The sequence below is a fragment of the Pelobates fuscus genome, chromosome 6, assembly GCF_036172605.1.
Source record: "Pelobates fuscus isolate aPelFus1 chromosome 6, aPelFus1.pri, whole genome shotgun sequence".
In the NCBI taxonomy this organism is placed as follows: domain Eukaryota; kingdom Metazoa; phylum Chordata; class Amphibia; order Anura; family Pelobatidae; genus Pelobates; species Pelobates fuscus.
Window position 1 is genome coordinate 305899763 of NC_086322.1, and position 144179 is coordinate 306043941.

General features: G+C 39.7%; 1 protein-coding gene across 4 annotated transcripts; it reads right to left on the bottom strand.

The window, feature by feature from the left end:
- Positions 1 to 10139: 10139 nt before the first annotated feature.
- On the bottom strand, positions 10140 to 119428 carry NFATC2 (nuclear factor of activated T cells 2). Of its 4 annotated transcripts, XM_063459696.1 has the most exons (12): positions 118898 to 119428; positions 107586 to 108543; positions 104854 to 104916; positions 102654 to 102822; positions 80936 to 81138; positions 79265 to 79437; positions 75624 to 75764; positions 57024 to 57079; positions 56151 to 56277; positions 50746 to 51435; positions 18143 to 18230; positions 11105 to 11175 (listed from the first exon to the last, which is right to left on the bottom strand). In XM_063459696.1, the coding sequence occupies exons 1-11, from the start codon at positions 119016 to 119018 to the stop codon at positions 18187 to 18189; spliced, it is 2745 nt and encodes a 914-aa protein (XP_063315766.1). In that variant the 5' UTR covers positions 119019 to 119428; the 3' UTR covers positions 11105 to 11175; positions 18143 to 18186. The 4 variants fall into 4 exon arrangements, with proteins under 4 accessions (XP_063315765.1, XP_063315764.1, XP_063315767.1 ...); XM_063459695.1 differs by lacking the exon at positions 18143 to 18230 and having other exon boundaries at positions 10140 to 11175; positions 107586 to 108540; XM_063459694.1 differs by lacking the exon at positions 18143 to 18230 and having other exon boundaries at positions 10140 to 11175.
- Between the last annotated feature and the right edge of the window lie 24751 nt (positions 119429 to 144179).

Consider the following 144179-nt stretch of genomic DNA (forward strand, 5'->3'; position numbering starts at 1 on the left):
TCATGTCTCCCAGTGCCTCAAGTGTCTCAATGTCCCCATGTCTCCAAGATAGTGTCCCTAGTATCTGTGGCCCTGGTGTCTCAGTGTCCCCATGTCTCCCAGTGCCCCCATGTCTCAATGTCCCCATGTCCCCCAGCCAGTGTCTCTAGTGTCTGCAGGCAGCCTGACATGCATTCATGCCAGGCTAGCCTTCTAATTCTTTGGGCAGACATGTCCTCTTTTTGGGCATTTTCGCCCCTTTTGGCAGGTCATATGATTTGTGTCAGTGGCACACCCTTCTCCGTGCCCATTGACTTCCTGCTTCACTGGACACTGCTGTTAGGGTTATGGATTTGCTTGAAAGATGAAAGCATAAATTAGTGAGAGATTAGCCTAGGGTATGTGTTTTCTTATAGCTGCTGCACTCCATCAGATACATGACGCTTGGGAGTGTTTTACTGTTTTTGGTCGATATGATCCTGTAATTAGGCCCGTCATAATTGTCAGCACCAGGCCCACTGGGCTCTTAATCTGGCCCTGCCCATAGATACTGTCTATCATGTCACTGTGTCCCATAGATACTGTCTATCATGTCACTGTGTCCCATAGATACGGTCTATCATGTCACCTGTGTCCCATAGATTCTGTCTATCATGTCACCGTGTCCCATAGATACTGTCTATCATGTCACCGTGTCCCATAGATACTGTCTATCATGTCACCGTGTCCCATAGATACTGTCGATCATGTCACCTTAATTGATTTATATTCAGATATCCGGTGTTCACATCAGGGTTTTTCACAGTAAAATATTATTCAATGTGAAAAATATAACAAAACAATCAAACTGAACTACAACCATTGAAGGCATGTTTAGGATCGTTCCTGTATTAAAGGCTATACCTGGCCTTCCACTAGATGGCAGCACCAGCCTTTTTTGATGTCCATGTAATGGCATTGAAAATTATATTTTATAGTAAGTTGTGTGTAACACCTCGATCTAATATAATTAAAGTAAAAATATAAAAACAATCCAAAGAATAGAACTTATAGTTATAGGACATTTTAATGTATAAATATCGCTATGTGAAGCAATAGAGCTGACTGGTGTTGGGAAACTGATATGTTTCATACTGTGTATTACATTTTTAAAATGAAAAAGCACGTTGTCTTTATGCAACTGATGCGTTACAAAAAGAAACATTTAGCTCATTATAAATCCTATTACTGCAGCAATACGGTGACATTACATTGTGTACTGCAGAATGTTTGGGTAACAGAGGACAACACTTAGGTCTGAATTGATAAATAGATGCCATGGCCTCTGATCATTTGTACAGTCCTGTTAACAAGCAGGTTTCCAGGGACTTATTTGGAATGCCCTGCTGTATTCTTGTGATATTATCACATCTCCCCTAAGCCATTGTGTTTTACTGTAAAAAAGAAATGTAAAATGTTAACCTAAACATTATAACCGTTTTACCAGTTTGATAATAACATTCTTGACCAAAGTTGCATCGTTTTCTTCCGAGTCAGTGCACCTTCTGATGGGTGATAATATCTCATTGGCTTTGTATTACTATCAAGTGGTGTTGTACGATGTTGTTAAATCTATTGGGTGGTAGAAACCCCAAATGGTGTACTGAGCATTCGATAAGAAGAGGACAATACCAGTGGACGATGAGGGTGAGTACTTGTAAGATAAGAACGATAAGTGGTATGTATTCTTAAAAAGAGCATTATAAGCAAAGTGTTTTAAAAAGGTTACATACAGAATGTGTGTTCATGTTGTATTGATTAATTAGAAGAAATATTTTCAGGTAAAAGGTTCATATTAGACTGGAAGGGAAGCGGTCAATGAAAACATTTCTTCTTCATTTTCGACATTGACCTGTTTTATTCTATGTCAACAATCTGTCAACAATCTGTCCACAATTTGACACTGTTTAAAAGGGGGTTAGTGACCCAGGAAAGCTTACGTCCGGATCAATTGATGAATTCGGGATAAACAAAGTAGAAAAAAAAGAAAGAAAATTCTCATAAACAACAAACTGGTCTTGAGTGACCACAAACAGCATTGGGAGATCAATGCCCATTTCCTGAAGGTGTACAAAGTTCACATGAATGTGGTCAGCACCATAGATGTTGGCATGTAAAAGCCTCAATGAAACAGTAAGATCGACTGCCAAGTGTCACCTTGAAATGTACAGTTTTATAAAAATATAAAGGAATATGTTATAGAAAACACTGAAACCTCGGGGGAAGGGGTTGGGAATAAGGAGAGCAATTCAAAATACGGGAATGTTTTTGTGTTACTGTGAGCTATGATGGTGATTGCAATGAGCAAAGCACCCATTCCCTATAGGTGCCCTCCCATCCACTATAAGTGCCCTCCCATCCACTATAGGTGCCCTCGCATTCACTACAGGTGCCCTCCCATCCACTATAGGTGCCCTCCCATCCACTATAAGTGCCCTCCCATCCACTATAGGTGCCCTCGCATTCACTACAGGTGCCCTCCCATCCACTATAGGTGCCCTCGCATTCACTACAGGTGCCCTCCCATCCACTATAGGTGCCCTCCCATCCACTATAGGTGCCCTGCCATTCCCTAAAGGTGCCCTCCCATTCACTATAGGTGCTCCTCTGGAAGTGACCACAGAAAGCATACATTTATGTTTGTCTCCCATGTTAAAATAAGGGTAGGACCCACTGATATTGGGGTACTGTGAAGTAATGGTGGGCTTAACACAATATGACCGTGTGGGGGGAACTAATCCCCAGATTTGTTGGCTGAGATAGGTTATTGTAAGTAGTCTTATAACATTTAAAGCTGTATTTTTTTATTTATTTTTTTGCAGTGCATTGGACAGTAGCAAGTTGTACCTGTAGACAGCTAAAACAACAACAGCAACATGTTAATGTTTAATTGTTACATATGACTAATAAATAAACACACATACACAATGTTAGGTATACGGAATATAAAATGTATTTATATATTTATATATATATTTATATATATAAAACATGCTATATTTAATATCTGAGAACTTTTTCTTAAAGCTGTATTGCAAGGCAGAATAAGATGTTAATAGTGAGACGTTGCATACATACAGAAAGTCCCAAATCCGCTGCTCAGGAACGGATATAGTTCATGAATAAAACAATAGTGCAAACCATTTATAAAACCTTTATCTGGCATGACATTTTAAAGGAATCATCCAAGATTTGTCTTTGGTCCACGTGTAATAATTTCCTTATGAGCGCTCTTAGGACAAAAATGAGTCTCTTTAAATCCACAAAGCGAAGTGGCTAATTAACGGTATACATTGTGATATCACTTACATATAAGGCACCAACATATTCTGAAGCGCTGAACAACATTGTTATTAAACATGAAAGTGGACACATCAGAGTGATGACAATGAAGCTGAGGTTATTCCTTCTGGCGAGATGAGGCGTGCATGCTATGGGAATGGTACATACCATCTGACAGATTTTGGTCATTTTTAGTAAGTATTTTATAGAAAAGTACAGCTGCTTACTATAAACTCTAATTTCCTGGTACAATGATAACAAAAGGGTTGTTTAGGATATGGAAATGTTTGCAAACCGCAGGCAAAATATGTCACAAATTTCTAACTGAATCAACATTTTCCCCACAGTATGAGTGTTACACAGAGTATGCACATTTTGTCAACCTTTAGCACTCACGATTTTGTGGACTACATCTCCCATAATGCCCTTACAGACATAACGCTGGCAAAGCATCATGGGAGATGAAGTCCACAACATCTTGAGAGCCAAGGTTTGCCTATCCCTAAGATAGAATATTCTCACCAGTCAGCCCTGCGGAGCTTGTCAAGGAAAACGTTTGGTAAGATTGGGGGTTTTTAAGAATTTTAGAAAATGAGAAATTGTTGAGGGCTGGCAATCAATTTGCAGAATTTACGATAAAACAGATAAACTGTGAAAAACTCTCCAGGCTGTAAATAGCAGACAGGCCGGAGATTTGAAAACACCGATTCATCATGTCACATTTTCACCAGTGCGATTACTTTGACATGAAGTGTTCTCAATGGTTGAGCCACTGATATTTCTTGAGAATACTCTGACAACTAATCTGCTACAGACAATAAGACAGAGTTATATTGTATCCGATCGGAAGCAGGATATGCGTCCTTGCAATCTTTTACTTATGTTTGGAGTATTTGATTTACACACGACTACTGGGGGTATGTTAACACTGCCAACTGGCTCCCAAACTCAATACAATCCAAATGCTTCCATTACAACGGCAGATGTCAGCAATATGTGCATCCACACACATGCATGGCGGCCCTCCCAAATCGCGCTTCAACCTATTATATGCAGCGTGATTTACTAAAAGCAGAATTCTCCGAAATTAAAGTCAATTTCAAATTTAAGGCAATAGTTAAGGAAACTGGAAGATTTTTTTTGTTTAGTTATTTTTTTACTTAAATTTGAAATCCACCTTGAATTCTAGATAATACTCACTTTGATAAATAGCCCTGTTAGTCTTTTCCTCCACGTGTAGGTAAAAAGACGACATGAAGGCCGTACACACAGCTGACCCCTCTAAAGTGAGTACTATTTAATTATACTCCCACCAGCAGCAAAGCGAGTCTTATTCATTATTCAGGGTTCTAATATATGCAGACAGATTATCCACTCTGTGCTCACATTACAGACAGTCAATGCCATGTGACATGCGCGATATGCTGTGATAGGGAAGGAGCTTTTAAATGGCAAATGGGAGATTTAGATTGGCCAACTCCATGCAGCCAATCAGAGATGCACTTTTTAAGCAAATTATCTCTCATTGCCTGTATGTATTAGAATGGAAAATGCTAGTATGCCGATACAGTCAAATCATGGGAAAGGCCGACCTATTTCCCAGAAGCCTCTGCAGCTACATGCCTCTGTAGTCTGTAGTTAATTGGTGGTACATACTTTTTTAATATCAGTTTCATAAACAGCGGTATATTTGCAAAGACAGCAGTTAAATTCAGACACAGCATTCCAGAGATGTTATTTTACGCTAATGAAAAATACATCAGGGCCTGCTAAGAATTCTTTGGTACAATGGCAGGAAGGCACTGTGGTGAAAACATTCCCATCGCTGAGGAAAAACGGAACTTCCTCATGTGCAAATATGGCTGCCGTCCAGGCAAAGTGAGAACAAACTATCTCCTAAAAAGTAAACACATCGGACCTTGCTGACAGTGTGGACTGGAAACATTGCCGCTTGGCAAGCTTCGGAATCCGAGGACAAGACAAATGGTTTAAATGGTCACTCTAAGAACCATCACAACCTATGCTCCAGGTGGAGACCACCTTCAGCACATCTTGTGGACTACATTTCCCATAATGCCCTCTGCCCTTTCAGACACTTGCAAGGGCCCCGCTGGGTCAAATACACAAGAGTCTGCACCTCCTCCAAAAGGCTCCCTCTAAGCGTTGTGTGTGAGCGCCTCTACTGACGGACAAGAGTTTATGGGACACCCACTATGCTCCAGCACCAGGATTGGCTCGGAGACTTCAGCCACTTCTTTGTCTGATGGCACTCACTGCAGAAATGTTAAATTCTGAGGATTTAGACTAAACAGAAGTTATCTCAACATGAGTATTTTATTTCTAAATCTTCTGAACTTATATTTTGCATGTTTTTTTTAACAGATTCTCTAAAAATGGATGCCACTTCCAGAGTGGAGTGTCCTTTACAGAACAGTATCTACTGAGCTGATGGGAACGGTCATCTACAGCACAGAAACGGTTTATTCAATAAACATTCAATGCATTTTACTATGTAGTCTCGTTTCCCTACAATACACTGTTCAGAGAAAAACCTGGGTGAATGACTTTGGTCCACCTCTATGCCAGCCCCACTACCCCAATACTTAATATCATATCTACCAATTTGGGAACCAAAATGGCCGCCATGGCACCTCTTAAATCTCAGAGAATCTCAAAGTTAGCAGCTTTGTCCAGTGACGGCCAGCATTTGCCAGGATAAAGACTAGCTGAGCATTATTGGAAATATAGTCCACTAACACCTGCAATCCATTACTGTTCCTGTTGCCGGGTTACAGTAAAAACGTAAAGTTTAAGGGCCCAATGATCTATGGAATGTGTTTAAACAGAAGTATGTAATACTGATAGGTACAGTGCGAATACAGCATTATTCTCTATATTATACATTACATGCAATGGAATTACCTGAGAATTGCTGTGTGATTACTGATTATCCTTTCACATTTACCAACATACAGTCTGCCCTTCAATCTAGCTGACTGCATCTAAAATAGGTTAGATTGCTGATTCCTGTGGGGGGGGGGGGGGGTTATAGGTTATACAGTGTGCAGGGTAGCCATGATATCAACGCCGCCCCATGCAATAGGAATGGTAGGGGACTGGGCCTAATGGTAGGGGACTTAGCGTTACAAAGTGCATTACTGTTGCGCATGCATTAGTGGGGGCATGTCTGGCTGTAATTTCCCATAGGCAGAGTACTGCACCAGCACCCTCATATAGACCCTCAATTTACGTAACTCTGCCCACGCATGTTTGATGAATCCCTTACATGGCTTTCGACCAAAAGCTTGAAACAGCAGAGTATCACCCCAAAACCAGGACTGTCCCCAAAACCAGGACTGTCCCAACAAAGCTGGAGCTTGTAATGAAATGCTACATTAAAAAATGTAGGACAAATTAACTGAATTGGAGAAATAAAAAACCCTCAAACTTACTTGAAGGTTTTTTGTCCAAGTTTAATGTCAGCTCTTCACAATTTGCTGTTTAGTGAATAAAGCCTTGGGAATGTTTCCGTCTTGAGAGCCAAGGGTCGGATATACAACTTCAGATATTTTATATATTTAATAGTTATCATTCTGCAGGGGGAAGGAATTTTCTGTGACACCTACTCATCACATGAAGATTGTTTGGCACAGTTTAATGAAAAGGTTACATTCTATCAAGACTGGTCAGTTCACTAAAGGGTGTGTATTTTTTGGGGGTGACTGAATAGTTTAATAACGGTTAATTTAACAATTCCATTATCATTTGTAATACTTCAACTTTCATGACTTGTTTGGGTTTTCAATAACTGGCTGACACTACTTTTTGACTGGAAATTGTAAAAGAATTATAAAAAACCAACAACAATGTTTTATTGTCAAAACGCAGTAAAACGTTCAGACGCTATTATTCCTTTTATAAATGTTACTGTGGAAAGATAAACTGGAAAGATTTGGAGCTTGTTCTTGTATTTTTAGGGTCCATAAAATAATTTAGAAATGAGAGGTTTTGCATGAAAACATGCATCACAAAAAAAGTAACATATAAAATATGTGTTTATTAATACATTTCATTTTGAAACTATTGATTCGATGAAGCCAAAATAGGCAATTAGACCTCATTGATAAAATCGCCTTTTCTATTCTTTCTGATATTTCTCTTCCCTTGTCTACAAAATGGTGGCCACAGCGTTTCTTTCGCTTGAAAGTCACAGGCCCTGTTATAGTTACAGATATGTCTACATCTCAGATCTGAGCGAAACGCATCCACCGTGAATGTTCGACAGTAAAATTCCTCCTTATTTTAACGCTACGCCTTGCATCGAGTTTTCTACCGACTTACTCTCAGAGAATGAAGTCTTTTTCTTTTGATTATGAATATTTCTGTATTACCGACTTTAGTGAACTGATCAGAGAAAGTTTTACATAAATAACTGAATTTGCTTTGATTCCAAATCCCTATACATTTACTGTGTCTTAGTCATGTCATTGAAGGGATTACGTTATTATACCCTGCAAACAACGGATGAACCCATTTATAACTGGAATAATAAAATGCAGTTCATTAAAAAAGCCAAACCTTACTACGAGGCAACAAATGGTGACCCGTGGGCCTAGGCTGCCAGAGCGGCCATGTGTACGTGGACACATATATTACTTTTCGTGCTAATGGACAGTCCGTGCCTTGCTGGATTTAACATTCTGATGCTGCAGAAAAGATGTCCCTTAAAGGATCATTGTAGGCACTCTAATTACTTCATCTTATTGAAGTTGTTATGGTGCCTTCGCTGCTGGCCACCCTGTCCTACCCCAAAGCTCTAATAATATTAAACTAATTAGAAGGCTTGGAAGTGTGGCTTTTAACCCCGTCTCCAAGTCATCTGTCTACGAGAGCCATGAATCTTACTTCTCCACTCTCATACCATAACATACTGTGATGTCACACATGCGTGTGCAGTGGCGTCATGGTTGCCAGAGAGAATTATTGAATACAATGGTTCTCTAAGAGGAATCATTGCAATCACCGCACACTCACCTGAGGACTGTCACGCCTCTGGAATGACGTAACCTGAGAAGGAGGTCGCAACAGTGTCAAGGGAAATGGGAGAAAAGGTGAGTCATTAGTTAATTTTTCATTAATACATTTTTTAAAAACAGTTGGGGGGACCTAACTTATATTGGTCATCAGGGCTGTAATGTTGGGAATACAAATATGTATCAGTAACATCACAATATTCCTTAATCAATCAATTGGAAACCTCCCTGCGTCATATGGATACCTCGCATTGCAAGGCAGTATTATTTATTAGAATTGTAAATAAATCATTTGCGATTCATTCCATTGTAGATTAAAAGGAATTTGATTTGTGCACAATCTGCCTATCAACATATGGAAATTCTGTGTGTTCAGCGAAATGCAGTGCGTCTGGGCACCCTGCCTATGGCCGATATAAAAATCTCACTAAAGACAATATCATTATGTGTGACCACGCAATTTAATTGCATGGCCTAAGTTCGTGGTGGCGAACACCCACAGAGTAACTAGCTGTGCACATGGTCCTTGGCGCCTCTAGGAGGAGCTCCTGCAATAAAACTCTACCCCAAAACGTTTACCTCTGATATAATGTGATTCAAAAAAACTGTGAATTGTCAGGAGACTGATCAGTGAAAATTTACAATTTTAAGAAAATAGATACATTTGAAATATTTCCATTCCAGTTACTTGAGTCTAAAATGTGAAATTCCCCGTCAATTCCCAACAAAATTCACAGATTTAGTGAATAACACCTACAATATTCTATACCACAGAAATATACAAATGCCAGTAATATATATATTTATAAAACAAGCAAATTAGTTTTTAGATTCATATCATTCTAAACATTTGATTAGACACAATAAATAACATTTTGCACATAATATTTACATTTGCTTTGAGAGTCTCTATGAGAACTCTACCTTACGATTTAAAGCAGGGATTGACAATCACAACGGCTGCTGCTCTGTTAAACGTGAGCTTTAGTAAGATATACGTTTGTGATAACCAGAGAGTTTAGGGAGGAAACTCCTAAATTTAGATTCCGAAATTAAGAGGGGGTGTAATAAAACGTTTTTAAAGAATTTAGGAGGTTGTCAGTTCAAAAGATTGTCCGATCCCTGCTTTAAATTGCATAAATGATCTGTACAAAAAGACTTTAGAAATGAATGTATATAATATTTACTTTAAGAATCTAAAATATATTGATCTTAACATTTTACAGATGCACCATCTAGACTTATAAGGCGTTGGGTACTAAGAGGGGATAAGGCATGGCTTGGGGAGAGGCAGTAAGCAAACCATTAATATTGGTGATTTGAAGACAGATCTATGAGACAGTCCTTCTCTTAACGTGGGTCTTTATGAGCACAGTATGCCTAAAATACACAGGAATGAAGAAATGCTGATTTTAGTCTGTTTCTATAAGGAATTAACCCAATGTTTCAGCTGTGCATTAGCTGCAAAGAAAACGCCAGGTAAATAAAAACCATGCACGTAGATGGTGTTCATCTACTAAACAGTTAGTCATGACAAGTCAACAACAGCAATGCAAAATGAAAACACAATAGACAGGTTAGATTAACCCCATGCTGGCCACGTCTAACTAAGCCCCATATCTTACTGTGCCTACACTTTGCAATGCGGTTGTCAATAAAGCAAAAGCAGCCATTTAGTGAATAAACCCTAAAATGCAGCACGTGTGTCTGTTGTTTTTAGAAAATCTGCTATTGGCTTATAATCGACTACACGGCCAACAGAATGCTAAAAGTTATATTTAACTTTACTGATGTATGTGACGGGCTCAGAAAGGAAAATCAGAACTTATAATCATTCTGCAGATTGCTACAGGGGTTTATCCACTAACTACGGACAAGGGCATTGCCTATTTTCAGACAAAATAATTCATTTAGCCCATGATTGGCAATCCCCTTGTCCATTCTCCACGATTGCCTGTTTAGTGAATTTAAACTCCTGAGACACTCTAAACATTCTCTACTTAAAAGGGAATGGCCACTTCTCTGGAAATTGTATAAAACCTTGAAAATCACTTTTATCGTTTTATTTTCTTTAAATATTCTTTTTTATTTGTTCCAGTCTGTTTTAAATTTAAAGATTTAGAACATTAGATCACAATCCAGCTCAGACAAGGCACAGCCAGGGCAGATATTGTAAATGAGGAGGAGAAACATTGTTTCATTTCTCCTCCTCTCTGCTCTCTGTGCTGACTACCAGCTGCGAAGGGTGGAGCTTATAACAGTGATTGCCTGCGATTTCTACATTTATTAAATGTTTTCACATCTCTTAAATACATATTTGTTAAATATTGGGATAAACATAATAAAAATTGGAAAGAGGCAGTTCCCCTTTAACATCTAATCCCAAATCTGAGATCAGCAATTACTTTTTGCTATAGCGATTGTAAGACTTTCTTTGTTTGAAAAGCGTCTTAGAAGACAAATGTCAGTGCTTCTTGGACCCTGTTTGAGAGTCGACAATTCTCATAGATCTTTTTCTAAGCTTCATGTCTTTTTTTAATTCATTTCTTATGACAGAACAATGAGTATTACAACCAAAAGGAAGAATGCGGCTTTGATGTTTATAGAAACATGTGAATATCTGCAAAACTGCCAGAGCGGGTCGTATGCCAGCATATTGTCTCTTGTGCTAAAGTGGTGGCCTGCAACAGAGCGAAAGGAAACAGAAGGTGCTGGGACGAGCGGAGCGATCCGAAGGGGTCAGAGGTGGAAGCATTCAATAAAAAATATTTAGAAGATCCGGTCTTCTATGTTTGATTTCTCGTAGGCAGGCCTGAGAACTCCTTCCTGATTATTTCATTAACTGTAGACAAAAGAAAATATTAATCCATCATTTCTGTGATAGGGAAGGAAACAAAGCAAATAATAGCACTTTGTAGTTCATAGGGAAGGAAACCTTTCTGTGTAGGCCTCAGTTTGTCTCCCTATAGGAGTCCTATACTATGACCCCTGGGTTTGCTTGACATTAATATCTGGTATATGTTTTTGCAGGACCTGATGTTATTTTTATCAGGATAACAATAGAAGTGTTTATCGAGGTGAGGACAGCAGAGGAGGTACATTATAAATACACGGGCTGCCTTGTGTACGGTGCCTTCATCTTGCTGCCATGCTCTGTACAGATAATTTAATTTAAACCCTGACTACAAAGCCTCTTCAAAAATGTAAGGTGCAAATCCCAGCCGGGTCAACTCAGCCCTTCATCCTTCCGAGGTCGATACAATGAGTACCATCAATTGGGTAATGATAACATCTATTACTAGTCAGCTGCCGATTTGATTAATTCCGAGAGCGTCCCACTGGGAGAAAGGCGCTATATAAATACTAATTATGATTATTTATTACTATAATTCCATAGGAAAAGCTGAAACCAGAGGGATTTTCTGCATTTGCTGTGAATGCTGAGTTCTCTTGGTACAGCCTTGCATTTGATAATCAAAACATAAAAAAAGAAAAACAGTTTCCCAAACAAACTGAAAATACTAAAAGCACAATAAACAGGCAGCTTTCAGCTGTGTAGAATGCACGATTACCTTCCAGAGTGACAGTCCCACTTTAACAAATTGGCCCCCGTTACCTGATTTAGAAACTATTTTAATGATATAGTGTAATAGGTATGTAATGTTTATACTAAAAGCCTAGTAAAAATAGAAAATAAATCCAGGCACTCCAAATGAATCAAGCTCATAAAGACCCTTAGGGGTTGAAACGTCGCTTTGTAGCTGCTGGTTCAAATAAACTGCCTTTTTCTTGCAATTCATTTGGAGTGCCTGGATTTATTTTCTATTTTTACTATTACATTTGGTCCACTTTGGTACTGGGACATATCCAGTTAAGCACCCTGGATTCCTTGGCAAGGGGTGGAGTGCACTTCCATCAATTTTCTACATTTATACTAAAGGCCTATTGACGTTAGAATCCTGCAATGGGGCAATGTATTATGTTAGCTATTGCTAAGGCCGTATTTACTCCACGTGCCGCAGGGGCGGAATTCTTAGACCCACCCAAATAAAAAAATAAAATAAAATCCAGTCGTTTGTTGTTTGCTCCATGATCTGAACGATGCTCCAGTGTCAGGGAGTAACTGTTACTCCCTCTTTAAACAAAAACCGGTATGTTTGTTTAGTAAACATCATACTTTACACAAAAATGGCTTCGATTAAATACACTAAGACTTCACAGAAAAACTGAGGGTCAAATGCGTGGGGTTTATTCACTAAATGAGGACACACAAGGAAAATAGTCAATGTGGAAAAACAGCTAAACAAAATTCCTATGATTTCTATTTTAAAATAATGGAATAAAATGGACACTTCCTTGTCAATACTCCACAATTCTAACTCTTATAGACTTTCTCTTGGTTACAGCAATGTAATCTGAACAGGTAGCAAAATGATTGATATTATTATTTAAAAAGCATCAACAGATTCCATAGCGCTGTACAATGGGTACATGTTTATAAACACAATTGATATGCTCTCCTAAAGAAGTAAGTTTTCACTGATTTTTTGAAGGACTGGAGTGAAACTGAGAAGGGAACAGTGCAGCCCTAGACTTTCTCGAAGGCAAAAATCAGGGGCAGGAGTACACTTGATATTAGGGAGGATATTAGGGAGGATATATAGGTAGGTAGGTAGGTAGGTAGGTAGGAGCAGTGTTATGTAGAGATTTATAAGCGAGTACTAGAATTAAAAATTGAGCCCTATATCTTACGGGAAGCCAATACAAGGACTGACAGAGGGGGAAGGCGAAGGAGGTGCGGGCGGACAGGAAGATGAGCCTCGCCGCCGCATTCATTATGGTCTGTAACGGCGCAAGTTGGGAGCACATAAGACTACTGAGAAGAGGTTTGCAGTAGTCAAGGTGAGAGAGGACAGGAGCATGGACCTCCACCTTACTAGCATCTGCGTCTAAATAGGGGCACATGCGCATTTTTTATTTTTTTTAGATGGAAGCGGCAGGGTTTGACGATCGGCTGGACTTGAGTGCTGGAGTCAACACCTAGGCAGTGAGCCTGCGAGGTAGAGCTGATTGTAGCGCTGTTGGAGGGCAACAAACATGGGAGTAGCAACATTTAAGGAAGGAAAGACCAAAAGTCCTGTTTTGGACAGGTTGAGTTTAAGGAAGAGGGCAGTCATCACGTTAGAAATAGCAGAGAGGCAGTCAAGACGGATGGAGAAAGATCAGGAGAGGACAGATAGATTTGCGTGTCATCCGCATGGAAATGATATTGGAAGCCAAATCAACTGGTGAGTTTACCAAGGGAGGCAGTATAGATCGAGAACAGTAGGGGACCAAGGACAGACCCTTGGGGAACACATATAGAGAGGTATTGGAGAAAAGAGGGAGAGAAGAGGCAGAGCCAGAGAAAGAAACGTTGAATGAGCACTGGGAGAGGTAAGAAGAGCACCAGGAGAGAGCGCTATCGGAGGAGGAGAAGAAGCTGTTGATGATCAACAGTGTCAAAAGCAGCATACAGGTCGAGGAGAATTAGGATAGAATAGTGACCACGAGATTGTGCAGCGATTAAATCCTTGGGTACTTTGGTCAGAGCCGTTGAAGAAACATGATTTCTCGAGGTCCAAGAAGAACCTGTCAAAGCTCAACTTAAGATATGCAGGTGATGCATACCAGTAATGTGTTTGTATTTGTACTATTGGGAGTTGTTTCATGCTTGACCTCACCCCAATATTTTTGTTTTAGATATATATATCCAAAAACTGCTTCAGTAAAATACAATGGGACTTAGCATATTTATATATATCTCCTACCCCTCTGATAACACAAGAGGTATGTGGCGGCAAAGCTATTTTCTACCTGTTCCTGCCCCCAGTAATGTAAGGATTATGGGAAGCCATGTTTCCAAGTAATCTCCCAGTAAATAAGGGGTAAGTGAGTAAACAAAGCTGGGTCCAAACCACAAACCTGCCACCCTAAGGCTGGGCATGATGGGAATGGTATTCCACAACACGTTTTAACTATTAATGAGCCATAGTGTAGCACCAGTTTCTGAAATAGACGCTTGATAGGGTGGGAGCCCCGTATTACCTAATCTTTACGTTATTACTACTTAATTTATAACAACCACTGAATCATGCAGTCTAATACAGAAACAAACAGAAAATTACCAGCACACCTACGTCACCGCAGAATATTTTCTGGATATTTTGTGATATTTTGCCCACTCACCACATTTTTTTATTTCTTTTTTTTTTTTTTTGCACAAAATATATGTATATTTTTGGTTAAGCAAATGCTTTTCTAGGCAAGCGGTTTCTCTCACAGTTTAATTTCTAGTGCTGGCTGATTTCACTACCCAGGAAATGAGAGGAGTATTTAAGTGGAAACAATCTATAAATAGCTGTGGGTACTACAAGTGGGTGCAGGCAGAGCCATTTCCTCAGCAAATGACAAATTACATTTATTTTGCAATCCAGCAATAAATGCAATTGAGATACATCGAGTCTCACGTCTGGTGGAGAATTCAGTGAAAGGCAATTCATCAATAGTGCGAAGGATAAGTCTGGTTACAATTTATTTAGGGAATTGTGAAAGCTACGGATCCATATTTTGACAACAATTTTCATACATCCTTGGACTTTGATCCACAACTCCTATCATCCACATCAGTGGCCTGAAACTGCAGCTAAACAACTTTATTATGAGACCTCAGTTTTTTGTGCAAACTCTCACAAATATAACACAATAACATATAGCAGGATAATCACTGTGTATAGCACCATTCATATTACTAATATTATTATTAGCATATATATAGTGCCAACTTATTCTATAGCGCTTTACAATATAATAGAGAAATTATTTTAACAATAAATGAGACAATTACAGGAACAATAGATTGATGAGGACCCTACTCAAACAAGCTCACAGTCTAGAGACGCCATAAACATTTCTGAAGAGGTCAGTTTTGAGGACTTCTTAAATGATTGAAGACTTGGGGTGAGGCAGGCTGTTCCAAAGAAATGGAGCCGATCGTGAGAATTCCTGCAAGCGCGCGTTAGCAGTAAGGGTGCGAGCAGCGGACAGGAGAAGGTCACCGGCAGAGGGAGAGACCTTAGGCCCCTACGGAGTTTCATGTACTGATTCATTTATAAAATAATTATTTGAGGTATAGTCACAAATAGCAGAAAAGGATTTGCCAAAAGATTAAAATAGATATAAAATGGCCAATTGGTCAATTCAGTGCCTCTCGGCGGTGGTGACTGTTGGTGGGTAATCGTATTGATTTGCCGGGATCTTTGGACTTTTTGAGTTTAATACAAACATCACTTAACCCAGTGGCTCATCGCAAGAATCTCTCAGATAACACATTTGCCAAAAAAATCATCAACTGATGGGCTGTGCATTTACTTAAATTGCTTGACTATGTGAATCCACCTAAACTTTGTGACCTGACTAGAGCTGGTGGCAATGGGCTTCAGTAAGTCAACATTCGACAAAGCATGCAACAATGAAAATAGATCTAAACAGAACAGCAGCACACATTAGTACGGAGCCATGGAGGAGACACGATGGTTGTTCTCTTATGTTGTGAGCATGATCTACTAAATAATGACGGCTGTTTAGTAAATTGTTCCCACAATGTAAGTATATCATAGAGCGTGCACACAATATAATCGTGGGTACAATGTACTAACTACTCGTGGGTACTCGTGTACACAAGAAACTTGTAGCATGTACCCGAAATACCGGATCTGAAGCAAGTCAGCGTGCAGCATTGATGTATTATCTGGGGTCCGTACTATAATTATTTCACACAGAATCCTACCAGCACATGCAGGTCAGTTACATTCCTAGATACCTGAATTAGAAGATGCTATCGCAAATAGTTAATCATTGCTGGGAAGAATTATCTGCTTGAGTAGCCTAGGTTAACTGGAATTAAACTGTGGGAATAATAGGGGCATTTCCGCAATGTTTATTCTGTTAAACACAAAGTCTCAACGCTTGGGAATATAAATCCCACCACGGTGGTCCCAGAATCTCAGTGATGTGGTCTACAACTTCTGTGCTCTGGTCGAATAATGTTAAAATCTATAATTAGTGGCTTGGGGTAGATATGTACAATTTCTATGTCTGTCGTTCACTCTGTCTGCTACTTATGCGAGTGCAGATATTGACTCAAAGAGACAAATTCATTTTTCTAGACATGATTGTCTTCTGTGATATATTTGGTCATGAATCACTAACACTTTCTCCACTGTTGTTCCAGGTTTCCAAGTTGGAACGTGGATTGCACAGCAAGCTGCTATAACTGTGTCGTTATAAAACGTTGATGTCTAGAAAGTAAATTTTTTGCGTTGTTCCCATTGTTAAAACAGTTTTAGCAGCTCGAAAGAAGATGGATGGAACCTTGCAGCATAAAAATGAAGATAATCCTGACACGTGCACAAGGTGACTGAATAGACAATGCTGTCATTAATGTTTCTCAGTCTCCTCCTGTTTGTGACTTCAGAGAATAAACAACTGTTTGGCGCAGATTGTCTGGCAATGCGGTTCATTTTTGGGAATGCTGAATTGCAATCATTGAGTTAGCAGTAAGGGCGGACTGACAAGGGGGCAAGAGGGCAAATGAAGAAAAGGAAACTAATATAAGCTGCCTCAGAACACAATAGTAAACTCTGCTATGCAACTGTATTCTTGTATTCTTATGGTATGCTAGTTATTGCAATAACTCTGGGTAATGGTATACAAATACCACTGGGTAGTGATGATATCCTACAAATACAATGACGTTTCACTGCTGAATGTGAAACCACCTTCCTTTATCTCATTAAAGATTCTAGATAATGACAGATTCTAGACAATGACGGATTATTGATAATGATGGATTCTAGATAATGACAGATTCTAGACAATGACGGATTATTGATAATGATGGGTTCTAGATAATGACTGATAAATACCATATAGCTTTTCTGTTTCCAATGCTGCCAAGGGTTCTGGGTAACAAATGAAAAATCTTTGAATGGTAACAGGGACCTAAAAACTAACTTTTATGGCCTTGGTTCCAGGGACAAAGCCAGCCTGTGCTCTGCTATATTTACAGTTATTTGTACTAAGCTCCAGATATATGCAGATCTTCATTAAGACATTGTGGGTAAACATCTGCCTTTATCCCATAGTTACACTGTAGCAGGAGAGTACCCTGTGCAGCCAAGGATTGTGGGTAATAACCTGCCTTTTATCCCATAGTTACAATGTAGCAGGATCATATATAGAGTACCCTGTGCAGCCAAGGATTGTGGGTAATAACCTTCCTTTTATCCCATAGTTACACTGTAGCAGGATCATATATAGAGTACCCTGTGCAGCCAAGGATTGTGGGTAATAACCTGCCTTTATCCCATAGTTACACTGTAGCAGGATCATATATAGAGTACCCTGTGCAGCCAAGGATTGTGGGTAATAACCTGCCTTTTATCCCATAGTTACACTGTAGCAGGATCATATATAGAGTACCCTGTGCAGCCAAGGATTGTGGGTGATAACCTGCCTTAGACTATAGCCACGTTACATCATGACATGCAAAGGAACGCTTGCATTGAGTAATGGTTTTGTTTAGGAAGCAGAGAAAACAATTAGCATTAAAACAGAAAATGGAAGCCATGAGACAAGATGCCCTTTGTACATTATCTCAAGTGACTATAGATTGAAATGACAGGGGTGGGAGAAAAAAAGACAAAGCCAAAGGTATGGCAATTAGAAATTCAAATAAAAAGGTGGGAAAGGTGGAGAAAATTGGTTACCTTTTACTTCCATTTCTTGAACCTTAGGTCACTGTCACTGTGCCTCATATAATGTTTTGTATCCAGCTAAGGTTTGTATCTATCAGCTCTGAAAAAGATTTGCAAAAACCATTTTTGAGTAGAAGAATTGAAAGGGTTTGGTTTCCGTGCGTCAAACCGTATTTTATGAATATCAAGACGTTCATTGGGCAATAAACTCCACACACAGACACACAAACACAAATACACAGGCACACACACACACACACTTAAATAGGAAAATTGTCTGGCCATGCGAAAAAATGTCAGATGTAACTAGCCGCGTTACCTCTTACAGTAGTGCAAAGTGTATGTTTAATAATAGTATTTGGCCTTTTTTTTTTTTTATTAGTCGCAATGAGATTGGTCCTGGAGAAGTAGGAGAGAAAGATCATGTGAGGTGGGAAATGTGTCACGAGAAGATGGAGAGAGAAAGAATAGTGAGGTGGGAAATGTGTCACGAGGAGATGGAGAGAGAAAGAATAGTGAGGTGGGAAATGTGTCACGAGAAGATGGAGAGAGAAAGAATAGTGAGGTGGGAAATGTGTCACGAGAAGATGGAGAGAGAAAGAATAGTCAGGTGGGAAATGTGTCACGAGAAGATGGAGGGAGAAAGAATAGTGAGGTGGGAAATGTGGAACGAGAAGATGGAGGGAGAAAGAATAGTGAGGTGGGAAATGTGGAACGAGAAGATGGAGGGAGAAAGAATAGTGAGGTGGGAAATGTGGAACGAGAAGAAGGAGGGTGAAAGAATAGGCGAGATTGGGAAATGTGGAACGAGAAGGAGGGAGAAAGAATGGGTGAGGTTCGTAAATGTGGACAAAGAAGAATGAGGGAGAAATTGTAGATGATCAAGTCATGCGGACGGGAGAAAATTATGGAGAAAGTATGGCTGGGGAAGTTAGGAGGTAAATGTGTACAGAGGAGAATTAGGTAAAAAGTATCAGAAAAGAAGAATTGTAGACAGAGGAGAAAGAAGAACAAATAATTAGTTAGGTGAAAGAAATGTATGGAATGAGGAAGGTGTGACTGGATGCATAATGACGGAAATGGAGACATAGAGACAAGCAACCATAATGGTTCTACCTGCCAGTATAATATGTTGTGATGCTAATAAAACCATTATTGTGTTAATTCATATTCAGGTGTATAACAGAACAGACACAAATATAATACCTATTGTAATTGGTTCTTAGGGAAAGAAGGGAGTAAAAACCCTACTAAGTTTTTGCTAATACTGTTTTTAATAAATCATATTATATATACATCAAACCAAGATTTCTATAACTATATTTATATATGTAAACTTACACAATACACAACTATTTCTGTATTGCTAGGAAACATTCACTGAATACCCTAGGTCTATGATGGCTAATTTTGTCATCCCAGATGAATAACTACATTTCAATGGTGATCAACCAACCCACCATTACTGCTCTACAACAAAGAAACCTGTTTTGTTCATTTTTTTTTTTTTTTTTACATATTTGACACAGGTTTATTTTTAACCATACAGTGAGATAGCTCATTGGATAGAGCTCCAGGAGAGCTGTATTATCTCAGAGTGATGACCATTAAGCCGTATAATGACGTCTAGACACGCGAGTACTTGAAAACTGGTGAGAATCTAACTGTACATTTCTTGGTTGTAATTATTATTATTACATTATGGAATAAAGCTAAATCACTAAGAGGAAAGAAATGTATCCAATATATATTGTGGTAACAGAAAAAAAAATACTATAGCATATATGTGACCTAATTTCAGCTTGTAATGCACACATCGAGCAACACAAATCACCTGAAAGTGGTCTAAGCTACAAAACCACTGACTGCATTTTACTGTCAAATAACAATAGCAAATAGCTCCAGAAAACAATTAGTTCTTCATTAAGAGTGCAGGTATTAGTGTCTGAATGTATGTTCATTACTTACTGTATGTTGGGAAGGAGATGGTTAGGGGTAAGTCAAACTGGCACTTAGCTGGTCTTATACAAAGCGATGTGTTCAATGAAAAGTACTTAATAGATAAGGTTCAGACAGTTCCTGGAAGAAAAGTGCTATGGGCCATACTGTTTATTGACCCTTGCCTCAATAAGCATTTTCTCCTACTATTAGTGAGCTAATCTGTCTATTGACTCTTGTCTTATGTCCTTCACATAGCTCAAGTGAAAACAGTCAGTGCTGGGTTATATTTCTTAAAATACTGAGGAAGTTATACACTCTGTGGTTAAACATATGTTGGCATCTTCTGATAGAACATATCATTACACAATCTTGAGCATTAAATGGACCTTGTATAACAGTTTCCACTCTTCTGAGAAGACCTTCCACCAGATGTTGTAATTTTACTACAAGGATTTGCTTCCTTTTAACATTAATAGAGTCAGTGAGGTCACAAGCTTGGGTTGGGTGAATAGACAGAGGGAGATTGACATCAAGATTTTCTTCTGGCTCGTAAGATTCTTAAGATTTGAATTCAACAAGTAATGTATTTACTGACCTCACTCTGTGCATTAGAGCATTTACAAACTTTAGAATTTTAAGGAACATTATTGTATGTTATAGTGTTAGGTCACTTTCAATTGAGCTAAAGGGTCTAGCTCCAACCATTATTTGTCCTCTTGTACATTCTCGTGTCAGGCAGGTTTAACTCTCTAAGCATCCGTCAAACTCAGAGTCATCCATTGGACTGCCAGATGGGAAACATGATTCATCAGTCCATGGTTCCAAAATGTTGATACTGTTCACATTTCAGAGTCCAATCATGATAACCAAGCCACTCAAGAAGACACTTGGCCTTGCACTTGTAGATCATATGTGTATGCTCAGTGATGGTATAATTTTACACATTCCTGCTGAACTGTTCTTTACTTAAATTATTCTCAAAGGGTGAATGTAGTCAACGTGTCAACTGAGAATGGGTGATCACTCAGAGGTGGCACTATAAATAACAGTTGTTCAAAGGACGGAAATGTGAGGTATTGTTTTAGGAACATAGCCCCTCATCAAGTCAATGGCTTTAGTGCTTGGTTCCCAGTGTTTGTCTATGATAGTCACAGACTAATGTCAATGTAGTTCAAGCATGAAATGTTATTAAACAATTTTGTTTAATAAAGTGACCCATAGAGCAGGTTTTTAAAGAGAAGATCCTCACTACGTGTAAAACAATGCAGAGGTATTGTTTCCAGTTCGAGAACTTCCAAGGAATTGAGATCTACTAACACAACTCACATATGAGTTTCTAACAACTACTCAGATATAGCATGTTTCCAGTCTCAGAGCGTCAGGTGGGTGCAAAAATAGCAGACCTCCCAACAATAGCAGACCACCCAGTCGGAATCTGACCCTTTGTCCTGATTTTGTTCCCTGGTGTCCCACATCCAAACTGTCCTAGTTTTGCACACAGTGGAAGCACGTAATTAGACATGAATTGCACTGAGCAGTGCGCACTGTGACTGGGCAGAAAGTGCACGGTCCTGTAGGTTGAGGGCCAGCCAAATTGGTGGTCAGTCAGCCTCGTGTGGTGTCTGTCAGTCTTTACTGAGAAAACCCACCCATTATTGGAGTCACCACTGATATGTACCTACCGATATTGGGAGGTATGAAATAGGTAATACGTGTTTCCTCAGCAGTAAAGTAAAGAGCCGGTTTAAAGACCAATTTTATTTAAAATATTGCTATTCGTTGTGATAGGAAAATTCCTATTTCTCAATATTTTAGTATTACAAACACAATTGTATTGAATTCAAAAATTCATTGAAAAATGTAGCAAAATAGATAATCTGTTAAAAAAAAAATGATCTAACTCGTTCACAACTTGACTGTTATAGCCTGAACCTCGCAATTCAGACTCAATGTTTTACTAATGAGACATTGCTCTTAGCTGGTTTATCAGTCTGCATCTGAAAATATTTATTTTTATATAATATACTGCCTGGATCCTAAGCCTGATTTGAGCAAAAGTGATTAGATTTTAATATAATTGCTATTGATTTATATATAAATACATCGTAGATGAGCTGTGGAAGGTACTGCTTAATAATTCATTTAAATGAACACATTTGTCGAGCTACTGTAAATAACCCTCCTCGGGGCTATTTAAGGAAATGCGGAATTAAAATTATATTTAAAGGGGCAGTCCTAGCACTGTATCTACCCCAATTATATTTAGTGAAATCAGATGGTTATTGATAATAAAGCACCCATGATTGCTATTCTAGTGAGTGCCAACTTCTTTTTTAATTTTAGGGGAGTGAATAAATATACTGTTCTAAGAAATTATAGGTTCCTTACAAATAACAATTTATGGAACTAAAATGTAATTTATAACAATAACAAAGTATCTTATTTACACAGACTGATTATTAAACACATTTATTGTAGTTTGAAGTCACATTACTGGGAGTATTATTGCTGTGGGGCTCTGTTATACACTCAGACACATTACTGGGAGTATTATTGCCGTGGAGCTCTGTTATACACGCAGACACATTACTGGGAGTATTATTGCTGTGGAGCTCTGTTATACACTCAGACACATTACTGGGAGTATTATTGCCGTGGAGCTCTCTTATACACGCAGACACATTACTGGGAGTATTATTGCTGTGGAGCTCTGTTATACACTCAGACACATTACTGGGAGTATTATTGCTGTGGGGCTCTGTTATACACTCAGACACATTACTGGGAGTATTATTGCTGTGCAGCTCTGTTATACACTCAGACACATTACTGGGAGTATTATTGCTGTGGAGCTCCGTTATACACTCAGACACATTACTGGGAGTGTTATTGCTGTGGAGCTCTGTTATACACTCAGACACATTACTGGGAGTATTATCGCTGTGGGGCTCTGTTATACACAGACACATTACTGGGAGTATTATTGCTGTGGAGCTCTGTTACACTCAGACACATTACTGGGAGTATTATTGCTGTGGGGCTCTGTTATACACTCAGACACATTACTGGGAGTTTTATTGCTGTGGGGCTCTGTTATACACTCAGACACATTACTGGGAGTATTATTGCTGTGGGGCTCTGTTATACACTCAGACACATTACTGGGAGTATTATCGCTGTGGGGCTCTGTTATACACTCAGACACATTACTGGGAGTATTATTGCTGTGGAGCTCTGTTATACACTCAGACACATTACTGGGAGTATTATTGCTGTGGAGCTCTGTTATACACTCAGACACATTACTGGGAGTATTATTACTGTGGAGCTCTGTTATACACTCAGACACATTACTAGGAGTATTATTGCTGTGGAGCTCTGTTATACACTCAGACACATTACTGGGAGTATTATTGCTGTGGAGCTCTGTTATACACTCAGACACATTACTGGGAGTATTATCGCTGTGGGGCTCTGTGATACACTCAGACACATTACTGGGAGTATTATTACTGTGGAGCTCTGTTATACACTCAGACATTACTGGGAGTATTATTGCTGTGGAGCTCTGTTATACACTCAGACACATTACTGGGAGTATTATTGCTGTGGAGCTCTGTTATACACTCAGACACATTACTGGGAGTATTATTGCTGTGGGGCTCTGTTATACACTCAGACACATTACTGGGAGTATTATTGCTGTGGGGCTCTGTTATACACTCAGACACATTACTGGGAGTATTATTGCTGTGGAGCTCTGTTATACACTCAGACACATTACTGGGAGTATTATTGCTGTGGAGCTCTGTTATACACTCAGACACATTACTGGGAGTATTATTGCTGTGGGGCTCTGTTATACACTCAGACACATTACTGGGAGTATTATTGCTGTGGAGCTCTGTTATACACTCAGACACATTACTGGGAGTATTATTGCTGTGGAGCTCTGTTATACAGTCAGACACATTACTGGGAGTATTATTGCTGTGGAGCTCTGTTATACACTCAGACACATTACTGGGAGTATTATTGCTGTGGAGCTCTGTTATACACTCAGACACATTACTGGGAGTATTATTGCTGTGGAGCTCTGTTATACACTCAGACACATTACTGGGAGTATTATTGCTGTGGGGCTCTGTTATACACTCAGACACATTACTGGGAGTATTATTGCTGTGGAGCTCTGTTATACACTCAGACACATTACTGGGAGTATTATTGCTGTGGAGCTCTGTTATACACTCAGACACATTACTGGGAGTATTATTGCTGTGGAGCTCTGTTATACACTCAGACACATTACTGGGAGTATTATTGCTGTGGAGCTCTGTTATACACTCAGACACATTACTGGGAGTATTATTGCTGTGGAGCTCTGTTATACAGTCAGACACATTACAGGGAGTATTATTGCTGTGGAGCTCTGTTATACACTCAGACACATTACTGGGAGTATTATTGCTGTGGAGCTCTGTTATACACTCAGACACATTACTGGGAGTATTATTGCTGTGGAGCTCTGTTATACACTCAGACACATTACTGGGAGTATTATTGCTGTGGAGCTCTGTTATACACTCAGACACATTACTGGGAGTATTATTGCTGTGGAGCTCTGTTATACACTCAGACACATTACTGGGAGTATTATTGCTGTGGAGCTCTGTTATACACTCAGACACATTACTGGGAGTATTATTGCTGTGGAGCTCTGTTATACAGTCAGACACATTACAGGGAGTATTATTGCTGTGGAGCTCTGTTATACACTCAGACACATTACTGGGAGTATTATTGCTGTGGAGCTCTGTTATACACTCAGACACATTACTGGGAGTATTATTGCTGTGGAGCTCTGTTATACACAGACACATTACTGGGAGTATTATTGCTGTGGAGCTCTGTTATACACCCAGACACATTACTGGGAGTATTATTGCTGTGTAGCTCTGTTATACACTCAGACACATTACTGGGAGTATTATTGCTGTGGGGCTCTGTTATACACTCAGACACATTACTGGGAGTATTATTGCTGTGGAGCTATGTTATACACTCAGACACATTACTGGGAGTATTATTACTGTGGAGCTCTGTTATACACTCAGACACATTACTGGGAGTATTATTGCTGTGGAGCTATGTTATACACTCAGACACATTACTGGGAGTATTATTGCTGTGGAGCTCTGTTATACACTCAGACACATTACTGGGAGTATTATTGCTGTGGGGCTCTGTTATACACTCAGACACATTACTGGGAGTATTATTGCTGTGGGGCTCTGTTATACACTCAGACACATTACTGGGAGTATTATTGCTGTGGAGCTCTGTTATACACTCAGACACATTACTGGGAGTATTATTGCTGTGGAGCTCTGTTATACACTCAGACACATTACTGGGAGTATTATTGCTGTGGGGCTCTGTTATACACTCAGACACATTACTGGGAGTATTATTGCTGTGGAGCTCTGTTATACACTCAGACACATTACTGGGAGTATTATTGCTGTGGAGCTCTGATATACAGTCAGACACATTACTGGGAGTATTATTGCTGTGGAGCTCTGTTATACACTCAGACACATTACTGGGAGTATTATTGCTGTGGAGCTCTGTTATACACTCAGACACATTACTGGGAGTATTATTGCTGTGGAGCTCTGTTATACACTCAGACACATTACTGGGAGTATTATTGCTGTGGGGCTCTGTTATGCACTCAGACACATTACTGGGAGTATTATTGCTGTGGAGCTCTGTTATACACTCAGACACATTACTGGGAGTATTATTGCTGTGGAGCTCTGTTATACACTCAGACACATTACTGGGAGTATTATTGCTGTGGAGCTCTGTTATACACTCAGACACATTACTGGGAGTATTATTGCTGTGGAGCTCTGTTATACACTCAGACACATTACTGGGAGTATTATTGCTGTGGAGCTCTGTTATACAGTCAGACACATTACAGGGAGTATTATTGCTGTGGAGCTCTGTTATACACTCAGACACATTACTGGGAGTATTATTGCTGTGGAGCTCTGTTATACACTCAGACACATTACTGGGAGTATTATTGCTGTGGAGCTCTGTTATACACTCAGACACATTACTGGGAGTATTATTGCTGTGGAGCTCTGTTATACACTCAGACACATTACTGGGAGTATTATTGCTGTGGAGCTCTGTTATACACTCAGACACATTACTGGGAGTATTATTGCTGTGGAGCTCTGTTATACACTCAGACACATTACTGGGAGTATTATTGCTGTGGAGCTCTGTTATACAGTCAGACACATTACAGGGAGTATTATTGCTGTGGAGCTCTGTTATACACTCAGACACATTACTGGGAGTATTATTGCTGTGGAGCTCTGTTATACACTCAGACACATTACTGGGAGTATTATTGCTGTGGAGCTCTGTTATACACAGACACATTACTGGGAGTATTATTGCTGTGGAGCACTGTTATACACCCAGACACATTACTGGGAGTATTATTGCTGTGTAGCTCTGTTATACACTCAGACACATTACTGGGAGTATTATTGCTGTGGGGCTCTGTTATACACTCAGACACATTACTGGGAGTATTATTGCTGTGGAGCTATGTTATACACTCAGACACATTACTGGGAGTATTATTACTGTGGAGCTCTGTTATACACTCAGACACATTACTGGGAGTATTATTGCTGTGGAGCTATGTTATACACTCAGACACATTACTGGGAGTATTATTACTGTGGAGCTCTGTTATACACTCAGACATTACTGGGAGTATTATTGCTGTGGAGCTCCGTTATACACTCAGACACATTACTGGGAGTATTATTGCTGTGGAGCTCTGTTATACACTCAGACACATTACTGGGAGTATTATTGCTGTGGGGCTCTGTTATACACTCAGACACATTACTGGGAGTATTATTGCTGTGGGGCTCTGTTATACACTCAGACACATTACTGGGAGTATTATTGCTGTGGAGCTCTGTTATACACTCAGACACATTACTGGGAGTATTATTACTGTGGAGCTCTGTTATACACTCAGACACATTACTGGGAGTAATATTGCTGTGGAGCTCTGTTATACACTCAGACAGATTACTGGGAGTATTATTGCTGTGGAGCTCTGTTATACACAGACACATTACTGGGAGTATTATTGCTGTGGAGCTCTGTTATACACTCAGACACATTACTGGGAGTATTATTGCTGTGGAGCTCTGTTATACACACAGACACATTACTGGGAGTATTATTGCTGTGGAGCTCTGTTATACACTCAGACACATTACTGGGAGTATTATTGCTGTGGAGCTCTGTTATACACTCAGACATTACTGGGGGTATTATTGCTGTGGAGCTCTGTTATACACTCTACACATTACTGGGAGTATTATTACTGTGGAGCTCTGTTATACACTCTACACATTACTGGGAGTATTATTGCTGTGGAGCTCTGTTATACACTCAGACACATTACTGGGAGTATTATTGCTGTGGAGCTCTGTTATACACAGACACATTACTGGGAGTATTATTGCTGTGGAGCTCTGTTATACACTCAGACACATTACTGGGAGTATTATTACTGTGGAGCTCTGTTATACACTCAGACACATTTCTGGGAGTATTATTGCTGTGGAGCTCTGTTATACACTCAGACACATTACTGGGAGTATTATTGCTGTGGGGCTCTGTGTCTACACTCAGACACATTACTGGGAGTATTATTGCTGTGGAGCTCTGTTATACACTCAGACACATTACTGGGATTATTATTGCTGTGGAGCTCTGTTATACACTCAGACACATTACTGGGAGTATTATTGCTGTGGAGCTCTGTTATACACTCAGGCACATTACTGGGGGTATTATTGCTGTGGAGCTCTGTTATACACTCAGACACATTACTGGGAGTATTATTACTGTGGAGCTCTGTTATACACTCAGACACATTACTGGGAGTATTATTGCTGTGGAGCTCTGTTATACACTCAGGCATATTACTGGGAGTATTATTACTGTGGAGCTCTGTTATACACTCAGACACATTACTGGGAGTATTATTGCTGTGGAGTTCTGTTATACACTCAGACACATTACTGGGAGTATTATTGATGTGGAGCTCTGTTATACACTCAGACACATTACTGGGAGTATTATTGCTGTGGAGCTCTGTTATACACTCAGACACATTACTGGGAGTATTATTGCTGTGGAGCTCTGTTATACACTCAGACACATTACTGGGGTATTATTGCTGTGGAGCTCTGTTATACACTCAGGCATATTACTGGGAGTATTATTGCTGTGGAGCTCTGTTATACACTCAGACACATTACTGGGAGTATTATTACTGTGGAGCTCTGTTATACACTCAGACACATTACTGGGAGTATTATTGCTGTGGAGCTCTGTTATACACTCAGACACATTACTGGGAGTATTATTGCTGTGGGGCTCTGTTATACACTCAGACACATTACTGGGAGTATTATTGCTGTGGAGCTCTGTTATACACTCAGACACATTACTGGGAGTATTATTGCTGTGGAGCTCTGTTATACGCTCAGACACATTACTGGGAGTATTATTACTGTGGAGCTCTGTTATACACTCAGACACATTACTGGGAGTATTATTGCTGTGGAGCTCTGTTATACACTCAGACACATTACTGGGAGTATTATTGCTGTGGAGCTCTGTTATACACTCAGACACATTACTGGGAGTATTATTGCTGTGGAGCTCTGTTATACACTCAGACACATTACTGGGGTATTATTGCTGTGGAGCTCTGTTATACACTCAGACACATTACTGGGAGTATTATTGCTGTGGAGCTCTGTTATACACTCAGACACATTACTGGGAGTATTATTGCTGTGGAGCTCTGTTATACACTCAGACACATTACTGGGAGTATTATTACTGTGGAGCTCTGTTATACACTCAGACACATTACTGGGAGTATTATTGCTGTGGAGCTCTGTTATACACTCAGACACATTACTGGGAGTATTATTGCTGTGGAGCTCTGTTATACACTCGGTCACATTACTGGGAGTATTATTACTGTGGAGCTCTGTTATACACTCCGACACATTACTGGGAGTATTATTGCTGGGAAGCTCTGTTATACACTCAGACACATTACTGGGAGTATTATTGCTGTGGAGCTCTGTTATACACTCAGACACATTACTGGGAGTATTATTACTGTGGAGCTCTGTTATACACTCAGACACATTACTGGGAGTATTATTGCTGTGGAGCTCTGTTATACACTCAGACACATTACTGGGAGTATTATTGCTGTGGAGCTCTGTTATACACTCCGACACATTACTGGGAGTATTATTGCTGTGGAGCTCTGTTATACACTCCGACACATTACTGGGAGTATTATTGCTGTGGAGCTCTGTTATACACTCCGACACATTACTGGGAGTATTATTGCTGTGGAGCTCTGTTATACACTCGGTCACATTACTGGGAGTATTATTACTGTGGAGCTCTGTTATACACTCCGACACATTACTGGGAGTATTATTGCTGGGAAGCTCTGTTATACACTCAGACACATTACTGGGAGTATTATTGCTGTGGAGCTCTGTTATACACTCAGACACATTACTGGGAGTATTATTACTGTGGAGCTCTGTTATACACTCAGACACATTACTGGGAGTATTATTGCTGTGGAGCTCTGTTATACACTCAGACACATTACTGGGGTATTATTGCTGTGGAGCTCTGTTATACACTCAGACACATTACTGGGAGTATTATTGCTGTGGAGCTCTGTTATACACTCAGACACATTACTGGGAGTATTATTGCTGTGGAGCTCTGTTATACACTCAGACACATTACTGGGAGTATTATTACTGTGGAGCTCTGTTATACACTCAGACACATTACTGGGAGTATTATTGCTGTGGAGCTCTGTTATACACTCAGACACATTACTGGGAGTATTATTGCTGTGGAGCTCTGTTATACACTCGGTCACATTACTGGGAGTATTATTACTGTGGAGCTCTGTTATACACTCCGACACATTACTGGGAGTATTATTGCTGGGAAGCTCTGTTATACACTCAGACACATTACTGGGAGTATTATTGCTGTGGAGCTCTGTTATACACTCAGACACATTACTGGGAGTATTATTACTGTGGAGCTCTGTTATACACTCAGACACATTACTGGGAGTATTATTGCTGTGGAGCTCTGTTATACACTCAGACACATTACTGGGAGTATTATTGCTGTGGAGCTCTGTTATACACTCCGACACATTACTGGGAGTATTATTGCTGTGGAGCTCTGTTATACACTCCGACACATTACTGGGAGTATTATTGCTGTGGAGCTCTGTTATACACTCCGACACATTACTGGGAGTATTATTGCTGTGGAGCTCTGTTATACACTCGGTCACATTACTGGGAGTATTATTACTGTGGAGCTCTGTTATACACTCCGACACATTACTGGGAGTATTATTGCTGGGAAGCTCTGTTATACACTCAGACACATTACTGGGAGTATTATTGCTGTGGAGCTCTGTTATACACTCAGACACATTACTGGGAGTATTATTACTGTGGAGCTCTGTTATACACTCAGACACATTACTGGGAGTATTATTGCTGTGGAGCTCTGTTATACACTCAGACACATTACTGGGAGTATTATTGCTGTGGAGCTCTGTTATACACTCCGACACATTACTGGGAGTATTATTGCTGTGGAGCTCTGTTATACACTCAGACACATTACTGGGAGTATTATTGCTGTGGAGCTCTGTTATACACTCAGACACATTACTGGGAGTATTATTGCTGTGGAGCTCTGTTATACACTCAGACACATTACTGGGAGTATTATTGCTGTGGAGCTCTGTTATACACTCCGACACATTACTGGGAGTATTATTGCTGTGGAGCTCTGTTATACACTCAGACACATTACTGGGAGTATTATTGCTGTGGAGCTCTGTTATACACTCAGACACATTACTGGGAGTATTATTGCTGTGGAGCTCTGTTATACACTCAGACACATTACTGGGAGTATTATTGCTGCAGAGCTCTGTTATACACTCAGACACATTACTGGGAGTATTATCGCTGTGGGGCTCTGTTATACACTCAGACACATTACTGGGAGTATTATTGCTGTGGAGCTCTGTTATACACTCAGACACATTACTGGGAGTGTTATTGCTGTGGGGCTCTGTTATACACTCACACACACCAACAATATGGAGCTCCTAGAAAAGAGAGACATTAATAATAGATAAATAGATGGACAGAAATGGGGACCCTTGGGAGGTGTGTTGTTGAGTGATGGTTATCTGTCTTGGGCTGAATGGGTTTATTATTTAGGGACATTAAATAGTTGAATTAAAAACCAGCTTTCTGCGTTATGCAGTTTAGTAGGTGCAATAAGTGTTTCTCTGATTTGGAACTTATTTTCCTCCGAATGTGATTTCCTGTTCTTTGCTGAAATCTAAAATCGTTTCTCTCTTTCCTTTTTAGCGTTTCCTTTAATGAGATCTGATGACACAGAAAGTGTGGCCCACGCTAATGGCTTGTAATTGTAAACTGCATCCACCGACAAATGAGAAAGTGTGATTTACAATAAAACGAGACGTACTTTCCCTTCAGTTATCAACGAGAACCGAGTCTTTTCAAAAGCTCTAAACTGCTGGTAAAACAAATGTAACTCGTATCTTCATCCGAGCCCCAAACAAGTGATTATAGAAAGGCCATCCCCACTGCTGGTGAAAAGGGAAGTGAATAATGTCACTTGGAAACTCCAAAAATCTACGCTATAACTTATAACCTCCATATTAATAACTGAAACGGGGGGCCAGCTCTGATGCTCTGTGTGCAGTTTGGTTTTATGCAAAGTTTTTATTAATTTTTTTGGAATGACAAAATTTGCTGTGTGCAGTAGGTAGGACATTTGATTCTGAATTGGTTACCCCTTTCCAAACCAGTAGGAGATGGAGAAAGAGGTCACATACAGGAATATAAAATCCTTGCTCCATTAGATATATTCTCCCATCACAATACCCGACAAAATGTTTGCTTGGAATAAATTCTCCAGATCGACGAGGAGGCACCAAACCACATTCACACAGAAAAACTTTCATTTTCTCTGTATTAAATGGTATGAAAATCTAACATCTAACATTGTATTCATCTCTGCTTAATAAACTAACTGCAACTTCTACCAAGAATGCACACACAAATACAAAACTATTGTAGTGTGTTGTTCGTATACCACCCAACATCGGAAGGTATGTAAATTGAGACGGGGTGGTCGGGCCTAAAATACACAAATTAGCGTTGTGACACGCAACACGGGTTCCACCCAAAGATTCGGAAGGGGTCAGACTTGCCTTAAGAAGAGGCACGTCAGTCCGGTGTGAATGCATGTCAGCCTGACTGTGAATTCCGATAAGGACTGACCACTGTTACAACCAATTGGAGATTGTATTCTGAATCAGCTATTTTCGTGCAAATTTTGTGCAAATTTTGCAGTTTGTTTTTCAATTTACCACAATTTTCTATTTAGTCAATAAATCCACTTTAAAACTATCTATATAACTGAGATTGGGCTTCACTTGTAATCGATATCTGGATAATAATATTTGGCTTTCTATGATACGTGGGTTATTGTAATGTCTATATCCTAAATCTTGTTTGTACATTAGTGGCTACAATTTAATATAAATTATTACTGGTTTGTCTATAAATTCCTCGATGATCTCCGGAAATCGCTCCTTAATATTTAAAATAAATAAGCACATTTCATTTCAAACTACTGTAAATAACCCACTGCTTGTGGCATTTTATGGTGTGTATAATTGTTGTGTCAGGGCCCTCTCTGTATGTATATATATAATTAATTTGTATTTATTATTTATCGGGTGTTTTGTATAATGCAATTACAAGGGAAGGATACACTAAGAGAATGCATTATAATGTGCAAAAACAGCCTTCTTTCCACTTTTCTTTTAAAAAACATAGTAAGTGTTGCATTATTACATAAATATGTGTGGGTAGTTTAACCACTTCCTCCAACCCTTTTTAAAAATCTGATGATCTTATAGCAAAATAACTTCACATGTATTTATATAACACAGTGTATTTTTTATGAAGCGCTAACAAGTCTACTCAGCACTTTACAGGTTACATTATAGTAGAGGGAGGTACAGTAAGTGCAGTAGGTATACAGTGTATGTATATTTATATAGCGCTAACAGGTGTACTCAGCACTTTACAGGTTACATTATAGTAGAGGGAGGTACAGTAAGTGCAGTAGGTATACAGTGTATGTATATTTTATTTATATAGTGCTAACAGGTGTACTCAGCACTTTACAGGTTACATTACAGTAGAGGGAGGTACAGTAGGTGCAGTAGGTATACAGTGTATGTATATTTTATTAATATAGTGCTAACAGGTGTACTCAGCACTTTACAGGTTACATTACAGTAGAGGGAGGTACAGTAAGTGCAGTAGGTATACAGTGTATGTATATTATATTTATATAGCGCTAACAGGTGTACTCAGCACTTTACAGGTTACATTACAGTAGAGGGAGGTACAGTAAGTGCAGTAGGTATACAGTGTATGTATATTGTATTTATATAGCACTAACAGGTGTACTCAGCACTTTACAGGTTACATTACAGTAGAGGGAGGTACAGTAAGTGCAATAGGTATACAGTGTATGTATATTATATTTATATAGCACTAACAGGTGTACTCAGCACTTTACAGGTTACATTACAGTAGAGGGAGGTACAGTAAGTGCAATAGGTATACAGTGTATGTATATTTTATTTATATAGCGCTAACAGGTGTACTCAGCACTTTACAGGTTACATTACAGTAGAGGGAGGTACAGTAGGTGCAGTAGGTATACAGTGTATGTATATTATATTTATATAGCTCTAACAGGTGTACTCAGCACTTTACAGGTTACATTACAGTAGAGGGAGGTACAGTAGGTGCAGTAGGTATACAGTGTATGTATATTATATTTATATAGCGCTAACAGGTGTACTCAGCACTTTACAGGTTACATTACAGTAGAGGGAGGTACAGTAAGTGCAGTAGGTATACAGTGTATGTATATTGTATTTATATAGCACTAACAGGTGTACTCAGCACTTTACAGGTTACATTACAGTAGAGGGAGGTACAGTAAGTGCAATAGGTATACAGTGTATGTATATTATATTTATATAGCACTAACAGGTGTACTCAGCACTTTACAGGTTACATTACAGTAGAGGGAGGTACAGTAAGTGCAATAGGTATACAGTGTATGTATATTTTATTTATATAGCGCTAACAGGTGTACTCAGCACTTTACAGGTTACATTACAGTAGAGGGAGGTACAGTAGGTGCAGTAGGTATACAGTGTATGTATATTATATTTATATAGCTCTAACAGGTGTACTCAGCACTTTACAGGTTACATTACAGTAGAGGGAGGTACAGTAGGTGCAGTAGGTATACAGTGTATGTATATTATATTTATATAGCGCTAACAGGTGTACTCAGCACTTTACAGGTTACATTACAGTAGAGGGAGGTACAGTAAGTGCAGTAGGTATACAGTGTATGTATATTGTATTTATATAGCGCTAACAGGTGTACTCAGCACTTTACATGTTACATTACAGTAGAGGGAGGTACAGTAAGTACAGTAGGTATACAGTGTAAGTATATTTTATTTATATAGCGCTAACAGGTGTACTCAGCACTTTACAGGTTACATTACAGTAGAGGGAGGTACAGTAGGTGCAGTAGGTATACAGTGTATGTATATTATATTTATATAGCTCTAACAGGTGTACTCAGCACTTTACAGGTTACATTACAGTAGAGGGAGGTACAGTAGGTGCAGTAGGTATACAGTGTATGTATATTATATTTATATAGCGCTAACAGGTGTACTCAGCACTTTACAGGTTACATTACAGTAGAGGGAGGTACAGTAAGTGCAGTAGGTATACAGTGTATGTATATTGTATTTATATAGCGCTAACAGGTGTACTCAGCACTTTACATGTTACATTACAGTAGAGGGAGGTACAGTAAGTACAGTAGGTATACAGTGTAAGTATATTTTATTTATATAGCGCTAACAGGTGTACTCAGCACTTTACAGGTTACATTACAGTAGAGGGAGGTACAGTAGGTGCAGTAGGTATACAGTGTATGTATATTATATTTATATAGCGCTAACAGGTGTACTCAGCACTTTACAGGTTACATTACAGTAGAGGGAGGTACAGTAGGTGCAGTAGGTATACAGTGTATGTATATTTTATTTATATAGCGCTAACAGGTATACTCAGCACTTTACAGGTTACATTCAGGGCCGGTGCTTGGATTTTTAGGTACATAGGCGAAGATGCATTTTTCCGCCCCCCCCCCTCCCCCCCAAAAAAAAAACATCTTCACCTATGTGCCTCTTAACCAGCCCCTCTCCCCTCCCTGACCATTAATGGTCCCTTCCCTGTCCCTTAGTGTTCTTCTCCCCTACCCCCTCTTTTCCCTGTCTCTTGGTGTTTCTCTCCCATTCCCTCCCTGTCCCTTGGTGCACCCCACACCCCTTTAGTGGTCACACTCCCCTTCCTGGTGTGTCAGTGTGTACAGAGTGTAGCGGAGCAGAGCGCGGTACAGGAGCTTCAGTTTTCTGTACCCGGCCGAACTGACAGGGAGTGCTCTCTCTGTGAGCACCTCCTGTCAGTCTGGCCAGGTACAGGAAACAGAAGCTCCTGTACAGCGCTCCGCTACACTCTGTACACACTGACAGTCACACACTCAATGACAAACACACAGACGTCACTGACAGACACAGACTCATTGATCTGACACACACTCATTCATTGACACTGACAGACTCACACTGATTGACACTCATTGACAGACACACTGATAGTCACACACAGACTCAATGACAAACATACTCTCACTGATTTGACAGACACACACTCATACACTGACAAACACACTCATCATACACTGACAGACACACTCATACACTCACATGCACACACACAGACGCACACACACACACGCTGTCACTCACAGACGCACACACACTGTCACTCACAGACGCACACACTCTGTCACTCACAGACACATACTGTCACTCACAGACACATACTGTCACTCACAGACACATACTGTCACTCACAGACACATACTGTCACTCACAGACGCACACACTCTGTCACTCACAGACGCACACACTCTGTCACTCACAGACGCACACACTCTGTCACTCACAGACGCACACTCTGTCACTCACAGACGCACACGCTGTCACTCACAGACGCACACGCTGTCACTCACAGAAGCACACACTGTCACTCACAGACGCACACACTGTCACTCACAGACGCACACTGTCACTCACAGACGCACACTCTGTCACTCACAGACACATACACTCACACACAGACACATACACTCACACACACACACACACTCACACAGACACATACACACACACACACACACACACACACAGACACACACACAGACACATACACATACACTCACACACACACAGACACATACACTCACACACACACACACACAGACACATACACTCACACACATACACTCACACACACACAGACACATACACACTCACACACATACACTCACTAATTATTTTATAAATAAATATTTTCCACCCAGCCTCCCTACCTGGAGAGCTGGTGTGGATGAAGAATCCTTCCCTGGGGTCCAGTGGGGCTGCTGGGCGGCGTGCGGCTGTGCTGAGATCAGATGCGGCGAGGGAGCTCTAACCTCTCTGCTCTGCTCCCTCGCGCGCTGCCTGTCTGCTGATACCGCGGGAGCCGGAATATGACGTCATATTCCGGCTCCCGCGGTATCAGCAGACAGGCAGCGCGTGAGGGAGCAGAGCAGAGAGGTTAGAGCTCCCTCGCCGCGTCTGATTTAAGCACAGCCGCACACAGCACCGGGGGCCGAGATGGTGGCCCGGCAGGAGGGAGAGCTTCCCTCCTGCCGGTCACTGAAATCTTGCGCCCCCAGAGCCTGTGCGCCCTAAGGCGGCCGCCTGTGCCGCCTTATGGACGCGCCGGCCCTGGTTACATTACAGTAGAGGGAGGTACAGTAGGTGCAGTAGGTATACAGTGTATGTATATTATATTTATATAGCGCTAACAGGTGTACTCAGCACTTTACAGGTTACATTACAGTAGAGGGAGGTACAGTAAGTACAGTAGGTATACAGTGTATGTATATTGTATTTATATAGCGCTAACAGGTGTACTCAGCACTTTACAGGTTACATTACAGTAGAGGGAGGTACAGTAAGTGCAGTAGGTATACAGTGTATGTATATTGTATTTATATAGCGCTAACAGGTGTACTCAGCACTTTACAGGTTACATTATAGTAGAGGGAGATACAGTAAGTGCAGTAGGTATACAGTGTATGTATATTGTATTTATATAGCGCTAACAGGTGTACTCAGCACTTTACAGGTTACATTATAGTAGAGGGAGATACAGTAAGTGCAGTAGGTATACAGTGTATGTATATTGTATTTATATAGCGCTAACAGGTGTACTCAGCACTTTACAGGTTACATTACAGTAGAGGGAGGTACAGTAAGTGCACTAGGTATACAGTGTATGTATATTATATTTATATAGCGCTAACAGGTGTACTCAGCATTTTACAGGTTACATTACAGTAGAGGGAGATACAGTAAGTGCAGTAGGTATACAGTGTATGTATATTGTATTTATATAGCGCTAACAGGTGTACTCAGCACTTTACAGGTTACATTATAGTAGAGGGAGATACAGTAAGTGCAGTAGGTATACAGTGTATGTATATTGTATTTATATAGCGCTAACAGGTGTACTCAGCACTGTACAGGTTACATTACAGTAGAGGGAGGTACAGTAAGTGCAGTAGGTATACCGTGTATGTATATTATATTTATATAGCGCTAACAGGTGTACTCAGCATTTTACAGGTTACATTACAGTAGAGGGAGATACAGTAAGTGCAGTAGGTATACAGTGTATGTATATTATATTTATATAGCGCTAACAGGTGTACTCAGCATTTTACAGGTTACATTACAGTAGAGGGAGGTACAGTAAGTGCAGTAGGTATACAGGGTATGTATATTATATTTATATAGTGCTAACAGGTGTACTCAGCATTTTACAGGTTACATTACAGTAGAGGGAGGTACAGTAAGTGCAGTAGGTATACAGTGTATGTATATTATATTTATATAGTGCTAACAGGTGTACTCAGCATTTTACAGGTTACATTACAGTAGAGGGAGGTACAGTAGGTGCAGTAGGTATACAGTGTATGAATATTTTTTTTATATAACACTAACAGGTGTACTCAGCACTTTACAGCTTACATTACAGTAGAGGGAGCTACAGTAAGTGCAGTAGGTTTACAGTGTATGTATATTATATTTATATAGCACTAACAGGTGTACTCAGCACTTTACAGGTTACATTACAGTAGAGGGAGGTACAGTAGGTGCAGTAGGTATACAGTGTATGTATATTTTATTTATATAGCTGTAACAGGTGTACTCAGTACTTTACAGGTTACATTACAGTAGAGGGAGGTACAGTAAGTGCAGTAGGTATACAGTGTATGTATATTTTATTTATATAGCTGTAACAGGTGTACTCAGTACTTTACAGGTTACATTACAGTAGAGGGAGGTACAGTAAGTGCAGTAGGTATAGAGTGTATGTTTATTATATTTATATAGCGCTAACAGGTGTACTCAGCGCTTTACAGGTTACATTACAGTAGAGGGAGGTACAGTAAGTGCAGTAGGTATACAGTGTATGTATATTTTATTTATACAGCACTAACAGGTGTACTCAGCACTTTGCAGGTTACATTACAGTAGAGGGAGGTACAGTAAGTGCAGTAGGTATACAGTGTATGTATATTTTATTTATATAGCTGTAACAGGTGTACTCAGTACTTTACAGGTTACATTACAGTAGAGGGAGGTACAGTAAGTGCAGTAGGTATACAGTGTATGTATATTTTATTTATACAGCACTAACAGGTGTACTCAGCACTTTACAGGTTACATTACAGTAGAGGGAGGTACAGTAAGTGCAGCAGGTATACAGTGTATGTATATTTTATTTATATAGCGCTAACAGGTGTACTCAGCACTTTACAGGTTACATTACAGTAGAGGGAGGTGCAGTAAGTGCAGTAGGTATAGATTGTATGTTTATTATATTTATATAGCGCTAACAGGTGTACTCAGCATTTTACAGGTTACATTACAGTAGAGGGAGGTACAGTAAGTGCAGTAGGTATACAGTGTATGTATATTATATTTATATAGCGCTAACAGGTGTACTCAGCACTTTACAGGTTACATTACAGTAGAGGGAGGTACAGTAAGTGCAGTAGGTATACAGTGTATGTATATTATATTTATATAGCGCTAACAGGTGTACTCAGCACTTTACAGGTTACATTACAGTAGAGGGAGGTACAGTAAGTGCAGTAGGTATACAGTGTATGTATATTATATTTATATAGCGCTAACAGGTGTACTCAGCACGTTACAGGTTACATTACAGTAGAGGGAGGTACAGTAAGTGCAGTAGGTATTCAGTGTATGTATATTTTATTTATATAGTACTAACAGGTGTACTTAGTAACACGTAGTAACATGACACCCACTGCTTATTGGGAATTACATTCAGCAGCAAGTCCAGAGATCCCTCATATTTAAATCTCTGTAAAAATATTGCATGGATGAATTTGTAATTTGTGTATATGGTAATTCGCTATTCATCTACGACTAAAGAAATAGGCCAGAATTCTGATGACGGTATGTTCTAGAATATCACTGCTTTCTCAAACTTCACGATGGCTATTACAGCTATGGCATTCAGCAGCTACGTGTGGAGATTTATCCCTGCTTGGCTACACATCATCTATATATCCTGTTTTTGTACGGAAGAGGCCAAAGCAGGTAGCAGGAGCGTTATCATCCCACCAAGAGTTCCTCTAACACGAACGTGATGATAGAACAACAAATGATAAGGGAAAATTCACAGAGAAAGGTATCGAACAGGAAGGATGAACTTGGAGTGTGGACAAAACGTTTAAGCAGGTGCACAACAGCAGAAAAACAATAAACGAATTGTCTTTTAAAATAGAGTTGGTTTGAATTTATTGTTGAAAAATTCACTTTTGGGCGCATTGTTATTTAATAAGCAATGTATATATTCTGACGTTACAGAGACGACCATTCTAGTTCATTAAAAATAAAATAATGTTTATAGCTAAAAAAAAAAACTGATTACAAACCACTGTTTATATAATATAATGATCCATGGGTGTAACTGCTGGAGGCAGGGGGGTTTGGGGCTGGAACCCTGAACATGGGGCTCTCTAGCCCCAGAGCTGTATGGTTAATGGAGGGAGCCGGAGATTATTAGTGTTTGTTATAGTTCAGTGTTCATTCAGGCTTCTTAGGGGTAGGGATGCAGGGGAAGATCATTTTGCCACACACCTCTGTGCAACATGCAAAATGTTTTCATTTGGATCAGCTCGTTGATTCTGGGTAGAGAGGGTGGGACGTGATATAAAGTGGCAGAAATATGTCATAACAAATTCCCACCTCTCTGTTAGTGTAGGGGTTATAGACTTTATTTCGGGCTTAAACCCCAGGTGTTTTATTACAGTAGATGCTGATTCTCAGCCAATCAGTGCAAACTGGCTTGAAAAAGATACATTTCTTTTCAAGACAGTTTTCTGAATGGGGAGTCACTGATTGTCTGAGAGCATCAGCTAACCGCTCTCAGCCAATCAGCGGCCCCACTGCCCAATTCTGCAAGTGCCTTCCGGCTTCCCAATTTTGAGTAAATGGAAGGACAGAGAGGCAGGGAGATTTGGTGCTGGGACACAAACTTTGGGGTTAAACCGTTTGAGAATATTTTAAGCCCTTAAGGTTATCCAGTGCTAGGAATCTCCTGGCACCGTAACAACTTAATGTATATGAAGTTGTGATGGTGCCCAGCATGCTCCTTGAATGCTGAGCCCCTAACATAAATACATGCATGTGATTTCCAAACTTGCACAGGGTGGTGGCAGGCGTGACCGTTCTAGCATACAAAATGCTAGTTGTAAATTTGGTTTTATAAAAACCCCTCGGGCAAACGAAGTTTCATTTTTAGATTAACCTCACCTACTCCAAAAATAAAGAGTGCATCGCTGCCAAAAAATATGATTCCCCTCCACCCTGTGTTACATAGAAAGATTTAAAGCAAGTTCCAACAACTCTATGTCAAAGAAAATACACAGGAATCAATACGTTTATACTTCAAACAGCTTCAGATATGTATTTGTAGGGCTGTTATTCCACAGATGGCAAACCAGGGGTTTTAACCCCTTAAGGACCAAACTTTTGGAATAAATGGGCATCATGACATGTCACACATGTCATGTGTCCTTAAGGGGTTAATGTCCACATTGTATAGAATAGATTTTCTAAACTTAGAGTTGGAAGAAGTATGACAACAATTCTAAAGATTCAGCTGCAGAATAGATAGATATACCGGGGCAGGGCTGGATTACCAGAAGGCAGCTGTCCATAGACCCCTCTCTGCTAGGGATGCCTTCTTTGGAATTACAGAAGTGTTTTCTTTGTGTTAACATTTAAATGTTTCTCTTATCACTAATTGGCTGCAATGCTAATTAACGACACCTCCTGAGCTTTGCACAAACGCCTGTAACCTGCAGTAATGAACAACCAGGGCCAAAGTTGGACAAAAGTGGGCTCAGGTGTTTATAAGCATAATAACATTCGTATTATATTTTTTATACAGAAGCTCCCCAAAACAAAACATGTCTATTTTCACAGAGTCTCTGCCCATTGCATCAGCATTCACCCTAAATCCGATCAATATCGCTGACAAAAATGTTACAGTTTCAGATTTCCCGCTGTTACTGAACTGGCCAGACGCAGTGGATAAACTCAGCGCACCACGTTGACCACCTGGCTCTATCAGTACTGTGATGGCCGTGAAACTCCGCCACGATTAGGGCAGGCTGAGCACCATGGGTAATGTAGTTCAGAAACATTTGGAGTGGTAAAGGGAGCCCTCTGTGTTTTAGGACTTTGTTAGCAGATGTTTATAAAGGGAAGTCCAGTTAGGCTCTGCTTTTTTTTTTCTGTGTGTTCTAATCCCATTCATATTTCATTTTTTCCAGCCTCGGCTGCCACTGAAAAAAGACTATCTTTAGGAGACTAACATGTTTGGAAAGGAACCTCTGGAAAATATATTGTCTGCTGCCAGGTTGGCATTAATTCTGGTATGGAAAAAAAAAAAAAAAAAAAAACGAGAAAGGAATCTCTCTGAGGACCCCACTCCCCTCCTGTCTCCTCCTCTGAAATTAAAGCATTGCTCTACCAAAGCGTATACGGGCCAAGTGCAACAAAAAACAATAAAGAAAGGCTTTCCCCGGCCCTCCGGAGGAGTCTCACACTTTTACAATGGTTGCCATAGAACTTGTTTTGCCATCATAACAAATTCTGCATATCCAGGCGCTGAGCAGAATGCACTGCTTTCTGAGGACATACCGTTTCCTGGTCTGTCGCGGTGCCAGGGTCATTTTTGACTGGGTGCCATGAATGGGGGGACACCCTGGATACAGTTGCAAAGTAGGGAACACCGTATTTTATTTTTATTATTTTCCCCCCATATCCAGGAAGCTCAGAGTGCAAGTGTCAGAATTCCTTTTTATGCATGAGATGAAATGAAAACACATTCTGAAGATATCTGTTTTTGTAAAAAAAAGAATAAGAAAATACCACCCTGTTTATCTTGCTGGATGCCTGCGGACGCCCAACCTAAATAGTCCTTAACCACACAGCTCGGATTACTCCAGCGCAGTGCCTGGGTGTAAAGGGAGGCAGCCAGCATTCCAGCTACTGTGGCCAGAGAGTTCCAACTCCCTTCACTCTGATCTAATGAAGTGTCAGTGGTGGAAGCAGTACCGAGCCACTAGAATGCTTAGCTTCCTTCTAGCATCTATTGTAGAATTCCAATTCCCATCACCCTCAGACAGAGATAGGGAATTATTGAGATCAACCGTAAGGCAACCGTAAGGCAGCCTCCTAGGGTCCAGGGGTTAGACAGGGGTCCAGGAACCATGAATATATTTGGTCAAGCTGCAAAGTGAAGGGGTATGGGTCTGGGGCCCTGTGAAATCCTAACCATGTGCTTTGTTTACAATAATATTTGCTGCCTGAGACAGACAGGGCATTTCTGCTCATACATTTCAGTCACTTTCTACACATTCTATGGTCAAACCTGGCTAGCTGGATCACATGCAAGGACGTCAAATGTGCAACGGTCTGTAAAGCCCCCTCTTTCACAAAACATTTTGTCATATCTACCAACATTTCAAATGGACAAAGAGGGACACTTTAATTTGGGGTGTGACTGGGGCGGGGCTGTTCTGAGACATTTCAGGTGACTTACTAGTAATTTATAAACTAAAATGTAGCACCGCATTGCCTGTACAGTGTGTGTTTTTTTCGTTAGGGGCACCAACCTATCTTAAAGTTAGAATGGCACCCAGAAACTGCTACAAAAAAATAAATAAATTAAAAAAAAATCATCACAGTAGATATTTTTTTTGTTAAAAAATATATAAAAGCCGCTAATCTGCATTTAATCTGTTCCAAAACGGGTTTAGCCTGCATTGGAAGTGGCTCTATAAATATTGTAATCCTTAACTTGTTCAGTGCTAGCGTCGCGCTATACTGGCTGTACCATTGCGATTGCTAAACTTTACCAACAGCCAGAGATTTCCAGGTTGGAGACCCATTTATCTCTGGAATCAAACACTCTCCTTCACCATTAAGTGGTTAAATATGTTTGGATCCATCAATGTGTGTTTTCATGGGGCAGTATGTGCAATGTCAAACTGTAAAATCTGCTTATGTTGCAAATTTTCATCCAACCCACAAAAAACAGAGTTTAATAAAATAAAACATCGTTGAGGTGTGAAAATGGTTATAGGCGTAAACCTGACAAACTGCTAAACTGTGACTCAAAAAAGATATGTATGCGAAAAAGAGGGGTGGGTGTGAATTGCTGTGGCATTGGTTGGGACGTCCTCTAAACACCAAAAGAAGTCATATTTTATCCAATATTTTCAGCGATTATAAGGAGCCTTGTCATTAAAGAACCACATTAACCTGAGACATCGCTTGGAGGGGTTCATTCTTTTTACACAGTTCGGAATTTTTGCTGTGTTTCTCACCTAACACAGTTACACATGTTATTTAAAGGAACAGCAAAGGTTTCAAGGGAGACCTAGTTCAGTTAAGTATTTGTAGAAGTAGAAAAGTTATAATTAAACGACGAATAAAACAAAAACCAGCTCAGAGGAGAACCGAGCTTTGGCCGATTTACAGATACACTGCAGATGCAAGCTGGTGACTGTTACATTTCTAATTTCTGCTCGATCTGCACAGTAAATCCTGCAGTGCTGGGTTCAGGCTCCGAAGACCAAAATTGAAAGCTTTTGATTGGCCAAGTTTGCTTTGTCAGTGCTCAAGTATGACCGAGTAAAGCCTTGGGATTTGCAGCAAAAGAAGAAGCCTTAAAAGTGAATATTTAGTTACTATGTTAAATATTATCTCAATCATGTATTTTAAAAAAACGGGTGTCACAGCCTTTTTAAACTACACATTGCTACAATGAGGAAGAAAGGAAATACGAGCTCTGCTATTTGTTGGTACACCTGCTTATTGAAGATCAAAAGTACATTTAGAGTTAAAGAAGTTACTACAGTGTCGGGTATCCCCAATGTATCGCACACCCAAAAGCATTGTGGGTACAGGACCGACCTACAAACCACTAAGAGGAAATGGTATGTTTTTGCAAGTAGTCTGGCAGAAATGGATTTACCATACGGCAGCTTTATTTTGGGGCAAGATTTTATGACCGTTACATATGTATTTTTTTGAATTGTTGACACTTCCACTTTAAGGAAGGCTGATTGGTTACAAAGATTTGCACTTAGAATGGTTTGTGTTTGACGGTTGTCTGCACAGGAAATGCCTTGTCTGCAGGGATCATCTTAGCATTGCACAAAACCAAAACTACTTAGTGACACAGATACTATCCTGGGCTGGCGTTATTTATTTTATTATTATTTTTCTTGAATATCTTTACTTAAAATACATCCAACATTTGTATGGTTCATATTAAAGGCTGAGTGTTTTTTTATAATTCTCAATGTGAAAGAGTACATATTGATTAAAGAGACGTTATGAAGGCGTATTACCTAGACCCTTGTAATAAAGCAAATATATTGTGTTTAATAGTCTATCACTAGCTTACACACATCCACCACACTTAAAGCAGATCTGTCACGTGTCCAATAGCTGCCCAACCTGATATATTACTAACTAAAACTTGGCTATAGATTGTATCATAAAATAGTGTTTTTTTAAAAATGTATTTCGTATGATTGACAGCTAATTAATTTAACCCCCCCGGGTACCATCACCCAGGACATAAAGGTACTGTGGAGGTAAGTGTGTTTTATACTCACGCCTGCTTCACTTCTCACCACAGTAAGTGATTCGTTCCATATTTATGAAATTAGGAAGTGTCTATCAGAGAAGTTCCGCTTTAACATTTCCAAATACCCATTTCAATATACTCAGCATAGAAACAGGAAGGGGTTTAAACACAGAGAAATGATTTCTTAGAATTTCAAAAGCTATGTGCATAGAGGACAATTGTTTTGTGGCTGTTTCAAGAAAATTTCAACCTATTTTGCCAGTGACCTACTCATTCCTGCTTTACCACCTCTTCCACGCGCTCATCCTACTATTGACGTCTTTATTATTACTTTTCGTTTTGGGGTGGGGGTGTATTTATATTGTACCCCAACCCCAAGAGTCTCCTGAATTTAGAATCAAGACAGATCCCACGGTTTGTACAGATAAACAATATAAGATCGAGATATTTAAAATAAAAAAAAGCTTTGCTTATCTCTCAAGTCACGGTATCCCGAGTGCAGATGCCAAAAGCCTTCAGGCTCCCAAAAACAGATCCTATTATTATACAACGAACCGCTCTATGGTTTGTTTGTGTTTTTTTCTCTTTTTGTTCTTAGTTAAAAAAAGACTCCTTAAATCTAGTGGAATGTTAAAAAGCAGACATGACTAGAGGCGACCAACTATCCCTTCACTGATCTCATTTCTCCTCTAAGTCTCTGAACATAACTCTACCCCCTGGCAGAGCTGGGGTTGGCGCCTTCCTGCGAAAAGACACATCCTGTAAAAATAGACCAAGGTGCTGCAAACACTTGCCCTTCGCGACACATTTTCTATTGGAATGAAAAGGAAAAGAAGTGTGCTCCCAAAATAGCATGCATGATGTAAGGAGTCACCTATAGTATTTTATTGAATTGCATACGTAACTCAGAGCAGAGGAGCTTACAGTGGAGACTGACTCATCCAAATCCACTATGACTATTCTCTCCGAGTGCCAACTGCCTCGGGATTTCTACCTCCCAAGCAGATACATCACTTTTTCCTCCTGTAACCCATCACAAGCTGGAGGGGTGAGCCAGGTATCATTTAAAATTAAGAGTAGTCCATTTGGGGTTTATTCACTAAACACTGCATTGCAGTAACTTTTACAGAAATTGCCCAAATTTCTACAACTTTAGGCTGCAATTCAGATTTTTATTCAATTTTCTCTTAGTGAATGAAACTTCTTTATCTCTCTAGATGGTGAGTGGTGCTACGTATCCCATAAACCTCCACAGTGATGCAGTTTATGGGATAAGAGTTTCTTCCCGAAGTTACAGAAAGACCCGCTAAATTTTTTGCCAAAAACCATAAAATGTAGAAAAGCAGAGTTCAATAATTTTTCATAAGATTTGACCCAAAATATCAATTTTTCTTGTCAATTTTCTGTGAGACTATTATTCACTAAACTCTGAATGTCTGGGTATTAAATCGGAATGATGAAGACAAGGCTAAGACAGGCAGGCCGTGACAGTCAGGCTAAGACAGTCAGGCCGTGACAGTCAGGCTAAGACAGGCAGGCCGTGACAGTCAGGCTAAGACAGGCAGGCCGTGACAGTCAGGCTAAGACAGTCAGGCCGTGACAGTCAGGCTAAGACAGTCAGGCCGTGACAGTCAGGCTAAGACAGTCAGGCCGTGACAGTCAGGCTAAACCAGGCAGGCCGTGACAGTCAGGCTAAGACAGTCAGGCCGTGACAGTCAGGCTAAGACAGGCAGGCCGTGACAGTCAGGCTAAGACAGGCAGGCCGTGACAGTCAGGCTAAGACAGGCAGGCCGTGACAGTCAGGCTAAGACAGTCAGGCTAAGACAGTCAGGCTAAGACAGTCAGGCTAAGACAGTCAGGCCGTGACAGTCAGGCCGTGACAGTCAGGCTAAGACAGTCAGGCTAAGACAGTCAGGCCGTGACAGTCAGGTTAAGACAGTCAGGCCGTGACAGTCAGGCTAAGACAGGCAGGCCGTGACAGTCAGGCCGTGACAGTCAGGCTAAGACAGTCAGGCTAAGACAGTCAGGCCGTGACAGTCAGGTTAAGACAGTCAGGCTAAGACAGTCAGGCCGTGACAGTCAGGTTAAGACAGTCAGGCCGTGACAGTCAGGCTAAGACAGGCAGGCCGTGACAGTCAGGCTAAGACAGGCAGGCCGTGACAGTCAGGTTAAGACAGACAGGCCGTGACTAGTTTGTTTGTTTCTTCTTTTTTGACTAAATATTGCAACTTCGGTTTTATTTGCTAAAATTCAGAATTTAGTGAATAAATTCCTTTAAAACGTAATCTGGTCTTCGCTATCATCTATTTTTATTTGTTAATAATTAATAAGAAGAGAATGTGCCAATATTTGATATTTTATGCATGGTTAACTTTAATATTTAATAAAAAATGGTAGAAAGGAGTCAATCTGCTGCCTTGTTTGGCCGAGTTTGGAAGAATGATTGTTCTATGGCTCACTCCTGGCGTGGAAAGGGTTAATTAACGGAGATTCCCCCCCCCCCCCGGGAATGGGATTATAGTTAATGTGGATGGACTCAGATATGTAACAAGCTGTCTGAAGTTCCATTGATGCCCAAAGGCTGATTGTAAGGAAGAAGCAATGTTTCCTAGTGAAATCCCCTTCTGTTCCCTCACAACCCTGACCATGACCATGACTAGCCAGAGGCGCTCAATGTCCTAATTTGAAGGACAGCAGCTCATTATAGGAACAGTACATGTAACGCATTACTGAAGAGAAGGAAGTGGCTGAGAGATCAGCATTCCATAGAACACGGCCAGGGAATGCGGGAGTATCTGTATATTATTATTATTATTATGCATTATATTTGTACATTATATATTATTATTATTATTATTATTATTATTATTATTATTATGTATAATATCTGTATATTATTTATATATGTATATTATATATTATTATTATTATGTATAATATCTGTATATTATTTATATCTGAATATTATATATTATTATTATTATTATTATATCTGTATATTATATATTATTATTTTTATATCTGTATATTATATATTATTATTTATAATATATGTATATTATTATTATTATTATTATTATATTTATATATTATATATTAGTACTTATTATATCTCTATATTATATATTATAATTATTATGTATTATATGTTTGATCCTGATGAAAGTTCTGGCAAAGGACTGAAACGTTGATCTATTGTAATGCATACCGAATAAACTTTGGATTTTATTGAATTCCGAGCGTGCAGCTTTCTCCCTACCTCATTTGTATATTATATATTATTATTATTATTACTACGTATTATATCTGCATATTATATATTATTATTATGTGTAATATATGTTTTATCTATATTTTATTGTGTATTATATCTGTATATTATATTATTATTATTATGATGTATTTTATCTGCATATTGTATATTGTTTACCAAAATGCAGGATGGCTGTTGCTGCAGGTGGGACTGGGTTATTTCTACCACGTTTTAAGTGGCTTGATAACCTACCTATAAGCCTTTATTTATCTTATACATTATGACAGTGTATCTTAGAACTTGAACAATGTATCTTATTGCCATAGACTGATTTCTAGACACATTTATTGTAGTTTAAAGACACATTACTGGGAGTTTGATCACAGTAGATAGGCCTAACGGAGGTGGACCGTTAGTAACACCATCCAGAGGTGCAGATCAATTATGCAATTTACATCTCAGGCACCTTCAAAATGGGTACATCCACTAAGAATTGAACACATAAATAGACCAGGCTGACTGCTAGTCCTGTTCACTAAGGGCAGGTCATGATGGACCTAGTGCCCTCAGCATAGCGCAAATATGATGCCCCAAAGCTCGGGACAGTGGGACAGGACCCAAAAGTCCTGGCAAAATTAGGACAGTTGGGAAGCCTGTTTTATTGATGTGAAGATCTACTACACACTCAGATATACCAAGAGTATGAAACTCCTAACATAGAGGGCTAGTGAGGTAGAATACAAAGGGACATAGGGTTCACAAGAGAGACTGCTTCTTCTAAATAGGGACACTTGGAAGGTGTGGAGTCGTTGGGTGTGGTAGTGAGATAGTATAGTCTGAAATTGATTAAATGAGCTTTAAAGGAGGAATGTTAGTCAATAAGCAGAACAATAAACTGCAGGTAAGACATGATGTAGGGTCTGCGTTACACTCCCAGTAGAATCCACATTTATGATGTCTTAATTAGAACATGCGCGTAGATATGGAGAGGAGATGGGTAACCAACACTAAGGTAGGAGAGGTTTACAGAAACAAAGTATGGAAAAAACAAATCTTATATCTCAGTGGTTGGAGTTATTGCTCTCCAACATTTCATATTTTTTACTTGGAGGAATACATCAAGGTTTCTTTCATTATCATGTATGCTCACAGCATAGACAGACTATCGGGAATAATTATTCTTGTAAGAGAGAGCATACTGACATGTGGTCTAATTTTATCTGCTTTACTTAGGCCTGCACACAGTACCAGACTTCAAGGGAGCCCAGATGTCAGTCTGCACTAACGAAGACGCAGACCAACTCTCCCTCACACCTAGACCATGGCTGGATGCACCATCCATGAAGAATGTATGCAAATGGAAAGGGAGTCATAATGTAAATTTGTGGAACTTTTTCACAAATGGACAATATTAGCAGAGATTGCAGAAATACACATTTAAGAATGTCAGAATATAGAGACATGCATTTCACTTTTTAAGGCTGCATGGAACACAGAACTCCTTTTCAATTCAATTTGCGATTTATTGCACAATACAAGTTGCCCTTATCAGCATTTCAGTTAGAGTGAGTCTGTGTTTAAAATATTTATACAGGCACCACTGCTTCTACAAATAATCTTAAACTGACCTGAAAAGGAATGCTGATATCTATATAACCTGTGATATGTCTCTGAGTATCAACCACAGCATTACGATCTTAACAGTGATTTCATTGTACATTTACATTAGAGTTCCTTACCATCATCTAGGTAGGCCTGATCCAGATTCTGCTCCTGTTTGACGGTAACCCCAGATGGTTGAATCTCCTTTTGATCAGTAATAGGAGGTCCATTTTTTGGACCTCGGTGGCTGTTTGACTGCTGCTGGATGACTGTCGGGTATGGACCTGGGCTTATTCTTTGTGCTTGACTGACTTGTGGTTGACTGGACCTTGTAGGACTGGTCGTAAAATGATCAGAGCACATAATGTGCTGGAAATCCTGATGACTTCCACATCTAATCTGATGGTTGGTTGGAGAATAATGGATTACAGGAGGTTGTTGTGGATTAACTGGAGAGTGGAGACCAGCAGATGACTGGATGGGAGAGCCCACGTGGACAAGTACTGATCTGTGGGCATCTGGAATTGGAATCTGTGAGCTCATTAAAGGGGGCTGATGGTAACCTAACTGATTAGGACTTAGGCTTTTGTTTCCTTGGTAGACCACAGTGGAGGAATTCTGCTGACGGTATCGAGACTCTGTGGAAGGTAGGTTCGAACGAACGTGTTGACATGAAACCAAGTTGGTGACCAAGCAGGATGGAGACTCGTTGGCCATGGTATGCTGTGCATAGTAGTTTGGAGACACTGTTGTAAGACCACCATGCAAATTGTTGCCAACAATAGGATGGTTATACTCATCAACCGGCTCTGTTTTAATAGATGGCACTGAAAAAAATAAAACATGCAAATAAGTAACTAATAAGATTAATCCAACATTGTTTAGAAAAAAACCAAAAACTTTTTTTTGATTATTTTACAAAGATTTGAAATACAAGCTTGATATATTGTGTTGTATTACATATCGACATCCCCGCTGTATTCTCATGATAAAAATAAGAAATTCCCCAATGTAAAAATTGACCTCTCCTGGATAGTCAATAAAACCTACGCTTTTCTGGCAAATTAAAAACAGAAATTTTACATTATTTAAATGATATTTTTACCAGACTGTATGAAGTGAAATAACAAACAATGAACCTTGAAACTCTCTGCAGGCTTACAGCAGCATTGGAATCACCTATAACCTACGTTCACATTTCTCATGTGATCAATTTATTTTAATATCTATTAAAAATCACAATCTAGTTCTGTCCTAGCACAGCCAGCGCACACGTTGTGTGCCCCAAACTCCGGCCCTCCAGATGTTGCTGACCTACAACTCCCATGATTCTATGAATGAAATAGATAGGCTGAGAATCATGGGAGTTGTAGTTCAGCAACATCTGGAGGGACAGAGTTTGTGGAAGCCTGTATTAGAGGTTGGAAAATTGTTTCTCTTCCTGTTCTTTGTATGATCTCAGTATGTTGACTGACAGATCCAATGGGTGGAGCTTACAATAGTTAGTGAGCAAATATGGAGCCCTTCAGTAGAAAGACAGATGTAAATATAGCAATGGGAATTTCTACATTTCAAGTTTACTTTACAAAGAGGAGGAGTAAATATAATAATGAAAATTATATCAGTTCTCCTTTAACAATAAAACTTCCAAGTCTAAATGTAATAAACAATGAACCCTGCAGCTCTTCACAGACATAGCACTGAACCCCACAACCATTTATAGACATAGCACTGAACCCGGCAACTCTTTATAGACATAGCACTGAACCCGGCAACTCTTCATAGACATAGCACTGAACCCGGCAACTCTTCATAGACATAGCACTGAAACCGGCAACTCTTCATAGACATAGCACTGAAACCGGCAACTCTTCATAGACATATCACTGAAACCGACAACTCTTTATAGACATAGCACTGAAACCGACAACCATTTATAGACATAGCACTGAACCCGGCAACTCTTCAAAGACATAGCACTGAAACCGACAACCATTTATAGACATAGCACTGAACCCGGCAACTCTTCATAGACATAGCACTGAAACCGGCAACTCTTCATAGACATAGCACTGAAACCGGCAACTCTTCATAGACATAGCACTGAAACCGACAACTCTTTATAGACATAGCACTGAACCCGGCAACTCTTTATAGACATAGCACTGAACCCGGCAATTCTTCATAGACATAGCACTAAACCCGGCAACTCTTTATAGACATAGCACTAAACCCGGCAACTCTTCATAGACATAGCACTGAACTCTGTAACCATTTATAGACATAGCACTGAACCCAGCAACTCTTCAAAGACATAGCACTGAAACCGACAACTCTCTATAGACATATCACTGAACCCGGCAACCATTTATAGACATAGCACTGAACCCGGCAACTCTTTATAGACATAGCACTGAACCCGGCAATTCTTCATAGACATAGCACTGAACTCTGTAACCATTTATAGACATAGTACTGAACCCAGCAACTCTTCATAGACATAGCACTGAACTCTGTAACCATTTATAGACATAGCACTGAACCCGGCAACTCTTTATAGACATAGCACCGAAAGACATAGCACTGAACCTGGCAACTCTTCATAAACATCGAACTGAACTCTGCAACTTTTGATAGACATAACACAGAACCCAGCAACTTTTTATATAATATAATTCCTCATAGACTTAACATTGAACTCTGCAACAAAAAGTTTAATTAGTTAGTCTCAGAGTCTGCCATCAAACTCATGTTAATCATTAAAAGAGTTAATAATTAGCGGATTCTCAGTAATTATCAGTCTATGAGTGAACTCAGAGCTACGCTGTGTTTAGTTAACAGACCATTTATTGTCCCCCAATCGTGTAGATTGAATGGTTGGCAGATAAGGGAATGTGTAGTGTGCCTGGGATTCAGTTATTTATTTATTTGAAGAAATGTTCATTCCTGGGAATGATCATCTGCAGAACCTTGGAACTGGGAATGGAATTTTCAATGCCACGGTGGCAACAGCAGATTCCAAGACTGGCAACTATAGTACAGAGGATTCGTTTTCCAAACACACAAGACAGATACAGCGGAGTATTTAAAGGGACAGTCCAAGCATGGTAGAGCTTGTAGGGGTGGACATGGTGCTAGGAAGCTGTCTCTGCAAACTGACATTTTAAATCAACAATTCCCTCCTTTTTACCAGAATCTCACTCCCAGGGGTCTCTTCCCATGACTGATGTTGCATGGAGGACCACCATGTATGTATGCTGTGAGAAGACACATATACACAGCACTGTGCGCTGAGTGGCCGGAGCACGTTTACTGCACAGCAAGAGGAGGCAGAGTGTCTCACACCATACTTGTATTTTGACTGGATAGTTGAGCAGGTATTCTGCCTCATTTATTGGCAGTGATTAGGGAAGCCGAATTTTGCTGAAAACGTACAAAATGAAAAAAAAAACTACTTTACAGGAACAGCTTCCAAGCACCAAAACCGCTACAAAAAGCTGTACCCTGGCTGCAGTGGTTATGGTGCCCAATGTATCCTTTTCATTAAAGTACAGAAACATTCATTGCAATCGAACACTAGATGATCAATATACATATTCGTTTCCTTAAAGAATAACCATTTCACTGCTGGAATACCGTATTTCTTATTTCCCACGTTACTGCATTTACCAAGCGAAATTAAATCCTACTGAATGTTTGTCATGTGCAAAATCACAAGATCTACCAAGTGATAAAAAAGATACATATTGAGATGTTGAAGATACTCTTGTTTGTTCAAGGTCCAGAGATACTCAGCTGTGGCAATGTTTCATATTGTTTCATACAATTTAAACAAAAAGCTGGTTTACTTATAGTTTTGATGACTTTTTGATGCAGTATTTAAATTAAATATGTTGAGGTTTGTTCACTAAACATTAAAAGGTGGATATTTAAATACTGGACATTAAAAATCTCCAAAGATTTATCTAACCAAATCGTGAATTGATGTGAGAAGAGAACCTACCTTAACATATTGGGACAAAATAGCCAACATGGAAGACACATTTGTGACCTAAATTGTGTCTGTTATTGGTTGAGGCATTTTTATCTTGCCCCCACTCACGAATTGTCTCCCGAATTGTCTCTTACTCCCCCCTCAAGTCTTTCATGCCTCTTTGCTTCTCATACCTCTCTTGGGTCTCCTGCATCTTTTCTTGTGCCTCCTATGCCCACCATGTCTCAAATCCCATTACTGTTCCTCGTATTGGGCAGACTAGATGGGCCGAATGGTCACATTCTATGTTTCTATCCTTCTCGTACTCTGACATATGTCTCCTACCTCCCATTCTTGAGTATTTTACCCCCATGCAGGGTCTCCTTCTCCCCCATGTGTCTCTGTAGCCCTTGCTTGTGTCTCTATCTGAACTTGGAAACCAGCAAGTCGAGAGGTGCATTCTCAGATCAGGTAGAGGATAATAAAGCTTCTCTACCATGGTTGGTCCTTGAGGCCTCGCTACACAAAGTGACAGATGGGCGGTGGGTGTTCTGTGTGCCCCATCTCCCCCGCTTATAATGCCACTGGTCAGTTGTTATTTTACTCTTTAATAAAGAAACCCAAGTATTTGTTCTTCAAAGTATCTATCACAGTTTCCATTTTAACGCTCTGTTTTATCTCAGTAAACGCTATAGATGTATTTTTTTTACAGGTTTACATCAATTCTAAGTGCACGTACCCACAGAACCAGACAGTGGGCAGCGCCAATTTGAATAATATTTAAATGTTCCAGCAGGTTTACCAATTTTAGCTGCAGTTCCTACATGTTCTGTCACTCTAGGACCACAAATCCACACCCGGTAAATTCACAGAGAATTTCAAACGTCTGACTAAAATACGAAAATTGGAAAAATTCAGCTCGTAACAAACTTATGTTGTTTATTCTTTACAGAACTCGGAGAGACCTTTATTTACAGCTATTTTTGCCGGGCAATTGAAATAGGGAATTATTTACAAACTTTGGTCTAGATTTAATATATTTGGGGAAGATTTTCAAATGACAAAATATTTTTGGACTTTTAAAATGATTTAACATTTTGAAATATATTTCAATATTTTTTAGATTTTTGATACATTGCTATCTTTTTTTTTTATATATATGATATATTTTTGATATTTTAATAATATATATTTTTTTCAAAGTTTATCCAAAAATATTAAAACATTTAACAAGCGTAACCAAAAAATTTAATCAAAGCCTTTGCTGGCACGTTTGTTTGAGACAAATATTGTGGGACATTTAAACTAATTTGCATAATGTGCCTTGTCTGTGCCTTTTGAGAAGGCAGTTATGGAACTATATAAACCCATTCAGGCAGACACATGCACACACACACAAACCTTTAATAGCGCCATTTATTTGCTGGATTAATAATTATGGCCCTAATCTCCTGTGCGACAGATCCCCTTTAATGCTGTGTCTCTGTTATCTGCTAACGAGTTGCTATAAGGGGGGTAGGTGCATTTTAAGAGCATTTAAACCATACATTGAACACACATTATTCTTACCAGGAAGGTATGTGAAGTGCTGGGTCTGACTGCGTTTTCTTTTGCCGTTAATAACATAGAAATTCACTTTAACTGGCGTGCTGATGAGTTTGTTGCGATACTCTGGGACTTCCACAAAAAGCATGTTCTGAAATGAGACGGACACTGTGATTGGTCTTTCTCTCATGGTGAAGACGTTGGCTTAGGCACACCGCTAGATGACTGGCAGTTAGCCTGGGCACTGCTGATGCTCAGAAATGGGATTACAATGTCTTACAGCTATCATTAGATACATCGATCTATGCACAAATCTTACAGAGTGCAGAGAACTCATTTTATTATTCTACTGGTGTTTAATCATAGGCATAGCAAGGGGTCTGGAAAAAGGGTATGTATTAAGAATAAATAATTTAATTAATGTAGTGGTTTAGGGGCATATATCCAGGCCGAGCAGTGTAAACGCTGCCATTTCTGAGAAAAAGCAGAATTTACATTGATGCTTAATGTCACCTCTAGTGACTGTCACTCAGACGGTCACTAGACAGACAGCCACTAGACAGACAGCCAGTAGACAGACAGCCACTAGAGGCATTTAAACCTTACAGAACGGCAATGTTTTCACTTGCAAAGTGATAACGTGGTAGACAAGGCATGCAAACCACTTTATTAACCCATTTAATACTCTCACAACTGCAATATCTGGTATTAACTGTGCAGCTGAACTACGATGAAGATGTATTTACACCTTAATATCCACCCTCTCCCCCCGCCCGGGCAAATTTCAACCGTCCTCTGTCTCTAATGTGATTTATCATAAAATTAAATTCTAAAACAAAATAACAAAATGCCCTAAAAAAAAGCAGACAAAACGAGAGACAATATTTATACACTTACTGCTTGACTCTTGTCTTTATCCACTGTGGCATCCATCTCCCAAATTTGTTGCCCATCTAACAAAGAGGAAAAACATACTTTATACTTAATATATTGGGATTGTATCAGTAGGCACGTCAAACTAACTCCATATTTTTACATTGATCATTAAATTATGCAATATCGGATTATTGCAAGGGATAGACTTATGTCATCCGCCTGTGGGCACAACATTCTAACCCCCAAATAAGGCAGATAAAGTCATTTATTAACGGGACATTGCAGGCCTAAAAACATCTAGAAAACATATTCGTGTTTGAAGACTGCATTGTATAAATGTATGTCTCTGGTAATGTATTGTGTTTGTATTTGTGAGTACAGTGAGTGTAGGCAACTGGGTAAATGCATCCAGGGTTAAAGATATTGTTAGAAGTGGTTATGATAAAGGGGTGTTCACGTTAGAGAGGGGTTCATGTCAGCGTTATATTACGTAGAGTATTTAGTGTTAAAAGAGACACTATAGGCACCAAAACAATGTTAGCATAATGAAGTAGTTTTGGTGTGTAGATCGTGGAACTGGATATTACTACAATGTATTTAGTTTTGGTTGTCAATCTGCTGGAAGCTGCTGTTGTCACTGTGACATCCAAATATTATATGTTTAAATATACATACACACCAACACAAATGGTAACCACCGTTAAGCATTACTGATTGATCATTCAGAATCCACTGGAAGATTTTTTGTACCATTGATAACAAAATAGTTGAATATTAGTAACAGAATGACGCTAGAATGTTGGCAGTGCCAATATATATATATTTAATTCCACTGTACCCCAACAGTTAGATGCTAATTAAGTATCGCACAGAGACTGCAAAAAATATGAATTTTTTATATAACCCATCTTAACCTCAGAAAGCACTCATCGCAGGCCCCAATATAACTTCTATAGATTCATTTTATGATGAATATTTGAGGAACGTGTTGAAAGAAAAATCTTCCTTTAGGCAAATCATTTTACAAAGAGAACCAAGGAAGGAGCCTTAAATATTCTAAACAATGGGATTCAAATATCCTGAGATCCTGAGCCACAGAACTGCGTAATGCATGTTCTATGAATAAGGCAAGTGTTAAGTATTACGTGAGAATCACATCATTAAACAACCCGCGTTGAATTAATCCAAATTACAGGATTCTTCTTCTATATAAAAAGAAATCACTTTCTCTTTAGATTAAGTGTAAATGATCTGACTAAGTGTTACTGGCTGGGAACGCACATGTATGACTTCGATATTTTTGGAAATATCACCAGGTATTGTATATTTAAAGGGGCATTTTTACTATCAGAGAGCACTTTAAAAGCGTTACTTCAACTTCAACCATTGCAGCCTGCTGTAGAGTAAATGATGCCGTGGCCTCGTACCCCAGTAATTGGGCAAACTCTTATCTGGGAACCCAGTGGCTAGTGGCGGACTCAATCCTGCCAGCCATTCATCGGCTGAGAATGTCACATGACCGATATTAGCCAATAAATCTATTTCTGGCATTGCCTACAACTCCCAACAGCTCTTGATGCTTCCAGAGTTACATCTCCAGCAGCCAAGGGCTAAATGAAACGCTGCAAATACAAACCATGACCATTTCAAATCACTGATGTGGTTATGGTGCTTTGATTAGCCCTACGGAAATGACATGCGCATGTTTTTAATTCGTGTTTGCTCGGTTGTTTTTGATATAATTGAATTATAGCTTTATTAATAATCTGAACTCCCTGTGAGTGCTACACAGACAGAATGACAGAAATTAATAAATTAACCCGTGTACATTCTCACTCCTGATTGTCTGCTGGGAGTAATCGTTCACTAAAACCAGGAATTCGGGAGAATTAACAAGCGAACTAAAGTATTACACCGGCAGAAAGAGTTGAGTTTGGGTATTGTTTCCCCAATTTTGTTATTATTGTTTGAAATGACAGTTTAGTGAAGAACCGTTCCTATTTATTAATAATTGTGTTTCTATTAATAACTGTGTATTTATATATAGACACACACAATTTGGTTAATGAGAACTACCTACCAAACATGTTTAAACCGAGTTTTAAAATTCTAAAATGGTCTCATGCACTCTGACAATAATACAGGGGTATTCTAAGCCCCATGGTGCCCCATATCATATATCAAAGCCACTTTAAGAAGTTTAACCTGCTAAGTAGCCATTTCTAGAATTCTACAGCCCTGTAATAGCATGAAGGCGTCCCATGAATGACACTTTGCGATGCTATTGGTTTCTATGACCCAGTGCACCAGACTGCGTTGGGATTTATTTTATACATAATGGTAATTTTATAAAACTTACAAAAAAAATAAAAATGAAATGCCAAAATGTGAAAAAAATAAATCATCTTTTTGTGATAAATATCCAGTTCTCAAAAAAGCGTGTGGGCTTTGTCCTGACACATATGGGCATTTCTGTTCGACATAATTATTGTGATGATCCAGGGTAATGAGACTGTTTAGATTTGTTTTCTTGTTTTGTTGGGGCTTGTTTTCTGGCTAAACATCACAGACTTCACATTCAAATGGCTTACATTAAAAAAAAACGATCCATCCTGTGGTCAGCGGCAGAATTGGGATGTTGTTGTTTAGTTCTGGTCTAATTTTGTAAAAGACAATGGCAAGCTTTGGTCTCATAGAACAATCAGGATTTAACAGAGTTTAAAAATAAAACAGGACAGAAGATCTAACTCCATGAATGAATGGTTAGCGCAGTAAATACTGCACACACAGAGGAACACGATTAAAGTGACAGTACTGTCTAACTTAATATCACTTCTGCGTAAGAACCCTAGACTTTCAAATATATACAAACTGTATTAATTCATTTGTTTTTATTTATTTTTTCTTTCAGCTAATCGATATCAGATAGGGAGCTGCCTTTATTTTATTCTTCAACATTCACTTTCTGGTCATTCACCAAAACATGAATTCTAGCTATTTTCTGATGGGCTGAAGACAGGAAGCAGCCACCCACAATATAACTTTCACGTTTTATGTGGTTAATTTAATCTAGGTATTCTGAAATCAAACACAATAGATGACATAGCGCTACAACCAGACAGCAGCCATAAAATACAGATTGGGCAAGTCCAACTATATTTACACAAACACTTCAGCCATGGTCCACACATCTTGGCCAAGGTCTGGAAAGGTGAAATAGCTCTTTTAATCATCGTTCAGAAACACGTTATAGTCCAAGGGTGAGCAACCTTTCAGGACTCCAGCTCCCCAGATTGCTTTGCCAGTGTTATGGCTGTCAGGGCCTTATGGGAGATGTAGTCCATAACAAGTGGAGTGCGAAGATTGCCTTCCCCGTTATAGTCAATGTCTGACCTTAATGCAATGTCTATGTAACAAGTTAAGTATTTAAGGGGTTAATGGTGGCTTCCGTCAACTGCAGCGACACATTTACACAGTGTGATAATCTGCAATTTCAACCACAACTATGAAACGCGTTCACACCTATCTGGTCACCTGACGATGGTTTCTCGCGCGACACAGAGTCACTTTTGAAATGTGTGTTCCTTCCACTACAGAACTACTTTTTCAAGAGAAGTGTTTGAAGTGCCCTTCAGATCTTCACGTCTACAAATCCAGAATCTATTTTCAGTTTCCGAGTGTTTGCTCAGTGTTCGACTCATTCAAAATGAAGCCTTTCACAGCCGCAGAGCCCTTCATAATAAGGCAGCCAGACAGAGCGCCTTTGCTCTCAGCAAATACATTTAGTTTGTTTCCCCCGGCCCAACCAGTTTAGTTAAAATAACTTATCTTGGCAGACTCAATAAAATATAAATACATGTAAAATCTCACTTCTAGCATGCTAAATGGTGTCCTCTGTGTTTGTATGGCCAACAGTAACCGTCCAGAAAGGAGAAGTCACAGTGTTGGGCGATATTGAGTTCACTGACTGTGATACATTGTCTGAAAATGGCTCAGACGTGGTGTTTGGGGGCACACAGAAGAGTTGGGGCAGAACTGCTCTCACAATGATACGGAGCTTCATTCTCAGCCTGGTAAACCTGACTGAGAGTGATAGGTGTTACAGGTCACAAGATTTCTATTGTCACTGAGAAGGTGTCATGGCATCACTGTTACCGACTCTGGACATTATAAAGTGAGTCACTGTAGACAGATATATTTTGGTTATATCTATATAATAAAATATCTATTGAAGAAAATATGCAGTCTTTTTTCCCCCTGACTTAAGTTTATCAGGATATAAATAAATCCCCTTCCCCCCCCTGAAATCCTTTCTACGTAACTTCCTGTGATATCATCGGTTCACTAAGTGATGATGGTGTACAGACTTTCTCCTTTTTGAATGCAATCATCACCCTGAACTCATTCAGTCACCTCCGTCAGTCATACTGTGTTTGGGCAATATAACTGTCAGACTCAATTAAGTGCATCGATCTTTGCCCTTTCAGAGCCATTCACCCCCGTGCTGTCAAGTTCTCTGGATCACAGTATTTAGTCCTAAAGCCACGCTGATCTATAAAATCACACAGCTAGCAGCCAGCCCCTCAGATCTGTCAATCAGAAAGCCAGAATTGCCTATGTTCATTTTGTCCAACTTGTGCATGACGTGTATTCATACCGAACACACCATGGACTGAGCTCTCTCTCTTTGCCAATAAATGTACAACCAGTGAACAGGCCTTTCAGTAAACTCTTCAGTTGCAGATATCTGAAACGGATTCCGTGTGATGGAAATCAGGCAGTCTGATCATGCCGAGGATTCACATAAACCCAACCAAGTGCATTCCAGAAACTCAAATGATATTTTATCATTTCTTTTGTTGCAAGACAGGTCTCATGTTAATTTATCCATTTTGTGTTTCTTTATTCCGTCTTCCTGTCATATAGTTGCAGATCTTATCTGACGTGTGTTTTTTTTACATCTCTCTACTGAGAGATTCATTTGCAGCCAATACTATGTGGTCTGACAAGGTACCTGTATGCAAACAATCAAACCACAGAGGATCTCAGGGGCGCCGAAACAGACCTGAAATTATTCACTTCCTTCAAACATTTCAATTACTCAGCTTTTATGCACACGGGTGGGGGATTTGGAAGTTCTATGATTTTATAATGCTTGTATTTATCGAAATATATGGAGAGTAGTATTGCACACAGTGATGGTGTTTGTTTGTTTTATTTTCTTACAATATCTCCCTAAAAATATAGTAACTGTTTTAAAATCCTCAACATATGCCCCAGCGGCACAAATGTACAAAGAGGGACACTTTAATTTTAGGGGTATGATTGAGGGGTGTAGCCAGGGGCAGAGCTGTTCTGGATGTGAGTGGGGGTGTGGCCAGGGGTGGGGCTATTATGAGAAATTGTAGCTTATTTACTAATAACAATTTATAAACTAAAATATAATTTAGAAGAAGAACATGGTATCTTATTTACAAAGACTGATTTCTAAACACATTTATGGTAGTTTAGACACATTACTGGGAGTATTATTGCTGTGGAGCTCTGTTATACACTCTACACATTACTTGGAGTATTATTACTGTGGAGCTCTGTTATACACTCTACACATTACTGGGAGTATTATTGCTGTGGAGCTCTGTTATACACTCAGACACATTACTGAGAGTATTATTGCTGTGGAGCTCTGTTATACACTCAGACACATTACTGGGAGTATTATTGCTGTGGAGCTCTGTTATACACTCAGACACATTACTGGGAGTATTATTGCTGTGGAGCTCTGTTATACACTCAGACACATTACTGGGAGTATTATTGCTGTGGGGCTCTGTTATACATTCAGACACATTACTGGGAGTATTATTGCTGTGGAGCTCTGTTATACACTCAGACACATTACTGGGAGTATTATTGCTGTGGGGCTCTGTTATACATTCAGACACATTACTGGGAGTATTATTGCTGTGGAGCTCTGTTATACACTCAGACACATTACTGGGAGTATTATTGCTGTGGGGCTCTGTTATACATTCAGACACATTACTGGGAGTATTATTGCTGTGGAGCTCTGTTATACACTCAGACACATTACTGGGAGTATTATTGCTGTGGAGCTCTGTTATACACTCAGACACATTACTGGGAGTATTATTGCTGTGGGGCTCTGTTATACATTCAGACACATTACTGGGAGTATTATTGCTGTGGAGCTCTGTTATACACTCAGACACATTACTGGGAGTATTATTGCTGTGGGGCTCTGTTATACATTCAGACACATTACTGGGAGTATTATTGCTGTGGAGCTCTGTTATACACTCAGACACATTACTGGGAGTATTATTGCTGTGGAGCTCTGTTATACACTCAGACACATTACTGGGAGTATTATTGCTGTGGAGCTCTGTTATACACTCAGACACCGTACTGGGAGTATTATTGCTGTGGAGCTCCGTTATACACTCAGACACATTACTGGGATTATTATTACTGTGTGGCTCTGTTATACACTAATACGAGTAAGAAGAAACTGTACAAAGAACTCAGACTATAGAGAACAAGCTAAACATCTCAAAAATAAATTTTTGGCAAAGAAATATGAAACAACATTGCTAGATAAAGAAATTAAGGAAATAGGAAAAAGGAATAGACAAGAATTGATAGCATCTAACCCCAAAAGACACTCTAAAGATAATTAAAATTTTTCTTTCACCACTCAGTACAATACACAGCACTGGAAAATAAAAAGAATACTTAATAAACATTGGAACATTCTGCGCCAAGATCCCATTTTGGGTAAAGTGTTACCAATGAAAACACCAGTTATCTTCAAGAAAACAAAAAACTTAAAAAACATATTAGCACCCAGTTATGCTTTAAAAACTCCGTGTAAAAACAAAACTCCGAACATCAGTGGTTTCAACCCTTGCAATTCTTGCAAAGCCTGCAAGAATCAAAGATTTGTACAAAAAAGAGAATTTATGAGCTTTACCACAAAAGAGAGATTTAAAATAAAATCTAATATAAATTGTAACACGAAAAATGTAGTATACATACTACAATGTCCCTGCGGAAAACAGTACGTGGGGAGAACATGCAGGAAATTAAAAGAGAGAATATTAGAACATCAAAACAATATTAGAAAAGAATCAAAAAAACACATAATACCACTACATTGTAATGCTTGCAATAAATTTGATTGGCGAAGTTTTGTTTTTTTGGGCATTGAACATGTAGACCCGTATTGGAGAGGAGGAAATTTGACCAAAAAGCTTTCCCAACGAGAGACGTTTTGGATCAATAAATTAAAAACACTCCAACCCTTTGGTCTTAATTTAGATATTGATTTGTGGAGTTTTTTTGAAGATTAAAAGAACCATCAAGTTTATATTCGTTTTTTGTAAAACATGTGGGAATTATTGCACCTTTCCTTCTTTCGAAAAATAAAGGATTTATTTGTATTTTATCCCTATTATTAATATATTTTTTTTTTACCTATCTTTTTTATCTTTATTAGATTTTTATTTATATATTTTTATTTTAATTCCTTATAATTATTGATTATTTTTTATTTTTATTTCTATCTCTATTGTATTTTAATTTTATTTTTATTTTTATTTATTTTTATTTTTATTTTTATTTTTATTTTCATTTTTATTTTCATTTTTATTTTTATTTTTATTTTTATTTTGATTCTTATTTTTTATTTTTTATTTTATTTCATTTTTAATTTTATTTCTATTTCTATTTCTATTTCTATTTTTATTTTTATTTTATTTTATTTTTTATTTTTTATTTCATTTTTATCGTTATTTTTATTTATTTATTTTTTTTCCCATTGTGACTCCAAATTTTACTTAATTTTCTTATTCCGTTTTTTTGCATTAATTTTTTTATCTCTTAGGATATTTTGGATTGTCACCCAAAAGACATATAACTTATGGTATTTACCTTTAAACAGAAAGAAACAAAGGTGCAACATAAACGGGTTTCACCATCATATCGATATTAGTATATATACACTGTTTATGGTACCAGAATCATAAGATGTTAAATCATATCGCTATTCTTTCCTTATATGTTTTCTATAAGTGACATCACTATCCTCTCCCTATATTTTTTATAAATAATATTATTATCCTCTTATTACCTATGCTGTATAAATGATGTGAAAAGCATAAAAAACATAAAATATGTAAGGGAAGCAACTTCTAGCAACTTTTATCTTTTATTTTTTCTCTCATAAAAAGGGATGTATATACATGCCTTTACCAACACGTTATATGGTAAATATACAGTTCTGATTTTGTTTTATAATTGTAAGTGCCATCCAGAGAACCGTTTTAATTACTTTTCCCTCCCCCTCTCCGTTTGGTGCACCCGTCTACATATGTTCTGAGTCTTTGCAATGAAAACAGACCAACGATCGCGACTCACTTCCGGGTCTGTGGAACGCATGGTGGAACGCACGTGGCGTACGCGATGACGTCATTCGGCCCAAGACCGCGAAAAACGAAAAGTGAACACCAGCTGAAAGACTTTGAACACTAAATGGGGATGTATAAAAGGACTGCGGGAGGGATATTTTTATTGCTGTTAATATTTGTGATTGCACCTTATCTCACCAAGTCCCTGAGGAAGTCCAGTCCAAGGACGAAACGCGTAGGACGTCTTATGGTGACATGCTGTTTATTTTTTACCTGAATGTAAGTTATTAAAACTTTTTTTACTTAAACTCTGGAAGTGCACTACAATTTCTGTATATATTTTGTCTTCTGAGATATATACATCCATCCGCTGATGAATATGTGAAGAGGGACAACACATTGGATACTGAAGAAAGAGATACCTTTCAAGGCTGTTTTAACTCCACTAATTTCAGATTTTCCCCTATCCTATTTGCAATATATCTATTGAAGACAGGAGGAAGTCTTCGGGGATTCATCCAGGACACCTCACCCAAAATTCAGGGGAAGTCCCGGTTTGCTCTAAATTTATACATTTCTCACTGGGGTTGTGTTTCACATATATTGTTGTTTTGGCTCTGTTATACACTCAGACACATTACTGGGAGTATTATTGCTGTGGAGCTCTGTTATACACTCAGACACATTACTGGGAGTATTATTGCTGTGGAGCTCTGTTATACACTCAGACACATTACTGGGAGTATTATTGCTGTGGAGCTCTGTTATACACTCAGACACATTACTGGGAGTATTATTACTGTGGAGCTCTGTTATACACTCAGACACATTACTGGGAGTATTATTGCTGTGGAGCTCTGTTATACACTCAGACACATTACTGGGAGTATTATTGCTGTGGAGCTCTGTTATACACTCAGACACATTACTGGGAGTATTATTGCTGTGGAGTTCTGTTATACACTCAGACACATTACTGGGAGTATTATTGCTGTGGAGCTCTGTTATACACTCAGACACATTACTGGGAGTATTATTGCTGGGGAGCTCTGTAATACACTCAGACACATTACTGGGAGTATTATTGCTGTGGAGCTCTGTGATACACTCAGACACATTACTGGGAGTATTATTACTGTGGAGCTCTGTTATACACACAGACACATTACTGGGAGTATTATTGCTGTGGAGCTCTGTTATACACTCAGACACATTACTGGGAGTATTATTGCTGTGGAGCTCTGTTATACACTCAGACACATTACTGGGAGTATTATTACTGTGGAGCTCTGTTATACACTCAGACACATTACTGGGAGTATTATTACTGTGGAGCTCTGTTATACACTCAGACACATTACTGGGAGTATTATTGCTGTGGAGCTCTGTTATACACTCAGACACATTACTGGGAGTATTATTGCTGTGGAGCTCTGTTATACACTCAGACACAGATATGTCCTATTGAGTATTGTAGTGTTTGGTTTAAGATCACCTGATATTTTGTATCTCTTTTTGTGATTTAGTAAAAGTTAAGTTTTAATATTGTCCAGGACCCTGTTATATATAGGCATATACTGTTTTCACCAATTTATTTCGATAACATATTTTGTTCCTCCTATCCTTCTTTTTTTGTCCCTTGTTTTTGTAAATTCTATTAGCCACACAGTCATTCATTCTTAACGGCTCTACTGAGGATTAAACTTCACACATGCACAGTTTTCGTAGAGTAATGCATATTGTGTGCAGATTTAAAGTATTTAGAAAATACACTATGCATGTGTTCACAAAACCTCTAAAACGCAAACCAGGCTTAATGTGAGACTATCTTCCCAGCATGTAAAGAGAATGCCATTGGAAATGTATGCTATAAACACCTTCACTTGCTCATAGTTTGCTTTTATAGTCTAGACTCTATTAGTTGATAGAAAAATAAATACAATTAGGATTACAAGGCTACCCTGCACCATGTTTTGATTTAAATCAATAGACCTGGAGGTTCCACCAGGGAGACATGGAGTTCTGGAGACATTTGTTAAATTGTTTATGGTAAATTTGGCATGAATGTATCAAAAATCGTTTTCAAATTATAATTTTTCCTGTTTAGTAAATAAACCCCTTTAGTGTAATTCGCACAAAAACGAATAGTCAGATTGGAGTCTAGTTAATTTAATGGTGATGGGTTAAAGAAGCCAAAATCTCAAAGCACCTTGGCTCTGTGCGGCAGTAACAAGTGAGACTAATGCATTGAGCAAGGGGAGCTCTCCACCCCCCTGCATGACTAAAGCCTGGGACTCTGCTCCACAAGACTTGCCAGATGCAATAAATGGTATAACAGTCTGTGCAAATTGGGGTCAGGGTCTATATTTACTGCACCTCACTTGTTTTATCCATCTGAGGTTCACAGACATTTATCAGACACACTGTGAGCGCTGATAGGTGACAGACAGACAGACAGACTACTAGGACTTACAATATTGGTGTGTAATAAAATGGCGCTCACACAAGTTGAAATTGCAGCTAGAATACACTGTGGGATTAATCACGTGGACCCCACCAGAAAGAAAAGCAGGAATTACAATACAGTGTACAGCACAGAGAACAATATGCAATAATATGCTAGATCCATATCCTTAACCATAAAGTGCATCACAGTGGTAAAAAAGTGAAAACATTATATTTTATATATACCCTCTGTTCTGTGGCAGGTATCACTGCAGGGATAAAAAAAAAACAGTGCCCTTTCATAGGGTAATATAGTTTTAGTAATATGTGAAACAATCACAGTTGGAGTCTTATAGTTATTGCACTCACATTTTTCGGAGCCTGTCTATATAACTGGCTCAGGTAATTCAGCTTTTTGGTGTGATACTGGGATTCCACCGAAGTGTTAGGAGTAACTTTGTTCTCAATGATAAAAGATTGGAGAGGCAAAACCAGTTAGAGTAAAAATAAGTAACATTTATTTCAAAGAAATATAAAAACCTTACATTTAGGTAACTGGTATGACACAGTCCAAATTCACAGCAAGCACAACGCATTTCGACACTCGTCCTGTGTCTTCCTCAGGTGCATAAATGACTGTATCAAGCTAAAAAGATATTTAAAAGCAGGCACTTTATACAGTAATTGATGCACCCAAGGAAGACACAGGACGAGTGTCGAAACGCGTTGTGTTTGCTGTGAATTTGGACTATGGCATAACAGTTACCTAAATGTAAGGTTTTTATATTTGTTTTTGTTAATGTATGTGTAAAGGGTGTGTAGGGGTTAATTTAAAGTTCTAGTGTAGTACATGGGTTCATATTTAGTATATTGTAAGGCTAAATGCCCAGTGATATGGTTAGTGTAATGTAAGGGTTAATGTTCAATGATAGTGTTACTGTAATGTAAGGGTTAATGTATAATGTAATGTAAGGGTTAATGTTCACTGATAGTCTTCGTGTAATGTAATGGTTAATGTTCAATGATAGTGTTACTGTAATGTAAGGGTTAATGTATAATGTAATGTAAGGGTTAATGTTCAATGATAGTGTTACTGTAATGTAAGGGTTAATGTATAATGTAATGTAAGGGTTAATGTTCAGTGATAGTGTTACTGTGATGTAAGAGTTAGTTTATAATGTAATGTCAGGGTTACTGTTTAGTAATAGTGTTACTGTGATGTATGGGTTAATGTCCAATGATAGTGTTACTGTGATGTAAGGGTTAATGTTCAGTAATAGTGTTACTGTAATGTAAGGGTTAATGTATAATGTAACATAAGAGTTAATGTCCAATGATAGTGTTACTGTAATGTAAGGGTTAATGTATAATGTAATGTAAGGGTTAATGTTCACTGATAGTCTTCGTGTAATGTAAGGGTTAATGTATAATGTAATGTAAGGGTTAATGTCCAATGATAGTGTTACTGTGATGTAAGGGTTAATGTTCAGTAATAGTGTTACTGTAATGTAAGGGTTAATGTATAATGTAACATAAGAGTTAATGTCCAATGATAGTGTTACTGTAATGTAAGGGTTAATGTATAATGTAATGTAAGGGTTAATGTTCACTGATAGTCTTCGTGTAATGTAAGGGTTAATGTATAATGTAATGTAAGGGTTAATGTCCAATGATAGTGTTACTGTGATGTAAGGGTTAATGTTCAGTAATAGTGTTACTGTAATGTAAGGGTTAATGTATAATGTAATGTAAGGGTTAATGTCCAATGATAGTGTTACTGTGATGTAAGGGTTAATGTATAATGTAACATAAGAGTTAATGTCCAATGATAGTGTTACTGTAATGTAAGGGTTAATGTATAATGTAACATAAGAGTTAATGTCCAATTATATTGTTACTGTAATGTAAGGGTTAATGTATAATGTAACATAAGAGTTAATGTCCAATGATAGTGTTACTGTAATGTAAGGGTTAATGAATAATGTAACATAAGAGTTAATGTCCAATGATAGTGTTACTGTAATGTAAGGGTTAATGTTCAGTGGTAGTGTTACTGTAATGTAAGGGTTAATATTCAATGATAGTGTTACTGTAATGTAAGGGTAATGTTCAGTGGTAGTGTTACTGTAATGTAAGGGTTAATATTCAATGATAGTGTTACTGTAATGTAAGGGTTAATATTCAATGATAGTGTTACTGTAATGTAAGGGTTAATGTTCAGTGGTAGTGTTACTGTAATGTAAGGGTTAATGTTCAGTGATAGTGTTACTGTAATGTAAGGGTTAATGTTCAGTGGTAGTGTTACTGTAATGTAAGGGTTAATGTTCAGTGGTAGTGTTACTGTAATGTAAGGGTTAATGTATAATGTAATGTAAGGGTTAATGTTCAGTGGTAGTGTTACTGTAATGTAAGGGATAATGTAATGTAAGGGTTAATGTTCAGTGGTAGTGTTACTGTAATGTAAGGGATAATGTTCAATGATAGTGTTACTGTAATGTAAGGGTTAATGTATAATGTAATGTAAGGGTTAATGTTCAGTGATAGTGTTACTGTAATGTAAGGGATAATGTAATGTAAGGGTTAATATTCAATGATAGTGTTACTGTAATGTAAGGGATAATGTAATGTAAGGGTTAATATTCAATGATAGTGTTACTGTAATGTAAGGGTTAATGTATAATGTAATGTAAGGGTTAATGTTCAGTGGTAATGTTACTGTAATGTAAGGGTTAATATTCAATGATAGTGTTACTGTAATGTAAGGGATAATGTAATGTAAGGGTTAATGTTCAGTGGTAGTGTTACTGTAATGTAAGGGTTAATGTATAATGTAATGTAAGGGTTAATGTTCAGTGGTAGTGTTACTGTAATGTAAGGGTTAATGTATAATGTAATGTAAGGGTTAATATTCAATGATAGTGTTACTGTAATGTAAGGGTTAATGTATAATGTAATGTAAGGGTTAATGTTCAGTGGTAGTGTTACTGTAATGTAAGGGTTAATATTCAATGATAGTGTTACTGTAATGTAAGGGATAATGTAATGTAAGGGTTAATGTTCAGTGGTAGTGTTACTGTAATGTAAGGGTTAATGTATAATGTAATGTAAGGGTTAATGTTCAGTGATAGTGTTACTGTAATGTAAGGGTTAATGTTCAGTGATAGTGTTACTGTAATGTAAGGGTTAATGTTCAGTGGTAGTGTTACTGTAATGTAAGGGATAATGTAATGTAAGGGTTAATATTCAATGATAGTGTTACTGTAATGTAAGGTTTAATGTATAATGTAATGTAAGGGTTAATGTTCAGTGATAGTGTTACTGTAATGTAAGGGTTAATGTTCAGTGGTAGTGTTACTGTAATGTAAGGGATAATGTAATGTAAGGGTTAATGTTCAGTGGTAGTGTTACTGTGATGTAAGGGTTAATGTTCAGTGGTAGTGTATTATAGTTTATAGGTAGTTTATATTTTTATATGCTATATTTTATAATAAATAGTATATTTTATTACATTTAGACATCTATCTTTTATTATTTTATCCTATTTGCTTTTGATGCCCTGCTGACTACCTGGTGCCATCATATCCTTAGGTGGGGATTGTACCACCCATGCTGTGATAACTAGAGCAGGTCTTGCTCTACAAATTGTAAGTACATTACTTTATCCTACTACCCTGGTCTTATAGTACTTACTACACTATCAGAGAGTTTCTCTCTTTTATCCCTATTTTGCATCTGGAGGACCAGTACCACCTTTACCATCCTGTATCCTTAGACAGGGATTATACCGTCCACGCTGAACAAAGTAGAGCTCTTATATAGCTCTACCGTATGTGAGTGTTTTTCCTACAGTTACTCAGCACAAATATTTGCACTGTTATATACTGTATTGCACTATAATTTTTCTCTGTTTTATTACTCCAAGGTATTTTAACTTGGGCGCAGTATACGCCATATTTTATATTTTCTGTTTCACCAATACACAAGGTTTGGGAATCCTTGTATTGTATACAGCAGCCCCCTCTGTTATTTCACGTTATAGCGAGCGCCTATATACCCTGTTTTTTCCTCTTACTGTAATGTAAGACAGTAAGGGTTAATGTTCAGTGGTAGTGTTACTGTAATGTAAGGGATAATGTAATGTAAGGGTTAATGTTCAGTGGTAGTGTTACTGTAATGTAAGACAGTAAGGGTTAATGTTCAGTGGTAGTGTTACTGTAATGTAAGGGATAATGTAATGTAAGGGTTAATGTTCAGTGGTAGTGTTACCGGTATGTAAGGGTTAATGTTCAGTGGTAGTGTTACTGTAATGTAAGGGTTAATGTTCAGTGGTAGTGTTACCGGTATGTAAGGGTTAAGTTTCAGTGGTAGTGTTACTGTAATGTAAGGGTTAATATTCAATTATAGTGTTACCGGTATGTAAGGGTTAATGTTCAGTGGTAGTGTTACTGTAATGTAAGGGTTAATGTATAATGTAATGTAAGGGTTAATGTATAATGTAATGTAATGGTTAATGTTCAGTGGTAGTGTTACTGTAATGTAAGGGTTAATGTTCAGTGGTATCCAGTCATTGCAGTGGAAGCAGCCCTAAAGGTTTTCATACTGCCAGTCATTAGAGGTGGATTTAACCCTGAGATGGAAACATTGCAGTTTCTAAACATCTGCCTTTCATTGAATGGTTAAAATGACAAGGACTATAGAGACATGAAGGTGAAGTGCACTGGGGGATTGTATTGCCCCTTTAATATAATTCTTAATATTTATTGTAGTGTCGGGTTAATGCTTGCCGTATTGTAAACCAGAAAATGTGTCCAGAACGCTGTTTAGTAGACTGAGCAAAATACACGCTAGTTCGACATAAGGATGATAATATACTCTTAAAGGATAATAATTGAGAATTATAAACCGATACGCTGTGGCGTGCGCTGAGAAACAGCAAGCTATAGTGGAGGTTTATTGAGGTTGGAAAAACCCAGCTATTGTATATCCAGGTTTTTAACCCCTTAATGACACATGGCATGTGTGACATGTCATGATGACCTTTTATTCCAGAAGTTTGGTCCTTAAGGGGTTAAGCTGGGTTTAGGCTCACTAGAGCTGGCTGTTTAGTAAATAGATCCCAGCGTGCTGTGATGTGAGCTGTGTGCTGTACATACAGCACAGCTGGAAGGCCTGCCATCATTTCAATACACGTACAGTGCTTGCATACCGTGGGCCCTGTGAACAGTGTATTCTGCTACATAATACTGGGAACCACACTGCAACTCAATGAGTCACAGCGAGACTCTGACTAAGTGGGAGAAAAGGGGAATTTCTTTGTTTACGCCAACCCGTCATTTTTAAACAGGTGATGGGGTTATCCCCTCTTTACTTTATTCCAGGAGCCCTTATAAAAACAATATAATACGCTTTAAACCATTATTCTCCATAGCAAAAAAAATCAAGACCAGGCTCGCATCCATTTTTCGCCCCCGTGCGAGGCAACCTGCCAAAAATCTTCAGCAAATGGTCTGTGCTAAACGAAAATTTACCATCTGTTAAATTCCAATAGGCTGTATCATCATAGCGGGAGGGGGGAGGGGGGAGAATCTTCCAAAACATTGGACCTCACCCTGCCTTGCTTAGTTTGTTAAAGCCATGGAAACACTATTTTTTTTGTAATCAGAGCTCTTAGATGTTTTCCTGTTTTCGCAATGTTTTCAGGGATATCCCAATGACATCACAACAGGCTTCTCATCCAAACAATAATAATAATTGCATCCAAAAACGAAAGAATTGGATAAATAAATATAATAAAAAAACAATTTGGAAGCTTGAGGAGGAGACAAGTAATGTATTGACATATGGCATTAAGCACCTTAACCATTACAGTGTATTGCAGTGGTTATGGTGCTTGGGTTGTTGTCCATTTTATAATAATCAGTTATTACATTTATTGTAGACCAGAGCTCAGAAGATACAAAATGCTTAATCCACTATAAATATATATATTTAACAATTATGGGGATATCTATACAATCCAATTTATCCAATCAGTGCTATACTGGCGTGGTAAAGAACGACCAATCTCTGTAGGAACGCGAGTGGTGTATATATTTGGGTAATGCTCCCATCCTATAGAGCTGGGGTAGATAAGCTTCAGAACCCCAGATGTTATGGACTACATCTCTTCTCATGCATTGCTAGCGTTATGGTTCTAAGAGCATTAGGGGTGCCATAGGTTGCCGTAGGTTGTCAACAACCGCTATAGACCATTTGAGTGTATACCGTGAGATTCCCATGTAGGGTAATTTACTAAGGTGTTATTTATCAGGAATTCAGTGAGAATTTATATTTTTAGATAAATATAAAAAAATCTGAAAAAATGACCAAACCGGCTGTTTTGTCTAAAATGTGAAATTCACTTTAGATTCCCGACAATTCATACTTTTTTGTTGTTGAGGTTTTTGAGGTCTTACGACTGGCCTTGTGAATAGTAAGCAAACAACGAAGCTTACAATTTATAATTAATTAATTAAGTCTAAAATGCTGAAATAGATTCTAAAAACTTTGATAAACAAATGAGATAACGTTCTCTGCCCTAAAAAGATTAAAGATTAAAGATTTAACATCCTGCTGTAAAAACAGTTAATGAAAAGATAACACACATCAGAGCACGACATAAATTCCCGATTCAGAGCAATGTGATATCATTCCCTATGCATTTTACAGCATCCCACTATAGCAGGGCTCCTTCAAAGGTATATTCTAGGCACCATAACTATTTCATCTCACTGAAGTGGTTATAGTGGCTTGAGTCCCTTGGTGCTGTCCTTCAGTTTCTGGTTAAACCGGTTTTAATGTTTTAGTACTAAACGAGAGTCCCCAGCAGCCCCATCCTCTCTAGCTAATAAGGAAGTATTAATCTGAGCTGCAATGGGCGGCTGTGATTGGCTGAGAGTTTAAATTGACTGCATTCAGCCTATCACAGTGCTCATTGCTGGTATGAATCAGAAAGGCTAGAAGAAAGTGCGTCATCTCTGGATTAGCCCCACCTCCAGTGGGGGTGGAGCCCTGGAAAGCCAGGGAAATTAATTCAGTGTTAAAATGCTCGAAAAATGGTTTAATACTGAATAAAGGGACAGTGCCAGGGGACTCCAGGCACCATAACCACTGCAATCTGATGGAATGGTTATAGCGCCTACAATGTCCCTTTAATAATTCTGTATTCTGGGCTGTTCTGTCCAATAAAGATTGACAATCACCAAATGGGCTAAAACAGAAAGTCGAGAAAAGGAGGAGAGAAAGCCAGAAGTCAGAGGAGTCGTGATGCGTTATCCCACACGCCAGTGACAGTCATACACTGGTAAACACGTTTAAAATAAAACCCAGAACATTCAACGTTTGGAAATGTCTTGTAACTTGTGCTAACAAACAAGGCTACAACAAATGATCTCTTTCTCTATGGATTTCGATAGCATACATGAAGAACAAGTCCCAGTTCTTTAACCTTAAAACATTATATAGAAAACCAATGACAGGAAAGTTGAAGGAGGATGTCTGAATTGAAAGGATAGAGGTAATGAAAGAAAGCCATGTCTTCAGCTTCTATTACAAGACTAATCCCAATGAAAGACGCGCCAACGAATGCTGACAATGTATCCCATTTGGGAAGTTCAGTTCACTTTTCTATAACAAATCAATACAAAATGTTTAAATCCCACAGAACAGATAACAGAACATGATGTACATTTCAGTTTGGTCTCATTACCTGATGTCTTCTCTGTGAATACCACTTTGGACTCAGCTGTAAAATTCTGTCCACTGAGAATCATCTGCTGTCCTCCGTAGACTGGACAACTGTCAATATCCTGTCTTTCTACCAATGGAAGTTCATGTGCTGATCTTTGAGCTGGAGACACAAAAGTCAGGTTTGCGTTAGGATTGAGTTTAGCTAGCTGTGATATTCACAGATATTTCTGGGTTGAGATTTTGGAGGCTGAAGCCCAAGGTGTGTGGCTATGTATCTGAGAATATCTACAGTTGGTGGAGTGGGGCAGGAGGATATAAATGTTTTTTTCAGGCAGTTGCTTCTCAAAGCATTCACCTATTCTAAAAAGAAAAATCTGTCGTAGATTGGTCCGCAAGGCTACTTGGGGAGGCATGGTGGCCCCCAGGTGGCGTTGAAATTGGGTTTTGGGGAACCTTTCTACTAGGTATTCCATCACTGGCTGTGAATTTATCGAGAGCCCAGAGGTCAGCAGCAGCATGCTGTCCATGGTTAGAGAGGAGGGGACGTAACATAAAGAGAAGTGGAAATGTCATGACATATATTCACCTCTAAGAGGTTCTTTGGGCTCAAGACTCAGGTGTTTCTGGAATTTAGCAACACCCCTGCTCACTGGACAACAAATTCTGTGTAAGCAGCTCACACTCACCGAGGAACAAAAATATACTGGGAAATGTTCACTGTAAATGCCATGGGGACTTAGTAATACAATTGTACTTTTACACTAAAGGGATACGGACATCACAATGTAACTGCTGTCTGTAGAATACTCAGGGAACACAGCAGCTCACACTGGAGGGGGCAATTAACCAAACCCCCCCAATATCTTTTACACTAAAGGGATACGGACATCACAATGTAACTGCCGTCTGTAGAATACTCAGGGAACACAGCAGCTCACACTGGAGGGGGGCTATTAACCAAACCCCCCCAATATCTTTTACACTAAAGGGATACGGACATTACAATGTAACTGCTGTCTGTAGAATACTCAGGGAACACAGCAGCTCACACTGGAGGGGGTAATTAACCAAACCCCCCAATATCTTTTACACTAAAGGGATACGGACATTACAATGTAACTGCTGTCTGTAGAATACTCGGGGAGCACATCAGCTCACACTGGAGGGGGGCAATTAACCAAACCCCCCCAATATCTTTTACACTAAAGGGATACGGACATTACAATGTAACTGCTGTCTGTAGAATACTCAGGGAACACAGCAGCTCACACTGGAGGGGGTAATTAACCAAACCCCCCAATATCTTTTACACTAAAGGGATACGGACATTACAATGTAACTGCTGTCTGTAGAATACTCAGGGAACACAGCAGCTCACACTGGAGGGGGCAATTAACCAAACCCCCCAATATCTTTTACACTAAAGAGATACGGACATTACAATGTAACTGCTGTCTGTAGAATACTCAGGGAACACAGCAGCTCACACTGGAGGGGGCAATTAACCAAACCCCCCCAATATCTTTTACACTAAAGGGATACGGACATTACAATGTAACTGCTGTCTGTAGAATACTCAGGGAACACAGCAGCTCACACTGGAGGGGGCAATTAACCAAACCCCCCAATATCTTTTACACTAAAGAGATACGGACATTACAATGTAACTGCTGTCTGTAGAATACTCAGGGAACACAGCAGCTCACACTGGAGGGGGCAATTAACCAAACCCCCCCAATATGTTTTACACTAAAGGGATACGGACATTACAATGTAACTGCTGTCTGTAGAATACTCAGGGAACACAGCAGCTCACACTGGAGGGGGCAATTAACCAAACCCCCCCAATATCTTTTACACTAAAGGGATACGGACATTACAATGTAACTGCTGTCTGTAGAATACTCAGGGAACACAGCAGCTCACACTGGAGGGGGTAATTAACCAAACCCCCCAATATCTTTTACACTAAAGGGATACGGACATTACAATGTAACTGCTGTCTGTAGAATACTCAGGGAACCCAGCAGCTCACACTGGAGGGGGCAATTAACCAAACCCCCCAATATCTTTTACACTAAAGGGATACGGACATTACAATGTAACTGCTGTCTGTAGAATACTCAGGGAACACAGCAGCTCACACTGGAGGGGGCAATTAACCAAACCCCCCAATATCTTTTACACTAAAGAGATACGGACATTACAATGTAACTGCTGTCTGTAGAATACTCAGGGAACACAGCAGCTCACACTGGAGGGGAGCAATTAACCAAACCCCCCCAATATGTTTTACACTAAAGGCATACGGACATTACAATGTAACTGCTGCTACACTACACTTTACTCTACAAGAGCTTTGGTCATTACAAATTATCTGTACATATAAACAGCTAGTTTCTCCTGCTAGTTGCACACAGCCCTATGGTACGTAAAGGGTTTTCACATAAAACCAACTGGTTTGACATACTATTAGAGAAAGACGTTTTGTATCTAAGCTATAATTCATTAAGTTACTCAATCTGTAAAAAGCTGCGTGGTTTGCAAAACACACGGACCAGAACACGTTATTTGTAACTGCCAATGATTTCCAAGATGTTTTGGTGTCCAACCATAAAACCACAGAGAACGGAGCCTTAAATGTTCCCATATTTAAGTAAACCCCAAATAATGTTGTTCTTCCTCTGTATTAAATGTGATACTACGGGGGCTGATGTGGCAAAAATGTCTCTTAATCAACGGCCTTGCAGAAAATTACATAGGCCAATGGCAAATCCCATTTTCTCTTGGAACAAAAAATAAAAAATGTTCTGCTTTAGTGCGCCAGCCAAGACTTTCCCTGAGAAACATTATTTGGGAAGGGGGGTATCTGCCAAATTGTGTTTCTCGGTCTTGTGATGTACGCAGCTTTCAGCAGCTGCATCGATATCGGTTTCACATAACTCACCGTCCAAATAAAACAGCATCATGCTGTGAATATATTCCCTCTTTGCCGAAATGTCTTAAGACCTCTCCTCATCGAAGGAGAAAGAGTGAATTAATTGATTGTTTTATTTGAATATAAAAAAATGACTGAACTACTTAAAGTAATGATAGCAAGCGTAACAACAACTGCTGATCAACTACATTGCCCATGATGCTCTGCTAACCCAAGGTTCTTGGCAACTCAGTGTTTAATAAAGTCTGACACCTCATATAAGCAGTTGGGTTTTTTAAAGCAGTGTTGATTGACATGATGAGGTTTTGATTATACTGTGTAATCTTAACTGCAAGAAAGGAGATTTCATCTAAGGCAAAGAAAAGGTTTTTTTACAGTAAGAGCAATAAGGATATGGAATTATCTGCCTGAAGAGGTGGTTTTGTCAAAGTCATTACAGATGTTTAAACTGCAATTGGATAAATACTTCCAAAAACATAACATACAGGGATACAATTTGTAATTAGTGGGGTAATAGCTGCTTGATCCAAGGAGACATCTGACTGCCATTCTGGGGTCAAGAAGGAATTTCTTCCTAGTTTGTTGCAAAATTGGAAGTGCTTCAGACTGGGTTTGTTTGCCGTCTTTTGGATCAACAGCAAAAAACAAATGTGAGGAAGGCTGAACTTGATGGACGCAAGTCTCTTTTCAGCTATGTAACTATGTAACTAAATGCCACTTACAGCATTCGATAGGATTGGAAGCAACTTGTAGAGACACAATTCTACCACTGGCATCTGGGATGTGGATTCGGAAAACCAAGCGGACTCGAGTATTCTTCCTCCCAATATCGGTTTCCCCTTTTCTCAGTTCAATGTCAGCATTTTTTAATTTTAAGATACCAGCGCAGTCAATCCTATGGGGAAAAGAAAGTAACGTTAGGACGATTAGGTGGCATTAAGGGTTAAATCGCTAGGACAGGGACGTTGAAGATTTGTTGAATATATTTAAGCATTTATTACATTTTCAACAATGGCCATTTTAAAGAAAAAAAAATCACAACATTTAAGGGTGTACTTTTTAAGAGGAAACAAATTATATAGCAAACTAATATTTCTAAAAAAAAAAAAAAAAAATGTAGTGGCCAAAGACTTTTCTTTTTATCTGCCTGTCTACCGGAGACTTTGGATACTAAATACTCTTTTTGGGCGTCTGTGTGACATTGAATGGGTTAAAATGTGTGAAAATGAACTGGCCAAATTCTCCTGTGAATGGGAACAAGGCCCGTTGGTGATGTCTTTAACCGTGATTTTATGGTCTGTTCTTTTCTCTGGGAAAATCCGCCCACGTCTTGGCAGCCAAACCTCGGACTGATATGAATAATACAAGGTTTCTACAACTCAGCTTCGTATGTAAAATAATTTGGTTTTACAGAAATTAACACATTAAAGATCTTATACATTTTCTCATTAATAACCTTAAAAAAATAAAGAATATATTCACTTTATGCATAAAATGAAAACATTCTCGGGTGGGTATAGAAGTCCCATGTGTGTGTTTTATGGAGACCAAAGATATTATTCACTGAAAGAGTTTGATAAAATTCTCAAAATCTGCTCAAACAAAAATTGACCTGGTGCCTACACCACAAACCAGAACACACTTGTTTTTGCAAGTAAACCTTTATGTTTGTATTATCAAAATGGGGCACACAAGAAACACTTGTTGGAGGGTCATTAACATTTCTTTTCATCGTAATAAGAAAATAAAGGAAAAATAAAATGTTATCATTTAATCTAAATATTTCTTACGATTGCCTTTTAAAAATCTAAAATCTAATAAAATATAATATATCTCATGGCCTACTCTTAAAAAAAAACTAAAATATAATTGAATATATCTAGTCTTAGACTACCTCCATCTTGCTTACTCATATTTCCAGAGATTGGTTGAACAAGCATTTTGATTAATACAGTTTTATCATCAAATACAATGCTGCTGCCAAGTGAAAATCTAAACATTTAGAGAAATGAAACAATACTTAAAAAAGCTGCAGGGATTTAAATATCGTGTCAGATTAGGATTGTAAGACGTATCAGTCGCTTAACCCCAATAAGAACCAATGTGACTCAATGACATCATCACAATCTGGTGTGAATAAACGTTTAACTGACATGGGATGTCCTTCATATTTATTGTTAGAAGCTCTGTAGAGCCCTGCTGTCCCACATGAATTGGGCGTTCCTGGACCATAACAAGTTTGGCAAAGGTTGAGTTCTGATCTTTAGAAAAATGGGATTGACATTCAAGTCCAGAAGGCCTTTTCTCTGTCTGAAACACAAATCTCCAACAAAGGGCTTTTTGGACAATCATGAAACAATCATAAATATATTTTGCAAATGTTTCTGACTTACGTTGCTCTCATGTTCGTCTTTGGTTCCAGAGGGATCTCAAGCACTTTGGTGTTGCCAATAATTCTCTCGTAGCTGGTGGTAGTTACTGTCTTTCCTGTAATGCGGTGAACTTGGTAGAAGGCGTGTGGTTTGAGAATGCGCTCATCTGCAGTTCCAATGAAGATTTGGAGACCTAGTGGTTCATTCTTCATATACCCATGAAGCTGCACACAGAGCACAAACATGCAACTTAGATCTATCACCACAACACGACCATCACTGAAATTGTTCAAGAGACACTTTATTGCCAAAATAAATACATTTTAATAAACAAACACAATTTAGCATTTAATGATGCATTTTTGCATTGGGGTTATATCTAAAACCAGCGTGCAATAGCAACAGATCTCTTGTCAGCCTTTGCAGCCCTCCCCTTCTAACCCCACCCAGACTCTCCGTGGCTGTCCAATCACAGACTTCTCAATACAGGTAAACAAACCAGTAAGTAACAGCTGGACCAAGGTTAATTTATAATGAATATTGTTATTCTAATTAATATTGAAACATGCACTTTTTGTGAAATGAAAAAAGAGGACACACTCTTTACAGCTATTCAGCGAGTTAAAGTGCTTTAGGTGATTTGAGTACAATGTAACCTTTTTATACAGTAAAACTAAGATAAATAAATATATGTTTTGCACAAATGTCCAAACATTCCAAAAATATAAATCCCTGAAACCAATCCATTTTATTTAGAAATGAAATTAGAAAGGCCTTGCAAAGATCAGGTCTTCCTAACCTAAATATCAACATCTCTATATTTAAAAAAAATATGCTTAGCTGATATAATTCCCCCCCCCCCCCCCCTTTTCTTCAAGACAGACCCATGAGTTATACCCTAAGAGGCATGGAATTCTGACCGAAGCAATGTGGTGAGATTCGACAACCACAAGTAGTATTATTGACAGTAGAACCACCCACAGGCTAGAAGTGAGTGCCACGGCCACGTGGCTTGGTGTCCTTAAAGAAATATTCCATTTCAGTTTTGAGTATTAACGTTTTAGAAAAAAGTAACAATTTGTCCGATTTATCATATCTCACCTGCTAGACACAAAACATGGATATTGGCAAAAGAAAGCAGATTTTGTTATCACAGAATAATATGCAGTCCTGTAATAAGCATTGATTATTTCATGTTTTTCAAATCAATTATTACGTATTACCAGTTGTGGGGAGCGTTCTTGTATCCATGATAATTTTATAATGATATATCTGTGACTTCAGCTATTTTTCAGAGATTTTTACATTCGGATCTCAATTTGCTACAATTAAGACTTAAGTGAATAATAACCTTGTGTAGATAGTATTCTTCTTTTACATTTTGATTTATATTTATTTATTGTTTAAAGATTGACTTGGAAGTGAATCTGTTTTGCAAATGACAATATTTGTGCATAAAGTGTCACCGACAAGGATTAGTGGACCTTATGGCTTTATATCCGCTTTATATCCGCTTTTATCCTGTTTGATGTCTTTATTTTTTTCTCTCATCTCTCTCTTTCTGTTACATTGTGTAATGGGATACGATTTTAATATATTACCACTTGCAACTCTACGACCTACTGATAAACATTTATTGCAAATTTTAAAAAATTTAATTCATAACAGGAACAATGTATCTTATTTACACAGACTGATTTCTAAACAACACGTTTATCGTAGTTTAAAGACACATTACTGGAAGTATTATTACTGTGGAGCTCTGTTATACACTCAGACACATTACTGGGAGTATTATTGCTGTGGAGCTCTGTTATACACTCAGACACATTACTGGGAGTATTATTGCTGTGGAGCTCAGTTATACACTCAGACACATTACTGGGAGTATTATTACTGTGGAGCTCTGTTATACACTCAGACACATTACTGGGAGTATTATTGCTGTGGAGCTCTGTTATACACTCAGACACATTACTGGGAGTATTATTGCTGTGGGGCTCTGTTATACACTCAGACACATTACTGGGAGTATTATTGCTGTGGAGCTCTGTTATACACTCAGACACATTACTGGAAGTATTATTACTGTGGAGCTCTGTTATACACTCAGACACATTACTGGGAGTATTATTGCTGTGGAGCTCTGTTATACACTCAGACACATTACTGGAAGTATTATTGCTGTGGGGCTCTGTTATACACCCAGACACATTACTGGGAGTATTATTGCTGTGGGCCTTTGTTATACGCTCAGACACATTACTGGGAGAATTATTTTTGTGGAGCTTTGTTATAACACATTACTTGGAGTATTATTGCTGTGGAGCTCTTTGATACACTTAGACACAACACAATATGGAGCTCCTAGAAAAGAGGGGGAAAGGGATTTGGACCCAAAATAGGGACTGCCTCTCTTAAATAGGGACACTTGGGAGGTATGCCTATGAAAGTAGCAGATGTGGTTAGGGCTTTGCAGTTTTTCTTGCTGTGTTTAATTGGTGTCATAAACCCAAACTCGATCACTTTACTGAGGATTGCCAAGTGTGGACTCATGCACCTTGGCATACTGACCTGTCTGAAATTGTATTGAGTTTTCATCCAGATATTGGCCTCTCTCACCTCTGGGTAGAGAACAGAGCAGAAATGCCTGGCAAGAACCTAGACTGGGTACATTGTGAATCAGATAGACACACACATGTCTACACTCTGTGACCCAAACTTTTATGAAGGAAACTTTGACAATAAAATGGGTTGGTTTGTTTTGTTTTTTATTTATACCCAAATTAAGCTTATTTACGGTCAGTTTCAGAGGTGTTAAAATCCTGCAAACTCTGTGTGTTCTCTCCTTATACAAAATAGAATCCTGGGCGCCTGGTAGATCACTTAACCTGCAAAGCACTGTGGGAGATGTAGTTCTGTAACAGCTTGTGGTAACCTATTGGTCGATTAGCTAATGTATATCTATGGAGAAAAAAAGATTCTTCATACCTTGTTTTGTATGTTTATTGTGTTGTATGAGCCACTAAATTTGTCTTATTAAAAGAAACCAAAAAATATATATATTTTTTAATCCTTTGACTTTTCATGCTTTGTTGAGATTACTTGCATTTATATCTGAACCCTTCATACACACTATGTATTTATTATATCAATTTTATTGTTAAGCATCCCCCAAATTAAATTGAGCTGTCCTCCATTGCACACAGTTTATTACAGCTATTGATGATGTAATAAAAGGGTGAGGCATATACACTGCCACTAACATGTTATATTTTTCCTAAAGGGACACTATAGGCACCCGGACCTCTTCAGCTCCTAACCCTGCAATGTTTCTGATAAACTGCAATAATTAACTTGCAGGGTTAAGACTGCCAATCAGAGAGTCACTAGAAGCAATTCCTGGTGGTTGGGCGATTTTAGGTTGCTTAACTGACGCTGGACATCCTTATGCTCTGCATGAGAACATCCAGCCTCAGTGAAATCCCTATAGGAAAGCATTGCAGCAATGCCTAATGCGCTTATGGCATTCACAGCGCACGCGCATCAGCCCCCCTCCCCGGTAGGGTGATGTTGGATGGGGCGGGGCGTCGACCCAGCGCAGAGGGACATTGGAGCTGGAATCAGGTAAATATAGTATGAGTTCATTAACCCTTACACTGCCTGGGGGTCACAAGGTAGGTGGTGGGGAGGGGGAAGGAGGAAATACAACTTTGTGTTGTCTTGGAAATCTAACGGCGTGTTCACTAAACAGTGATATGTAGGCCTGAATACCAAACTCAAAGGCGCTTAGAAATTTCCTTCAACGCCTTTATAATCACAGAATGGCTAATTGCATCTGAAGCTTTTTGTTATTATTTTGTTTTCGGTTCAATGTATTCACTGTTTAGTAAATAAGACCCTCTACCGACACCATATAAGGAGAATTGTATGATTTATTTAGTGATTTCCTTTTTTTTAATGTTCTTTTTCTGGGTATATATTGGCTACAAAACATGAGTAGGATTCAAGTATTGTACTATTTTATTATAGTTATTTTTATTAACTATAACCTGTTAATTGCTAAAAGCTGTGATATGATTTAACCCCTTAGCATTCACAGTGCGATGCCACAAAACGCCTCTTCAATTCTTACTGCTAGATCGTCACCTGCTAAAGGATTCTAACAAATACAGAAATGGCAGAAAATCTTCTAATGCAGTCAGCACCTGGAAAGGAAATGATTTGCATTAAAAAGGTGAGCGATTCATAAAGAGCTCGTATTAACTGCGCACACTTGGAGCTGGAGAGAAACCAGCAGCTTTGAGTCACATTTGCCACACAAGCGAAGAAAGTCCAGACGTAATGTCTGACTCTCCACGTACTATTTTAGGATTTAAAGATCCTATTTTCTCTTGAAAGGTTTTCTTAATCTCTTTGCATAACTGGCCTAGCGACAGGCGCCTTGTTCTGTGACTGCAAAGTACGAGGGGAGCTCTGGCGAGAGACAAGCACCCCAAAAACAAGGAGGTCCTGAACGCAGAGCAAATCGGAGGCAACATTCTAATAAGTGGAGCAATTTGAAGGACTATTTCTCTGGTTTCCATGGTGATAGCTCCAGCTGCAGAACAATCAGCAGGAACAGTCCAATGGTTTCCATGGTGATTGTTATTTCCCATTGGTTTCCATGGTAATTATTTCAGTTACTAAACAATCAGCAGGAACCTTCCATTTGGTTTCCATGGTGATTGTGTCACAGTTACGCAATCAGCAGGAACCTTCCATTTGGTTTCCATGGTGATTGTGTCACAGTTACGCAATCAGCAGGAAAATACCATTTGGTTTCCATGGTGATTGTGTCACAGTTACGCAATCAGAAAGGACATTCCATTTGGTTTCCATGGTGATTGTGTCACAGTTACGCAATCAGAAAGGACATTTCATTTGGTTTCCATGGTGATTGTGTCACAGTTACGCAATCAGAAAGGACATTCCATTTGGTTTATTTAACAATTTTTCCAATTCTTGATTTCTACAAAGTTGCCCTTTAATTGTCCTTTAATACACCCTTCTAGGAGACTATCCAATTCTCCCACTGTCATGCCGACTTGGGCGAGTCACCTATTTCTAAAATCTACCAGCACAATGTATAGATACAATTTTATGCTGTTTATAAAAAACATGTAGGTACTGTGACGCTTTAGAGATCGCACAGATACGTTGATCTCATTCTAAATTACATTTTCAATTCCTTGAATAGTTATCAGTAGGTCCCAAATCCTAGTCGCTCCCAAAGTCCCCCTAGTTTTCCCAAAACCACTGCAGCTTGATGTATTGACCAGGAGTGCCTTTAAAAAAATGTTCGACAACTTACCTGGGGTCTGCTAGGGAGTCCCTACTTCCTGCCCTGAAGCCAGAAGCTCCTGTGTGGAGCTTTAATTCCACTGAGTTAAGTTCTCCCATGCTGAGCACTCTCAGCCAATGAGCACCTCTCTGTACTGCGGACTGAGCTCAATGCAGGCGTGTCCAGGTCCAAAGGAGGTGGAAGGAGGCACCCAGCAGACCCAGGTAAGTAGTCAAACCATTATTAAATTTACTGTGGGTGTCAGGGCAGTGCTGGCACCATAACGGCTCAGCATGCTGTAGTGGTGATGGTGTTTGGAGTGCTCCTTTTATGGTAGCGCCCCGAGACCTGTGTTATTTAGAATGTTGGGAGCTAATCATCCCTCTTACATACATTGTATCATTATACGCGTGTTCATTAGAATACAGTATAATATAAAATTATCTGCAATCAATGTATGTGTTTTGGTTTCCTGTTGTGTGGCTCAGGAAATGCTGCAGAGTGTAATTAGAGGCTATGAGATAAATAAAACATATCTCACTGTATTCACTACACATGGCATATTACACAGAAGACGTAACTTACAGACAGCTTGCTATTAAAGTTATTAGACATTTGTTCAATACAAAGAGCGAGAATGAATCCACTTTTTGTCTGAGCTCAGAATAGATTGTGAAGTGTGTGTAATGCAGGTCAAGTGTATCTATATCAGTTGTGAATAATTTAGCGTAGCCCTGCGAGTCTGCTCCCTGCTTACGTCTGTACATCTGTTATTAACTGTAGGCTGTGGGTCTCCGATTCTCACACCCACTACTGCTTAGCATGTTCTATTTTATCAATAGTGTAACGTTTATGGCTTATTATCGAAAGTGATATCAAAATAACTAAAATATATATCATATAAAATGTAAGATCAAAATAACTAAAATATATATCATATGAAATATAAGATCATAAATAAAAAATATATATTTGAGGGGGGGAATCACTGTTTATATACCCACAATAAAAACAAACTTGCCTTTAATACTGTATATATCTAAAAACAGCTTGTAAATGGCTCTGAAGCCTTTGTAAGCTCTCCCTTTCTAACCCCGCGCAGACTTTCTGTGGCTACATGGAGGGCACCACCGCTGGGCAAACAAGGCTACCGCGTAGCGTGCACTGGCCGCAGGGCGCAGTTTCCAGGTGATTGGCGGTAGGGGAGCGCACCCCCTTCTGCCGGTCACTGCATGTAGTGTGGCCGTTGGATCTTCTGTATCCGCTACCCAATCTGACAGGAAGTGCTCACTGAGAGCAACGGACAACTTCCTGTCAGGCGGGGTAGAGGATATACAAATGCATGCGCGGCAATATTTATCATTAATGGGGTAAGAGAACAGGACCACAGCCCCCAGGCCCCTTTATTGAGCTGAAGTAGTCTGGGTGACTTTAGTGTCCCTTTAATGGTTATACTCGCCACGTGCCTTTACTAATAAATCTCTCGGTACGTGGGCATGGCCATTATGTTTTTCCTGACCTGCTTTATGAGGTATTGATATGCTGCAGGGTAGAAAGCATAGGAATACTACAGAGTCCAGGTGGGGTCTGTGTCCAAGTAAAATGCTTGGTCTGACAACCTTAACTTCAAAACATCCCATTCTAAGCCAACATACTGAGTAAGCATGATGGGATTTCCAAATAATCAGGTAAATCATCATGATGTGCTGTGGACTACAGTTCCCAGAAACCCTTGCTGTGCCAATAAAGCAGTGCTATAGAAAACGAAGGGAACCTGATTGGCAGATCATGGTTCGAGTGGTCCTCACTGCAGACACTGCAAAGCCTATGGATATGCAGAAACTTTCAATGTGAGTGCTTTACGTTGTAAGGTCTGAATGTTTTCTGCACGTGGTTTTAACTCACTATTTGTATTAAAGATCAGTTTGTGGAGGAATCTAGTGTAAATTGTTAATGTTAAATCATGGATAATGTGTGTGTTCAGCCCATTCTGTAATTGTCTCTCTTAATTAGTGTTAATAGGAGTTAATGGATGGTAAGTAGCCCAGTCATTAACCTCTTCACTGCTTGGTTGCCATGTACCTTACGATGATTGTTTCAAAATTGCCACAAGCGCACCTTCTTTATGACTATCACCAGTGAGTTGGTTATGGTTTAAATAAATATGCTGTGTGCGAAAAGGAACAAAGTTTTGCCCTGCTGTATGTAGAATTCAAATGCTGCAGGATTCCTCGCGGATCAATTATTTGATTTCATACTGACAGCATTTGAATTCTGCATATTGCAGGGCATCGCTTTCCTTCTGCTACCTGACGGTCTATGTGTGCGTTATAATGTATGTGGCAACTGTGTGCAGGGGTCCAAATGTTGGACTGTCCCACTGGATACTGGACAGATGTTCTATCCATTCCTGTATACACCGCCATGTTTGTTCATGACCTTCAGTTCCTTAAAAATATTTATAGAATTGAATTATTCACAACCGACAACTCCTGGCTTAGCAGATAAAGCCCAGCTTTATAACTTCTGCAGGGCTTGGGAGAAGTCAGGGTGATCATTAAATAAATAGGGTTTTTGTGCCTTTATACCTTTTTGTGTTTGGTTGAAATGTATAGAATTTACAAACCACATAATATTTTTTTTTAACTTACAACATATGTATAATTTTATGTTGTGTTTTCTATATATAATTATTTCCCTCAATTGAAACTAAATTTGTTGCAATTAGTTTCTTTTAATTTTTTTGGCACCGTCGAATGTTTTTGTTGTACGTTCCCTTTTAAATAACCCCTATTTATTCTACTTTTGGAGTGCTGGTAGACTTTTTGCACATCCCCCAGTAAAGGTAATTTCTCCCGTTTCCATGAAAACGAACACACGCGTCTCCTTGTCCTTCAGACTTACTTCCTTCCCTAAAAACGCAATGCCACCTAAAATACCACTATTTGCTCATTTTCATTCTCAGAGAGGAAACTAACTTAGGAAAATACTTCTTTTTGCTGGCACGGCAGCCCTTCTTGTGCCCCCTCCCCTGTACAGACTTCTTTTTGCTGGCACGGCAGCCATTCTTGTGCCCCCTCCCCTGTACAGACTTCTTTTTGCTGGCACGGCAGCCCTTCTTGTGCCCCCTCCCCTGTACAGACTTCTTTTTGCTGGCACGGCAGCCCTTCTTGTGCCCCCTCCCCTGTACAGACTTATTTTTGCTGGCACGGCAGCCCTTCTTGTGCCCCCTCCCCTGTACAGACTTCTTTTTGCTGGCACGGCAGCCCTTCTTGTGCCCCCTCCCCTGTACAGACTTCTTTTTGCTGGCACGGCAGCCATTCTTGTGCCCCCTCCCCTGTACAGACTTCTTTTTGCTGGCACGGCAGCCATTCTTGTGCCCCCTCCCCTGTACAGACTTCTTTTTGCTGGCACGGCAGCCCTTCTTGTGCCCCCTCCCCTGTACAGACTTCTTTTTGCTGGCACGGCAGCCCTTCTTGTGCCCCCTCCCCTGTACAGACTTCTTTTTGCTGGCACGGCAGCCATTCTTGTGCCCCCTCCCCTGTACAGACTTCTTTTTGCTGGCACGGCAGCCCTTCTTGTGCCCCCTCCCCTGTACAGACTTCTTTTTGCTGGCACGGCAGCCCTTCTTGTGCCCCCTCCCCTGTACAGACTTCTTTTTGCTGGCACGGCAGCCATTCTTGTGCCCCCTCCCCTGTACAGACTTCTTTTTGCTGGCACGGCAGCCCTTCTTGTGCCCCCTCCCCTGTACAGACTTCTTTTTGCTGGCACGGCAGCCCTTCTTGTGCCCCCTCCCCTGTACAGACTTCTTTTTGCTGGCACGGCAGCCCTTCTTGTGCCCCCTCCCCTGTACAGACTTCTTTTTGCTGGCACGGCAGCCCTTCTTGTGCCCCCTCCCCTGTACAGACTTCTTTTTGCTGGCACGGCAGCCATTCTTGTGCCCCCTCCCCTGTACAGACTTCTTTTTGCTGGCACGGCAGCCATTCTTGTGCCCCCTCCCCTGTACAGACTTCTTTTTGCTGGCATGGCAGCCCTTCTTGTGCCCCCTCCCCTGTACAGACTTCTTTTTGCTGGCACGGCAGCCCTTCTTGTGCCCCCTCCCCTGTACAGACTTCTTTTTGCTGGCACGGCAGCCATTCTTGTGCCCCCTCCCCTGTACAGACTTCTTTTTGCTGGCACGGCAGCCCTTCTTGTGCCCCCTCCCCTGTACAGACTTCTTTTTGCTGGCACGGCAGCCCTTCTTGTGCCCCCTCCCCTGTACAGACTTCTTTTTGCTGGCACGGCAGCCATTCTTGTGCCCCCTCCCCTGTACAGACTTCTTTTTGCTGGCACGGCAGCCATTCTTGTGCCCCCTCCCCTGTACAGACTTCTTTTTGCTGGCACGGCAGCCATTCTTGTGCCCCCTCCCCTGTACAGACTTCTTTTTGCTGGCACGGCAGCCATTCTTGTGCCCCCTCCCCTGTACAGACTTGCTACTTGCTTTTTTAGTTGTACAGTTAAAACGTGAAGAACGGAAATAGCCTGATTTTTAGCAACCACAAGCTAAGGAAATGGGGATGCAGGTAAAACTGCACTAAATAATGTTACAAAATGGCTGCATTTTAATGCTTCCTTCCAAAATGTCACATTAAAGGCACGAGTTAAAAAAATGTATTTACAGTAATGGCAATTTAAAGAGACTCTCCCCTAAGCGGTGTTATAGAAGGTTATTATGCTATACACAAGTCAATCTGCCTGCCGTTAACACTTTGCAAAACATATAACTCCCTACTGTATTTTGTCTCGTCCCCTATTATCTCTTTTAGAGTGTAAGCTCACTGGCCATGCTATTCTGCAGCTTGCTGGATTTTAAGGTTAAAATTTTCTTTTATTGTGTACAAGTTGGTCTAAATATTGGACTGCTCTGAATACCTACTTGTTGTTAGTTTACCCATTGTACAACACTATGGAGAATGTTGGAGCCTTAGCAATGAAAGCTAGAATTTTTTTAAAACAAAACCAAAAAAAAAAACCTAAACTAAAACTCTACTGGGGAATCCATAATTGTTGCTTTCGCTTACAAACGGTTAGACAAAACAGCAAAATAAAAACAAAATTCACACCTTTTGTGTGTACTGCGAAACTAATAGAGTTAGTGTTTATTTTTTTTCATAGCGCCCCCCCCCCCTCCCTTAATATCCCAGACAGCTAACCAACCAGGTGAAAATAAAAAAAATAGTTTAAAAATCTTGCAAATTACATATAAAAATAAAACCTTCAGGGGCTACAAAAACCGTAACAAAAGCTCGCTGGCTATTTTTAGAATGCGCTTTAAGGGGAGTCTGCAACGTTTTTTTTATAATGTAATATTTAAATTGTATTTTTTTTAAACTAAACAAAAGTATCCGGGTGTTTTCTGCCCCGAGTTGTGTGTTTTAAAATCACCTCCTGCTTGTTCAAACAGCTTCCCATCAACGCTTTTTATCTAGTGAGCACCTGTCCGCCCGTAGTGCTCCCAGCATGCTTTGCGCTGGGGCTCGCTGCGCATTAAAACACCTTTTTATTTGCTTTGAAAGATGGGACTAGTCTGGCACACCTCCCCCTCCCACATACACACAGAGAACAAGGTGATAAAACACTGAAGGATTTATTCACTAAACAGTAAATCGAACAGTGAATTCTCGCGCATCGGCCAGTATCCATCTATTTTTCTAACTTGGCTAATTCAGTGGATTTGAGAAAGGAGATTTATCAAAGTGCAATTAATCTTAAGCGCTTACTTCATAACCTGTGTGGCGCTACACCCCAATGCCCCCTTGAATATCTGTTACTGGGCTGGATGGGGCTAGATGGGGGATGTAATGGTCAGCTGCATAAATGTAAATGTTACATATGGCGAGCTTTTAAAATGTTTGTCTTAGGAAGTCCTGCTTCACCGGCTGTCTCTGCTTTTAGCAGACGGCTACGATGTTAAAGTAATACATAATATGTGAATTACTTAGGTGCCCTTGTTAACGCGGCTCGGTCATTTTGTAGTATTCCATTAAGATATATTCATTATAAAGTACTAATAAATACTAAGATAACATAAGACACTATAGGGACTTATTTTGTTTTATGGACAAGGCAGAAGTTGACAGAATGCAGAGCTCTGCCGTCAACTTTTTTCCAATCCCAGCAGCCTTCACCAGTGATGGCTGTGGGATTCAGTCGTCGCCAGACGTGACGTAACGCGGCTCCCGGCCTTACAGAATCCGCCATAGTGCGAGTGTACATCACTGACACGGCTCCTGGGACTGAGGTGTGTCTCCAGGATGAAATGGCACCAGCTTCAGGTAAGTAAACCTACCTTCTGACTGTACCCCAAAGCCTCTGGTCTTTAACTGGAGGTGTCCCCTTCACGGGTCATTGCAAAATATACAAAGATACCCGACAGAGACAGATCTGCTTTAATCGTGAATGTAAGCTGGTTTGAGAAGGGCCCTCAACACCCTGTGTTCCTGTGCTGCCAACTCGACGTGGCAAAACACTTGTCTGTTAGTCCACCTATTGTACAGCGCTGCAGAATTTGTTGGCGCTTTTTAAATAATAATAATTTGTATTACTACTGGTATTTATAAAGCGATAACAGATTCCGCAGCGCTGTACAATTAGTGGAGGACGTACAACATACACAGACAAATACAAGAGGTGGAGAGGGCCCTGCCCGTAACCGGAGATCTAGCCATTAGAGCTCTTTTATATAATAATGTATTGAAAAAGGAAACCGGTTTAAGAATTGCTAATCTAAGGGTCTAGCCACTAAACAGTGAAATGTAGTGAATCACAAAATGTAGCCATAGCGAGCTGAGTTGGCCAATTTTCCCAAATCAACACTTTTTAACAAAATTGTGCATGTCTACTTTTCAAATCACACCATTTCAGTACTGAGTGAACAAGCCCCCGAATGAAAATAGTCAGGAGTTCAACATGAATTTCGTACTACAGAAATTCTCCATAGCAGTGTTACGTTTAGGTATTTGGGCCCTAACATTGAAAAGTCACGTCTGAATTCCAAATCCTTTACACCTTGGATAGTGCTCCTGAAAGTGACTTTAAACTTTTTACTAAAATGACCAACAGCAAACATTACTGCAAACATTACTGCTCCCAATTCAGGTATTGTGGTCTAATATATGAGATTAACTTTAAATTCCCCAAAATTCCCACTTTAGTGAATTTATCCTGACCATCTGGAACAATCTGGAAAATGATGTGACCGCCAAAAAGGCCGGAACATGATTTATTACTTATTTTATTATTAGAAGTTCAGAAATAAACCTTTAAAAAGATGAAGAGTTCTCCGAGTTCTGAAAAATATGTTCGAACACAATTGACAGGGGAGGATTCACTAAATGGTGAATTCAGGAGCAATAAGCTCCAATTTACATCATTTGTAGGATTTGGAAACGGTTTTAAATTGAGCTGAACTGACACTTTTCCAACTGTGGTTTTTTTTTTTTTTTTTTTTTTTTTTCAAATTTATGGATAAATGTGTGAATTTTGAGTTCTGCAGTTTTGAACCTGAGATACTTTCAATTCTCAGTTCCGTGAATAATCTTTGTGAGTGGTGTTAACATTCTGGGGATATTAGAAAGACCAATTAGAATGGACTCAGTGCTTGCCTGCAAACGGCTTCAAGGCAGTGAATGTAACACCTCCAACAGCCTCAACATTTCTAAAAGGATTTGTGTTTATTAAATGACTTTCCCGTATGATGCTGTACCTGCATAATGGTCATTTTCAGCACATTGCCTCGAGTGGGAGAAACAAAATAAGAAAAACATAGTGTGTGGCATCGAAAGACAATTTGCATAAGGGGTCCACCTAATCACAATGGTGAGACTCACACAATGTCACTATTTTTACAGCAACACTACACATCGGCTATAAAACTTCAAAATTCTTTGTCGATTATATTAGGGTCACAATAGCATATCTCCCGAGTGTCCTTAATCAGGTGGAGAGTCCCTACTATTATTTATTGTTTTAGGTGCAATCTCCTTTCGTTATTTATCCAGTTCATATTTTACAGCAATAATACTCCCAGTAATGTGTCTGAGTGTATAACAGAGCTCCACAGCAATAATACTCCCAGTAATGAGTCTGAGTGTATAACAGACCATCACAGCAATAATACTCCCAGTAATGTGTCTGAGTGTATAACAGAGCCCCACAATAATAATACTCCCAGTAATGTGTCTGTGTGTATAACAGAGCTCCACAGCAATAATACTCCCAGTAATGTGTCTGAGTGTATAACAGAGCTCCACAGCAATAATACTCCCAGTAATGTGTCTGAGTGTATAATAGAGCTCCACAGCAATAATACTCCCAGTAATGTGTCTGAGTGTATAACAGAGCTCCACAGCAATAATACTCCCAGTAATGAGTCTGAGTGTATAACAGACCATCACAGCAATAATACTCCCAGTAATGTGTCTGAGTGTATAACAGAGCCCCACAATAATAATACTCCCAGTAATGTGTCTGTGTGTATAACAGAGCTCCACAGCAATAATACTCCCAGTAATGTGTCTGAGTGTATAACAGAGCTCCACAGCAATAATACTCCCAGTAATGTGTCTGAGTGTATAATAGAGCTCCACAGCAATAATACTCCCAGTAATGTGTCTGAGTATATAACAGAGCCCCACAGCAATAATACTCCCAGTAATGTGTCTGAGTGTAGACACAGAGCCCCACAGCAATAATACTCCCAGTAATGTGTCTGAGTGTATAACAGAGCTCCACAGCAATAATACTCCCAGTAATGTGTCTGAGTGTATAACAGAGCCCCACAGCAATAATACTCCCAGTAATGTCTCTGATTGTATAACAGAGCTCCACAGCAATAATACTCCCAGTAATGTGTCTGAGTGTATAACAGAGCCCCACAGCAATAATACTCCCAGTAATGTCTCTGATTGTATAACAGAGCTCCACAGCAATAATACTCCCAGTAATGTGTCTGAGTGTATAACAGAGCTCCACAGCAATAATACTCCCAGTAATGTGTCTGAGTGTATAACAAAGCTCCACAGCAATAACACTCCCAGCAATAACACTCCCACAGGCTGCTCACTACTTACTAGACATGCCCCTACTCGCAGTATAGCGAGTAGGGGCATATTATTTACCATAGGCGTGCGCAGCCTGTTGCATTAGGGTGTGCACCCTAAAGCACAAACACACGCCGCGTGTATATGTATTTTTATATACACATACACACACATACATATATATACATACATGCATACACACAAATATACATAGATGCAGTGTGTGTGATTGTGAGCAGTGCAGCGTGTAAGGGGTGCAGTGTGTGTGATTGCGAGGGGTACAGTGTGTGTGTGTGTTATTGTGAAAGGTACAGTGTTGTAATTGTGAAGGGTGCAGTGTGTATGATTGTGAAGGGTACAGTGTGTGTAATTGTAAGGGGTACAGTGTGTGTAATTGTGAGGGGTACAGTGTGTGTGATTGTGAGGGATGCAATGTGTGGGCGACAGGGGTTAGGTGGTTGGAGGGGCAGTGACAGGGGGTAGCGGGTGGAGGGGCAGTGACAGGGGGTAGGGGGGTGGAGGAGCAGCGACAGGGGGTAAGGGGGGTAGAGGGACAGGTGGTAGGGGGGTCGAGGGGCAGTGACAGGAGGTAGCAGGGGTAGATGGATAGTGACAGGGGTTGGGGTAGAGGGGCAGTAACAGGGGGTGTGGGTGAGTGGAGGGGCAGTGACAGGGGTAGTAACAGGGGTTGGGGGGTAGAGGGGCAGTGACAGGGGTTGGGGGTACTGACAGGGGTAAGGGGGGTAGAGGGGCAGTAACAGAGGGTGTGGGGGAGTGGAAGGGCAGTGGCAGGGGGTAGGGGGTAGTGACAGGGGTTAAGGGGGGTAGGGGGTAGTGACAGGGGTTAGGGGGTAGAGGGGCAGTAACAGGGGTGTGGGGGAGTGGAGGGGCAGTGACAGGGGGTAGTGACAGGGGTTAAGGGGGTAGAGGGGCAGTGACAGGGGTTAAGGGGGTAGGGGGTAGTGACACGGGTTAGGGGGGTAGAGGGGCAGTAACAGGGGGTGTGGGGGAGTGGAGGGGCAGTGACAGGGGGTAGGGGGGTAGTGACAGGGGTAAGGGGGGTAGAGGGGTAGTGACAGGGGTTGGGGGGTAGAGGGGCAGTGACAGGGGGTTGGATGGGGGGCAGTGAGTGACAGGGGGTAGAAGGGGTGGGGTGGGGGGGCAGTGAGTAGATGGGGGTGGGGGAGCAGTTAGTGACAGGGGGTAGAAGGGGGTTTATAAATACCTGTCCTGGTGGTCCAGTGGGCGCCCTCTCTCTTTAGTCTGCAGCTCCGCTGGGAGTGAGCTGCAGACCTCATGGTGAGTCTCGCGATCTCCAGGCAGAGCGTTGCCGCGGCAACGCTCTGACAGTCTGGAGATCGCGAGACACCTCAGTCTGCAGCTCACTCCCGGCGGAGCTGCAGACTGAGGCTGGATCTCTGTCAGGGCAGACTGACAGGAGGGGCCTCTCACCCGGCGGCATTGTGGGCAAGCCGCCGGGCCCCCTCCTGTGTCGGGTCCACGGACCCGACGTCAGTCTGCCCAGAGGCAGTGCAGCACGCAGGTGTGATTAGGGTGTGCCCAAGCACACCCGGCACACCCCGTGCGCACGCCTATGTTATTTACTAATACTAAGTAATCTTTAGGTTACTGGCTATGGGGGGATAATGTATAATAAACACAGGTTACTGGCTATGGGGGGATAATGTATAATAAACACAGGTTACTGGCTATGGGGGGATAATGTATAATAAACACAGGTTACTGGCTATGGGGGGATAATGTATAATAAACACAGGTTACTGGCTATGGGAGGATAATGTATAATAAACACAGGTTACTGGCTATGGAGGGATAATGTATAATAAACACAGGTTACTGGCTATGGAGGGATAATGTATAATAAACACAGGTTACTGGTTATGGGGGGGATAATGTATAATAAACACAGATTACTGGCTATGGGGGATAATGTATAATAAACACAGGTTACTGGCTATGGGAGGGATAATGTATAATAAACACAGGTTACTGGCTATGGAGGGATAATGTATAATAAACACAGGTTACTGGCTATGGAGGGATAATGTATAATAAACACAGGTTACTGGCTATGGGGGGATAATGTATAATAAACACAGGTTACTGGCTATGGGGGGGATAATGTATAATAAACACAGGTTACTGGCTATGGGGGGATAATGTATAATAAACACAGGTTACTGGCTATGGGAGGATAATGTATAATAAACACAGGTTACTGGCTATGGAGGGATAATGTATAATAAACACAGGTTACTGGCTATGGGGAGGATAATGTATAATAAACACAGATTACTGGCTATGGGGGATAATGTATAATAAACACAGGTTACTGGCTATGGGGGGATAATGTATAATAAACACAGGTTACTGGCTATGGGAGGATAATGTATAATAAACACAGGTTACTGGCTATGGGAGGATAATGTATAATAAACACAGGTTACTGGCTATGGGGGGGATAATGTATAATAAACACAGGTTACTGGCTATGAGGAGGATAATGTATAATAAACACAGGTTACTGGCTATGGGGGGGAATAATGTATAATAAACACAGGTTACTGGCTATGGGGGGATAATGTATAATAAACACAGGTTACTGGCTATGGGAGGATAATGTATAATAAACACAGGTTACTGGCTATGGGGGGGATAATGTATAATAAACACAGGTTACTGGCTATGGGAGGATAATGTATAATAAACACAGGTTACTGGCTATGGGGGGGATAGTGTATAATAAACACAGGTTACTGGCTATGGGGGGATAATGTATAATAAACACAGGTTACTGGCTATGGGAGGATAATGTATAATAAACACAGGTTACTGGCTATGGGAGGATAATGTATAATAAACACATGTTACTGGCTATGGGGAGGATAATGTCAAATAAACACAGATTACTGGCTATGGGGGATAATGTATAATAAACACAGGTTACTGGCTATGGGAGGGATAATGTATAATAAACACAGGTTACTGGCTATGGGGGGGGATAATGTATAATAAACACAGGTTACTGGCTATGGTAGGATAATGTATAATAAACACAGGTTACTGGCTATGGGAGGATAATGTATAATAAACACAGGTTACTGGCTATGGAGGATAATGTATAATAAACACAGGTTACTGGCTATGGAGGGATAATGTATAATAAACACAGGTTACTGGCTATGAGGAGGATAATGTATAATAAACACAGGTTACTGGCTATGGGGGGGATAATGTATAATAAACACAGGTTACTGGCTATGGGGGGATAATGTATAATAAACACAGGTTACTGGCTATGGGGGGGATAATGTATAATAAACACAGGTTACTGGCTATGAGGAGGATAATGTATAATAAACACAGGTTACTGGCTATGGGGGGGGGGATAATGTATAATAAACACAGGTTACTGGCTATGGGGGGATAATGTATAATAAACACAGGTTACTGGCTATGGGAGGATAATGTATAATAAACACAGGTTACTGGCTATGGGGGATAATGTATAATAAACACAGGTTACTGGCTATGGGAGGGATAATGTATAATAAACACAGGTTACTGGCTATGGGGGGATAATGTATAAAACACAGGTTACTGGCTATGGGGGGATAATGTATAATAAACACAGGTTACTGGCTATGGGGGGGATAATGTATAATAAACACAGGTTACTGGCTATGAGGAGGATAATGTATAATAAACACAGGTTACTGGCTATGGGGGGGAATAATGTATAATAAACACAGGTTACTGGCTATGGGGGGATAATGTATAATAAACACAGGTTACTGGCTATGGGAGGATAATGTATAATAAACACAGGTTACTGGCTATGGGGGGGATAATGTATAATAAACACAGGTTACTGGCTATGGGAGGATAATGTATAATAAACACAGGTTACTGGCTATGGGGGGGATAGTGTATAATAAACACAGGTTACTGGCTATGGGGGGATAATGTATAATAAACACAGGTTACTGGCTATGGGAGGATAATGTATAATAAACACATGTTACTGGCTTTGGGGAGGATAATGTATAATAAACACAGATTACTGGCTATGGGGGATAATGTATAATAAACACAGGTTACTGGCTATGGGAGGGATAATGTATAATAAACACAGGTTACTGGCTATGGGGGGGGGATAATGTATAATAAACACAGGTTACTGGCTATGGGAGGATAATGTATAATAAACACAGGTTACTGGCTATGGAGGATAATGTATAATAAACACAGGTTACTGGCTATGGAGGGATAATGTATAATAAACACAGGTTACTGGCTATGAGGAGGATAATGTATAATAAACACAGGTTACTGGCTATGGGGGGGATAATGTATAATAAACACAGGTTACTGGCTATGGGGGGATAATGTATAATAAACACAGGTTACTGGCTATGGGGGGGATAATGTATAATAAACACAGGTTACTGGCTATGAGGAGGATAATGTATAATAAACACAGGTTACTGGCTATGGGGGGGATAATGTATAATAAACACAGGTTACTGGCTATGGGAGGATAATGTATAATAAACACAGGTTACTGGCTATGGGGGGGATAATGTATAATAAACACAGGTTACTGGCTATGGGAGGATAATGTATAATAAACACAGGTTACTGGCTATGGGGGGGGATAATGTATAATAAACACAGGTTACTGGCTATGGTAGGATAATGTATAATAAACACAGGTTACTGGCTATGGGGGGATAATGTATAATAAACACAGGTTACTGGCTATGGGGGGATAATGTATAATAAACACAGGTTACTGGCTATGGGAGGATAATGTATAATAAACACATGTTACTGGCTATGGAGGGATAATGTATAATAAACACAGGTTACTGGCTATGGGGAGGATAATGTATAATAAACACAGATTACTGGCTATGGGGGATAATGTATAATAAACACAGGTTATTGGCTATGGGAGGGATAATGTATAATAAACACATGTTACTGGCTATGGGAGGGATAATGTATAATAAACACAGGTTACTGGCTATGGGAGGGATAATGTATAATAAACACAGGTTACTGGCTATGGGAGGGCTAATGTATAATAAACACAGGTTACTGGCTATGGGAGGATAATGTATAATAAACACAGGTTACTGGCTATGGGGGGATAATGTATAATAAACACAGGTTACTGGCTATGGGGGGATAATGTATAATAAACACAGGTTACTGGCTATGGGAGGATAATGTATAATAAACACAGGTTACTGGCTATGGGAGGATAATGTATAATAAACACAGGTTATTGGCTATGGGAGGGATAATGTATAATAAACACATGTTACTGGCTATGGGAGGGATAATGTATAATAAACACAGGTTACTGGCTATGGGAGGGATAATGTATAATAAACACAGGTTACTGGCTATGGGAGGGCTAATGTATAATAAACACAGGTTACTGGCTATGGGAGGATAATGTATAATAAACACAGGTTACTGGCTATGGGGGGATAATGTATAATAAACACAGGTTACTGGCTATGGGGGGATAATGTATAATAAACACAGGTTACTGGCTATGGGAGGATAATGTATAATAAACACAGGTTACTGGCTATGGGAGGATAATGTATAATAAACACATGTTACTGGCTATGGAGGGATAATGTATAATAAACACAGGTTACTGGCTATGGAGGATAATGTACAATAAACACAGGTTACTGGCTATGGGGGGATAATGTATAATAAACACACACAAAAAAAGGAATGCAGCTTCAGAATAAATCTAAATTGTATGCTGTCTAGGAGGTGGGAGGGTCTGGGAGGGAGGGTCTGCTGCTGATTGACTGGAATGTGTCTGCTGACTGTGAGGTACAGGCTCAAAGATTACTCAATGATGACGAATAGGGGGTGGACCGAACATCGCATATGTTCGCCATCTGTGGCGAATGCGAACTATTCGCCAGCGAACCGTTCGGGACATCACTATTCGCCTGCGAACCGTTCGGGACATCACTATTTGCCAGCGAACCGTTCGGGACATCACTATTTTTAAAGTAATACTTCCTGATATTATTTTTAAACCTTTGTCCCTCTAATTTAAGACTATGTCCTCTTGTTGTGGTAGTTTTTCTTCTTTTAAATATAGTCTCCTCCTTTACTGTGTTGATTCCCTTCATGTATTTAAATGTTTCTATCATATCCCCCCTGTCTCGTCTTTCCTCCATGCTATACATGTTAAGATCCTTTAACCTTTCCTGGTAAGTTTTATCCTGCAATCCATGAACCAGTTTAGTAGCCCTTCTTTGAACTCTCTCTAAGGTATCAATATCCTTCTGGAGATATGGCCTCCAGTACTGCGTACAATACTCCAAGTGAGGTCTCACCAGTGTTCTGTACAATGGCATGAGCACTTCCCTCTTTCTACTGCTAATACCTCTCCGTATAGAAACAAGCATTAAACTATGTTTGTAAACGTTCACGTTCCGCAACTTGCTTTTTAGTGAAGAGCCCACACATACTGAAAAGAACATTGGCCACATTGAAACAAGGAAGTGAACTGATTTTAGAAAAGTAGTGATTTAATGATGCTACCTGTAGCTTAAAGCTAGCAAGAAAATTCGATTTGTGACAGTTTTTCTCTCTGCGGCCCAGACGCACTGTTTACTTTAGCAATTTGTACAAAATATTTGATCTCAGCGTTCTGAATCACATCACATATAATGAACGCACATGTTTTAAATGACTAGAAAAACGTCCTTGTTTATTTTTTCCTTTTAATGTCCATCAGAAATATTACTCTGCATTTTAAATACACCAGACCATGAGTTTATGACTATAGCAGAGTTGGTGAATTCTTCAAGAACACCACTTTTGGTCCAAATGTTGCAAATCTGTTGTTAATTCTCTACAATGTGATACTTAATGAATTACCTTTTAAGAAGTTAATTTGCAAAACTAGGAATTTTTGTAAAAGTAATAAAAGATTAGCAAATTTTAGGTCAGAAATAGAAAAAGATGTTTCCACGTTTGGCTATTTTGGCCTGAGATGTGTAATTCTCCACAATTCCAAGCTTAGAAAATAAACTGCTAATTAAATACATAAACTGAGGCGAAAATATCAAATTACTTCCTACATGAGAGAATCTGGGCAGAAAAAAAGTTCAGATTATTTAATGTTTATGCAGCTATATTTATTTTCAGCATGAAAATCTTGCTTTCATCCGAAATGTTTGATTCCTACCATACGACTGCTACCAATATTTCTTTTGCCAAAAATGGACAATTTATTTGCAGTTGCTTGCTGTGGGGTGGGTCTTACCTGGACCACTGGGTGACCTCCAGTTGTGGCTTTCACTGCTCCGCGACTACCTTCGGTCTCATAATGCGCACGGTGATGTGGCTTAGGCTGAACTTCGATCTGAAGCTCGTAGGACCCGACCTGACTCGCCAGGGGCCATTCGAGAGAGGGCAAAGAAGCTGCCGGGATTCTAGGAGAAAGAACATATGTATGGGAACTTAGAAATCTTACAAAGACTGTTGAAAAAACAGTGATTGCACTACAATCACCAACCTAATTAAAGTGTTTGGTATGGCAAATCACAAGAAAAGGAATCCTTTAATACAAGTTTTATTGAAACACTTTCAACCATGGTGAATCAGCAATAAAGACTTTGATTTGGCTCAAAACTCTACTCTCCACGGCCCGTTATATGATCCGGTCATTCCATGGAATTTTTTTTATAATGTACTGAGTTTCGTGCTACAGTAATGTGTCTGATTGTTGTATTATTGAATACCCCCTCCATATCAGAACTGAAAAAAAATTGATGAAATGATATATTGTGTCAAAGGATAAGATTCTAACAGGCAGTGTGTTTTTTGTTTATGCAGCCTTAGCCACACCTCTCTTGGCTGTGACTGACACAGCCTGCATGAAAAATAAAACCTGCTTTCATTTTCAAATGTGTTTATCTCCTGCTCTATAAATTGAACTTTAATCACATACAGGAGACTTCTGCACAGTCTAGCAAACTATTAACAGGGCAGAAGATAAGAAATTCTAAATTAAACGCACTGTGCATTAAAGGAAGTATAAACATTAGATCTCACTTTACAGGAAGTGTGAAGGAAGGCTGTGTAAGTCACATGCAGGTGTGACTGAGGCTGCATAAACAAAGTGATTTAACTCCTGAATGGCAGAGAATTAAGAAGTCAGACTGCAGGGGCCTGGTCTATCCACCACAACCGCTTCATTAAAGGGACACTATAGTCACCAAAAGAACTACAGTTAATGTAGTTGTTCTAGTGAGTATAATAGCTCCCTTCAGGCATTTTCATGAAAACAAATTGTAGCACTCTTCTGTTAAAACCAATGAAGGCCATTTTTGCATGAGCAATCAGATATTCACTTAAAAAAATAATGACATATGTGTAAACCTTCTATTTAACCGCAAAATCTTTACATTATCTCACATGAAAGAGGACTCTAGAGGCATTAACGAGACTCGAAAGGGGTATTACAGAATATGCATGTGTGATGTTATTAGGCAAAAACATCACGTACTTCAGCCAAAGGGTTAATATTTATTTAGTTATTTATTGATTGATTTATGATTGTATATGAAATCATTACATAATTTGGAGGGTCAGTGGAAGGGGCATTGAGCAATGTGTAGTTGGAGGTATTATTTGGGTGTAATACCTATTGCAGACTCGGGGCTGACACACAGTGGTAACATTATAGCCAGAGATTGTCTGGGGCTGTGGCCTGGGGAAGCCCCTCTCGAGCAATGCCCTGGATGCCATATATAATGCACACATACTATGGGTTAGATCTTATTTGTCCCTTGGAAGGAATAACTACCTTCATATATAGCTCACAGTAATTCTATAAATTAGCCATAGAAACGTTTTACACTTTCATTTTTTGGGCCTCAGAAATAGGCTCCTGTAAAAGTGATTTTGAACAAATGCAGCAGATTTTCTGCAATGTCCCTGATCTCTGGACGCAAAGTTGTTTTCCTTCCAGAAGTGATAAAATTATTTTAATGCTGTAGAAATATGTGTTTCTGATTCACTCTGCCTCCTCTGCAACCGACCCTGGTTTTGGCAAAAGAATGTTTTCCATTCAGAAAACATATGGACATCTTGCTTCTAACTTGTATTTCTATAGACTGCATTAAGAGAGAGAGAGTGTGTGTGTGTGTGTGTGTGTGTGTGTGTGTATGTGTGTTAGAGTGTATATGTTAGTGTGTGTGTTAGTGTGTGTGCACGTGTTAGTGTGTGTGTGTGTGTGCGCGTATCAGTGTATGTGTGTTAGTTTGTGTGTGTATGTGTGTGTGCATGTGTGTGTGTGTGTGTGCATGTGTTAGTGTGTGTATACACACACACACAAAATAAAGTGTTTGTGTTTTACAGTTACAACTTCTAATTATCCAATACCCAAGTAAGCACCATTGAAGCATTACTAGGGTGCTTGGGTAAGTAGTGCAGCAGAGGTAAGTATAAAGTGCACTTACCTCCACGACACCTCTGTATCCAGGGTGAGGGGATCGCCCCATGATGCTTCAGGTTCAGGGCATCTGCAGAAAAATGCCGTTTAGTGCTTGGGCTATTCCTACTATAGTGCTGTACATGTATGGCATCTCTGGGGTTACAGTGACACCAGGAATACAATATAACTTAAATAGTACAAATCATTCAATATTTTATTATTTATTGGCAAAAAAAGCTTTTGGTTTTCATATTAGACAAAAACTCAGACCTGATTCTTGTTCGTTCAGTTATTTAATGTCTTTTTTTCCAGCTGCTAGTTATAATGACTTGTTAAATCGTGTTACCTGTTGGTCCTGTTTATCAGGAACTAGTTCTACAGCTGTGTGCGAGTTAGATTGAAAGTTCCTAAGAACAGTGCTTGTGATCCTTCTAATAGCACCTGTATTTTATATTTTATATATTGATACCCTGTATGCCAACCACTCTTTGGGGATAAGAGTTCTGTTTTTAAGACAATGTATAAAAATAACTATTGTTCATGTTATCCATCTCTGTATGTACCGTTCCTTTAATAAAAACATGTACAATCCTACCTGCTAGCGTTGCACAAAATGAGATATTTATAATGTTTTAAATAGTGTCAGTTACTCTTTTATACTGCATTTCAAAATGTCAGTTGTGTTTAAATGCTGCATTATATCTGTGTTTATTACAGGCCATAAAATATATAATGTATTGAAATGTAGTGGTGTTATTAAAATATTATCCAAAGTGGGTAAAAAACCTGATATGAAGAAGGTGTATTCCCTGAACTCTAGCTGATTACAATGGCAACAATTAGACTAAAATAGTCTGACTTTGACTGGAGCCAGGTTAGATCAGCTATTTTGGGCTATAATTTGCTATTCTGTGTGTTATATTCTGCAGCCCGCACTGTATAAACACCATGGAGTAATGTCCAAAAAACGTAACATTGCCGTAGTCTATGGTTGGCCAACAGGTAACTGCCTACAATCCCCACAATGCATTGCCTGCTAGAAATTGTTTTAGAATAGCTGGAGAGATGGCTCCAAAAAAGGTTTTATTTGGGGAAGGAGAAAATAAAAATTGTAACTGTCGCAAAGAAGAAAACATTTATCTCCAACTCTCACACAGTTCTGCAAATTCAAACTGCTTCCTCGTAAGTGAAGTAGATCTGCAGGTAGACTAATCCTTAAATGACTATATCCTGTGACACGTGAGATTAATGATAAAAAGACAGGTTCTTCTGGATGACTGCAGTCTACACGGGTTATCTTAACACGCTGGCTGCTGTGGGTGTAACTTTAATTCTGCTACATGTCCTTCTGCATGGGAACTCTGGTATGGACCACGCGTTTCGCCAGCATCTACACTTATATTATAGCACTGTACATTCAACTTGTATCTTTGTCTGTCATAACGTTGTTTGCACTATGACCTTTCGTCCTTGTTGCTTATTGCAAATCACATTCAGTCTGCTGTATTTTGAGAAAATGTCTGGTATGCAAAGTGTAATCTGTGCAATAAATTACCTGCGGGATTCTCCTTACCATAATCCTCAGCCCTATACTGCATTACTGAATAATACACAGTTCAAAAATAAAACCAAAAGGGAATTACACAATTAATCTTTGAATTCACACAAGCTCCTTTTATTAGAAAAAAATCTATAAAATATGTGAAAAGTAGCCACATCACCGACATGACTTGTTCAGCTAGATAGTCCTGCAATATGTCCCCCCCCCGCTCCTCTCCATTACATAGGTATTGGTAGCCAGGAATTTTGGGTAATGGGTCAAAGATTGGTTACATTGTATTTTGATGGAGTATCTAATAGCACTTTCACTGCAGTCTAGGACAATGACATAAGTTTCGCTGAGAAAAAGACATGACTAACACAAGGTTTTTTTACACCCTCTGGCCACAGACTTCGAACCAAACAATTTTTCTAGAGAGATCTATTAGTCTTGTGAGTAAGACAAGCAATTAAATTAGGTCAATCGTTTAAATTATGTTGGTTTTGTGGCCTTTTTTTTTTTTGTTTGTTTTTGCTTTGTAGAATCTCTCTGGGTGTGATAATCCACAGGCCTGCAGATTAGAGTTCTCAATGGTAGAAAGTTATTATGGATAATCAGCTTCCTTTATCCAACAAACCGAAAATATGGCTTCCATGGCAGTGAGTAATTATGGGTAATAATCTGAATTAATAACTCCAATAAGGCCACAGAGCTCACACTTCAAGAACCTTTTTTTTTTTTTTTTACCAAAATATTTAATATACATAAAGGCACACATAATATGGTCTGTGCTGGACTGAGCCTTTATAAAACCTGATCTAAATTATATTTATCAATGAAAAACTATGCAAGGTATAGGATAAGATGATCCCTCTATTGATCAGGTCAAATAATATCAATTTATTGTATCAAACAATTCTTGAGCCTTGTGCCTCTTGCGTAACTCATTTTATATCAGAAAAGAAAGAGCTTTCAAATAGACAGACACTGTGTAACCAGACAGATGACCCATAAACCTCAGCTGAACAGGAAGTGATGCAAGCTTAATTTCTAGTGGTTTCCTGGCTGATTTCTATTGATCTACACACAACATTCTCTATTATTGTCTACATGTGATGTTACCTTCACTTTTTATACATATGTTCTTATGCACAATACTGTAACTGCACATCTGATTTTGCAAAGTGGGATAAGACAAAGAAGAAAATCACCCATACCTGTAAGGCATCGCAGGAACAAGGGGCTTGGGCCAGGTCGGTGGCAATAGTAGTAGCGATCCTGGGTCAGAATTCTTCCTCTCTTCTTGCTCGTAAGGCCCCAGAAACTCTTCGTTTTGGATGACAAGATGGTAAGACATGTTCTTGTTGGAAGATTCTGGTGAGGGATCGGGGCTGTTTCTACACATTTTGTTCGGTACAACAAATGGATGATCTGTAAGGCTATTCATGACATCCATTCTTTGGATGGGAGGTGGAGCCTGGGGAGAAGGACTTCTTGACTGCCGTGGAGAAACTGTGCTCTGATGGCTATTGTAGAGCTCTGGGCAAGGGTACCTCCTTTTTGAACCAGGGGATGATGACCGTGAGTTTGGTCGAGGGGAAGGAGAATGTCGTCCCAAGAAGGTGTCGTCTGGGATTCTTGCTTGTGGTGACATTATTGGAGAAGCTCTAGGAGAATAATGAGTATGGAAGGGTTGAAACTGATAAAACAGGTCATCATTAGGACCATTATTGGGTGAAACACATGGTGATGTGTAAGGAGAAAAATTTGTCTCTGAAATGAAACTTGCTGATGAATTACTACTTGCCGGGCTTAAGCAAATTGGCTCCCTGTATCCCCCATCATGGACAGGGACTGGCAACAATTGTGGGCTAGTAGAATTTGAGTTTGTCTGGTTATCTGAAATTCTGTTGCAGAATGACCCACCTGATTGCATCAGTTCAGATGGAGTGATTTCAATCCTTGGACTCAAAGCTGAAGCCTCACCAGACTTTTGTGGGTCCAAGTAGTATTTTGACCCTACACTATCTGTATGTTCATATCTGCCAATAGGGTATGCAGAGAGCCTACGGTCAGCCAGAGAACTGTATGGCTTGAGGTCATATTCGGAGCCATCATCAAGAGGATAGGCAACTCCAGTACGTGGGCTGATATTATGTGAACGAGTCGGTTCTTCTGGAAAAAGAAGGGTCTCTTTAAGACTAGATAAATATTGTTACACATAGTGAACAATTATGGACAATTTAAATAAAGCTGCCAGTTCATTACAAGTATAATATTAAATTGGAAATGATGGTGGATTATAAATCTACAAAAAATGTGATTACAATGTAAGTTTAATGGTATAATTTCTTGAATGACATACTCCTAAATCTGTGTTTATTCATAGACTATAACTACACGCTGCTCTTGTAACTTGTTCCTATAAATAAGTAAATACCGGTAAGTAATGTGTGTATGACATGAGTCTAGAAGTTCTAATTTAGATACTTGCCATGGGTATTGAAGTGCTCTAAATTAAGTCTAATCATGCATGTATAGTACAGGTATGGGACTTTATGTTATCCGCTTACATAAAAACAGTTGGAATATTTTACAGATAAAATGCAAAACAAAAGATATCACTTGAACCCAATGCCTACACATGTGGCACTCGGCAGTTATGATCTCATGTGTAGTATCCTTCACAAAACTTGTTGATATATTGTGCAAGGTCGGGTCAATGGTGCAAGCTTTTACGATCTCCTGATGTGAACATTAAACTTTTCATCTATATGAGAAAAACTCATGCAATAAGAGGGTTGATTTCTGAATTTTTTGGGGGGGTGACATTGAATGCCGATTAGGGAAGTAGTTTTATAATGGAGAGAATGGGCTGTTGCTCAGTTATCTGTTGGTGATGGTGGTCTCCAATCTGGACGAGGCCAAGAAATATTATATTCCAGAAAGGCATTTAATGGCAATTAGCCAATCTAGTGAAGGACCCTGTTTTTGATATAGTTGCCTCATCTCACTTTGCCATTGATACTGGTGGCTTACTCATAGAAACATAATATATCTAAAACATGCATTTTCTATTGCCGTGGCTTCCTACTGGGAATTGTTGGTAGTTCTTTGTAAAGCAAATGTAGACATGTCAAGGTTTTTTCCAAGCATCATAACCGTGACAGCTCACAGGAGTGGTTATGGTGCTAGGTGTAGCCTGGCCCAGTTCTTGGTTACACCTCTATAAGAAGAGGAGTTAAACTCTGCATGTGCACCATGACCACTTCAAATGACTGAAGTGGTCATAGTTCTTGGAGTAACCCTCTAGTGTCCAGCCTGTGTTCATGTAAGGAGATCCTAGAAGCTTACACCATGACTGGTACATGAGAACTAACTTTCAGAAAGGGACAGTGGGTTTCCAGAGAAGGGCATAAACCATTGATTTCATATTCAAACATTTCTCAAGGATACATGGCATGCACATCAGAACAAAGCCGGCAAGCTCACAATTTCTATTGATTCTCTGGGCTGCGTTCTTTATGTTGCGGAATAATATATGTACATTACAGTATATATCGAATGACTTTGTTTAGCAGCAACATCTTTAAATGAAAAAGTCATTTTAATGTTAAAGAGGGAACTGTAATTTCTCTGAAATTTACACCATTCTACAGAATACATTTTAAATCGCCTGCAACGTGTATTAAATGTTTATGTGACGCTCCATTTTCTGTTAAATTTTAAATTAAAAGATTTAGCACATTACATCACAATCCAGTTCAGACAAGGCATAGCCAGGGCACACGATGCAAATGTAGAGGAGAAACAACCACATTGTTTCATTCTCTGTATGCTGACTGCCAGGTGTAATGGGCAGAGCTTATAACAATGATTGACAGGGAGCTAAGATGGAGGTGGCTCTCTCTATACTGACTGCCAGGTGTAAAGGGCGGAGCTTATAACAATGATTGACAGGGAGCTAAGATGGAGGTGGCTCTCTCTATACTGACTGCCAGGTGTAAAGGGCGGAGCTTATAACAATGATTGGCAGGGAGCTAAGATGGAGGTGGCTCTCTCTATACTGACTGCCAGGTGTAAAGGGCGGAGCTTATAACAATGATTGACAGGGAGCTAAGATGGAGGTGGCTCTCTCTATACTGACTGCCAGGTGTAAAGGGCGGAGCTTATAACAATGATTGGCAGGGAGCTAAGATGGAGGTGGCTCTCTCTATACTGACTGCCAGGTGTAAAGGGCGGAGCTTATAACAATGATTGACAGGGAGCTAAGATGGAGGTGGCTCTTTCTATACTGACTGCCAGGTGTAAAGGGCGGAGCTTATAACAATGATTGACAGAGAGCTAAGATGGAGGTGGCTCTCTCTATACTGACTGCCAGGTGTAAAGGGCGGAGCTTATAACAATGATTGACAGGGAGCTAAGATGGAGGTGGCTCTCTCTATACTGACTGCCAGGTGTAAAGGGCAGAGATTATAACAATAATTGACAGGGAGCTAAGATGGAGGTGGCTCTCTCTATACTGACTGCCAGGTGTAAAGGGCGGAGCTTATAACAATGATTGACAGGGAGCTAAGATGGAGGTGGCTCTCTCTATACTGACTGCCAGGTGTAAAGGGCGGAGCTTATAACAATGACTGACAGGGAGCTAAGATGGAGGTGGCTCTTTCTATACTGACTGCCAGGTGTAATGGGCAGAGCTTATAACAATGATTGACAGGGAGCTAAGATGGAGGCGGCTCTCTCTATGCTGACTGCCAGGTGTAACGGGCGGAGCTTATAACAATGATTGACAGGGAGATAAGATGGAGGTGGCTCTCTCTATACTGACTGCCAGGTGTAAAGGGCGGAGCTTATAACAATGATTGACAGGGAGCAAAGATGGAGGTGGCTCTCTCTATACTGACTGCCAGGTGTAATGGGCAGAGCTTATAACAATGATTGACAGGGAGCTAAGATGGAGTTGTCTCTCTCTATACTGACTGCCAGGTGTAAAGGGAGGAGCTTATAACAATGATTGACAGGGAGCTAAGATGGAGGCGGCTCTCTCTATACTGACTACCAGGTGTAAAGGGCAGAGCTTATAACAATGATTGACAGGGAGCTAAGATGGAGGCGTCTCTCTCTATACTGTCTGCCAGGTGTAAAGGGCGGAGCTTATAACAATGATTGACAGGGAGCTAAGATGGAAGTGGCTCTCTCTATGCTGACTGCCAGGTGTAAAGGGCGGAGCTTATAACAATGATTGACAGGGAGCTAAGATGGAGGCGGCTCTCTCTATACTGACTGCCAGGTGTAAAGGGCGGAGCTTATAACAATGATTGACAGTGAGCTAAGATGGAGGAGTCTCTCTATACTGACTGCCAGGTGTAAAAGGAGGAGCTTATAACAATAATTGACAGGGAGCTAAGATGCAGGTGGCTCTCTCTATACTGACTGCCAGGTGTAAAGGGCGGAGCTTATAACAATGATTGACAGAGAGCTAAGATGGAGGTGGCTCTCTCTATACTGACTGCCAGGTGTAAAGGGCAGAGCTTATAACAATGATTGACAGGGAGCTAAGATGAAGGTGGCACTCTCTATACTGACTGCCAGGTGTAAAGGGCGGAGCTTATAACAATGATTGACAGGGAGCTAAGATGGAGGTGGCTCTCTCTATACTGACTGCCAGGTGTAAAGGGCGGAGCTTATAACAATGATTGACAGGGAGCTAAGATGGAGGCGGCTCTCTCTATGCTGACTGCCAGGTGTAAAGGGCGGAGCTTATAACAATGATTGACAGGGAGCTAAGATGGAGGTGGCTCTCTCTATACTGACTGCCAGGTGTAAAGGGCGGAGCTTATAACAATGATTGACAGGGAGCTAAGATGGAGGTGGCGCTCTCTATACTGACTGCCAGGTGTAAAGGGCGGAGCTTATAACAATCATTGACAGGGAGCTAAGATGGAGGCGGCTCTCTCTATACTGACTGCCAGGTGTAAAGGGCGGAGCTTATAACAATGATTGACAGGGAGCTAAGATGGAGGTGGCTCTCTCTATACTGACTGCCAGGTGTAAAGGGCGGAGCTTATAACAATGATTGACAGGGAGCTGAGATGGAGGTGGCTCTCTCTATACTGACTGCCAGGTGTAAAGGGCGGAGCTTATAACAATGATTGACAGGGAGCTAAGATGGAGGTGGCTCTCTCTATACTGACTGCCAGGTGTAAAGGGCGGAGCTTATAACAATGATTGACAGAGAGCTAAGATGGAGGTGGCTCTCTCTATGCTGACTGCCAGGTGTAAAGGGCGGAGCTTATAACAATGATTGACAGGGAGCTGAGATGGAGGTGGCTCTCTCTATACTGACTGCCAGGTGTAAAGGCGGAGCTTATAACAATGATTGGCAGGGAGCTAAGATGGAGGTGGCTCTCTCTATACTGACTGCCAGGTGTAAAGGGCGGAGCTTATAACAATGATTGACAGAGAGCTAAGATAGAGGCGGCTATCTCTATGCTGACTGCCAGGTGTAAAGGGCGGAGCTTATAACAATGATTGACAGAGAGCTAAGATAGAGGCGGCTATCTCTATACTGACTGCCAGGTGTAAAGGGCGGAGCTTATAACAATGATTGACAGAGAGCTAAGATAGAGGCGGCTATCTCTATACTGGCTGCCAGGTGTAAAGGGCAGAGCTTATAACAATGATTGACAGAGAGCTAAGATAGAGGCGGCTATCTCTATACTGACTGCCAGGTGTAAAGGGCGGAGCTTATAACAATGATTGACAGAGAGCTAAGATAGAGGCGGCTATCTCTATACTGACTGCCAGGTGTAAAGGGCGGAGCTTATAACAATGACTGACAGGGAGCTAAGTTGGAGGCGCCCAGTTACAGGATAAAAAGCTGTGGATTTCCAATTACTTTTATTTTTTGCAAACACATAGTTGTTATATACAGAGATAAGGAACTCTAATAATATAAAAATTTAAGGAAAAGGACAGTTCCCCAATAATCTATTTTGCTGTAAATTAAATTTTGTGTAAGTTTGTTAAAACCTCCTCAGAATGGACCTGCCAGTAGTGTCCTCGCCTTCCGATGCTGATTTGACAAACCGTGAATTATATAACAATTTATCATTAAATCTCAGACACGCCGGCCAATTCCTAACATTTTTGCTAGGCCATTATATTTATCTCCCTTGTGTGTAACCGTTTCCCTTTCATTGCTCGAACCCAGACCAAAAAAAACACCTTTTATCGCTCATACTTTAATATGGCTAAAACAAGAATTCTGGTGGTAAAACTCGACCAGCAATAAGCGTTCATTGTTTGGGCTGTAAGACAGTGCTGTGTGGCTGTTTCATGTGTTTATGTTTTGCTTCCTGTACAAACTGCACAGGGCTTGCTTCCTGTTCGGTCCCCTGTGCTGCAGTTTGGCACCAATTGCCTTCTAATCAGCGCTAATTCAATCCCTTGGCTATTGTTGCTGGGAGCCATTTACTATTTAGGTGCCTGAGGTTTTTCTAGTGAAATGAAATACACATTCTTCCTATTATTAACCCTTTTCTTCTATCCTACAGGTATTTTAGCCCTCCCTTCCCCCTCATTTCCTCAGAATCCCGTAACCGTTACAATATTTTGGTAAGACGTGTCCAATCGCAAGGAAGAGGCAAATAGAAAAATAGAATGTCTCCTTCGAAACCGCGCATTTAATTGCTGACATAATTGTAGCAGCTCTGAAATATTGTTGTGTTCATAACAGCACAGCGGCATTACAGGGCTCTTAGTGGGGCTATTTATAAAACGTTTGGGTAGGTGGAGGGGGTGGGGGGGGTTTGATGTCTGTAGTGTTTAAAGTAATTTATGGGGGGGCGATTTATTAATAGGGGCGAGGGGGTACCTGCCTCCGATAGCCTGTGGACTTTAACCCCCATGATTTATATACATGACTATCCCTTGATAAAGCAAAAAACTAGCCCCATAAAGTACGATGACGATTGTTCTCTGAATGGTCCAGGCAGAGTTTAATAATGTTATGTTGTACTTGTTATGTTTCGTTTTGTTTTTGTCGGTGATCATATTTTACAGCTCTATGCATGTACAGCTTGCTGACAAAACATGTCAAAAACAACTGGGATCCAAAGATTTCCATTTACAGGAACACTATTAGTACCATAACCACTATGGCCTGCTGTTGTGGTTATGGTACCTGGAGTGCCTTGCGCTATCCCAGTGTAGTCTGTCAAACCATTTTAGCGCGGTTTAACATATACCTGGCTGTCATGGTGACTCCACACCACCTTCTTCTCAATAGGTGGACATTGATTGGCTGAGAGAGTCCAATGCAATGAGTGCATCAAACGAGATATGTTTTATTCAATAAACCAGACTTCTGCATTCTCCAACCCTGAGAAGACCCGGTGCAGAGCAGGACGCAGCTAGGGGACAACTCTGCTGAGATGGTTTGACAGATTACATTGTAAATCATTGCAGGTACCATAACCACTAGGACAGCCATTGTTTGGATATGTGCTGCACTCCACATTTCACGAGCCTTTCAGTGAATAGACGTCACAGTGTAACCTGCCTTAGCGCTGTGTAACCGCAAACAACGTGTCTGAAAATTGTAATCCGCTACAGAATATGTTGACACTATTTATAAATACTAGGCTCATTGGCATTTATATAAAGACCCTGGGACAAAAGGAATCAAAGTGTAAAAATTAGCACATTCTAAAAAATTGGATTTGTTTCCAATTCCAGAGAAATTTAACCTCGTTTTAACCTTTTCAGTGGAAAAGAGGGAATCTTTAGCTGCTTTTATTTAAATTTTCTCTTTCAGGAACTACGTAAATATTAAAAAAAAAGGGCAGTTTCTTTAATCTTGCTTTGCTAGAGGCTACATATGATACTGTGGTTTCAATCTAGATGTTATTACAATTTGAAGCTAACTATTTCGTGCTGAACTCAAGGATTGACAACCAAAAATCCTAATTTTTAAAAAAAATATATAAGTAATATTTGAATTGAAATGATTTCCTTAATTTTTGGTCTTTTGAAAACGAATGTCCGATTCCAATTTCCGTAAGAACGAGCAGGGTTGTAGACTAGATTAGGTAAGAAGATGGGAGATTGTTTTGTTATCCTCCCTGGATGGTATACTTTGTTACGCAGCATCCGTTTGGATACGAGCGGGATTTAGTTGAAAGTCAATGGTTAAATATTTCAGTGAAATGCCAGTTGGACATATTGGGTATTAGCGGTATATGAGTAACATTAAGTTATCAGATTAGTGTTCTGAATCTAAAAAAAAGTCTGACTGACATTCCCATAAGTAAATAGCTCACATGATTACAGGAATGCTTCAAACACATAAAGCATGTTGGCTCATTGAAGTATTTCAAGTCTGAAGAGTGTGTTTTGTTTTTCTTTATTTTATAAAATGTGCAGATTTCAATAGAAATTGTCACTGTTATGAATTAAGCATGTTATACCCCCCTGGCTGTCAATCAGACACATTGACATTGACAGCCGCTAGAGGTGCTTGCGTGCTTCTCACTGTGAAAATCACAGTGAGAAGACGCCAGCGTCCATAGGAAAGCATTTAGAATGCTTTCCTATGGACTGGCTGAATGCGCGCGCTGCTTGTGGAGAGGAGGAGGAGAGTCCCCTGCCCGGCGCTGGAAAAATAGGTAAATTTAACCCCTTCCACCACCTAGAGCCCGGCGGGAGGGGGGCCCTGAGGGTGGGGACACCCTCAGGGCACTATAGTGCCAATTAAACGAGTATGTTTTCCTGGCACTATAGTGGTCCTTTAACTTTCTTCAAATCATTAGCAAATCAACAGCTTGAACTGTTATTCTTCGTAGTTGTATTATGCTGAGAGCCTGTTTGAGTTATGTGTTAGTGTTGATGATGTTATACGTGGTATTTTCTAAGATAATAGAAGCTGTGTAGTGGGAAGTGGGATTATTCTTGGGTTTTTAGAAATCGAACAGACGCAGCGTCTGACAGCTGAACTTAACTCCTTTTAAATGCCTGATGTGAAGGGGTTTATAGGATAATGCACAAAGCTCCGATAGAAAACTATAAGAGCCCCAGGATTGGCTGGGCGTTTTTTAGAAACGTCCTGTACCAGGGAGAACTAACTGCGGAGGCCCCTTATATTGCTTATGTGTAGCAAATGCAACAAGTTGAGTATATTTATGGTTTTATAATTTCATATTTACAATAGTCAATAGTTTGATTAAATAGTATTTAACACGAAGTTAAATAGGCAGTGTATGTCTATGGTCATGAAAAATACAAACTCTGACAAGTTATTAAATACTAAGTTAAAAAGGACCATTTTCACATTACATATTGAGTCACAGGTTTTCTGTGATTTTACTAATCACACCTTAAAATGCAGGCTGCATGCTTTTAATGCTGCGTGTAGTCTGTCTGGGGGTTATGCCCAAAGTTTGCAAATGTGCTAGCGTTACCCTTAAATCCATTGTGCCTATTGAGGTCTGAGATGGACGTTCGTCCGCTATCAGATGTGTAATCTACTAAATGTAGTACACACACACAGGCACACACTACATGTATAGTTCTCAGGTGTCATAAATAACCATGTAAATATTTATTCAAAGTACTCGCTATGTGCATGCAAACATGAGAGGTTATGATAGACTCCCGGCACAGCATGCAAATCACCAGAGGAACGTCTATTCTCTGAGTTAACCCTTTACTTCAATCTGCATGGCCACCCCAACATGCGTGATCGAGTTTATTTCCATTCCCATTATCCTTCTCTCAATGGGGTCAATAAGATGTCTTCTCTGAATCTGCATTGTTAGAATATCCAAAGTGTGTACGTATAAAATAATGTCCCTGGGAATATATATCTCTTAAAGGGACCCTACAGACCCCTTGCTGAAGGGCTTTATGTGTGTCCTTTTTATTTTATTTTATTTAACAAAAAGTGCAGAATTCAACAGAAATTAGAACTTTTAGATATGGAAATTATTATAACCCCCCCAGGAGGTAACAGAACCGGTTGTCTAACTCAGTGGAGATAAATTCAAGAGGCAGCAATTGCCCAGAGCACCTGCCTTGTAAAGAGTTCTCATTGAACTGCATTGGGCAGTCTGTGATTGGACAGCCACAGAAAGTCTGGGTGGGGTTAGAAGGGGAGGGCCAGCAAAGGCTGCAGACAGGAGATCTACATGTTTGGCAAGCTGTTTTTACACATACCCTTTCCAATGAAAAATGCACGTGTGTTTTCATTGTGGGGTATATAGATTAAAAAGTGATTCTTTTTTTGGACAGGGGAGTGCCCTTTTTATGAGCATCCACTAGCTCAGGACCTTCCATAATACTGAGCACTTTTTAGCAGAGTTACTATGATGGTATTAAATTCCCTTTGTTATAAGAAAGTAATTAAATGTATTAGCTATTTTAGAAAAGAGTGGGCTCTATTTTGTATAATTAAATTATCCCATTTGTATCCTTAGAATGTATGCGGGAACAGGTGAGTAATCTATATTTCTTACAATAATTTACAAAATGGGAACAGTTAGGAAGTTTCACAATTAAGACCAGAATAGCCAAACTCAGAACTAGTTTGGAGGATTTGAGCAGTTCAGCTATTTTGGCCTATAATTTTATATCACTTTGTATTAAAGCTTTAGTGATTACACCTCTGAACCTGGGAGGATTATTGGCAATTAAAACCCTCCCCCACCGACAAGAACTCCTCTCAAAAGGGAAAGAGTCACCTGCTGTCTGAACACTATTGGAACTGCTCTTTGTATCTCTTTTAAGTTTATCATTATTATCATAATGACCTAAAATCATCACTCCATAGAATATTGATATAAACACCGTGTTATAGACCCTCAATAACTCTCACAATCCCTGCTCTTAGTGCTGGCTGAAGATGATGGGACTTGTCAAGGAAAGAACATTTCTGCAGGGCGACCAATAAACTTCATATTGAATAGCTATTTATTAACCTACAATTGTCCAATGGTGGCCCTCAAACTATTGTTGGACCACCATTCCCTATAATTCTCTGGTGCTAACTGGCAAAGTATTATGGGAATTGTAGTCCAAAATAGGGCAAAGGTTTCACAACATTGCAATGAATTGTATTAATTATATGAATGCCAAGAAGCTTGCAAAGCATTGAGTTGTCATCGCGATCCAGGTTCAAGGGTTAAATATGAATGACTCGGGTAGCTTTCTTTCCTAATCATTGATAACCGTCTCTCACCATGCTCGCCATGCCAATTAAAGCCGCTATTCACTAACCTCCGACATTGGAAACCTTACTATAGTAACCTTAATTTACACTGAATTAACCCATTGTTTACCAAACACCGTTAATCGATCTGCATTCGCACAGGTGGGTTAAACTAAAATATCCAAATCCCTGATTAACAGGTATATCGTTAAACATTTTTGCTGAGCTGCCACTACAAGACTGGTGTTTGGGAAACCAGAAATACACTCTCGGTGCCCTAGAAATTAACACAAAAGCCCCATTTTTTTTTAACAAACAAACCTTCTAGCAGGACTGGATAATCATTAAATAGAAGTTCGAAATCCAGTTCCTCTACTGCATTGCCACTTTGCCCATAATCTCCTGCCATGGCAGTATCTGGTGGTCTGGCGTCGTAACTCATGGTTGCAAGAAAGAAACTTCTGGGGACCACAACCAACTCCGTGGGGCAGACACAAAAGTATAGATCCAGAGACTGCTGCGCCGAAACGATGGTCTATGCCGACTGAAGATCACAAGACAAGGCTTGAACCCCGAGATAATAAATGTCGTATCTCCCTGGAGAACATTGGAAGCGGCAGTGGCTCTTGCAGGTGATGATTCCCAAGCTGATCGTATCTTCACAGATGATACAGGTGATGCGGTGGAAAGGAAGCGGTAACGCCTACAGATACTGAAGGCGATAGTGTAGAAGTCCGGGTTGTTTGGAGATGAGTTTTGGCCAGGGAACCCTGGGGACAAGCAACCTCTCAACTGTGTGAAATTGTCAGTCTATAAGCAGATCGTGTATCACTGCTTCCTGCTTTGCTTGCCGACACCTGCTACTGAGAGGCGGGCCCTGCAGCCACAACTGGGGACAGTTACAGCTCGGAGTGTGAAGGCAGCGAGAGTAACAATGTGACAGGGCTCACAGCGGAGGCCGGAACCAGTCTAGCAATCTGCTAACCTCTTCCTTCCCTTTTTAATAATCAACACAACTTGCATGATCGTAGAGGGACAGAATGGCATTTTGTTGCTTTTTTTTGTTTGATTTTTGTTTTGTTTTTGTATCGTTTTTGTTTATTTTTTAAGGGGGGAAGCAGTAATGTTGTGTGTCACGCTGAATTGCACGCAATGTACCATGATTACATAACCACACGCTGAATTCACTTTCTACTGGTTATAATCTGTTGTTACAGGGTTTTCACGAACGTGTGGATTCCCAAGAATGCCAAATGCATTTCAAATTTCAGGCTAAATAGTCCAGCTGGAAAAATGTCAGAAAAATTTTCTGAGTACAGCTAGTTTGGCCTTAAAGTAAAATTCATATCCGGATTGTTCATATATCTTTCCCCGGGTCGGAAGACATGTGCCATTGTATCGGAACTCAATAATAAGATCTGTTTAAATACTTACAGCTTGAAGCCGAGTATAACAAGCTTTTAACGTGTCTGAGTCCTGTATACGCGTTACCTAGCCAAGTCCTGTATACGTGTTACCTAGCCGAATCCTTATGCTCGTTACCTAGCGGAGTCCTGTATATGTGTTACCTAGCCAAGTCCTGTATACGTGTTACCTAGCGGAGTCCTGTTTACGCGTTACCTAGCCGAGTCCTGTATACGCGTTACCTAGCCGAGTCCTGTATACGCGTTACCTAGCGGAGTTCTGTATATGCGTTACCTAGCGGAGTCCTGTATACGTGTTACCTAGCAGAGTCCTGTATGAGCGTTATCTAGCGGAGTCCTGTATACGCGTTACCTAGCGGAGTTCAGTATACGCGTTATCTAGCAGAGGCGTGATGTTTGCCGACTTCGTTATGAATCTTCTGGGTAGTTTCTGGGTCTGGTTTTTTTTTGCGTGTGCGCGTCCGCAGCATAGGGAAAGATCGGGCAAGAGTCCCCAGTCTGGAAATTTCAAATGGTTATTAAAGCCGTGCTCGGTTCAGAAATTAGAAAATTTAGGTTAAAATGGAGTCAAACTTTCTGAAACTGTTCGATGTCTATCCATGGCAAATATTTGACAGAGCCAATGTGTTGGTTGGTACTTTGTTTTATTCTAAAATTAGATGACATTTCATAGTAAGCTCTAGAGGTGCACGAAACTCTAATATCCAACGACAAGAGGAGAACATCCTGAATTTGTTCCGGTCAGTCGTAGGACAGATGGTAAACTCATTTACTATAAAACTTTGCTAATCTATCGACTGTAACGACTCTGGATTCAATAACATCACAGGCATTCAATAATATTAAAATACCAAAATAAATGAAGATCCGCTGGAAGTATCTTTATTAAGATGTAAAAAATTAACAGGGAAAAATATTCACTTCCTTTAGGAAAACTAAAATGTCTTTGAAATTTCCAGTTTATTCCTGACTGAGAGACGCACAGAATTTAATCTACAGAGCCGTGTTATCGAGTGTTGAACTTCATTTCCAATAATTCCGTCTAAGATAATTGTCCAATAATTCGGGGTGGGGGGGAACTGCTCGATGACTATGATATAATCCCGGGCAGGACACCGTGCAGCAGATTCCAGGACCCACATCGCCATTGTTCTCTGGCCTGCATTCACACTTGGCTTTGTAAAGATTTTTTTAACTGCCGTGATTCAGTTTGTTCATGTTTTGTACGTTTTCCTTTAACTTCGGTTGGTCCCTCTTCACCTACTGTTCTTGTGTGCCACCTCCACCAGATACATGATGCTACGGAGGTATAACTGTCTTAGTCTTTTCTGTTATTAGGACTTCCGTTATTGTCAGCAGCATGCCCAATGGCCTGTTTGCAGATTTCACCAATAGTCGTTTGTCATCGATGTCTTCTCTGATTCCCCGTATCGAGGGCTTGTGTTGTCCTACTCTCTGTCCATACTGCATGGGAAGGTAAAATAGGGGCAGCGTTTTTGACATTGCGCCCCGTGAAGTGGGCTTGCTAAAATCTCTTGCTTGACCAACAGAGAGAAACTTGCAAACAATAAAACGCATCCTCTGTGCGGGACCAGGGGTCAGTCGAGGCGGTACACATCAGTAAAAATATTTTCTAGCAGTATTTTAGTAATGTATCATGCTTTAGGAAGAATTAGTCTTGCCGGGGAAGGTAGATACTGTCAACTCCTGGCACATTAACCTTCTGACTGTCAACTCCTGGCACATTAAGCCACACACACATCGATGGCTGATCCTTGCACATACACAGGAACATGAAATAGAAATGGGTTTATTGAAAACCCAGCAAGTCTCGATCCTACATAGCTCTAAAGCATCTGTTGCTCATTCCACATTAGACTAGGAAACTACAAACAAAATTGCAGCGTACATAAGAGCACAGTGTCCACATAATATCTTTATATTTTACGGTTTCTTTATAAAGACTCTTTCTATGGAAAAACTTGGGTGACCATGTGGCTAAGTACCATGGACGAATTCTCCCCTCAAACATTTGCTTCCTGGCCTGTGCACACCTCATAATACCGCTACAACAGCAACAACAACCATCTCCGGGGGGAACCATAACAAATCTCTATGCGTTTCGAACCTCAAGGTCCTTTAACTGTGTTTTAAGGACTTTGATGTTCAAAGAGCAAAAGGAATTTTTTTAATGTTTTTTTTTTTCTCCTTTAATGTATGTTGGTGCCGTAAAAACATCTTCATATACTCTGGTAAGCGCTGGTGCTGCCCATTTTTCTTGCTGTTTTTATTCATCTGGGGCTCGTGGCACTGGACTCTCCACGCCTGTTGTCTCCTGGGCATATAGATGGTCGGGGGGATGCTCCGATTAAGGCAGCCTGTTACCTGTACGCCTGGTTTCTATTACCAGCCCTGATTGTCAGCCCTGCTGGACAGGCGATCATTGTGGTGTGCGTGTGCGCCAGAATCACGATGCACCTTTGTGATAGCAGCCCTGTCGGAATTCGCATGTCTACAAACTATGAGCCAAATTAACTGAGTTAATCTCAAATCTCAGGGAAGACTAACTCCCCCAAAACCCCCAAAAAACTAAAAACTATTATAAATTTATTGTCTCAAATAAAGTTTCAGTTACCAATTTGTGACGGCTAATTATTAGTAAACCGCTCCCTTTTCATTGGCTAGCAGCTTGGCTTGCACTATGTATACAATAACTATTCATGTCACGATTCCCGGCATATAATTGCCCGGCTGATGGCCTGCCTGGTGACTATCTCTCTGTGTTGTTAACCCTTTCTGTGCCAGCACGTTTCATTGTTTATAATCATTTACTGTTAAAACGCAAAGTGCTCGGAGTCTGCCGCTGATTTCTGAAAACTGTAATTTTGCCCTGCCTTTTAAAATGAAAGGCAGAAACTGCCGTTAACCTGTGACCTATTGTGTTATTTAAATGTAATGGAGGTATTTATCGATCCCAGCAAGGAGCGGTCCAGAGAGCTGAGTGAGTTTAAAGAACACTTTGCTAATCCTCGTAAGTTCGTGGAGTCATTTACTCTAATTACAGACTTAATGTGAAGCATTTCACAGACATCGGGAGCTTGAAATTCATAGTTTGCTGGATACGTCCACATCGTGGCCATAGGGATCGATTTTTATTATTCTTCTATGGAGGATGGTGGCTCTTAACCCTTTGTTTCCAGCTGTTGTGCAATTTATAATCTTACAATTTCTGGTTTTCACATATTTTTGTTTCCTACAGTGGCATTAAAGGACACAGTGAAAGCAGGCTTTACTGATCCAAAAGAGGGCAATGTAAGCCAAAGACTGTAGCTGCCAAGTGTCCTTATTTAGGAGGGACAGTCCTTATATTGGAACCAAATCCCTCTGTCCCTCTTTTCTATCATTATGTCTCTTTTTTTCTAGGAGCTCCATATTGTTAGTGTGTCTGAGTATATACCAGAGCTCCACAGCAATAATACTCCCAGTAATGTGTCTGAGTGTATAACAGAGCTCCACAGCAATAATACTCCCAGTAATGTGTCTGAGTGTATAACAGAGCTCCACAGCAATAATACTCCCAGTAATGTGTCTGTATAACAGAGCTCCACAGCAATAATACTCCCAGTAATGTGTCTGAGTGTATAACAGAGCTCCACAGCAATAATACTCCCAGTAATGTGTCTGAGTGTATAACAGAGCTCCACATCAATAATACTCCCAGTAATGTGTCTGAGTGTATAACAGAGCTCCACAGCAATAACACTCCCAGTAATGTGTCTGAGTGTATAACAGAGCTCCACAGTAATAATACTCCCAGTAATGTGTCTGAGTGTATAACAGAGCTCCACAGCAATAATACTCCCAGTAATGTGTCTGAGTGTATAACAGAGCTACACAGTGATAATACTCCCAGTAATGTGTCTGAGTGTATAACAGAGCTCCACAGCAATAATACTCCCAGTAATGTGTCTGAGTGTATAACAGAGCTCCACAGCAATAATACTCCCAGTAATGTGTCTGAGTGTATAACAGAGCTCCACAGCGATAATACTCCCAGTAATGTGTCTGAGTGTATAACAGAGCTCCACAGCAATAATACTCCCAGTAATGTGTCCGAGTGTATAACAGAGCTCCACAGCAATAATACTCCCAGTAATGTGTCTGAGTGTATAACAGAGCTCCACAGCAATAATACTCCCAGTAATGTGTCTGAGTGTATAACAGAGCTCCACATCAATAATACTCCCAGTAATGTGTCTGAGTGTATAACAGAGCTCCACAGCAATAATACTCCCAGTAATGTCAGAGTGTATAACAGAGCTCCGCAGCAATACTACTCCCAGTAATGTGTCTGAGTATATAACAGAGCTCCACAGCAATAATACTCCCAGTAATGTGTCTGTGTGTATAACAGAGCTCCACAGCAATAATACTCCCAGTAATGGGTTTGAGTGTATAACAGAGCTCCACAGCGATAATACTCCCAGTAATGTGTCTGAGTGTATAACAGAGCTCCCCAGCAATACTACTCCCAGTAATGTGTCTGAGTGTATAACAGAGCTCCACAGCAATAATACTCCCAGTAATGTGTCTGAGTGTATAACAGAGCTCCACAGCAATAATACTCCCAGTAATGGGTCTGAGTGTATCGCAGAGCTCCACAGCAATAATACTCCCAGTAATGTCAGAGTGTATAACAGAGCTCCGCAGCAATACTACTCCCAGTAATGTGTCTGAGTGTATCGCAGAGCTCCACAGCAATAATACTCCCAGTAATGTGTCTGTGTGTATAACAGAGCTCCACAGCAATAATACTCCCAGTAATGGGTTTGAGTGTATAACAGAGCTCCACAGCGATAATACTCCCAGTAATGTGTCTGAGTGTATAACAGAGCTCCCGAGCAATACTACTCCCAGTAATGTGTCTGAGTGTATAACAGAGCTCCACAGTAATAATACTCCCAGTAATGTGTCTGAGTGTATAACAGAGCTCCACAGTAATAATACTCCCAGTAATGTGTCTGAGTGTATAACAGAGATCCACAGTAATAATACTCCCAGTAATGTGTCTGAGTGTATAACAGAGCTCCACAGTAATAATACTCCCAGTAATGTGTCCGAGTGTATAACAGAGGTCCACAACAATAATACTCCCAGTAATGTCAGAGTGTATAACAGAGCTCCACAGCAATAATACTCCCAGTAATGTGTCTGAGTGTATGACAGAGCTCCACAGCAATAATACTCCCAGTAATGTGTCTGAGTGTATAACAGAACTCCACAGCAATAATACTCCCAGTAATGTGTCCGAGTGTGTAACAGAGCTCCACAGCAATAATACTCCCAGTAATGTGTCCGAGTGTGTAACAGAGCACCACAGCAATAATACTCCCAGTAATGTGTCTGAGTGTATAACAGAGCTCCACAGTAATAATACTCCCAGTAATGTCTGAGTGTATAACAGAGCTCCACAACAATAATACTCCCAGTAATGTGTCTGAGTGTATAACAGAGCTCCACAGTAATAATACTCCCAGTAATGTCTGAGTGTATAACAGAGCTCCACAGCAATAATACTCCCAGTAATGTGTCTGAGTGTATAACAGAGCTCCGCAGCAATAATACTCCCAGTAATGTGTCTGAGTGTATAGCAGAGCTCCACAGCTATAATACTCCCAGTAATGTGTCTTTAAACCACAATACATGTGTTTAGAAATCAATCTGTGTAAATATGATACATTGTTCTTCTTCGAAATGACATTTTCAGATCACAGAAATGATTATCAGTATGTCACAATGTCCCCTAAAATACAGTCTCCTGCCGTCCTGATTCAGGAACGATAGTCCCGATTTATGAGTCCTGTCCCACCACCCCGACTTTGTTCCATGTTGTCCTGCTTTCGGGAGCTCCAGGGAGCTGTCCCCAACAAGCATATCATTAGATTATATTAGATTGCCCAGGGCATTGAAACAATGCTTCCTGCATAGTCTGCCCATGGGACGACCTACTTGACTGACAGGCAGCAAGTTGACACTTTAATTCTACTGGCGAACATGCCCCGCTTTCTCACCTTGGCCACAACTGCAGCCAAACCTCATGTGATTAAAGGGTTACTACAACCACCATAACAACTTCAGTGATTTAAAATGGCCATGGGGGTATGAGGCTGGGTGTGAAGTGTTTCTGCTTGAAATACTGCAAATACAGAGACATTATTTTAATTACACCCCCGCCACATGTGTTTAAACCTTTATCTATTAACAATGCTCAATAGGACATTCTAAGCCTTGTAAAAGGTTGGAGCAAACATTTAAATGTTCCTTTTTAGAAAATGTGATATTTTGAGAGTTATGCCAACAGATATGTGGATCCAGTCTGTAATTCAGTGTTCTTTACACTGTGTGTATATATAAATTCCGAGGTTAGACAAGTACCTGATCTTCAGACTGGCCAAAATGGCCTCAGAAATTGACGCATTGGTATTTTTAGGATGAGCTGAATTCCTGCTCAGAGATGACTACATTGCTCATTGCTGCTAAGAATCATGGGCAATATAATTCAGTGTTTTGGAGTGCTGTCATTGGAGTATGGCATTGCCCATGGAATCCTGGTATTCGACAATCAAACCATTAAGAATATGTGAGCAACGTATGACAATATGGAGATATTCAAAGCACCAATTATACTTTGCTGGGTGTAAATAGCGCTCTGTAGTCAATGCACGTTTTGCAAGTTCAGCGTAAGAGCTATGTTCCTCATGTTCTGGCTAACACAGTCCTTCATTGTTTCATTAACAAAAAATATATCTCAATGGGAATATGTTCATTTTGGGAAGTAATATGCATTCTCTCCTTCCTTTCCTTTATTTTTATTTTTTATTTCTGCATATTTTTATTTAGAAATTGATTTAAAAACAGAAAAAATATATATTTTTATTGTATTTTTTTAGAGAAGTAAAATAGTAATATACAAACCAAATCTATACTGTGGAATATTACAGACCTTACAATGTTTTTTTAAAATCCAGTGATGTCATAAAATCCATTGGATACATTGCCAAGGATCTACGCCAGCACTGAATACCGCATCACGGCTAAACCTGTGGTCCGCATTACATATGCCATCTCTCTATTTTTTCCTTCTAATAACAAACTTTGAAAAAAAAGAATATAAATAATAATTTTTTGGTAGCTGCAATAGTTTATGTAAGGTTTTCTTTGCCTCCAAAAACAGCACAAAAAATACGATATTTAGATTCTGAATCTTGTTTCATCTCTCTTGTTTGGGTAAGTATTGAATAAGTGTACTGTTAAACCGAAAACCCACAGCATCGTTGGAAAAGGAAGGCAGTTTTGAAAACGCAGGCTCGATTTCAGCCTGGTACAATAATTCATTTCACTTACTGGACGTAAGGGAAAATAAAATCTGAAGAATGAGTTGACTGACTCACTAGAACTTTTTTGGCAGCGAGCTTTGAATTCCAAAGGCCTTGCCTAAGCTACGGGTAATGTCCAATAGGGATCCACGTATACATTTTGATATCAAGAAAATCTGCTGAATTGGGCATTGTATGGTTATGTAAGAAGAAGACGGCATTACAGCCCACAATGAGAAATCTGTCACTTTGTGGATTAGGTCATTTTTCCAGTAGTTGGCATTTTTATGTCATGAACTAAATATTCTTTAATATCTTAGGACGATAAACAACTTGACTCAACTTCCCAACATCTCAAATCTTCACCTACTGAGAACATCCAATTTATGTTTCTGGGGCTATTTATTCAAGTCCCTTTTATAGAAACATAGAATGTGACGGCAGATAAGAACCATTCGGCCCATCTAGTCTGCCCAATTTTCTAAATACTTTCATTAGTCCCTGGCCTTATCTTATAGTTAGGATAGCCTTATGCTTATCCCACGCATGCTTAAACTCCTTTACTGTGTTAACCTCTACCACTTCAGCTGGAAGGCTATTCCATGCATCCACTACCCTCTCAGTAAAGTAATACTTCCTGATATTATTTTTAAACCTTTGCCCCTAATTTAAGACTATGTCCTCTTGTTGTGGTAGTTTTTCTTCTTTTAAATATAGTCTCCTCCTTTACTGTGTTGATTCCCTTTATGTATTTAAATGTTTCTATCATATCCCCCCTGTCTTGTCTTTCCTCCAAGCTATACATGTTAAGATCCTTTAACCTTTCCTGGTAAGTTTTATCCTGCAATCCATGAACCAGTTTAGTAGCCCTTCTCTGAACTCTCTCTAAAGTATCAATATCCTTCTGAAGATACGGTCTCCAGTACTGTGTACAATACTCCAAGTGAGGTCTCACCAGTGTTCTGTACAATGGCATGAGCACTTCCCTCTTTCTACTGCTAATACCTCTCCCTATACAACCAAGCATTCTGCTAGCATTTCCTGCTGCTCTATTACATTGTCTGCCTACCTTTAAGTCATCAGGAATAATTACCCCTAAATCCCTTTCCTCAGATGTTGAGGTTAGGACTCTATCAAATATTCTGTACTCTGCCCTTGGGTTTTTACGTTATCTTGCACTTATCCACATTAAATGTCAGTTGCCACAACTCTGACCATTTTTCTAGTTTACCTAAATCATTTGCCATTTGGCTTATCCCTCCTGGAACATCAACCCTGTTACATATCTTAGTATCATCAGCAAAAAGACATACCTTACCATCAAGACCTTCTGCAATATCACTAATAAAAATATTAAAGAGAATGGGTCCAAGTACAGATCCCTGAGGTACCCCACTGGTGACAAACCCAAGCTTCGAATATACTCCATTGACTACAACCCTCTGTTGCCTGTCACTCAGCCACTGCCTCACCCATTCAACAATATTGGAATCCAAACTTAAAGATTGCAGTTTATTGATAAGCCTTCTATGTGCAACAGTGTCAAAAGCCTTACTGAAACCCTGATCTATAATTTTAGTTACCCAGTCAAAAAAATCAATAAGATTGGACCTCACATTTCCTGGTAGACCCAATATTATGAGGAGGTCAGAAGAACCAGAAGCCATCAAAAAATAGACAATATCTATGGATAATGTACTTAGTAAATATTATTTTGCATATTTTAGGGTTCATCCTAAGTCTCAGATTGTAGATTCCTTGCTCAGTGTCTAGATGGGTTTCCCGTTTTCCTCTGGCATTTTAACTCTAGATGGAGTTTATCTTAGTAATAATGGCTAATCTGGATGTTGGAGGACTTGCTATGGCTGGTAACATGTAATTGTCTTTCCTCTGTAGTCTCTATGATACTGGGAAGGACTTGGGTTATCGTCTTGTCTTGCCTCACGTCCTCCCCCTCTCTTGCTATTCAGCCATTTTATGTTTGAGATATAACTTTTTTCTTTTTTTTCTCCTTGATTTTTCAGTCTGTCCCTGTTTAAGCAAACCACTGACTAATGATTCTTCGTTACTTGGGTTCTACACCAGTGGTGTATCCTGGTTTTGTGCTGCCCTAGGCATTTTTTTACATTTTTTGATTTTTTGAATCTGATTTTTCTCCATAGGTCAACATGTGGTTACCCCATTAATATATATATATTAATTATAATATATGCTCAAAATAATCTTAAAATAATCTTTGGAGTCTTTTTTTTACTTTTTTTTTTTTTTTACATTTTCTCCTGGTCCTTTTCTAGTTATTAAAGTGGCTGAAATTGGTTTAATGGTACTCTACACGTTTGGGGGTTTCGATCATTAGACAGTTACAACATTTTACTTTATTTACAATTTTTATTCTGGCAATTAAAATGAGTTCATTATTCTGTCCTCCTGTGTGAACCCTGCAACACTCTGTGGCGGGTGCTCGGAGTCTAACTTACATTATCACACAATAAAATCATTGCTTAGGAAACTCAAAGAAAAATAGAAAGCTTGGAATTGAAGAAGCTAGTTATGGTGACAAATACAGCAAGTTACTGGGCGGCTATATTAATGCTGACACCTCCATGGGCGTTAACCTGTACCTACCTCCCAAAATTCAGGCCAAATGAATCCCTGGAGGTAAATGCATTACCCATAAATCTCTGGGCTTACAGCGTTATTAATTAAAGTGAGAATTGTCAGGGAGGCAACGGGAAGTTCAAATTTTGTGGTCAAATTGGGGGAAAAAAATCTCCAAATTAATGTTAAGCGAATGTTAAACGAATTATGCTTACGTTACATGGACCTCATAATTTAGTTGAGAAATATTAAGCTTTGGAGATTGTATTTTATTCTCTGTGTTTCCATTCATATTGAGTGGCATTTGGGGAGTCTGACAAATTAAAGTTACCCACGTCAGCCCGTTGTAGTGGTTATGGTGCCAGGAATACCTCTTGCCTGGATCCCAGCCTTGTGACATGGGCCCTTACAGGTCTGGTGACCTGCTTCCAACTTCTGCAGAAGCTGGGTGCCAATCTCTTTGCCATTCATTGGCTGAGAGTGTCAGCTGACCGCTCTGTGCGTAGAAAAATACGCAGAATTGGCATTAGTCCGCCTGGAACTGTTCTGACTGACTAATGATGTCCCACTGAGGCTGCTGGAGATATTGTTACACATCCGGCAGCAGAGGGTTAAACTCCTTATGTGCAGAGTTTTCATGGCAAACATGCAGACTCCAAGCACCATCACAACTTCATATCACTGACGTGGTCATGGTGCTTAAAGTAACCCTTTAAGACTGTCTCTGTTTCAGTGATAATTAGCATCAAGAAGGGGAATTCTCCTAAATAAAACTATCTATATGTTTATTTTTTTTATTCTGTCCCCAAAATCTTTCTGGTGATAGCTGGTGAATATCGTCTATATTTCTACTTTTCAGACTGAACTCTTCGTACAAATCACATTTCTCTATTTTCACAGCTGCTTTCAACTTGTTCAGTGACATGAAGATAAGTCAGATCAGAATATGAGAGTTTAAAGGTTTAAAGAAGGCCAGCAACATTTCCTGGCCTTTATCTCGCCATTCAAAGGAGATGGGGAGGACAAAAATAATAGAGAATATTAAGCAGAGCATGGAGTGTGATTTTTAAGATGACAGCCTACACCCGTCTCCTTCCTGCTCTTCTTATTATTCATACCGGGGATCAAACAGGCCCTTATTATGAACTGCGCAGTCAACTTAACCTGCTAATCGCCAGTTATATCCGCAAACATCATAGAAAACCTTGGAGGGAAGTATGGAGGGCACAAGGTCAAGAAATGAATTTCCTCTTACTTTATAGCTCTGCATATAGGATGGTTTATTTACTAACGCAAAGTTTACGCAGCATTGATCATTAACAGGAAAAAAGTCCATGTAGTTTTATTTTTTGTGGGAAGCATATATTGCTCCTGTAATGCAGGGTTGGGGACCTCCGGCCCTCCAGATATTTTGGACTGCATCTCCCATAATGCTGTTACAACCATAAGGCTGGCAGAGAACTTCAACAGGACATCTTGGCTCAAATGGATTAGTCCCAGAAACACAATAGACCATTTTAATTTAGTTTAAGCTTATGAACCAAACGTGGCTCCCTGCCATGGCTCCTGGGTTGTGTGAAAACGTAATTACGGCCTATGAACAAACCCCCCACCCAGGAGTCGGTGTGGACATACCTGCAGTGAGAACGTGGTTTAATTTAGGGAGGTTGTCAGTTTCAGCAAAGTGAGATTCCAACTGCTAAATAGAATAGAATAGCAGTGTCTCTCCGTATGTTGAACCCCCGCAGCTCTCCATAGACTAAATTCTGATCCCTGCTCCAGCTCTTCAAAGATTTCACATTGAACCCAGAAGCTCTTAATTGGTAAAATTATATCATTTTCTATAAGTCTGAATCTGAACCCAGTAGCCTACTATAGCCTTCACAGTCTGCATAGACCTGGCATTCAGTGTTTATATAACCCTGTACTTAGAACACCGAACCCGGCAGCCCAACATAGCCTTCACAGTCTGCAAAGGCCGGGCATTCAGTGTCTATATAACCCTGTACTTAGAACACCGAACCCAGCAGCCTACCATAACCTACCAAAGCCTGCATAGTCTGCATAGACCTGGTATTCAGTGTTTATATAGCCCTGTACTTAGAACACCGAACCCAGCAGCCTACCACAGCTTGCATATACCTGGCATTCAATGTTTATATAACCCTGTACTTAGAACAATGAACCCCACAGCCTACCATAGCCTACCAAAGCCTGCATAGACTTGGCATTCAATGTTTATATAACCCTGTACTTAGAACAATGAACCCCACAGCCTACCATAGCCTACCAAAGCCTGCATAGACCTGGCATTCAGTGTCTCTATAACCCTGTACTTAGAACACTGAACCCCACAGCCTACCACAGCCTGCATAGCCTGCTTAGACCTAGCATTCAGTGTTTATATAACCCTGTACTTAGAACACCGAACCCAGCAGCCTACCATAACCTACTACAGCCTGCATAGCCTGCTTAGACCTAGCATTCAGTGTTTATATAACCCTGTACTTAGAACACCGAACCCAGCAGCCTACCATAACCTTCACAGTCTGCATAGCCTGCATAGCCTGCTTAGACCTAGCATTCAGTGTTTATATAACCATGTACTTAGAACAATGAACCCGGCAGCCCAACATAGCCTACCATAGCCTGCTTAGACCTAGCATTCAGTTTTTATATAACCCTGTACTTAGAACACCGAACCCAGCAGCCTACCATAACCTACTACAGCCTGCATAGCCTGCATAGCCTGCTTAGACCTAACATTCAGTGTTTATATAACCCTGTACTTAGAACACCGAACCCAGCAGCCTACCATAACCTACTACAGCCTGCATAGCCTGCATAGCCTGCTTAGGCCTAGCATTCAGTGTTTATATAACCATGTACTTAGAACACTGAACCCAGCAGCCTACCACAGATTGAACATTAAAATCAACATCCAAGGTCTTCGTCAAATGGAACTAGACTAGGCTAATTCTCACATGGTGTCCCCATGGACATGTCAAAGCTCTTCACATAATTCTGTTAGTAATGAACCCTCTCTATAGACAGATCATTAAACCCTGCAGTGTTGCTCAGACTTAACATCACAGCCCGTGTTCTTTGGGCGTAAATCCTGATACAGTTTCTGGAAATAGAATTTGCATAGAACTTCTGTCAGCCAGAAATGTTACCTTTACATCAATAAATAATGCTAAACTCATACTTACGATATATTCAGCACACAACATGTAAGAAAATGTCAAATTCCTGTCTCTTCCTGCGTATGAAAAGGAAACTCTAATCTAATATCTGATATTAATATAACCGTCATCCCTGGTGCATTGAGACAGGAAAAATGAGTCAGGGTGTTTGACCTTCTGGGAGTTGGTTTGGTTAGGAGACCGACTTTGTATGGTCCACTCATACTCTCCAAGACTGGGCTTCCTTCAGTAAACGAGTGGGAGACATTTTGGCAAATTGATTGCTCCCTGTGGCCAAGAACCACGAGGTTAAGCAATGAACTGCAGGAGATTTTTTTATTTATTTTCCAAAATGGAATTCCCTCCTCTCCTGCCGCCCGATGACCTAACTTATACCAAAATATATTTTCAGCCACCAATACATATTAAATATTCATTATATAACTAACGTGCGTAATGAAAACAAAGTGTAAAACGGTTCTTAATAAGACGGTGATACGTCCAGCTCTCAGCGGGATACATTGGGGATTCCACATAAAGATCAATTCTGGGGCAATGTTCCCAAACTGAAGCAACCTCAAGGAACATTCCATTTGTTTCCATGGCGACTGCTCGCTTTTAGACGTTTGACCCAGGATTAGTTTTTTATACAGAACTTGTCATAAATTCCAAATAGCCAAACGAACTGCTCTACGCCATGCAGTCCGTGAAACCTCTGGGTTCTCATTACACCCGATCAACCGATGCCCACTACAGGCACACGTGCTGGCTGAGCAAGATGGGTGTTGCAGGTCCACATTTTAAGCATGTCCACAGCGCCTAGTTGTAATTTTTCTATGGCTATTATCGTATGTTCACGAATAGCTAGCACTGTCATTATTTACACCACATAAAACACTAGTCACTGCGTCACAAATACAAACACGCACATCAACTGTCAATCCAAAGCCAAAATTCACCTTTTCTTTACAATTCTAGTTAGACCCGCACATTTTAACTAAAAAATATTATTCTAACACACCTAACGAAAACCATTTCAGATTGCTCGTATTTTTAACATGGTTGGAATAGTACGATAAATATGCAGGTAAAATCCTTGAGTTAAAATTCATATTTACATCCATAGTTAAGGGTTTTACGTGGGTTAAAATGCTTGTCAAATGTATACACATACAAACAGTATAGATGCATTATGGGTTCTGTAGTTCTACAAGTGGTTAGGGCTGCAGTAAAGGATCCCTATCTTGTCACCTATTCTGGCCAGCGGTGTCAGTAACTTAGGAGGTATTTTATTAGACAGACACTGAGCTCTCTCAAAGCAGGTCATTAACAGCCAACAGCCCTCTGTAACCTAGATTTACAGCTATTTACTACACGAATAAGAGGTACTCGACTCGTACATGGCATTCGGTCTCACCGATATATACCTGAATAAATAAAATCATTACAATAAAATCATGATTCTGGGGGATGTGTTCACCAGACGCGGTCCTAGTGATGGGAGAACTAACTGGCAAAGTTTAGGCTAAAACTGACCAATTTGATTAAAATACTTGGAGAGTGTGGGTCTGTTTCTATATGTTTTTTGTTTGTTTTTCTTTCTAATATTTAGTTCTCAAAAGTCACTGTTTAGTGAATTGCAAAGCAAGTGAAGAATTTGTTTAAATGTTTATCCTAGCAATGTATATTTACAAAGCGATCTTTAGAATGTGCAAATTAAATGCACAAACATTGATTAATAAATATTGATGTGTGCAGATTGGTAGAAATTACTTAATCAGGGAAGATACATTTTATCCCTTACTAGTTGTAGAACATATCATGGTGTATAGCATTCTATAATAAAACATTATCAGTATATCATCCCCCCACACCAGCATGCATCCCTCACCCCCTAATCCGTCTTACTCGTACCTTGATCAACAGATCTCATGATGTTTTGATGATACTGTGACAGCCGGCAGGCAGTTTCTCTCTGCATTTGATAAAAAAAAAATCAAAAATAATAATAATACAAAATTAAAAAAAATTGAAAAATAAAAATAAAATCAAAATGTTCAATAAAAGAATATTGTTCTGTGAACCATGTTCATCCAAGGTTGGCTGTCAGAACGAGAGAATCAGGGATGTTAAGGAGAAGGGGGCTCACTTAGGACACCCAGAATGAGAGTACCAGCGAAGTTGTGGGCATTGCAAGCAGCGAGTGAGCTGGTCTGTGATCTGGGTTACTACAGATGGAAAAGGCCACTTCCTTCCCCGCTCTGAGTGTTTATAGTATTTGAATGCTCTAAAATAACGGGATTCCCTTCCCTCTCTGTTTCCTCCTGTTTATCCCGTTGCCACGGGAACCCTTGGATTCTCTCCATCTCCTAAACTGAGGGCTTTCCTGCAAACTTCACACTCCGGAATCCTTGACGTCATGTAGCCCAGAGCCAAAAGCCGCTCTGTGGATCTCTCAGTCTGAGCAGTACAAGTGCCTGATTGTTGTGCATGAAGCTCCGAGGGGGAAAATAAATAAGGAATTAAATATATATAAATATATAATAAAATATGTTATAAAATGTGCAGGCACAGCACAGCTTCTGTGTAAATGGCTTACTGCTAGAGCACTCCGTCAGGTCCATTACATCACCGGCAGTCCTGCTATAACAGGGGTTAAGTCAGATTGCAGGCAGTCAGCGGCTGGGGGAGAAAGTAGGCAGCCAATCAATGGGACTCCCTGGTTCATGTACCACTGGATCACTCAGGGTTATTCAGTGAACCAGGAATTCTCAGGAAATGCATAGTTGCCAACTGTCCTGTTTTTGTACAAACAGTCCCACTTTCTGTTCTCCAGATGTGGTCATAATGGATCCTGCTACCTACCCACAGCTCAGAAACCTGCCCAGATGTTCAGTCTGAAATTTCCCTATTAAATAATACTAATTGCAAACAGAACTGCTAGGTTGATTTCGGCACAATATGGTCCCTGTATTAACTAGCAGTGGTGGGGACAAAAGAGGTGGGGGGTTTCAATAGCGCAACTAGTGTCACTGTCACTCCCCGCACCCTGCTGCATCCTGACTGCCCCATCTGTCCTTCTTTTAAATTAGCCAAAGTTGGCAAGTTTGCCACCGTCCGCCTATTGACCACGTCTTATGCCAGAATAGCCATACTTAAAAGAATTCCACACCGCCATGCTTCCCAAACATCCCAATTTTAACATCATGTCGCGTTGTCCCAATTTTGCTTCCTGGTGCCCTGCATTTTGGGAAACCAGGGAACCGTGCCCCACTGCTCACAGGGCACTCAGTGGGCTGGCCTGTGTGATTGGCAATTTCGGGTGGGTCAATCCCCCTTGTGGGTGGTTCCGCCACCTTTGGGTAGCACCAGTGACCCAATTGGTTTTGGGAAAAAATAAACTGTAGCTTTGATGCCACAGGGCCTTCTGAAGAGCTGAGAATTACTTTTGGCCCAAATAAACAAAATGTGTCGCCCTTTTTATGGGGGCGCAGAATGTTTGCATGGTTGAAGGTACCACAAACTGTGAACTGTAATGTGTTTGTTTTTTGTCTGTGTTATTACAAAATGTGTGTTTTTCTTGGCCTGTACTATTCTATGAGTGGGACAGAAGAGGTGCCATCTAGTGGTGAAAACATGCAAGTGTGCTGAATAATGGTTATCTCATATAAATCATTGATTTATAAGTTTATTTGGTGTGCTCCCCCACTGCAATGCCCTCTGAGTAGGGAGTGTGTTTAAATCTGAAACAAACGTGTCACATTTTGGGACAGTTTAGAAGTCAGCCTTTTGAAATAACTTCAATAATAATTTTGAACAGGCTAACATAATTTTACTGGGGGTGAGGGTTGTAGCACTCTACACTTACCTATCTACCCAGCTTCTCTCATGTAGTGCTCTTGCTGAGCCTTGGTTTAGTATGGCAATGAATGGGTTAAATGTGCTGTTTATTTTACCTTTGTTATTTTTTTCTTTTAGGGTTATTGGTGATTGGGGACATTAGGGAGCTGGGTGTTGTTTGTGTGCTGGTCTTCTAGCCTCTCATGTTGAGAGAGGCTGTTATCCAGTGACTAAGGAGTTAAACAGTTTATGTTTAAAGGGGAGGGGGGGGGAGAAGCTGCACAGACTGCATTAGTAATCTGTCTGAAACCTTTTCTTGATGAGGTTTTTTTCATGTGATTCACTCTAACAGCAAATGGTATGTTTTGAAATGCCAGGTAGGCAGCCGACACAGCCTTGGTGCCAGACTAGCTAGAATGGCTGTTTTACTGTGATACAGTAATTACTTATTAATTATTCTAAATTCTTGGGATATTTTGTTTCTTTACATAAATCCCAAACACACAAGAAGGTAGCAATGGCTAAAGTATTAATCAGCCTAAATCATGGGTCCTCAAACTCTGGCCCCCCAGATGCTGAACTACAACTCCCATGATTCTCTGGCTATCTATGTAATTCTAAGAATCATGGGAGTTGTAGTTCAGCAACATCTGGGGGGCCGGAGTTTGAGGACCCATGGCTTAAAGGACCACTCTAGGCACCCAGACCACTTCAGCTTAATGAAGTGGTCTGGGTGCCAGGTCCTTCTAGGATTAACCCATTTTTTCATAAACATAGCAGTTTCAGAGAAACTGCTATGTTTGTGAATGGGTTAAGCCTTCCCCTATTTCCTCTAGTGGCTGTCTCACTGACAGCCGCTAGAGGCGCTTGCGTGATTCTCACTGTGAAAATCACAGTGAGAGCACGCAAGCGTCCATAGGAAAGCATTATGAATGCTTTCCTATGTGACCGGCTGAATGCGCGCGCAGCTCGTGCCGCGCGTGCGCATTCAGCCGACGGGGAGGAGAAGAGGAGGATCGGAGGAGGAGAGCTCTCCGCCCACCACTGGAAAAAGGTAAGTTTTAGGGCACCCTCAGGGCACTCTAGTGCCAGGAAAACGAGTATGTTTTCCTGACACTAGAGTGGTCCTTTAAATAATAAATGAATTGTTGGTGCAGGACTCTCCTAGGAGGTTTTGCCTTGATGTGGCAGATGAGCTTACACTTGGATGGTCATTAAAATGATACTCCGTTATTTAAATGTGTATAGAGATTTGGTATAGTGCGCAGGTAACTTTTTTCTTTTTGTAATTTTGTTTTATATACTCTGATTATTGGGACTTGCAGTCATATACCTTCACAAGGTGACCGTGAAGTCATCACTTGTTAAGCAGCTAAAGTGTAGTCCACAATATTTGGAGTGCTGAATGCTGTCTACCTCCGTCCTAAAGTACAGCATCGCCATCTATGAGCGAAGTCACATGCAAATTAGGGGCTGGCCCAATTCCTTCATCACATTTTAATGATGGGCCCCTTGTCATGTTTTACGATATTTTATCAGGCCAGCTCCAGGTCTCATTAACTATATTGGATCATTGGAAATCGACCCCTGTATGACAAATTGATTTTTCAAAAAAGAAATAAATGTAGTTTATAAGAAAAAGTATTTTTGGAATGAGGAAAATGTTGGGATACGATGTAACCCCTTTATGCTATGCTGTCTGTCACATGAGTTCAGTGATCATGACTCGAGAAGGAACTGACAAGCCCTTGTTTTGATTTAAAGGACACTATAGGAACACCCATTTTCCAGCACCGTGCAGGTCTATTCGCAGCTGGCTCCAACTCCATAGGAAAGCCTTGGGAGGCTATCGCACGCCGTGCCAATCAGCATCTTCTCATGGAGATACATTGAATCAATGCATCTTTATGGAGAACATTCAGCACCTCCATGCAGAGCGAGGAGACGCTGAGCACCAGGAAGCACTTCTAGTGGCCGTCTCAGTGACTACTACTAGAGGTGTTACTAGGCAGTAATGTCGGCGCTGCCTTTTCTCTGACGTTGTTATGGTGACTATAGTGTCCCTTTAAGTCATGGGGCACTGTGATTGGCTCTCGCAGCCCTCGATGGTTGCCAGACTCAGCGATTGGCTTTGCTGGGTTGCAGAATAATTCGCTCAGTTAAACTAATGAAAAACCCGTTACAGAAAATCCGTTCCCAAGACAATCTCTATCCTCTTACTCCCCAAACCCTTCCCAAACGTTTGTGGATATCACTGTAATAAAAGACAATGTGATATGTTCTGATTCACAACCGTCTGCAGGATTTATTTTATTTTTATTGCTCATTAATTCCATTGCTTCTAATCATCCCATTCTGTCCATGCCTGATACATTGTTTAATAATGCCACCGGTTCTAATGGCATCATGCTCTCCACAACGGTTTCTTAACCCCTTCAGGACAGAGGCAATTGTCCAAGTTCTGAACCAAAACATAACTTAGAATTAGAGCTATCTCTGTTCAGCCATAACTCACCTCTTTCATATTACATGGACCCACACTTATTATATATCATTCACCTCTTTCATATTACATGGACCCACACTTATTATATATCATTCACCTCTTTCATATTACATGGACCCACACTTATTATATATCATTCACCTCTTTCATATTACATGGACCCCACACTTATTATATATCATTCACCGCTTTCATATTACATGGACCCACACTTATTATATATCATTCACCTCTTTCATATTACATGGACCCACACTTATTATATATCATTCACCTCTTTCATATTACATGGACCCACACTTATTATATATCATTCACCTCTTTCATATTACATGGACCCACACTTATTATATATCATTCACCTCTTTCATATTACATGGACCCACACTTATTATATATCATTCACCTCTTTCATATTACATGGACCCACACTTATTATATATCATTCACCTCTTTCATATTACATGCACCCACACTTATTATATATCATTCACCTCTTTCATATTACATGCACCCACACTTATTATATATCATTCACCGCTTTCATATTACATGGACCCACACTTATTATATATCATTCACCTCTTTCATATTACATGGACCCACACTTATTATATATCATTCACCTTTTTCATATTATATGGACCCACACTTATTATATATCATTCACCTCTTTCATATTACATGGACCCACACTTATTATATATCATTCACCTCTTTCATATTACAGGGACCCACACTTATTATATATCATTCACCTCTTTCATATTACATGCACCCACACTTATTATATAACATTCACCTCTTTCATATTACATGGACCCACACTTATTATATATCATTCACCTCTTTCATATTACATGCACCCACACTTATTATATATCATTCACCTCTTTCATATTACATGGACCCACACTTATTATATATCATTCACCTCTTTCATATTACATGGAACCACACTTATTATATATCATTCACCTCTTTCGTATTACATGGACCCACACTTATTATATATCATTCACCTCTTTCATATTACATTCACCCACACTTATTATATATCATTCACCTCTTTCATATTACATTGACCCACACTTATTATATATCATTCAACTCTTTCATATTACATGCATCCACACTTATTATATATCATTCACCTCTCTCATATTACATTAACCCACACTTATTATATATCATTCACCTCTTTCATATTACATGGACCCACACTTATTATATATCATTCACCTCTTTCGTATTACATGGACCCACACTTATTATATATCATTCACCTCTTTCATAATACATGGACCCACACGTCTTATATATCACTCACATCTTTCATATTACATGGACCCACACTTATTATATATCATTCACCTCTCTCATATTACATGGACCCACACTTATTATATATCATTCACCTCTTTCATATTACATGGACCCACACTTATTATATATCATTCACCTCTTTCATATTACATGGACCCACACTTATTATATATCATTCACCTCTTTCATATTACATGGACCCACACTTATTATATATCATTCACCTCTTTCATATTACATGGACCCACACTTATTATATATCATTCACCTCTTTCATATTACATGGACCCACACTTATTATATATCATTCACCTCTTTCATATTACATGGACCCACACTTAATATATATCATTCACCTCTTTCATATTACATGGACCCACACTTATTATATATCATTCACGTCTTTCATATTACATGCATCCACACTTATTATATATCATTCACGTCTTTCATATTACATGGACCCACACTTATTATATATCATTCACCTCTCTCATATTACATGGACCCACACTTATTATATATCACTCACCTCTTTCATATTACATGGACCCACACTTATTATATATCATTCACCTCTCTCATATTACATGGACCCACACTTATTATATATCATTCACCTCTTTCATATTACATGGACCCACACTTATTATATAACATTCACCTCTTTCATAGTACATGGACCCACACTTATTATATAACATTCACCTCTTTCATATTACATGGACCCACACTTATTATATATCACTCACATCTTTCATATTACATGGACCCACACTTATTATATATCATTCACCTCTCTCATATTACATGGACCCACACTTATTATATATCATTCACCTCTTTCATATTACATGGACCCACACTTAATATATATCATTCACCTCTTTCATATTACATGGACCCACACTTATTATATATCATTCACCTCTTTCATATTACATGCATCCACACTTATTATATATCACTCACCTCTTTCATATTACATGGACCCACACTTATTATATATCATTCACCTCTTTCATATTACATGCACCCACACTTATTATATAACATTCACCTCTTTCATATTACATGGACCCACACTTATTATATATCATTCACCTCTTTCATATTACATGGACCCACACTTATTATATAACATTCACCTCTTTCATATTACATGGACCCACACTTATTATATATCATTCACCTCTTTCATATTACATGGACCCACACTTATTATATATCATTCACCTCTTTCATATTACATGCATCCACACTTATTATATATCATTCACCTCTTTCATATTACATGCACCCACACTTATTATATATCATTCACCTCTTTCATATTACATGCACCCACACTTATTATAGATCATTCACCTCTTTCGTATTACATGGACCCACACTTATTATATAACATTCACCTCTTTCATATTACATGCACCCACACTTATTATATATCATTCACCTCTTTCATATTACATGGACCCACACTTATTATATATCATTCACCTCTTTCATATTACATGGACCCCACACTTATTATATATCATTCACCGCTTTCATATTACATGGACCCACACTTATTATATATCACTCACCTCTTTCATATTACATGGACCCACACTTATTATATATCATTCACCGCTTTCATATTACATGCACCCACACTTATTATATATCATTCACCTCTTTCATATTACATGGACCCACACTTATTATATATCATTCACCTCTTTCATATTACATGGACCCACACTTATTATATATCATTCACCTCTTTCATATTACATGCACCCACACTTATTATATATCACTCACCTCTTTCATATTACATGGACCCACACTTATTATATATCATTCACCTCTTTCATATTACATGGACCCACACTTATTATATATCATTCACCTCTTTCATATTACATGCACCCACACTTATTATATATCACTCACCTCTTTCATATTACATGGACCCACACTTATTATATATCATTCACCGCTTTCATATTACATGGACCCACACTTATTATATATCATTCACCTCTTTCATATTACATGGACCCACACTTATTATATAACATTCACCTCTTTCATATTACATGGACCCACACTTATTATATATCATTCACCGCTTTCATATTACATGGACCCACACTTATTATATATCATTCACCTCTTTCATATTACATGCACCCACACTTATTATATATCATTCACCTCTTTCATATTACATGCACCCACACTTATTATATATCATTCACCTCTTTCATATTACATGCACCCACACTTATTATATATCATTCACCTCTTTCATATTACATGCACCCACACTTATTATATATCATTTTTCAGGAGAGATGGGACTTTCATTCCACATCAAATATTTATATATGAGCACAATTTAATTTAACCCCTTAAGGACACATGACATGTGTGACATGTCATGATTCCATTTTATTCCAGAAGTTTGGTCCTTAAGGGGTTAATGTGTGAGAAGTTAAGAAATTTCCATTTTCCAAGTTCCGTCTGACATTTTAACTGTGAATGTTATAATATCGTCAGATTTCCTGCAATAAAATGCACATATTTGTGTTCAGTGATGTCTGATGAGTACAACAGCACCCCCCATATACAGGGTTTAAGGTGTTTTGAAAAGTTACTGGGTCAAATCTATAGGACTTGCCAACTTCAGTTTTTACACATTAAAATTTGCCAGGTTTGCTGGGCCTAGGTTGCGTTTGAGACCATATGGCAGCCTAGGAATGAGCATTGCCCCCATCATTACATATTTGCAAAAGTAGGACAACCAAGGGTATTCAAAACAGGGTATGTCCAGTCTTTTTTAGTAGCCACTTAGTCTCAAAACCTGGCAAAAATTAGCGTTTATATTAGTTTTTTGCATTTTTCACACATAAACTGCACTTTCACTGGTGATATCATTGACCTCCCAGTTACAGGGTCAATAGAAGGTTTGCCCCAAGGGCGGACTGACCATTCGGGCAAATCGGTCATGGACCGAGGGCCCGAGGCAGTCAGGGGCCCGGCAGGCTGCACAAACATGCTCTGGCTGGGGAGATCAGATCACAGATCTCCCCAGCCAGAAACAAACAGAATTGCACATATTCCAGCAATAGGAATTCCATAGCTCCTGTAACCTATCTCTTTCTGTTTCCCCCCTCCACTCCCACCTTCTGAGACCTGGCAGTGATCCCGCTGCTCCTGCCAGGTCTCCTCAATGCAATGTCTGCGGAGCCCCGTGTGAGGGCAAGTGGCGAGGCCGAAAGAGGGGAAGTTACCTCACTTCCGGTCCTGCAGAATCTGCTGAACCCTGGCAGACAGCAGGTAAGTAAATATTATTAT

Excerpts from the sequence above, each read along its gene's own strand:
- NFATC2 (XM_063459694.1), bottom strand. The coding sequence starts at position 119,018 with ATGAGTTACGACGCCAGACCACCAGATACTGCCATGGCAGGAGATTAT. Across the intron at positions 56,278-57,023 it reads ATAAAGACAAGAGTCAAGCA|AACATGCTTTTTGTGGAAGT; the intron begins GTAAGTGTATAA and ends GTCTCATTTCAG. Across the intron at positions 11,176-50,745 it reads TCAGGCCTACCTAGATGATG|TTAATGAAATAATCAGGAAG; the intron begins GTAAGGAACTCT and ends TTTTGTCTACAG.